This window comes from Ranitomeya imitator, chromosome 6, assembly GCF_032444005.1.
Source record: "Ranitomeya imitator isolate aRanImi1 chromosome 6, aRanImi1.pri, whole genome shotgun sequence".
NCBI lineage: Eukaryota > Metazoa > Chordata > Amphibia > Anura > Dendrobatidae > Ranitomeya > Ranitomeya imitator.
The window spans coordinates 471,937,111-472,081,289 of NC_091287.1; the positions used below are offsets into that span (position 1 = coordinate 471,937,111).

Here is a 144,179-nt window from a genome sequence, read left to right on the forward strand (position 1 = left end):
GGGGCAGAGACTGCGATCTGCCACATCCCCTGCCTCAAACAAAGCATCATCAAGGGGTAGAGACAGTTCCCGCCTGAAACGAAGCATCATCAGGGGGCAAAGGCTGCGGTCTGCCACATCCCCTGTCTGAAACGAGGAGTCATCAGTGCCACTCATTTCCGGGGCGGTGTCTCCACCATGCGCAGTCTCCTCTGTGCGCGCTCTGTCGTCTGCTTAGATGACAGAGTGGTGTCACTATACCCAGCAGTGAAGGACACCAGCGCTGCCCCAGCGAGTGACGTTACTGGTCTCTGCCGGGTATTCATCTGGGGGGACATCAGAGAGGGAGGGGGCAGGGGATGCCGCAGTGACCACAGCCTATTCTCCACCTGATGACCCGTTGTGTATCCCAGCATGCACTGGGGCTTTCAAACAATCATCATTACACAGAAAGTACGGAATAAAAATACAACAGCTGTTAGTGCAGTTAGGGAATGATAGGGGATTTTTAAAGCATATTTGAAAATGGCTTAGGCTACTTTCCGGGTCCGTCGCCAAGCGTGGGCGCGACGTACCGACGCATGTTGTGAAAATGTGGCACAACGTGGGCAGTGGATGCAGTTTTTCAACACATCCGCTGCCCATTCTAAAGTCCCGGGGAGGAGGGGGCGGAGTTCCGGCAGCGCATGCGCGGTAGGAAATGGCGGACGCGACGTAAGAAAAAAACGTTCCCTTGAACGCTTTTTCATGCTGACGGTCCGCCAAAACACAACGCATACAGTGCACGACGGACGCGATGCATGGCCATACATCGCGATCCGTCGGCAATACAAGTTTATGGGAAAAAAACGCATCCTGCGGGCACATTTTCAGGATCCGTTTTTTTCCCAAAATGACGGATTGCGACAGACGTCACGCGACGCAAGTGTGAAAGAAGCCTTAGACTATTGGAGCAAATAGAGGAGTTAGGAGCAAAATTACTGCCTTCAGACCACCCCTTCAAGGAATATTAAAAACATCATATAAAACCATGAAATCCCTATAGAAAATCTATACAGATCTATATTTATATCTTACATTAGGTTTTGTCAGTCCCTGAAGTGAGTAAGTGAAGACGGCAGTATAGAGGGGTGATGGGGCAGTGCCAGGGGGGCATACACTTTGCTGACCTTATGAATTAATAGTCTGGCATGAACGTGTCAATAATTATGGGCAGCATAGAAGATAATCCAGTTTTAAGCTAGACTTGATGTGAAGTAAAACCATCATTTCCAGGTATACAAAGCTTTTAATGAGTGATGAATGAATCTAAAACGAAGGATGAATGGATAATAAAGCACAAATCTGAAAGGCAGCAATTATCCATTTACAAGAATACGAACAATAATGATACTGGTACAATGTAATGACCTATAAAGATTCCAATGGCAAAGTAAAAGATGGGAAAAGAAAATGCGATTTTTAAGGCTTTTGGTACAAACAAGTACAGATGACAGAGGCAGGAGAGGGGTCTTGGAGCCAGTCTTTTGGCCAGTTTTGGATAGGGGAAAAGCGCCCATATTTTACTCACATACTGTCAGAAAGAAAAGCTGTAAAAATGGCCCCTAATAGCCTCTGTCCCGTGCTGTCATCTCTACCGCTTGTTAATATACACATGATATGACGAAATACAAGAAAAAGTATATAAAGAAATCTTTAAAGGATTTATCTAACTTTAAAAAAAAAATACTTTAAAAACAGCTGCAAAATTGCAGAAGCTCTGGCGATTGTCCGGGTCCTTGTGTAAGTGACAGCTGCAGTCAGTCAGCGGCCCGCAGTGATGGGAGCCACAGTGCTAACACCTTGAGGCCACCGATTGCCTGAAGCGGTTATGGCCCTACCACTTGTAACCAAACAGTGGAAATATTTTCGGGACCTCACAGCTGTATCTGTAGGAGAAACAACAAGAGGCGAGTAGTGGCGATGAGTGAACGTGCTGGGATAACGTCTTATTCGAGAACGCTCGGGTGATCGAGTATTTTGGGTTGATGTTCGTGTCCCTGCGGCTGTTAGACAGCCTGAACACATGTAACAAGCAGGCAATCCCACCTGTGTTCAGGCTGTCTAACAGCCGCAAATCATGCAGCCGCCCGGACAGGAACATAACATACGAGCACTATAAAATACTCGGATCCCAGCACGTTTGCTCATCACTAGGGAATAGTGTTTGTCATTTTCTAACATTTGCAGCAGTTTAAAAAAAAAATGTTTCAAAAGTTGGATATCCCTTTAAAGAATGTGCTGTCAATGTCTGATCGGCGAGGATTCGATTGCTAGGGTCTCCCTCTTCCAAGTTCTATAACAAACACCAATGTGCGGCTTCTCTAAGGCTTTTCTCCATAACCCCGCCGGATCCCCACCGGTCAGACATTGACGGCATCCCCTATTCTGTCACTACAGTAGTTAGAGCCCCGCTGGCGTGATTACCTGGTTATATCACACATGATCACACTCACACAGTGCGCCAGAAGCTGCAATTACACCATAAAAGACCAGCTAACTATGGCGCACACTGAACTAAACAGTGGGAATCATGATTTTAGGTTTGGCTGACGGAAACGTTTGATGAGATTACCTGTAAATAACCATATTCTGAGAGTGCAAAAAAGTTATTATTTTTTTCTACAAATTTCGATCCCCTCCCCCACGGTGTAAAATATATACGAGCAGTCACTTCCTCTCACTTCATAAATACATTTCTTCTACATTTGGTTCACCTAGGCTTAGATTCCTTTGCTAAAATATTGGAAATGCAGAAAGATCAGTCCTTAAATAAAAGCAGGTGATATGCAGGGTAGTGATTGTGCCAACAACATGGTGCCAGTCTTACCCATCAATTCTGTGCGGAGACTCGGCTTATTCAGAGGACGGTGCACGTACGGTTTAGCCCAGGAGTCTGACGAGGAGTTGTCAGGCGTATTCTAATAACACAACCTGGACTCGGAGACTAGAGCGGCGTTTCTGATAAAAAATAACTCTGTTGGCAACATCCACGGCACTGAACAATTATTCTTTGTGTACAAAAATACAGAGATAAAGTCTTGGCAGAGCAGAACTTGTCCTTGTGGCACTGGTGAGAATAGTGACAAATTCTACAAAAGTGCTTGAAACAGAGCCACAATCAGACAGATACGGCTAGGCCATTACCGACATATTAATAGTGTGCGCCGATAGGCGGGTCGTCCGAGGAGCCTCAGCGCTCAGCCACAAGCCCTCGGGACGTCTCCATCAGGCTGGGCGGGTAGCAGCAAGGATGGCACATTCTTATCTATACCTTCTTAGTGTAAACTACTGGTGTGGCCCTGTAAGGGCCCCGTGTAAGAGGAGCCACAGGCACGTTAGACTTCTTCATCAGGATCTGCCACCTCCGCCACTTCTATCTCAGGCAGGGACTCGTTCCAGCAGTTCTCGTGGCCCTCTCTAAAAGAACTGGAAAGCAAAGTGGTAGAAAAAGTCATAAAGTGCAACACTAGGGAACGGGTGAACACACACACAGCTTTCAAGAATTCATCACAATAAGTGGGAATTTCATTTCTTTTAAAAAATGGATTTTAATGTAACAGTAACACACAGCCTAGCAAGTGACATCACTGGAATCAGGGTCTCAGCTACTATACAATGCTGCTCTCAGCAAAATCCTGCTGACATTCTCTTTAAAACCACCAGCGCCTCATACTAGAAATGGCACTGGCAGTGCTTTACTGTCTCCAGTGGTCCCATTAAGACGAATGTAGCAGATGTGCATAAGATTGACCACCGCTCCATTCACACAGGCTTCTCAGGAGCAATGGCTCCATTCACACAGGCTTCTCAGGATTGGTGGTCTGTCCCCGGCAATCAGGGAGTTTTATTCAATCTTGTGGATGGAGAAGAACTTCCAAACTTGAGAAAAATCCTTTAATGAGAATCTGTCACAAGGTTTTTACTACCCTGTCTGAGAGCCGCATAATGTAGGGGCAGAGACTAGATCCCAGTGATGTATCACTTACTGGCCTGCTTGCTGTCATTTTGATAAAATCACTGATTTCTCGGCTACAGGTCTATCAGGTTCTCTGAATGCTGAGCCCTGTATAACCCCGCCACACCACTGATTGTAAGCAGCCCATCTCCAGTGCACACAAATAGATGCCAATCAGTGGTGGGGCTTATGAATAAGGAAAATTACATGGCAGCAGGTATTACTAGTCCTCTACTGATAATCTCCTGCTGATAATACTGATTTTTTTTTTAACAAAACTAATCCCAGGAACCATGGGATTAGCCTGCTGCCACCAACAACAACAAAAAAAATTGTCTCTTCCCCAGGAGACTATACCTCATCTGCTAGCACCAGTCCTCCTCAGTTAGTGAGAAAGCGGTAGGAGAAGCCGAGAGAACTAAAGCATAACCACCCCAAGAGAAAAGCCAACGTGCATGCACAGCCAACCATGCAACTAAGGGTGGGTGCTGTGTCAATCAAAGAAGAATAAGAAAAAGAAATTTTATGGCGAGTACCAAAAAGACTTACAGATAATGGAATTTTTCAGAGCTCATGACAGCACCACCTGAGAAGGGAATCCACCTATCAAGGACAGGAAACCTACAGAATAAAGGGGTGAAACCTCCCTCCTCCTGCATTATTTGGGTTACAGAGCACTGAGAGGACCTCCATTAACAATTGAAGAAGTGGTCCATGTGAGGGACGAGGGAGACTCCATTTTGGATTTATTAATTCAGGCCCGATAGATCCAAAAGAACAGAACCTCTCCAATTGGCCAGAGAATTAGAGGCCACGTGTTAATGAATGCAGGGAGGAGCAGAGGTAGGACCCCCTGCTGTCTTTTGTGCAAGGCAGCCCACATCAAAGGGGAAGTGTAGACACTTAGGCACTGACACCTAGAGATGAATTATGAGAGTACCGTGCATCTCAGGGTTATGTCCTATATACCACCAGAACCCTGGGAGCCCTCTGCACGCACCCTTTACGTCTCATATTTCTCTAGCTGTCCCAGATACCGAGTTATCGAGACTGGCTCCCGAGAACCACTTAGCCAACCCAAATTTGGACTCTCCGTATCGGTCCAGCCCCAACGAACCCGTTGAGATGTCAGTTGTCCCATTTGGACCTCCCACTAGGAAGCTATGACCCATCCAAGATATTGGGAATTATTTCAGCTAGGAGGTCAAGGAGGAGAATTCAGTCCAACCCAGAGGGGCAGTGGCAAATATGGGAGGGGGCAAGCTAGTGGTTAAAAGCTAGCTACACATCTTTAGCCTTTATCATTGTTCTGCCATGGAAGCCACGTCACGTCGAGTGTGGAGACGGACCAGAAACTAAGAAGGTGCCTGTGGAGAGCTTCCCTCCATCCACATGTGATAAGAAACGGTAATGTGACACATACAGCTAACTGCAATCCCAACCTGTACCCTACTTTTATCTGTACTTCTGGTTGTAATATCTGTATATTACTCTGTATATATTTGTAGTATCTAGTGCGCCTTTCAGCAATTAAAATATCAATTAATTTTGGGCTAGTCTTTTATCTCGAAACCCGATTTCCCACATCCGTGAGTCCAGCTAGTACTTATACGCTACCTGGGGTAAGTTTCTGACCCGATATAAGTTTGTTAACGGACCAGGCTTATATCCAACGAGGAACTGGTGGCAGCAAACCGCTCTGGTGTTATTGGGGGATCCTGACAGTGACGGATTGGAGGTTTATATATATTCCCGGCCTGGGGATAGATATACCACCCTCACTGCAGAGTGCCCCGACAACCAGTACATGACAGGGCAGCCTCTCCGGCGACTACTTATCCTAGGTGCACTTCACTGACTGACCTGAGGGTAAGGGGGGCACCCAGTGGCGTAGGAATAGGGGTGCGGGGGGGGGGGCAGTCCGCCCCGGGCGGCACAATGCGGGGGGCGGCCGGCGCTGCAGGAGAAGAAGAAAAAAAAAAAAAAAAAGACGCCCCTTTAAATCTTCGGGCGGCGCCGTCTGCCGCCACGACCAGGGCCAGCTCCCCCCACCCCCGGACCCCGCCCCCCGCTCTAATACTCACCTCTCCTGGTTCCTGCGGCTTCAGCGTCCTCTGACTCTGCGACGTCTCAGGGCAGAGGGCGCGATGACGTCACTACTGTGCGCGCCGCTCTGCCTCTCTGTCCTGAGCGTCGCAGAGCCGGAGAGACGCTGACTGGCTGCACCGGACCTGCGCTAGGAACGGGAGAGGTGAGGATTTTACTTTTTTTTTTTTTTCTTTATGTCTGACTGTCTGGGGCTGGGGCAATGCTGGACACACTGGGGCAATACTGGAGACCATGGGGCAGATTGCTGGACACACTGGGGCAGTACTGGAGACCATGGGGCAGAATGCTGGACACACTGGGGCAGTACAGGAGACTATGGGGCAGATTGCTGGACACACTGGGGCAGTACAGGAGACCATGGGGCAGATTGCTGGACACACTGGGGCAATACAGGAGACTATGGGGCAGATTGCTGGACACACTGGGGCAATACTGGAGACCATGGGGCAGAATGCTGGACACACTGGGGCAATACAGGAGACCATGTGGCAGAATGCTGGACACACTGGGGCAATACAGGAGACCATGGGGCAGATTGCTGGACACACTGGGGCAATACAGGAGACTATGGGGCAGATTGCTGGACACACTGGGGCAATACTGGAGACCATGGGGCAGAATTCTGGACACACTGGGGCAGTACAGGAGACTATGGGGCAGATTGCTGGACACACTGGGGCAGTACAGGAGACTATGGGGCAGATTGCTGGACACACTGAATACTGGAGACCATGGGGCAGATTTCAGGACACATTGAGGCAATGCTGGAGACCCTGGGGCAGACTTCTGGACATACTGGGGCAATACTGGAGACCATGGGGCAGATTGCTGGACACACTGGGGCAATACTGGAGACCATGGGGCAGAATGCTGGACACACTGGGGCAATACTGGAGACCATGGGGCAGAATGCTGGACACACTGGGGCAATACAGGAGACTATGGGGCAGATTGCTGGACACACTGAATACTGGAGACCATGGGGCAGATTTCAGGACACATTGAGGCAATGCTGGAGACCCTGGGGCAGACTTCTGGACATACTGGGGCAATACTGGAGACCGTGGGGCAGATTGCTGGACACACCAGGGCAATACTGGAGACCATGGGGCAGATTGCTGGACACACCGGGGCAATACTGGAGACCATGGGGCAGAATGCTGGACACACTGGGGCAATACAGGAGACCATGGGGCAGATTGCTGGACACACCGGGGCAATACTGGAGACCATGGGGCAGAATGCTGGACACACTGGGGCAATACAGGAGGCCATGGGGCAGATTGCTGAACACACTGGGGCAATACTGGAGACCCTGGGGCAGATTTCTGGACACATTGAGGCAATGCTGGAGACCCTGGGGCAGACTTCTGGACACACTGGGGCAATGCTGGACACTGGGGCAGATTGCTGGACACACTGGGGGTAATATGCTGGACACACTGGGGCAATGCTGGACACTGGGGGTAATATGCTGGACACACTGGGGCAGACTGCTGGACACACTGGGGAAAGGCTGGAGACGGGGCAGATTGCTGGACACACTGGGGGCAGTGCTGGACATACTGGGGCAGATTGCTGGACACACTGGGGGTAATATGCTGGACACACTGGGGCAGATTGCTGGACAACATGGGGGTAATATGCTGGACACACTGGGGCAGATTGCTGGACAACATGGGGGTAATATGCTGGACACACTGGGGGCAGGACTTGAGGCATGGGCAGAATGTAGATACGGGGCATGATTGGAGACACGGGGCAGGATTGGACCATGGGGCAGGACGGATACGATGGAGGCTGGTGGGGCAGGATGGGGAGATCATATGGGGTAGAATGGATACTCATGAGGGCAGGATGCGAGAACATATGGCTGGAGCCAGGAATAAGATAAACGGGGCCAGGGTGGGGAATAGTGTTACCATAGGGGATAATTAAGGGATATTATTACTGCAGTGATGTATTTATTTTATTTTTTGAGTATACTGTTTTAAATGGGGGGCAGGCCTGTTACTGTGCAGAGTGACACTATATCACCTTTTTTTCTTCATGTGATGTAATGTAGAAGTTGTGAAAAATTAAGTAATGTGTTCTGCAAGCGGAGCTCGAGATAACTGTGTTATTTCCTGCAGAAACGAGTCCTGGCTGGAAGGAATGATGGCGGTCTGTGCTGGATGAAAGATGAAGGACTTCACCTAGAGACGTCACTGGTGAGTCAGTGTTACCTATACACTGTATACTATATAGAGGTCCTGTGCATAATGTCACCAGTGATCTCTGTATTACCTCTACACAGACACTGCATACTAAGTACAGATCTCCTGTGAATACTGGCACTTATGGTGATAGTATTGTGTTTGTTTGTTTTTTTACTACTGATCAGTATTGTAGTATTCAGTCACTATGTGGTGGTAATATGTGGTCTGGAAATGGTGCGGTGGTATTTGTCCCTTGTATGTAGTATTATTCGGTCACTATGTGGCCTGGTCATGGTGTGGTTGTATTAAGTCACAGGTGTGGCATGTGGGGGTGACACCATTAGGCCCAGTTTAAGTTCTACAAAACAGGAAAACCATTTTTGGTAACCTTTGTGTGTATTGAGCCGGGGGGGGGGGGGCGCCAAACTCGGGAACAGCCCCGGGCGGCAAAAGCTCTAGCTACGCCTCTGGGGGCACCAGAGAGCTGAGACTGTGTAAGCTCTGTCACAGATTGATTACGGCGGGGGGATATCAGTAGCCCCTGTCGTTTGTGGTTTTCCTTCAGTCCACTACAATCTTTGTTGTGAACATTGATTTAAAGCTTTTTTTCTTTCAAACACATTCTTTTTTTCAAATTTGTCTGTGAGTGGCTCTATCTCTGTTCGCTCAGTGCCGATCATGTGACCCCTGGTTGCAGCCACCACTGATTTCCAGTGTTGTCAAGTCAACTTCCGGAAGTTGAAGTTCCATCACCGAGCCATGACCCAGTCTCACGCAGACTGCAGCCATTCCCCCATTGACTGGACTGTGGACGGTGTTTCGCCGCACGTCACAGCCCAGTATTGAGCGCGCGCTGTAGAAGATTTTCTTCTCTCCTCTGCTTTAATTGGGAAAGAATGTGCCATTAGGTGAAAACCCTTGCTGTCCTAATAGTGACCTCCCAAATTCCAGGCAGTCAAGTGAAGCCCAGTTGCTGGGGGGGTGACAAACTGGACCTTGGATGAGAAAATGTGGGATCTCTTGCAGTAACCAAGGATCAGTGGTGACTGACATCAACCTCATTCATGAGAACCATGGTCTTTTGGGCCAGAATGGTGCTATTACAAATTAACCTTGAGTTGAGTTATCTTGTCTTCAGACTCCACTCTCCTTGCGTCAACCGACTGCGGCTCAAGAAGTCTGCCTTGCTGTTCCGTTTCCCTCATATGTAACGCTGTCAATGAAGAGATGGTTTTCCTCTATCTGAAAGACCTGCTCTGTTAGCGTAATCAGCAAATCAGATCGAGTTCCTCCATGATGGTTGATGTATGCCACTGTTACTCTGCTGCCTGATACAAGCCAACATGTTCGTATTCTATCATTGGGGAGATTCTCCACAGCATATTTCACTACCCTTAGCTCTTTTAGACTGCAGGGCTCTATTTTCTTCTCTTATACAACTACCTTGGACCATTCCATCCTTTGAATGCGCTCCCCAACCTCTTGGAGTTGCATTCGTGGTTATAATACTTTGAATAAGGTTTTTCCAACATATTCCCTTAGATAAATTTTCTGTATTCAACCACCAATGGAGCGACTTGACCGTGACAGAGGAAAGGGTTACTCTTCCTTCTTCCTTTCAGAGCTTTTTTGCTTTTTAAAATGTCTCCTTGTAGTTTTCTGATGTGCAACTGAGGCCTCAGGACCGGTGGTCAGAGACCCCAGCAAAGACATGGCCCTCTTGAGTGTCATGGTTGGATTCTTTATTTAGCACCTGATCTTGCACCTTTTCTATCTCTTGCCTTGGAAAGTGACAGTTTTCGTTTATCGAGTATGACAGATGCACTAAAAATATTTGGACTCAAGGAAACCAAATGTAGACTTTCAGGTTCAGAAGCCAACCCAGATGCGTTAACGTTGTTCTGACACATTCTAATTGAGTACTGCAGTGATGACAGTCTTGCCTATGATCAAGAAATCGTCTAAGTATGGAATTAGAAGAATGTTCTGTTCCCATAGATGAGCTGTCATTTCCACTATCACTTTCGTAAAAATTTATGAAGCCATTGATAAACCAAAAGGAAGGGCCCCCAACTGGAAATACCTGATCCTGCCATTTATCGCTAGAGCCACTCTTAGGAACTTCTGATCTTCTATGTGGATTGTCATGTGATAATATGCATCCTTTAGGTCTAGAACGATCGTATAAACAGCCTGGATACAGTAGCTTTATGGTGGATTTTGTAAACTTCATCTTTAGGAGGATGGGTTTTTAGGAACCGGTTTAGCTTTTTAAGGTTGATGATAGCCCTGAAGGAGGCATTTTTAATGAGATTAAAAAACAAAAACAAAAACAAAACATAGAATAGAACCCCTCGCCCTCTTCTATTGCACCCTCTATAAGGACTTTTTTTTTTTTTTTTTAACCAGTACCTGGCCTTTTGTTTCCAGGGCTAACTGTTCCCCCCAGACCTCAGTGAGGCTGTTCCCACAAAGGCCTGTGGGGGAAAACAGTCAAAACTTTAGTCTTAGACCCAATTATCAATCTGAGAATCCATCCACTCAATGAGATTCTCACCCAGGCAGGGGGAGGAAGAGGGAAAGCCAACTCGGGGAATGGCATCACCGGGAAAACTTCTTATTCTCTCTGGACCCCTGAACAAGAAACCTCTGTCTTTCCTTCGACGGTCCTCCCCTTTCACTTGATCTCTCTAAAGGTTTTCTATAACCATATCTTATACTTCGAAAGGACCTCCTGTATGAAGGGATGGACCAATTAGGGAGTCACTTTTTACTATCCCCAGCTTTGTCCAGGATGTCATCAAACGCAGGCCCAAACAGATACTCTCCTCACGGAATGGAACATAATCTGGATTTTGATTGCATATCACCATGCCAGCCTTCAAGCCCCATGGCTCTTCGAGCTGCATTTGAGAGAACTGCCGATCTCGCCACCAATCTCACAGAATTTGCTGATGCATCTGCCAGGAATGCCACTGCTCCCTGCATTAATGGGATATCAGCTGATGTCCTCCCTTGTTATTCCTTCGCTGACTTTCCAATTGACCAAGCCAGACCATCATGGATCTGGCTGTAGACGTCGCAGCTTTAGCAGGTTTTAGGGCTCCTGCTGAGGATTCCCAGCTATTTTTTAGGTAGCCATCTTCCTTTTTGTCTTAGGGATCTTTAAGTAGCCACATAGCTTCAAAACAACAAGGAGGATTTTTTTTGATGATTTAGCCACTGCTCCATCTATTTTTGGTGCTTTGCCCCATAGGGTTGTCTCCTGCTCCTCAAAGGGATATTTCCTCTTTAATGATGAGGGCAGTGAACCCTTCCTTTCAGGTCTCTTCCCCTTGTAATAAAGGCCAGTATTTTTTAATTTACTGGCAGGAACAATGCGGTGGCCAGCAGACATGCTGCCTCCACCTGCACTCCAGCCAAGACCACAATGGGCCCGCTGTGGCGCTTCCAGGCCCGCACACCAGCTCAGCAGGCCTCAAGCCCTCCTAGGCGATTGGTCCGGACCTGTGTAGGAGTCTTCTTCTCTTTATTCTGCACTGGACACTCTTGTGTATAGGTTCCCCTTCAAAGGCAGGAAACTAACTGGTGCAGGGGAGGTTCCGATATTATATTCTTTAGGTTTCTGGTCCTTGATGGGCAGATCCTCTCTCTCAGGTGATGCTGTTATGGGTGTTAGGAAAATCTTCATTTCTTAGTCATGTCATTGGGAGACACAGGAACCATGGGATGTCCTAAAGCTGTCCCTGGGGTGGGAAAACTAATACCAGTGAGGCAGAAAGAAGAAGTATGACAACTCTAAAGCTACTGCCCAAGCAATTGCTGCTCGTAGTACCCTTCTGCTAAGGCTTGCATTCCTAGATATAGTACAAAGCTAAGAGCTCCCCAAAGATATGGACAAAAGACTAAGTAGCAGCCCTATGGAATAGAAGAAGAACAGACACCAGGAGATGCAAGACCCAGGAGGCTTCCAGAAAGATAAAAAGGTTAGCTCCTAAAAAGCTACCAAGGATATCTCTGAGGAGGCCTGGTGCTAGTAGCCAAGGTATAGTCTGCTAGGGAAGAGCTAACGTTTGTGTTAAGGCGTATTAATATTGTCAGCCTCCAGGTGTGCCATCTGAATTTAACATTGAAAAATACAGGAGAAGCTTTGTAATTTATTCATATATCCATCTGTGAAAAACACTGATGACTGAAGGTAAAAACTGACACATGGACCATACACTGATGACACACTGATCCAAAATACTGATGACACCGGTACCATTTATTTCTAAAAAAAACAAACAAAACGCTGACATGTGAATAAGGCCTTACATGAGGCGGTAAATGTTCTCATTAACAATAGATTTTTGGACTGTTTAGGGGCTCGTTTTCTACAAGAACTCTCAGAAACTAAACCAATGAATCACTAAATATGCATCTGAACGCTTACCCATTGTCTGCAGAAGCCGCCTGATCCGCTTCTATGGCGGAGGACTCCACCTCTCCGCTGCACTCGCTCTCTTCTCCAGACGGTCTACGCATCTTCCCATTTTCTGCGCTCGTCTCCCTACGAGGATTTTTTTTTTTTTACAAATACAAAATCATATGAACATTTTCAGAATAAACCAAGAAAGGCAACAAAACGGTCTATAAAATTATTACAAAACTGCATAAAACAAGAATTCCCAATGTAATTCTATTAACTAAACAACATTTGGAGAAAAGCAAAAAAAAAAAAAAATAAACTATAGGAAATCTCTTAGGATCTTGTGTCTAAATCATAATGAGATAAATCAGTCATTTCTATCAAACAGGATGTGACAAACACTTTGGTACAATCTATAGAACGCTATTAGCTAACGGGGATGTCAGGGAGAACCTGAAAAGTGCACATACTCAAATACTGATGGACTTGTATACAGTCGATCAGTGCCTACATGAATGTGTTCACCCAATTTACCTGCACATTCATTTCTATAATATATATTAATGGTTGAACTTTCATATTTGTATACCTCCAACTTCCATGCATAGAGCCAAAATGAAAAACCGCCACCTCTAGAACCTACGGTGAATGGTTTTATTATTGCTTTCACTGCATAAACAGCCACAAGTCAGCTCCCTATAGTAGGTAGATATAATAAAAGGGTCCCATCACAAAAAAATAAAAAGTGATCATATATCCACTGTATAGATTGGCGCTAGCTCCGCTTGATCACCAGATTGACTTTTTTCCCTCATTCTACCCTAGCCACAAGACAGCTGTCAGACAAGAGGAGAGGCAGGCGGGCGTGGGCCTTGCTCCCTCAATCATTGTGTGTGGGAGTAACATTGTTAGTGGAGTGCAGCATTTCTCTGCATTTGTCAGTGCTATGGACTTCAAATGTAGCGCCAGGACGCATGTGTGACAAGCGGCTCCCATCAATGCCACCTGTCTACAATCTTGCGGCAGGGAGATCTCCAGTGCTAAGACTTAAAATGAAGCAGGAGGGCACAGCTTCTCTATTCAACTCCTCCTGGTAGGAGTCCTGTGTTCAGGGGAGAATGGGACGAGAGTCAGATTGGTGTTGGTTCCACATATTCAGGGAATAGATGATCATTTTTGCACACTCCAAGCTCAAATTGCTGTAAAAATACAGTCATGGTCGAAATTGTTGGCACCCTTGAAATTGTCCTAGAAAATTATAGTAAATATACATGTTTTTTTCCTCTGTGTATATTGGAACAACACAAAAAAAACAGACAAAAAAAAACCCAAATTCGAAAAAGTCACACAAAAAAACAAAAATGGTCTGAACAAAATTGTTGTCACTTTTGAAAAATTGTGGATAAACTACTTTTTTCAAGCATGTGATGCTCGTTCAAACTAACCTGTGGCAAGTAACAGGTGTAAGCAATATGAAACGCACACCTGAAACCAGATAAAAAGGGAAGAAGTTGACTCAATCTTTGCATTGTGTGTCTGTGTGTGCGCCACACTAAGCACAGAGAACAGAACCAGAAGAAGAACTGTCTGAGGTTACAAGCCCATCTCCAGAGATCTTGATGTTATTTTGTCCATGGCGCGCAACATAATCAAAACGTTTACAACCCATGGCACTGTAGCCAATCTCCCTAGACGTGGACGGCAGAGAAAAAAAATTGATGAAAGGTTGCAATGAATCCTGCAGGCTCAGGGTGCATCAGTAAAAAGCCATGGCAGGAGAATCAGGAGAGGCCCACTGCTGACACAGTGACATAAAAATGCTACACTGCAGTTTGCCAAAATGTACCTGAGCAAGCCAAAATCCTTCTTGGAATTGTGAACAGATGAGAACAAAGATAGGGCATTGGATAAAACACATTCTACTATTTACCGAAAACGGAATGAGGCCTACAAAGAAAAGAATACAATACTTACAGTCAAGTATGGTGGAGGTTCACAGATGTTTTGGGGTTGTTTTGCTGCCTCTGGCACTGGGCGCCTTGACCATGTCCAAGGCATCATGAAATGAAAAAGGATTTTATGTTGCAATGTAATACCTTGTCTCAGAAAGGTGGGTTTGCGTCCTAGGACATAGGTCTTCCAGAAGGACAGTGACCTCAAACATACTTCACAAAACACCCAGAAATGAATGGAAAAGCGCTGGAGAGTTCTGAAGTGGCCAGCAATTATGGGGAGATCTTAAAATTGCTGTTGGGAGAATGCACCCTTCAAATATCATGGACCTGGAATAGATTGCAAAAGAAGAGTAGTCCAAAATTCCAGCTGAGAAGTGTAAGAAGCTTGTTGATTATAGGAAGCGATTGTGCAACCAAATATTAGGTTGAGAGTGCCAACACTTTTGTCTGGCTTATTTTTCGAATGGTGTGAGAAATGATGTTCAATTTGCCATTTTGTTGCTCCCTTTTTTGCGTTGTTCCAATACATACAATGGAAATAAACATGTGCATAACAAAACATGTGCAATTGCAATAATTCTCTGCAACAATTTCAAGGGTGCTATCACTTTCGGCCATGACTGTATACACTATAAATTCTGCCAAGTATAGCTCAGCCACAAATTTTGGACTATCCTCATTTGAAAGATTTGTCGTGAAGGGGTTCATTAATTCTGAGACTGCTGAAGACAGTAAACGTGGCATTTTGTATTAAGTTTTGAAAAAAAAAAGTCATCAGTTGCGTTGATCTTTTTAGATTGTGTTTTATTGAAAAACAGCAGAAAGTTTGCAAATTTTGCTAATAAATCGAATTTCAATGGAGGTTGGATAATTTTGGTGGCACTTATGCTTAGGTTTAAAAAAGACAAAGGTCCATCAAGTTCAACGGATTTTATTATATTAAAATATATGAATCCCTTTCCGACATGGCCAATTTCTTTTTTTGTTGCTCGCATTTTTTCCGTTTCTTAAGTTCCAACAGTCATAACTAATGTATTTTGCGGACTCCCGCTCACCAGGTATAGCTGATCCATGGCTTCCTCCTGTTCATACTTAATCCTTATGAAGACTGAGACAGTGACGCCAGCGCTGATTGGGCGCCGGGCCCCACATGTCATAACACCGCACCGCAGGGGAGTATAGGTTTTTTTTATTTTATAGGGGCCAAACATTTAGTTCAAGAACGGGTTGTCCTATTAGACAACTGCTTTAATGGAACTCCCTGATGACAGGAACAATGGTGTTCAATAGACCCTCGGCTGTCATAGTAAGTCATCGGCTCCCGGCGGTCAAGCAGCGGAACATCCAACGAGTGCATAGAATGATAAACCCCCATTCCAGGATGCTGTTAATACTGCTGTCAGAGGTTGATAGTGGAAGTTAAGAGGTTAAAAGTTGACTCTTACAAAATTGAAGGGGTATTCCCATCTCTAGGATCCTATCCCATCATGTAGTAGGTGTAATAATATTATTTTCAAATACATCCAATTATAAATGTAGTATAGTTCTGATTTGTCATGTCGCTTACCCCATGTGCAGGGCACTGCAAAAGCTTAGGTATCCATGGTTACGACCACTCATAGTGACAGTTAGATATCTATGGTTACAACCACTAACTAAGCTACTGCATTGCCCAGCATGGGGAAAGATATAGCGAATCCCAAGAACTATACTACATTTCTAATTGGAAGCATTTGCAAACATTATTACACCTACTACGGTAGCTTAGCTACCGGAGGGAAGGGGGGGGGGGATTGCCCCGGGCCCCGCGCTCAGAAGTAGCCCACCAGGAGCTACGCTATGTAACTGTATTGGCATGCACAGCGCGCGGATACACAGTTACATTCTGCGGCAGAGCAGGGAGAATCGATCTCCCTGCACTGCCGCCCGGCCGCTATGGGGCCCCTGAGGAGGCGGTGGGGGGCCCGATGCCAGCAGTGGGCCAGCCGCCTGTCATCGCAGGGTCAGCTGTATCGGCTGCATGCCGATACAGCAGACCGAATTGATGAGAGGGAGCATTACGCTCCCTCTCTCATCATCCCCATGTCAGCGTCTGGCGTCACCGACGCCGACACAGACAGGGGGCACGATGACGTCAGTACTCGGCGCTCAACCGCGGGAACGAGGAAGAAAGTGGAGTATGGGATTTTTTTAAATCAGGTACATTATATTATACAGGCTGCCTAATGGGGGTGCATTATACTGTATTATACAGGCTGCCTAATGGGGGTGCATTATACTGTATTATACAGGCTGCCTAATGGGGGTGCATTATACTGTATTATACAGGCTGCCTAATGGGGGTGCATTATATTATACAGGCTGCCTAATGGGGGTGCATTATATTATACAGGCTGCCTAATGGGGGTGCATTATATTATACAGGCTGCCTAATGGGGGTGCATTATATTATACAGGCTGCCTAATGGGGGTGCATTATACTGTACAGGCTGCCTAATGGGGGTGCATTATACTAAACAGGCTGCCAAATGGGGGTGCATTATATTGCACTGGCTGCCTAATGGGGGTGCATTATATTGTACTGGCTGCCTAATGGGGGTGCATAATACTATACAGGCTGTCTAATGGGGGTGCATTATACTATACAGACTGCCTAATGAGGGTGCATTATATTGTACTGGCTGCCTAATGGGGGTGCATTATACTATACAGGCTGCCAAATGGGGGTGCATTATATTGTACTGGCTGCCTAATGAGGGTGCATTATATTGTACTGGCTGCCTAATGGGGGTGCATTATACTAAACAGGCTGCCAAATGGGGGTGCATTATATTGCACTGGCTGCCTAATGGGGGTGCATTATATTGTACTGGCTGCCTAATGGGGGTGCATAATACTATACAGGCTGTCTAATGGGGGTGCATTATACTGTACAGGCCTATGGGGAGTGTAATATACTATCCAGGCCTATGGCGGGTGTATTATACTATACAGGCCTATGGGGAGAGCATTATACTATACATGCCTACGGGGAATGTATTATACTATATTGAGGACTATCTGGCACATTATACTATATGGAGGCTATCTAGGGGGCCATCATACAGTGTGGAGATTACAGTGAAGGGGCCATCACACAGTGTTGGGGCCATCAGTTTGGGGGGCTACTAAGGGGTCAGTATACTGTGTGGGAGTACATTACAGTGAGGAGGCATCATGTTATGTGTAAGAGAGCATCATGCTGTGTATAGGGGAGATGTACAGGGGGGAGACTCAGGACATTATTCAATGTTAAGTGGGCACTTGTTGAAGGGGAACACCCGTTACTGTGACTATTAAAGGGGCACACAGGGCACTAGTACTTTCTAGGGAGCAAAATGTGGGCACTGTTTTCTAGGACACTTGCACCTGGCATTACTATATTATAGAGAGTCCATAAATCCGTGGACCCGTTGAAGCGTATACCACGCGAAACGGCCATAGTACATTAACCTAACCAGTTCGTCTTGCAATTATCCTGCCCTCTGTAACCATGTCCACGGCATGTTGTTAAAATAAAGGACAAAGGTTTTTTTTACTGGAAGACTTGTGTGGTATTTTACTGGAAGACTTGTGCTGCTATTTTCTTACTATATTATAGAGAGTTGCTTTAGAATTTAGAGGGCACAGAGAACCACACAGCAGGTGCAGTAATAGGGACACATACGGCAGCAGCATTAGGATACCATTATGATGAGGAGTTTGTGCAGGTTGGGAATAGATGGTGATGGGGCTGAAAATATGAGAAGTGAAATGTGTCTTTGTTGTATTCTCTGCAGCAGAGTCCTGGCTGGAAGAAGTTGTCATGTCGGTCTGGGCCAGATGGATAAGACCAGAAAAGTAGACGATTCCATCAGAAGGAACGCCAGCTGTACGTTACCATCTGTAATTGTACTTTGATCTGTTATTATGGGCTGGTATCTACCACTGATAATATCCATGTTGCTCTTTATATAGAGATTATCTTCGGTAACAGCGCGGTCATCTGCTGAGGTTCTCCTCCACTATTAGGTAAGTTCACATAGGACTTTTTTGCTGCGTATTTTATGCTAATTTTCAGCTGCTTTCTACAGTACCAGCAAAGCCTATGAGATTTCAGAAATCTCATGCACACACATTGGTTTTTTGTTTGATCAGTATTTTGTGCTTTGCTGCTGTCACTTCTTTCAGCGTTTTTGCTGCGTTTTTTCACCCATTGACTTGAATGGGTGTTGAAAAAAACTCAGCAAAAACGCAGGTATCATTATTTGCTGCGTTTTTTGCTGCTGAAGATCCAAGGACATTAGCCCGGAAAAAGAGGGAAAAAAAGGACCAGAAAAACGCACCAAATACGCACCTAAATTAGCATTAAAAAAAGCAGCAAAAAAGTCCTGTGTGAACTTACCCTTAGGGAGCGTCACCGTGTTGTGATCAAGGTTACCTGGTTAGGGGCCCACTCAGAAGCTTCGCCCCCACCCCCTGAACCAAAACCATAGCTACACCTCTGGGGGTGGGGAATGTTTCTCTCAAGGGCCATTTGGATATTAAGGGTATGTGCGCACGTTCAGTTTTTTTTCATTTTTTTTTTTATAAAAATGCGATAAAAATGCATTACAAACTGCGGACATATGCATCCTATCATTTAGAATGAATTCTGCAATTTGTGTGCACATTTCCACAAAAAAACGCATTGCGGTAAAAAAAGCAGCATGTTCATTAATTTTGCGTTTTTTTTTGCGTTTTTCCCGCTATTCTGTGCATTTGGGAGAAAACGCGTCAAAAAAAAAACCACATGCGGATTTCTGGCAGAAATGTCCGGTTTGTGTCAGGAAATTTCTGCTAGAAAATCCTGACGTGTGCACATACCCTTATACCATCCATCGGGGGCCGCATAAAACTCGCCCAGAAAGTACATCCCGACTCTGGCGCTGGTTTCAGGACGTAATCTTTCATTGCATGCCCTTCAGTGTTCAGTAGTGAGCACTGCATGTGTGCTAACAGCGCAAGAAGAAATTAATGAGCTGGTTGTAATCAAAATACACCTCCCTGCCCAAGAATGCGGTCCCTGAGAATCTGCTCGGGGGCCTGATAAAAAGTCATCAAGGGCCGTAAATGGCCCTGGGGCCTGAGGTTCCCCATCCCTGATTTAAATGCATGGACTCAATTGTAGCCCTTATCCGATCCCTGGTCTGAGATCACGATGGTCCCAGATCTTTTGCCGGGACCATTATTCCAGTGATACTTAGATGCAGAGTGTACGTTTTTTCACATTACGCCATCTTACGCCTGCAGCACACTAGTGAAAAAAAAAAAATGTAAAACTAACAATGCATTTTTATATTTCTAGTAGCAGTGACATTTCCCAGACCTTATGGTAAAAAAAGCAAAAACTTGTTAATAAGATAAGACTCACTGGACCCGGCTCTCCAGCATCTGTATGTGCAATTGCTTTTCATTTAACAGCATCTTCAAGGCTTCAAGCTCCTTTTGCTTCTCGGCAAGATCCCTTTGAAGTCTGTAATTTGTTTCTTCTAAAGTCTCACAAAAAGCCTGGACACATACAGACAGGCAGAGATGTTATATAGACACGAGCACGTGGTCAAACTTTACAACTAGACTGAAGAGGACGCCTAACGAAAGCAGAGAGGCGCACATGTCCCAAAGGATGGAGAAAAATAGAAACAGGAAGCCAGTGGAAAGCACATTAAATATGGATTTTAATTTACTCACCCGGCTCTCTTCCAGGCTATCAAAGGGACCAGGCGGATCATCCAGACACAGAAATAATCTCACAGGGGCGCTGAAATCAAAATATGCCCTTTAATAAAGTCTGCAGAGAGTTCTCCAAGTATATATTTATCTCTGATATATAGAGAAAATTTACATAGAGAGCCGAGCATTACTCATCTACCAATCCTGATAGGAAATCAGAATCCAGAGCTGCATTCACAATTCTGCGAGTTGTACACTTGTATTCCCTGCGGTACCATTGTCAGCACAGATCTTACTCTGCTGTACAGTAAAGGGGTCTTCTCAAGTTGTATCTTCAGGCGTGCACTGCTCCCATTCTCAGGCTTCTGGGTTGTCAGGGAGCAGCGTACTCCTGAAGATTAACAATCTGAGCAAGACAATGTTGCAGATGCTGGTCAGAAGTACGCTAGCAGCCAGGGAGAGAGCATAAGACAAATTTGCTTCCACATCATGGAAAAATAGCAGAGGGAACAGAAGAAGGTTGTATCCAGCGATCTGCCCGGCTTCAGAGCAGCACAAGAGGGCTCTAAACAGACTGCTTGTGCCGCACACTCATTACCAAGGTGACCGGCCACTCAAACTGCAGGGCGGCCGGTAACTTAAGCAATGATCTGAACACTGGTGGCTCAGTGGTTAGCACTTCAGCCTGGCAGTGCTGGAGTCCTGGCAGTGCGGAGTTAAAATCCCACCAAGGGCAACATCTGCAAGGAGTTTGTATGTTCTCCCTGTGTTTGTATGGGTTTCCTCCTGGTACTTCGGTTTCCTCCCACACTCCAAAGACATACTGATAGGGAATTTAGATTGCTGATGAGGTCTGTAATGCGCTGTGAAATTAATGGCGCTATATAAGTGAGTAAAATAAATAAAATAATAAATTAAAAAGCGCTCCGTTCTTGAGAACGGAGACGATTTTTAGTAAGGGGTAAATTGCAAACCTGCTCGTTTTTACCCACACATGACCTTAATATAAAGGGTAAAATTTTGCACAGTTAGTAATCTGGAAGCGTTAGGACCCTGCGTGAAGTTTGCATGTTCTCATTGCCTTACTAGGGTCTAATAGGACAGTGTATGAGCATGGCGCCGATGTCACACGGCTGTAAAACCTCCACTGCCATTTCAATTTCACACTGAGGGCCGATTACCTAAAAGATGGTGGAGTGATCGATCAGAATGTGGCAGGGGGCACACAGGAGCTCACCGTACACTTACAGAATGTGGCAGGGAGTGCATAGGAGCTCACCGTACACTTACAGAACGTGGCAGGGGACACACAGGAGCTCACCGTACACTTACAGAATGTGGCAGGGGGCACACAGGAGCTCACCGTACACTTACAGAATGTGGCAGGGGGCACACAGGAGCTCACCGTACACTTACAGAATGTGGCAGGGAGTGCATAGGAGCTCACCGTACACTTACAGAACGTGGCAGGGGACACACAGGAGCTCACCGTACACTTACAGAATGTGGCAGGGGGCACACAGGAGCTCACCGTACACTTACAGAATGTGGCAGGGGGCACACAGGAGCTCACCGTACACTTACAGAATGTGGCAGGGGGCACACAGGAGCTCACCGTACACTTACAGAATGTGGCAGGGGACACACAGGAGCTCACCGTACACTTACAGAATGTGGCAGGGGGCACACAGGAGCTCACCGTACACTTACAGAATGTGGCAGGGGGCACACAGGAGCTCACCGTACACTTACAGAATGTGGCAGGGGACACACAGGAGCTCACCGTACACTTACAGAATGTGGCAGGGGGCACACAGGAGCTCACCGTACACTTACAGAATGTGGCAGGGGGCACACAGGAGCTCACCGTACACTTACAGAATGTGGCAGGGAGTGCATAGGAGCTCACCGTACACTTACAGAACGTGGCAGGGGACACACAGGAGCTCACCGTACACTTACAGAATGTGGCAGGGGGCACACAGGAGCTCACCGTACACTTACAGAATGTGGCAGGGGGCACACAGGAGCTCACCGTACACTTACAGAATGTGGCAGGGAGTGCATAGGAGCTCACCGTACACTTACAGAACGTGGCAGGGGACACACAGGAGCTCACCGTACACTTACAGAATGTGGCAGGGGGCACACAGGAGCTCACCGTACACTTACAGAATGTGGCAGGGGGCACACAGGAGCTCACCGTACACTTACAGAATGTGGCAGGGGGCACACAGGAGCTCACCGTACACTTACAGAATGTGGCAGGGGACACACAGGAGCTCACCGTACACTTACAGAATGTGGCAGGGGGCACACAGGAGCTCACCGTACACTTACAGAATGTGGCAGGGGGCACACAGGAGCTCACCGTACACTTACAGAATGTGGCAGGGGACACACAGGAGCTCACCGTACACTTACAGAATGTGGCAGGGGGCACACAGGAGCTCACCGTACACTTACAGAATGTGGCAGGGGGCACACAGGAGCTCACCGTACACTTACAGAATGTGGCAGGGAGTGCATAGGAGCTCACCGTACACTTACAGAACGTGGCAGGGGACACACAGGAGCTCACCGTACACTTACAGAATGTGGCAGGGGGCACACAGGAGCTCACCGTACACTTACAGAATGTGGCAGGGGGCACACAGGAGCTCACCGTACACTTACAGAATGTGGCAGGGAGTGCATAGGAGCTCACCGTACACTTACAGAACGTGGCAGGGGACACACAGGAGCTCACCGTACACTTACAGAATGTGGCAGGGGGCACACAGGAGCTCACCGTACACTTACAGAATGTGGCAGGGGGCACACAGGAGCTCACCGTACACTTACAGAATGTGGCAGGGGGCACACAGGAGCTCACCGTACACTTACAGAATGTGGCAGGGGACACACAGGAGCTCACCGTACACTTACAGAATGTGGCAGGGGGCACACAGGAGCTCACCGTACACTTACAGAACGTGGCAGGGGACACACAGGAGCTCACCGTACACTTACAGAATCTGGCAGGGGGTACATAGGAGCTCACCGTACACTTACAGAATCTGGCAGGGAGTACATAGGAGCTCACCGTACACTTACAGAATCTGGCAGGGAGTACATAGGAGCTCACCGTACACTTACAGAATCTGGCAGGGAGTACATAGGAGCTCACCGTACACTTACAGAATGTGGCAGGGGGCACACAGGAGCTCACCGTACACTTACAGAATGTGGCAGGGGGCACACAGGAGCTCACCGTACACTTACAGAATGTGGCAGGGGGCACATAGGAGCTCACCGTACACTTACAGAACGTGGCAGGGGGCACACAGGAGCTCACCGTACACTTACAGAATCTGGCAGGGGGTACATAGGAGCTCACCGTACACTTACAGAATCTGGCAGGGGGCACACAGGAGCTCACCGTACACTTACAGAATCTGGCAGGGGGCACATAGGAGCTCACCGTACACTTACAGAATCTGGCAGGGGGCACATAGGAGCTCACCGTACACTTACAGAATGTAGCAGGGGGCACATAGGAGCTCACCGTACACTTACAGAATGTGGCAGGGGGCACATAGGAGCTCACCGTACACTTACAGAATGTGGCAGGGGGCACACAGGAGCTCACCGTACACTTACAGAATGTGGCAGGGGGCACACAGGAGCTCACCGTACACTTACAGAATCTGGCAGGGGGCACATAGGAGCTCACCGTACACTTACAGAACGTGGCAGGGGGCACATAGGAGCTGGCTGTACACCTAACTCACTAGACTAATTGCACTAAACTCGTACATGCCATCTAGTGGCAGCTGCAGGCAACCACATTCATCTGTTTTCAAATTAGGAGCGAAAAAGTATTTGTGTTATTGCAGTGGCGACCATACAAATTGCATCCTTGCATAATAAGGGCGTCAGATGACAAAGAGAGAAGGCCCTTAAGTGCTGAACCCAAGAGAACAACAAAATGAGCAAACACCCTCTAGTAAGTAAATGAATAGCAATAGCACATGTAAATAACTTTGAGTACTTACTTAACACTGTTTTGATAAAAAACAAACAAACCCTTCAAAGCCATCTCACCACTACAAGATATACCAAATCTGGACAGTGGATAACTCTTGTAGTTCACCTCTACTGTGTCAGCAAGCCCAAAAATAGATAAGGGCAGGACCTGGGTCCCAACTCTTCTCACACCTGCCTTGGGAAGCTATATAAACAAAATTACCATAGATGGGGAGCCACACCGATGTGTGTACAAAGAGCAAAAACTAAACAAAAAAAAAATTGAGCCAAAGCACATGTTGGTGTAAGTGCAATACATAGTTGTAAATTCACACTGTGGCCATTTAACAAGCAGATCCTAAGATAAAAACAAAACGAGAAAATTTTTCTGCAGTGTTCCTACACCCCTTAAGTGCTGTATGGTGTTTTTACAGGGCTATTATGTGCCAACAGCCTTATAATAATAATAATAATTTTTATTTATATAGCGCCAACATATTCCGCAGCGCTTTACAAATTATAGAGGGGACTTGTACAGACAATAGACATTACAGCATAACAGAAATACAGTTCAAAACAGATACCAGGAGGAATGAGGGCCCTGCTCGCAAGCTTACAGACTATGAGGAAAAGGGGAGACACGAAAGGTGGATGGTAACAATTGCTTTAGTTATTCGGACCGGCCATAGTGTAAGGCTCGGGTGTTCATGTAAAGCTGCATGAACCAGTTATCAGCCTTAGTATGTAGCAGTACAGACACAGAGGGCTATTAACTGCATAAAGTGAATGAGACCATGATGCGAGGAACCTGATTGTTTTTTTTTTTTTTTTTTATAAATAGGCCACACAGGGATCGTTAGGTTAATGCATTGAGGCGGTAGGCCAGTTTGAACAAATGAGTTTTTAGGGTACGCTTAAAACTGTGGGGATTGGGGATTAATCGTATTAACCTAGGTAGTGCATTCCAAAGAATAGGCGCAGCACGTGTAAAGTCTTGGAGACGGGAGTGGGAGGTTCTGATTATTGAGGATGCTAACCTGAGGTCATTAGCGGAGCGGAGGGCACGGGTAGGGTGGTAGACTGAGACCAGAGAGGAGATGTAGGGTGGTGCAGAGCCATGGAGTGCTTTGTGGATGAGGGTAGTAGTTTTGTACTGGATTCTTGAGTGGATGGGTAGCCAGTGTAATGACTGGCACAAGGTAGAGGCATCGGTGTAACGGTTGTTGAGGAATATGATCCTGGCAGCAGCATTCAGGACAGATTGGAGCGGGGAAAGTTTGGTCAGAGGGAGGCCGATTAGTAGAGAGTTACAATAGTCCAGACGAGAATGAATAAGTGAAACAGTAAAAGTTTTTGCAGAGTCGAAAGTAAGAAAAGGGCGAATTCTAGAAATGTTTTTGAGATGCAGGTAAGAAGAGCGAGCCAGTGATCGGATGTGGGGGGTGAATGAAAGGTCAGAATCAAGGATGACCCCAAGGCAGCGGGCATGTTGCTTTGGAGTAATGGTGGAACCGCACACGGAGATGGCAATGTCAGGCAAAGGTAGCTTAGTAGAGGGAGAGAACACGAGGAGTTCAGTTTTAGACAGGTTTAGTTTCAGAAGTTAGAGACAGCGGTAAGACAATCACTGGTGTTTACTAAAAAGGTCGGCGTGACAACAGGAGAAGAGGTGTATAATTGGGTGTCGTCAGCATAGAGATGGTACTGGAAACCAAATCTACTGATTATTTGTCCAATAGGGGCAGTATACAACGAGAAGAGGAGGGGGCCTAGGACTGATCCTTGAGGAACGCCAACAGTAAGGGGAAGGTGAGAGGAGGAGGAACCAGCAAAACATACAGTGAAGGATCGGTCAGAGAGATAGGAGGAGAACCAGGAGAGAACGGTGTCCTTGAGGCCGATGGAGCGGAGCATAGTGAGGAGGAGCTGATGATCCACAGTATCGAATGCTGCAGAGAGATCCAAGAGGATTAGCATGGAGTAGTGACCATTAGATTTAGCTGTTAGTAGGTCATTTGAGACTTTAGTGAGGGCAGTTTCAGTAGAGTGTAAAGAGCGGAAGCCAGATTGAAGAGGGTCGAGAAGAGAGTTATCTGAGAGATAGCGGGTAAGACGGGAGTGGACCAGGCGTTCGAGGAGTTTAGAGATGAAGGGAAGATTAGAGACAGGTCTATAATTAGCTGCACAGTTTTGATCGAGGGATGGTTTTTTAAGTAATGGATGTATGATGGCATGCTTAAATGAGGAGGGAAAAATACCGGAAGTGAGGGAAAGGTTGAATATTTTTGTTAGGTGAGAGGTGACAGCCGGGGAAAGGGACTGGAGGAGATGTGACGGAATGGGGTCACTGGTGCAAGTGGTCGGGCGAGAAGATGCAAGGAGCCTGCTTACTTCTTCTTCTGTAACTGCTTCAAAGTCAGAGAGTGAACTAGATGCAGTGGGGGAGGGAGGACAGTGCATGGTATGAAGAGATTGGGAGATGATTTCCTGTCGAATGTGGTCAATTTTTTCTTTGAAGTAATTGGCCAGATCGTCAGCACGGAGATCCGTGGTTGGGGCCTGCTCTCTTGGGTTGAGTAGGGACTGGAACGTGTCAAAGAGACGTTTAGGGTTATTGGACAGGGAGGTGATGAGGGTGTTGAAGTAGGTTTGTTTGGAGAGGTGAAGGGCAGAATTGTATGTTTTTAGCATGAACTTATAATGGATGAAATCTTCGGGTAGATTAGATTTTCTCCACAGACGTTCTGCGCACCTGGGGCACCGCTGCAGGAAACGTGTTTGCAGCGTGTGCCACGGTTGTTGCCGTCTGTGCCGAGTTGTTTTATGTATAGGAGGAGCAGCTTCATCCAGAGCACTTTGCAGGGTTTCATTGTAATGCTTCAGAGCAGAATCAGGACATGAGATGGATAAGATTGGGGCCAATGAGGACTGCAAGTTCTTCATAAGTTTCTGGGTGTTAATGGCCTGTATGTTTCTATAAGTGTGGAAAGTGGGGGTGACCTGAGCGGGATGGCAGTTCTTGATAGAGAATGAAAGAAGGTTGTGGTCAGAGAGTGGGAGAGGGGAGTTTGTGAAATCATCCACTGAGCAAAGCCGGGAGAAGACCAAGTCAAGGGAGTTTCCATCTTCATGTGTTGGAGAGTTAGTATGCTGCGAGAGGCCGAAAGAGGAGGATAGAGATAAAAGGTGAGAAGCAGATGGGGAGAGGGGAGAGGCAATGGGGATGTTGAAATCACCCATGATAAGGGTGAGGGTGTCACAGGAGAGAAAGTGTGGAAGCCAGGTGGCAAAGTGATCCAGGAACTGATGAGAGGGGCCGGGAGGACGATACACCACCGCCACTCGCATGGAGAAGGGGACGTAGAGTCTGACCACATGGACCTCAAAGGAAGGGAAGACAAGTGAGGGTACTTGGGGGATAACTTGGAAAGTACATTTGGGTGAAAGGAGCAGACCAACGCCTCCACCTGCTCTGTTGTCTGATCTTGGGGTACAGCCTTGCGCATTAAGCTCAAGACTGGAGACTAGAAATAAGTGAACCCGAACAGTAAAGTTCGACGTCAGTACTGAACACCTACTGATCGGGCACGGACACCAAACAAGGACTTCACCAGGAAGTCCAGGTTACTGTTTGGGTTCGGCCCCCTGAGCACCTGGCATTTCTCACGCTTTCATGTTCATGCAAAACACGGCTACTGATCAGCGGTAAAATCATTACCGGCGGTCAGACAGCTGCGGTTCCCATGTTGTCAAATCAAAGCACGAGCCTGCAGATGTGATCGGTGGTAAAAAGTTTACCTCCGGTCACTGGTTTCTGGCTGATGGGACTACTGCTCCCATCAGCCTATGCCTGCTGTCAGTAATAACAGCGAGAGCAGGCGTGGGTTATGGGAATATTCCACAAAAAAAGAAAAACAGAAAAAAAAATGCTTGATCTTTAAAAGGTACACTAGTGTACACCGCTAGAGCCACAAGACCGTGCAGTCATAGGACTATTCAGTGTAACGCAGCCAGAAATGGACTGGTACTACTTGATTTCCAGCTTGTGCCATCCTTCATTTAACATGCACACACTCCCAAACAACCTCGTAATAGGACTCGTTCACATGCAGCATTTTTTTTTGTTAAACACAGCTGAATTAGCGTAACTTTTCACTGCCCTAACTGTACCAGGATCACCATCTGCCATCACAACAGCTGAGAATGTGCAGTCACACAGCCGCTTTCGGCTTCTTCTGCTTCTGACTTCTTTGGCGTCCACCTGCTTCCTCTGCAGCTCCAGCAATAAAACTTCCAGATTCCTGCCCCCCAAAATAAAATTGTGAGGTGTCCGTCCACAGCAGCAAGTCATGGAGACCTCCAGCCTTTCTGATGCGGAGAATGGCCGGCACATGTGACAGCGAGGACACTGTACACACATTGTTCAGGGAGACGATTCCCACAGAAATCTGCATTTTATTCAATCTACACTGGCAAAGTGTACGGCATCCTTCCTCGTCAGTCAGGAGAGGGACGCTAGCCCACGCAGTCACAACAGCCGGGAGAGGAGAATGAACCATTATTCTTCTGTTCCCCCAATATAAAGCTCTATTATAGCACCAGGACCGCTGGGCGACGTTCTCCACCCCCAGACATTTCCCAGTGAACTCCTTCACCGTCTGCTGATGGGGGCAATGCTCCAAATATGAAGGTCTGTCTGGATCACAGCTAGAAAGGAGACGACTTGAGAAAACATTCTCAGCAAGATGACAACCATTACATGACACGATCATTGTCCGGGGCCTCAATACTCCCAGATTATCAGTAGATTTTATTTTCTGGTAACCCTACACAGGGCGTGTTTTCTTGTACCCAACCGGTGCTCCATCTGACGCCCACACACATTAGGTGGGGGAGCAGGGCCACTCTGACCAGTCTGGGGCCACACACAAACTGCATTGTATTTGTTTTTGACACTTTATTTCCAATAATAGCTTTGTAAACCATTTATGTTACAGTAAAAGCTTGTTCACACATAGTGTTTTTGATGGCTTTTTATATTTTATCCACTTTTTCTCCATGATGGGTGTGTTGGTGTTTATGTGTGTGGGGGGTATTGCAGCATTTTTTCCAGTAACAGTAACTCAAACCACACAACCTAATGTCATTTGCCAATGTTTCATGCTTCTAGCACACCACCTCTAGGAACTGGCTGCTCACTTGCCACCTAATATATCATAATATCCATCCTTAACCCCTTAAAGGGAACCTGTCACCCCGTTTTTTGAGATTGAGCTATAAATACTGTTAAATAGGGCCTGCGCTGTGTGTTCCTATAGTGTATGTAGTGTACCCCGATTCCCCATGTATGCTGAGAAATAACTTACCAAAGTCGCCGTTTTCGCCTGTCAATCAGGCTGGTCAGGTCGGGAGGGCGTGGTGACATCGGTGGTTCTTCCTCAGCTTTACGTTGGTGGCGTAGTGGCGTAGTGGTGAAGACACAGCGCGCGATCTGCGCTGTAATCCCTTGCATCGGTGGGGGCGGCCATCTTCCTGGGGCCGCGCGTGCGCAGATCGAGTGCTCTGCTGCACGGGGCTTCAGGAAAATGGCCGCGGGATGCCGCGCGTGCGCATTAGAGATCGCGGCGGCCATTTTCCCAAAGCCGAGTTTGCATCTCGGCTTTGGGAAAATGGCCGCCGCGATCTCTAATGCGCACGCGCGGCATCCCGCGGCCATTTTCCTGAAGCCCCGTGCAGCAGAGCACTCGATCTGCGCACGCGCGGCCCCAGGAAGATGGCCGCCCCCACCGATGCAAGGGATTACAGCGCAGATCGCGCGCTGTGTCTTCACCACTACGCCACCAACGTAAAGCTGAGGAAGAACCACCGCTGTCACCACGCCCTCCCGACCTGACCAGCCTGATTGACAGGCGAAAACGGCGACTTTGGTAAGTTATTTCTCAGCATACATGGGGAATCGGGGTACACTACATACACTATAGGAACACACAGCGCAGGCCCTATTTAACAGTATTTATAGCTCAATCTCAAAAAACGGGGTGACAGGTTCCCTTTAATGACCGGAGCTTTTTTCAGTTTTGTGTTTTTGCTTTTCGCTCCCCTCCTTCCCAGAGCTATAACATTTTTATTTTTCCGTCAATATCGCCATGCGAGGGCTTATTTTTTGCGGGACGAGCTGTCCTTTTGAACGACACCATGTTGTGTACTAGAAAAAGGGGAAAAAATCCAAATACAGTGAAATTGCAAAAAAAAAAGTGCAATCCCACACTTGTGTTTTGTTTGGCTTTTTTGCCAGGTGTACTAAATGCTAAAACTGACCTGATATTATGATTCTCCAGGTCATTACGAGTTCATAGACACCGAACATATCTAGGTTCTTTTTTATCTAAGTGGTGAAAAAAAAATCCAAACTTTGCTAAAAAAAAAAAACAACCCAATATATATATTTTGCAATATTCCATTACCCGTAACGTCTCCATTTTTTGGAATCTGGGATTGGGTAAGGGCTTATTTTTTGCGTGCCGAGCTGACGTTTTTAATGATACCATTTTTGTGCAGATACAATCTTTTGATCGCCCGCTATTGCATTTTAATGCAATGTCGCGGTGACAAAAAAAAAACCGTAATTCTGGCATTTGACTTTTTTCTCGCTACACCGTTTAGCGATCAGGTTAATCCTTTTTTTAATGATAGATCAGGTGATTCTGAATGCAGTGATACCAAATATATGTAGGTTTGATTTTTTTTTTTTAAATTGTTTTATTTTGAATAGGGCGAAAGGGGGGTGATTTAACCCCTTTACCCCCAAGGGTGGTTTGCACGTTAATGACCGGGCCAATTTTTACAATTCTGACCACTGTCCCTTTATGAGGTTATAACTCTGGAACGCTTCAACGGATCCCAGTGATTCTAACACTGTTTTCTCGTGACATATTGTACTTCATGACAATGGTAAAAATTCTTTGATAGTACCTGCGTTTATTTGTGAAAAAAACGGAAATTTGGCGAAAATTATGAAAATTTCGCAATTTTCCAACTTTGAATTTTTATGCAATTAAATCACAGAGATATGTCACACAAAATACTTAATAAGTAAAATTTCCCACATGTCTACTTTACATCAGCACAATTTTGGAACCAAAATTTTTTTTTGTTAGGGAGTTATAAGGGTTAAAAGTTGACCAGCAATTTCTCATTTCTACAACACCATTTTTTTTAGGGACCACATCTCATTTGAAGTCATTTTGAGGGGTGTATATGATAGAAAATACCCAAGTGTGACACCATTCTAAAAACTACACCACTCAAGGTGCTCAAAACCATATTCAAGAAGTATATTAACCCTTCTGGTGCTTCACAGGAATTTTTTGAATGTTTAAATAAAAATGAACATTTAACTTTTTTTCACAAAAAATTTAATTCAGCTCCAATTTGTTTTATTTTACCAAGGGTAACAGGAGAAAATGGACACCAAACATTGTTGTACAATTTGTCCTGAGTACGCTGATACACCATATGTGGGGGGAACCACTGTTTGGGCGGATGGGAGAGCTCGGAAGGGAAGGAGCGTCGTTTGACTTTTCAATGCAAAATTGACTGGAATTGAGATGGGAAGCCATGTTTCGTTTGGAGAGCCCCTGATGTGCCTAAACATTGAAACCCCCCACAAGTGACACCATTTTGGAAAGTAGACCCCCTAAGGAACTTATCTAGAGGTGTGGTGAGCACTTTGACCCACCAAGTGCTTCACAGGAGTTTATAATGTAGAACCGTAAAAATAAAAAATCATATTTTTTCACAAAAATTATCTTTTCGACCCCAATTTTTTATTTTTCCAAGGGTAAGAGAAGAAATTGGACCCCAAAAGTTGTTGTACAATTTGTCCTGAGTACGCTGATAGCCCATATGTGGGGGTAAACCACTGTTTGGGCGGATGGGAGAGCTCGGAAGGGAAGGAGCGCCGTTTGACTTTTCAATGCAAAATTGACAGGAATTGAGATAGAACGTCATGTTGCGTTTGAAGAGCCCCTGATGTGGCTAAACATTGAAACCCCCCACAAGTGACACCATTTTGGAAAGTAGACCCCCTAAGGAACTTATCTAGAGGTGTGGTGAGCATTTTGACCCACCAAGTGCTTCCGGAAGAAGCCAAGGGCGAAACGCGCGTCGGGGCGGCAGGGGAGCACAGTATTACCCGGAATCACCCAGATCGGATCCACGGCTTTATTCAGTCATCAGATATCGGACCTTCTATTTCTTACTGCTATTGTGAGGTAATATATGTTCCTTATTTGCGTTCATACTTGTGGGAAGTAAAAAGTATGCCTGTTTAGGGCAATGTACAATGTTTTATTCCATGTGCTGGACGGATTGGGCTTTGTATATGTGGTCTGTAATATCGATCATATTTTTGTAAGTGTGGAATCCTTTCTCTGGGGTGATAGGTGGTGACATACCATCATGAAATATTGGTAAGGGTATATTTTTGGTCCCCTGGGTGTTTTTTGTATTTGTATCATACCTGTTATATTTTTAGTCGTTTGATAATAAAATAATACATTTTATGGTAATTCATTGGTTCTCTTCTTTTGGACTCAGGGGTTAATACGCACTGAGCTCCTCATGTGTTGACCCCTAAGGAACTTATCTGGATGTGTGGTGAGCACTTTGACCCACCAAGTGCTTCACAGAAGTTTATAATGCAGAGCCGTAAAAATAAAACAAATTTTTTTTCCCACAAATATTATTTTTTAGCCCCCAGTTTTGTATTTTCCCGAGGGTAACAGGAGAAATTGGACCCCAAAATTTGTTGCCCAATTTGTCCTGAGTGCGATGATACCCCATATGTGGGGGGAACCACTGTTTGGGCACATGGGAGGGCTCGGAAGGGAAGGAGTGCCATTTGAATGCAGACTTAGATGGAATGGTCTGCAGGTGTCACATTGCGTTTGCAGAGCCCCTAATGTACCTAAACAGTAGAAACCCCCCACAAGTGACCCCATTTTGGAAACTAGACCCCCCAGGGAACTAATCTAGATGTGTTGTGAAACACTTGGGGGTTCAAAGTTCTCACTACAGTTTATAACGCAGAGCCGTGAAAATAAAAAATCTTTTTTTTTCCCACAAAAAATATTTTTTAGCCCCCAGTTTTGTATTTTCCCAAGGGTAACAGGAGAATTTGGACCCCAAACGTTGTTGTCCTATTTGTCCTGAGTACGCTGATACCCCATATGTTGGGGTAAACCCGTTTGGGCACACGGGAGAGCTCGGAAGGGAAGAAGCACTGTTTTACTTTTTCAACGCAGAATTGGCTGGAATTGAGATCGGACGCCATGTCGCGTTTGGAGAGCCCCTGATGTGCCTAAACAGTGGAAACCCCCCAATTATAACTGAAACCCTAATCCAAACACATCCCTAACCCTAATCCCAACAGTAACCCTAACCACACCTCTAACCCAGACACACCCCTAACCCTAATCCCAAACCTATTCCCAACTGTAAATGTAATCTAAACCCTAACTGTAACTTTAGCCCCAACCCGAACCCTAACTTTAGCCCCAACCCAAACTGTAGCCCTATTCCTAGCCCTAACCCTAGCCCTAACCCTAGCCCTAACCCTAATGGGAAAATGGAAATACTTTTTTTTAATTTTTTTTATTTTTCCCTAACTAAGGGGGTGATGAAGGGGGGTTTGATTTACTTTTATAGTGGGTTTGTTAGCGGATTTTTATGATTGGCAGCCGTCACACACTGAAAGACGCTTTTTATTGCAAAAAATATTTTTTGCGTTACCACATTTTGAGAGCTATAATTTTTCCATATTTTGGTCCACAGAGTCATGTGAGGTCTTGTTTTATGCGGGACGAGTTGACGTTTTTATTGGTAACATTTTCGGGCACGTGACATTTTTTGATCGCTTTTTATTCCGATTTTTGTGAGGCAGAATGACCAAAAACCAGCAATTCATGAATTTCTTTTGGGGGAGGCGTTTATACCGTTCCGCGTTTGGTAAAATTGATAAAGCAGTTTTATTCTTCGGGTCAGTACGATTACAGCGACACCTCATTTATATCATTTTTTTATGTTTTGGCGCTTTTATACGATAAAAACCATTTTATAGAAAAAATAATTATTTTTGCATCGCTTTATTCTCAGGACTATAACTTTTTTTTTTTTTTGCTGATGATGCTGTATGGCGGCTCGTTTTTTGTGGGACAAGATGACGTTTTCAGCGGTAGCATGGTTATTTATATCTGTCTTTTTGATCGCGTGTTATTCCACTTTTTGTTCGGCGGAATGATAACAAAGCGTTGTTTTTTGCCTCGTTTTTTTTTTTTTTTTTTTTTCTTACGGTGTTTACTGAAGGGGTTAACTAGTGGGCCAGTTTTATAGGTCGGGCCGTTACGGACGCGGCGATACTAAATATGTGTACTTTTATTGTTTTTTTTTATGTAGATAAAGAAATGTATTTATGGGAATAATATATATATATTTTTTTTCATTATTTTGGAATATTTTTTTTAATTTTTTTTTTACTTTTTTACTTTGTCCCAGGGGGGGACATCACAGATCGGTGATCTGACAGTTTGCACAGCACTCTGTCAGATCACCGATCTGAGAGCAGTGCAGGCTGCTTCACAGTGCCTGCTCTGAGCAGGCTCTGTGAAGCCACCTCCCTCCCTGCAGGACCCGGATCCGCGGCCATCTTGGATCCGGGTCTGGAACAGGCAGGGAGGGAGGTAAGACACATCGCGTTGCTGCGGGGGGCTCAGGGAAGCCCGCAGGGAGCCCCCTCCCTGCGCGATGCTTCTCTGCACCGCCGGCACATCGCGATCATCTTTGATCGCGGTGTGCCAGGGGTTAATGTGCCGGGGGCGGTCCGTGACCGCTCCTGGCACATAGTGCCGGATGTCAGCTGCGATAGGCAGCTGACACCCGGCCGCGATCGGCGGCGCTCCCCCCGTGAGCGCCGCCGATCGCGCTGGACGTACTATCCCGTCCATGGTCATAGGGGCCCACCCCACATGGACGGGATAGTACGTCCGATGTCAGAAAGGGGTTAAACTTTTTTTTTTTTTCATAATTTTTTAAAAATTTTGGCATGCTTCAATAGTCTCCATGGGAGGCTAGAAGCTGCCACAACTCGATCGCCTCTGCTACATAGAGGCGATTTGCAGATCGCCCCTATGTAGTAGAATTGCAGCATTGCTATGAGTGCCGACCACAGGGTGGCGCTAATAGCAATCTGGCATCATCAACCATAGAGGTCTGCAGGATCATGTGACAGGAGTCACAGTTGTGCGCATTGCCGGCTGGATGGCCGGAAGCACTCGAGAGTTTGACAGCGGCATTTAACTAGTTAATAGGTGCGGGCGTATCGCGATTCCGCCCGCGCCTATTGAGGGCACATGTCAGCTGTTCAAAACAGCTGACATGTCCTGGCTTGGATGTGGGCTCACCGCCAGAGGCCACATCAAACTGGGGGGGTTCTGCCATCGGACGTACTATTCCGTCCGATGGCAGAAAGGGGTTAAGAACACTTGGTTTGATATTTCAGTGAAAAATTAGCAACTTTCTAAACAGTTTAAAAGAAAAAGAGAAATAAAAGAAGGTTGATATGACATGATCTGGGTGGATTGTGTTACTGGTTATATGGATTATATGAGAGAGAGGTGATTATCATAATTCTCTAGGATTAAAACCAGTCCAACAACTCCAGGCTGTAACACAATATTCAACGGGGAGTTGTGATATGCAATTAAGAAGAGCAAGACAGCCAAGCTTATAATATAGGGAGTAATATGGAGAGAGTCATCAGCACATGCAGAAATGTCTGTGCCTTCTTCTACTGAGAAAAGACCAATATCATGTCTCCAAAAGAATTAAAATGAAAAAAATCTCTGGACTGGATCAAGATGTGTGGACCAAACTTAGACATGTATGGGTCTGTGATGTGAAGGACAGCACATCCATGTGCCACTTACATCTCATCTGTGTACAGTTTACACCGATATGTGAACTTGGCATAAATCTGCTGAGGTCTTCACAAGTGTGGAGACACAGCATTGTATCTTAATTAACCAGACGACTATTTTTAGCAAACCAAGAAGAATAGACTTCTCTGTGTGTTTATTTTTGAATGTATGTGTTGGTCAAGAAAATAGACTTTTGCTTGTGTAAGGGTACCGTCACACAGTGCAATTTTCATCGCTACGACGGTACGATCCGTGACGCTCCAGCGTCGTAACAATATCGCTCCAGCGTCGTAGACTGCTGTCACACTTTGCAATCTACGACGCTGGAGCGATAATTTCATGACGTATGTGCGATGTAGAAGCCGTTGGTTACTATGCGCACATCGTATACGATATATGTTACACCATGCGATCATGCCGCCACAGCGGGACACTAGACGACGAAAGAAAGTTTCAAACGATCTGCTACGACGTACGATTCTCAGCGGGGTCCCTGATCGCAGGAGCGTGTCAGACACTGCGATATCGTAACTATATCGCTCGAACGTCACAAATCGTGCCGTCGTAGCGATCAAAATTGCACTGTGTGACGGTACCCTTAGCCTGCAGTATTGACATTTCATATAACATATTGTGCTCTTATCCTTAATGACTAGTGAGGTTTACAGATATGCTAATTATGCATTGTGTAGGCTAGCTAGTTTGGTGATTTCGAAAACAGAGGAGGAAAACTATGCAAATAGATTAAATAATCAAGTAATGCTACTTGATCTCATATTCATTCTTACCCTTTATATCAATACTGAATGAAGGACACTTGTTAAGTATAAAAATATGTTACCTGCCTCTATAGAGAGACACAGAGACAGACAGAGATTCTGCCAAGAAATCCAAATATCCAGGGGACCCGACATGACTACTGCCAAGACATCATGGCTCCATTACAAGGGACACGGATCTATCATTCTAAAGGAAATAACCTAGGGGACCTCGGCCCCGGTTGGAAGAATACAGATCTGCTCCATTGACCATCGCTGAACCATGGATAGGTTTGGAGAAAGCCAGGACTGAGACCAGCTGGTTGCCTGGCTCCATGGAGATGTTTGGAGAAGCTAGGGTGTGACCCTCGGGTCAACTGGCCTTGTACCTGAATGGACTCATTTTCCTACCTCCTCTCTGTGTGCGTGCCACAGGTGGGTAGTCGACCCTGGGAGCTCTGACATAACAGCTGCATTATCTCGGCGAGTCAGCAGAAGGGCGAGACTCTAATGTGTACCATCTTGGGGAATTTTGTTGTGACTGTTCTATGTGTTATCTGCCTATTTTGCGGTTCAATAAACCATTGCCACACTGTTTTACCCTCACCCTGTGTTGTTATATTGCCCACAATATAGGGAGAGCGGGTGCTCGGAGGGACGATCCTTGATCAATGCGGTTTCGGCTAGTGGATCTGTGTGCCCGCTGACCCCCCGTATTTCCACAACAAAGTATTGACATCTTGGACTCCAAATGATCCTAGCCAGATGCCAATACTGTAAAGGTACCATCACACTTCGCGACGCTGCAGCGATACCGACAACGATCCGGATCGCTGCAGCGTCGCTGTTTGGTCGCTGGAGAGCTGTCACACAGACCGCTCTCCAGCGACCAACGATCCCGAGGTCCCCGGTAACCAGGGTAAACATCGGGTAACTAAGCGCAGGGCCGCGCTTAGTAACCCGATGTTTACCCTGGTTAACATCGTAAAAAAACAAACAGTACATACTTACATTCAGCTGTCTGTCCCTTGCCGTCTGCTTCCTGCACTGACTGCTGGCCGTAAAGTGAAAGCACAGCACAGCCACAGCGGTGAGTCACCGCTGTGTGACTCACCGCTGTGCTGTGCTTTCACTTTCACTTTACGGCCAGCAGTCAGTGCAGGAAGCAGACGGCAAGGGACAGACAGCTGAATGTAAGTATGTACTGTTTGTTTTTTTACGATGGTAACCAGGGTAAACATCGGGTTACTAAGCGCGGCCCTGCGCTTAGTTACCCGATGTTTACCCTGGTTACCAGTGAAGACATCGCTGAATCGGTGTCACACACACCGATTCAGCGATGTCTGCGGGGAGTCCAGCGACGAAATAAAGTTCTGGGCTTTCTTCCCCGACCAGCGACAGCACAGCAGGGGCCTGATCGCTGCTGCCTGTCACACTGGACGATATCGCTAGCGAGGACGCTGCAACGTCACGGATCGCTAGCGATATCGTCTAGTGTGACGGTACCTTAAGACTTCTATGAGCCCACCCACCTTAAGAATGAAGGGGTCACGGCACTGCTTTAGCGCAGCAGAATATTCACCGGCTTTCCTGCACTGCGGTTCTTCTGACCACTTGCATGTACCATAATTTTACAAGATGGCAATAATATTTTAAAATAGACCTTATGTTCTTTTCTGGCACTTTTCTAATTAAAAAGTAACTGTAATTAATGATTAATTAGGCTCAGTGCAACTCAGTGCAACCTGTGAATTAATCAGCTTGTCCACCTCCTGATATGTACTGTGAAGGTATTCATCAGAAATCAGGCATATTGTGCTGTGGATGGGATCCTAACCCTGCACAGAAGAGGTGTCACCACTAAGGCCGTCACTTACTGACATGATATGGCCAGCTGCTGAGGGGGTCCGATGCGCTGCACAGAATAAGAGTGACCTGCACTGATCCAAGTCACTTCAAAGGAAACTTGCCGCTCCTGTAGTTGTGACTATGCAGTGAAATATTTATGCATCTGCATAAAAGATGGAGGTTATTGTATTCCTCCTCTTCCCAGAAGAAAGCCGAGAGCATCCTCCAGCCCCCCAACCAGACTAACCCATATATACCGCCATGTTATTTTACACCACTCACCTACAGTATTAATACACGTACACTCTGCATTGTATTTAACTATATACTTTCCTGCTGCTAAATACAAAATAAAGCAAATCCCGAGTGCAATTAGTATAAAAGCATCTCTAAAAGGGAAATAGCATTTGACATAAAGTATCAGGGGCGTCCTGCTATTCACCGTGATGAACCCGACACCCTACGATTGCTGGAATCTGGTCCCGTATGGATTCGGTTAGCACAGGATTTATCGGAAGTGACGGCTTCAGTTTCTGCCTGCTCTCATTTGTGTAAGTGCACAGCTGAGCAGCAGAGACGTGAGGTCATTAAATGAAATTACGAGAATACCAGGAAAAAAGCCTGACATACCAGTTTGCAATGTCCTTGTGGGCTACCAAGTTCTGTAAGAAAGCCTGGAGGCCCAGCTGCCTGTCCTCGAGGAAATCATAGTCGTAATTGTCCTTAAACCAACGTTTAGGTGGAAGAGCGAGCCGGAAACCGGGAAACATTTCTTTCAGCTGTCAGAGAATAAAAGGACAAAAATATCAGCAGAGGAGCGTAACATCCCAAGAAGCAAAGCGTATGCTGAAAGGGGGTCCAGAACGGCTGCTCAAACCAAGCGGTGCGGCCAAACATTTACTGCACCTTCTGCCTGCTCGTTTTTATTTATATCCTCCACTCTCTAAGTCTATGAAGTCAGAGCTGTCAATCAAATAAGGGAGTAGGGTGGAAGATGAGGAGAAAAACCAAGCAGGTGGGAAGGTGGATCTAAATGACTGGTCCCACCTGCCGTGAAGCACTGAGCGCCTGTACTTGGTTTGAACAGTCGTTCTGTGCCAACAGAGTCCCTTTAATAGTCCCTCTCAGGACTCATACATTGATATGCTTCAAACCCTGAATGTGATATATATAGTTCCTAGCAAAAGTATTCCTCCCCTTATTCCTTGGCTTTTTACCCATTTTATTACGTTACAACTTGTGTATAAATATTTTTGTAATCCGATTTGTGTGTGATGCATCAGCATTAAATATTCTAAAGTTGGTGAAGTGAGAAAAATGTAGGCATAAATTACATTTATGGGATCAAATACCGTAACAAAAAATTGGCATGCGCATATGTATTCACCCCTTTTGCTATGAAGCCTTTAAAAATTTCTGGTGCAAACAATCTTAATATATACTTAGCTTGTAATGTCTTCACATCCTGTTCAGTCCAGATGTGCCCGGATCCCAGGATTCCAAGCGGAGGAAGTTCACCGACCTCCATATTGGGACACCCAAGCGATGGGTGTCTTAATATGGAATCTGCTGGTGGTACAAGCCTCTTGCGCGGTACTACCAGCGGAACACTGTCGCAACACACACACACACACACACAGTATACGCCGTCGCACCACACACAAACACATTATATACGCTGTACGCACCACACACACTGTATACGCTGTACGCAGCCTCTTGCGCGGTAGCACCAACGGAACACCATGAAGAACACGCTGCCGCTGGGATCAGCTGAATGATTCAATGACCGCAGCCATCTTTGTACAGGAGGAGCGCATGCACAGTTTTAATGTGACCGCCACTATCTGTCTGCACAAAGATGGCGGCGGTCTGATTGGCGCAGTGAATCATTCGGCTGATCCCGGCAGCAGATGCAACCCTTCATCCAATTTTAATGTGGATACCCTCAAATGAAAGTCTGAACTTCAACTGCATCTGAATGGTTTTGTTTAAAGGGAACCTGTCACCCCGTTTTTTGAGATTGAGCTATAAATACTGTTAAATAGGGCCTGCGCTGTGTGTTCCTATAGTGTATGTAGTGTACCCCGATTCCCCATGTATGCTGAGAAATAACTTACCAAAGTCGCCGTTTTCGCCTGTCAATCAGGCTGGTCAGGTCGGGAGGGCGTGGTGACATCGCTGGTTCTTCCTCAGCTTTACGTTGGTGGCGTAGTGGCGTAGTGGTGAAGACACAGCGCGCGATCTGCGCTGTCATCCCTTTCGTCGGTGGGGGCGGCCATCTTCCTGGGGCCGCGCGTGCGCAGATCGAGTGCTCTGCTGCACGGGTCTTCAGGAAAATGGCCGCGGGATGCCGCGCGTGCGCATTAGAGATCGCGGCGGCCATTTTCCCAAAGCCGAGATGCAAACTCGGCTTTGGGAAAATGGCCGCCGCGATCTCTAATGCGCACGCGCGGCATCCCGCGGCCATTTTCCTGAAGCCCCGTGCAGCAGAGCACTCGATCTGCGCACGCGCGGCCCCAGGAAGATGGCCGCCCCCACCGACGAAAGGGATGACAGCGCAGATCGCGCGCTGTGTCTTCACCACTACGCCACCAACGTAAAGCTGAGGAAGAACCAGCGATGTCACCACGCCCTCCCGACCTGACCAGCCTGATTGACAGGCGAAAACGGCGACTTTGGTAAGTTATTTCTCAGCATACATGGGGAATCGGGGTACACTACATACACTATAGGAACACACAGCGCAGGCCCTATTTAACAGTATTTATAGCTCAATCTCAAAAAACGGGGTGACAGGTTCCCTTTAAAATTCACTGTGGTAATGTCTATAACCAAAATTTGAAAAATGTCTCTGTCCAAATATATATGGACTTAACTGTAAATCAAGGAACAGGTAAAGTGGGGAATCAAAAAAGTGCACGTACTGTAAAACAAAACAAGGACGCAGAGGGTCATAATACACACAGTATATTGAGAGAAAAATCAAGAAATCGGTTATACAAAATAAAGACCACCTAATAGTTATAATGGTCAAAGGTATGAAAGACAATGCTAAATCGTACCAGTAGCACACAGCTGAAAAAGCACACTATTAAAGCCAAAAGAATTTTTAATGCAACGCATACCTTACCCAATAGAGAAATGTATAGATTGGACCAGGGGTGTCAAACTGCATTCCTTGAGGGCTGCAAACAGGTCATGTTTTCAGGATTTCCTTGTACTGCACAGGTGATAATTTAATCACCTACACAAATAATGAGTTGGTGATTAAATTATCACCTGTGCAGTACAAGGGAATCCTGAAAACATGACCTGTTTGCAGCCCTCGAGGAATGCAGTTTGACACCCCTGGATTGGACAATGCTGCACCTGTGTTCACCCAAATGCGCGTGTCGGGGGTAGCCTTCGTCAGAGGGTATGCCAAAGTGAAGAGTGTGGGGTTTTAAATACGGTCCTCAACCAATCAACCCATAACCGGAAGTGGTGTATATTGCCAAGGAAACCTATACACAGACAGTACAAGCTTCGCCGGAAATGACGCTTGTACCAACATACAATGCGGAACCCAGAACACAACTACAATTTAGCCACAGGGCGACTGCGTACAAGTCTGCCTTGAGACCACAAGTGAGGCATGTGCAGTCATAACCACCCCTATGCAAGAGGGCGTCCGCGTCGCGTGAGGGGAGGCGCCCTGTATCTCAGATACAGGGCGCATCAACCGATGTCACCACACACAAGACACGAAGACCCGACAAGCAGAGTGGGTGCGTGGCGTGCAGGGTCAGGTAAAGTGATAACTCAGATAGTATAAGGCATATGATCCATAAAATCTAAAGATGCAAACCAACAAGAGCAGATACAATTGAAAAATGAACAGGTATAAATGCAGATATCAAAATACAAAAATTAATTATACCAAATAAACAATTTACATCTATGCAATAAAACAGAGTAGATGTATCCAAAAGAACATGCGTTGTGACACAGAGTCCGTCAAGAGTACATATAGTCAATTACCTTCGTAAATATATCACGACTAGTACTGCGCATGTCGTGTCTCCCCCATTGATGTGGGCTCCGGCGGTGAGCCCACATCAAAGTCACGACATGTCAGCTGTTTTTGTACAGCTGACATGCGGGCGCAATAGCGGCAGGTGGAATCGCGAGTTGTGCCAGCTTCTAGCCTCATATGGAGCCTATTGAAGCATGGCACAAGTAAAAAAAAAAAAATAAATATGTTTTTAAAAATATGAAAAAAATAAATAAAAGTTTAAATCACCCCCTTTCGCCCCATTCAAAATAAATCAATAATAAAAAAAAATCAAACCTACACATATTTGGTATCGCCGCGTTCAGAATCGCCCAATCCATCAATAAAAAAAATAAAAAATAAATAAAGGATTAGCCTGATCGATAAACAGCGCAGCAAGAAAAAAATTTTAAACGCCAGAATTACGTTTTTTTGGTCGCCGCGACATTGCATTAAAATGCAATAACGGGCGATCGAAAGAATGTATCTGCACAAAAGTGGCATCATTAAAAACATCAGCTCGGCACGCTAAAAATAAGCCCTCACCCGACCCCAGATCACGAAAAATGGAGACGCTACGGGTTTCGGATAATGGCGCATTTTTTCTTTTTTTTTTTTCAGCAAAGTTTTGAATTTTTTTTCACCACTTAGATAAAAAATAACCTAGTCATGTTTGGTGTATGAACTTGTAATGACCTGGAGAATCATAATATCAGGTCAGTTTTAGAATTTAGTGAAGCTAGCAAAAAAGTCAAACAAAAAACAAGTGTGGGATTGCACTTTTTTTTGCAATTTCACCACACTTGGAAATTTTTTCCCATTTTCTAGTACAAGACATGGTAAAACCAATGGTGTCGATCAAAAGTACAACTCCTCCCGCAAAAAAATAAGCCCTCACATGGCCATAGTGATGGAAAAATAAAAAAGTTATGGCTCTAGGAAGGAGGGGAGCGAAAAACGAAAAAACACAAAAATGGCCTGCGGCGGGAAGGGGTTAAAAAGGACTCCAGACCAAACTCGGTACCGCAACATATGGAATCGAAAACATTTAAGGAGCTGGAGCAGTCTAGCCTTGATGAATGGGTGAAAATACCAGTGACAAGATGTGGAAAGCTCAGAGACTTATCCAAAGCAACTTGAAGCTGTAATTGCTGCAAAAGGAGGCTCTACAAAGTACAGACATTAGGGGGTGAATAGTTATGCACAATCTTTAGCAAGATGGTGCCACTGGCGCCATTTTGAGACTTTTTTTATATGAATTTATTTGTAGTATAAAATAAAAGAATTAACTGCACATTACAAATGCAATCATGTTGCAGTGAAAGCGACGGTGCCTGCCTGCTGCAGGTGATTTTTTTTCTCTATATATAGTATTCATTATGTAAACTAGGGGGCAGATCAGTGACACAGAAGACCGGGCACACGTGTGTGTGTGTGTGTGTGTGTGTGTGTGTGTGTGTGTGTGTGTACAGTACAGAATAAAAGTTTGGACACCTTCTCATTTAAAGATTTTTCAGTATTTTCATGACTATGAAAATAGGTATTAAGCTTACCGTTAATGATGTTTCCAGGAGTCCATCCTGACAGCACCCTGGAGGACGTCCTCCTCCCCTTGCTGGGACAGGAAACACAAGAGTTTAAAAGGTCATGTCCCACCATGGCACCAGGAGATGGAACAGGATCCTTGATGCAAACAACTGGCTAAGACGATGGTGCAGACAACAAGGATTTGGATTCCTGGACCACGGTGTGAATTACTGGTATGATGGACTCCTCGCCAGAGACGGACTACACCTCAACAAACCTGGGAAACACACATTCGCCAGAAGACTCGCTACACTCATCAGGAGGGCGTTAAACTAGAAGAAGAGGGGACGGGAAGAAAAACATTAGACTCGAACAAAGACGACCCAGGAAAACATACTCAGAAGGGAGGTAAGAACATTTCTAAAACAATCCACAGTGAGGAGATTGGAACAAAACAAAATCCTCTAAACTGCATGCTCGCAAACGCCAGAAGCCTGACAAACAAGATGGAAGAACTAGAAGCAGAAATATCTACAGGTAACTTTGACATAGTGGGAATAACCGAGACATGGTTAGATGAAAGCTATGACTGGGCAGTTAACTTACAGGGTTACAGTCTGTTTAGAAAGGATCGTAAAAATCGGAGAGGAGGAGGGGTTTGTCTCTATGTAAAGTCTTGTCTAAAGTCCACTTTAAGGGAGGATATTAGCGAAGGGAATGAGGATGTCGAGTCCATATGGGTTGAAATTCATGGAGGGAAAAATGGTAACAAAATTCTCATTGGGGTCTGTTACAAACCCCCAAATATAACAGAAAGCATGGAAAGTCTACTTCTAAAGCAGATAGATGAAGCTGCAACCCATAATGAGGTCCTGGTTATGGGGGACTTTAACTACCCGGATATTAACTGGGAAACAGAAACCTGTGAAACCCATAAAGGCAACAGGTTTCTGCTAATAACCAAGAAAAATTATCTTTCACAATTGGTGCAGAATCCAACCAGAGGAGCAGCACTTTTAGACCTAATACTATCTAATAGACCTGACAGAATAACAAATCTGCAGGTGGTTGGGCATTTAGGAAATAGCGACCACAATATTGTGCAGTTTCACCTGTCTTTCACTAGGGGGACTTGTCAGGGAGTCACAAAAACATTGAACTTTAGGAAGGCAAAGTTTGACCAGCTTAGAGATGCCCTTAATCTGGTAGACTGGGACAATATCCTCAGAAATGAGAATACAGATAATAAATGGGAAATGTTTAAGAACATCCTAAATAGGCAGTGTAAGCGGTTTATACCTTGTGGGAATAAAAGGACTAGAAATAGGAAAAACCCAATGTGGCTAAACAAAGAAGTAAGACAGGCAATTAACAGTAAAAAGAAAGCATTTGCACTACTAAAGCAGGATGGCACCATTGAAGCTCTAAAAAACTATAGGGAGAAAAATACTTTATCTAAAAAACTAATTAAAGCTGCCAAAAAGGAAACAGAGAAGCACATTGCTAAGGAGAGTAAAACTAATCCCAAACTGTTCTTCAACTATATCAATAGTAAAAGAATAAAAACTGAAAATGTAGGCCCCTTAAAAAATAGTGAGGAAAGAATGGTTGTAGATGACGAGGAAAAAGCTAACATATTAAACACCTTCTTCTCCACGGTATTCACGGTGGAAAATGAAATGCTAGGTGAAATCCCAAGAAACAATGAAAACCCTATATTAAGGGTCACCAATCTAACCCAAGAAGAGGTGCGAAACCGGCTAAATAAGATTAAAATAGATAAATCTCCGGGTCCGGATGGCATACACCCACGAGTACTAAGAGAACTAAGTAATGTAATAGATAAACCATTATTTCTTATTTTTAGTGACTCTATAGCGACAGGGTCTGTTCCGCAGGACTGGCGCATAGCAAATGTGGTGCCAATATTCAAAAAGGGCTCTAAAAGTGAACCTGGAAATTATAGGCCAGTAAGTCTAACCTCTATTGTTGGTAAAATATTTGAAGGGTTTCTGAGGGATGTTATTCTGGATTATCTCAATGAGAATAACTGTTTAACTCCATATCAGCATGGGTTTATGAGAAATCGCTCCTGTCAAACCAATCTAATCAGTTTTTATGAAGAGGTAAGCTATAGACTGGACCACGGTGAGTCACTGGACGTGGTATATCTCGATTTTTCCAAAGCGTTTGATACCGTGGCGCACAAGAGGTTGGTACACAAAATGAGAATGCTTGGTCTGGGGGAAAATGTGTGTAAATGGGTTAGTAACTGGCTTAGTGATAGAAAGCAGAGGGTGGTTATAAATGGTATAGTCTCTAACTGGGTCGCTGTGACCAGTGGGGTACCGCAGGGGTCGGTATTGGGACCTGTTCTCTTCAACATATTCATTAATGATCTGGTAGAAGGTTTACACAGTAAAATATCGATATTTGCAGATGATACAAAACTATGTAAAGCAGTTAATACAAGAGAAGATAGTATTCTGCTACAGATGGATCTGGATAAGTTGGAAACTTGGGCTGAAAGGTGGCAGATGAGGTTTAACAATGATAAATGTAAGGTTATACACATGGGAAGAGGGAATCAATATCACCATTACACACTGAACGGGAAACCACTGGGTAAATCTGACAGGGAGAAGGACTTGGGGATCCTAGTTAATGATAAACTTACCTGGAGCAGCCAGTGCCAGGCAGCAGCTGCCAAGGCAAACAGGATCATGGGGTGCATTAAAAGAGGTCTGGATACACATGATGAGAGCATTATACTGCCTCTGTACAAATCCCTAGTTAGACCGCACATGGAGTACTGTGTCCAGTTTTGGGCACCGGTGCTCAGGAAGGATATAATGGAACTAGAGAGAGTACAAAGGAGGGCAACAAAATTAATAAAGGGGATGGGAGAACTACAATACCCAGATAGATTAGCGAAATTAGGATTATTTAGTCTAGAAAAAAGACGACTGAGGGGCGATCTAATAACCATGTATAAGTATATAAGGGGACAATACAAATATCTCGCTGAGGATCTGTTTATACCAAGGAAGGTGACGGGCACAAGGGGGCATTCTTTGCGTCTGGAGGAGAGAAGGTTTTTCCACCAACATAGAAGAGGATTCTTTACTGTTAGGGCAGTGAGAATCTGGAATTGCTTGCCTGAGGAGGTGGTGATGGCGAACTCAGTCGAGGGGTTCAAGAGAGGCCTGGATGTCTTCCTGGAGCAGAACAGTGTTGTATCGTGCAATTATTGGGTTCTGTAGAAGGACGTAGATCTGGGTATTTATTATGATGGAATATAGGCTGAACTGGATGGACAAATGTCTTTTTTCGGCCTTACTAACTATGTTACTATGTTACCCCCATTCCTCAGTGTTGTAACAAGAACCGCTTCAAGGAAATGCAGAAAAAAACCGTTTAATGGTAACACACATATTACATTGTATCCAAAAACATATTACATCATATGCTAGGAACATGTTACATACAAGTAAAGATACTATAACCTGATATAGATATTACAGGGAGGGAACTACCCGTGCTGTCAGGATGGACTCCTGGAAACATAATTAACGGTAAGCTTAATACCCATTTTCCAGGACGTCCTCCTGACAGCACCCTGGAGAGTACCAAAGCACCTCCTCAGGGTGGGATTACCACTTGGAGAACTTTTCTCCCAAATGCAGTATGTTGACCAGACAAAACATCAAGCTTATAATGTTTACAAAAGGTGTTGGCACTAGCCCACATCGCTGCCTTGCAGATCTGGTCTAGAGAGGCGCCTGCCTTCTCTGCCCAAGAAGTAGCCATCCCTCTAGTAGAATGTGCATGGAGACCTTTTGGAGGAGAGACACTCTCTGACTGGTAGGCCTCAGAGATCAAAGACATGATCCACCTCGCGATAGAGGCCTTAGAGGCCTTCTTACCCCTTTTCTTTCCCCCATACAGAATGAATAGGTTTGGGTCAATGCGCCATGAGTTGGTGGCTGCCAGGTTGTCTAAAACTGCCTGCCTGACATCCAGAGAATGAAGGGCCTTTTCTTTAGCAGGGTTATTGCAGAAAGATGGTAACACGATCTCTTGATTTCTATTTTTAATTGTTCCTACTTTTGGAATAAAAGAGGGGTCTAGTTTAAGAATTATACAATCCTCTCTAATTTGGAGGTACGGGTCCCTTGTGCACAGGGCCTGAATTTCCCCCACTCTTTTAGCCATGGTAATTGCTACTAAAAAAGCCGTTTTACGTGTGAGAACCGAGATGGGCATATTATCAGTTGAAGCATAGAGGTCTTTACAGAGGAATCTCCAAATTAAGATCCCAGGAAGGCGATAAGTGTCTGATGGTGGGACGCAACCTCTGGGTGGCTCTGATAAATCTAACTATCCACGGGTGCGACGCTAGGGGATAGTCAAGAAAGGAGCTAAGTGCAGAAATCTGCACCTTCAAGGTACTTGGTTTGAGACCCTTGTCAAACCCAGCCTGTAGGAAGTCTAGAATTCTGGGTAAGTCGGGAGAGCCCGCCGAAACCTCAGACCTGCCACCTTCCAGACAAAACCGCCTCCAGATCTTCAGGTAAATTGCTGAAGTAACGGGCTTCCTACTGGACTTGATAGTAGTTATTACTTGGCTTGACAGACCTCTTGCCTTCAGGATGAACCCTTCAGGATCCACGCTGAAAGATGGAGCTTCTCTGGGTTCGGGTGAAGTACCGGACCCTGGTGGATTACGTCTGCTCTGAGAGGAAGCTCTACTGGATTCTCGGTTGCCAGCTCCAATAGAAGGGAAAACCAACTCCTTCTTGGCCAGTACGGAACGATCAAAATGACACGAGCTTGATCCTCCTTGATCTTCCTGAGGACAGCCGGAACTAATGCCAGAGGAGGGAATGCATACGAGAGAGGTTCTGTCCAAACCTGGCTCAGAGCATCTATTCCTTCCGGAAGATCCCGAGGGTTCAGAGAGAAGAATCTCGAGACCTTGGAGTTTGTTCTGTTTGCGAACAGGTCTATGCAGGGAGCTCCCCAGCATAGACACAGGTCCTGGAAGACATCTTGGTTGAGTTCCCACTCTGTTGGGAACACCCTTCTCCTGCTGAGATAGTCCGCTATGACATTCTGGGAGCCTTCCAGGTGAATCGCCGTAATAGATAGGACTGATCTTTCTGCCCAACGAAATATTCTCCCTGCAAATTCCTGAAGCTGATGGTGTCTTGCGCCTCCCTGATGTTTCAGGAAAGAGACTGTTGTCACGTTGTCGGACATTATTCTGACATGGCGATTCTCCAGAATATGTCTGTTCCTTCTCAAGGCCTCCCAAACAGCGTACAGTTCTTTGTAGTTGGAGGAGCAGTGGACGACGTCTTCCGGCCATCTCCCCCTGAAGAATCCTGTCTTCTAAGTGAGCTCCTCAGCCCCAGGCGTCTGTAGTAACTACCACATAGGGATAGACAGACCATGACACTCCTCTTCTTAAGTTCGTTGGCTCTGTCCACCAGAGGAGACCTTCTTACGGAATGTGGTAGCCTTAAAGTACTGTTCAGAGAAGACAGATGCCTGTCCCATCTGGAAAGGACTACCGTATTTTCCGGCGTATAAGACGACTGGGCGTAAAAGACGACCCCCCCAACTTTTCCAGTTAAAATATAAAATCTTCTTAAAAGTCGGGGGTGGTCTTATACGCTGTGTGTCGTCTTATAGGGCCAGTGACTAATGTGCCTTTTTTTTGGGGGGGGGGAGGGGGGAATCCTCTCCGAAAGGACTGAGGTTTCCTAGGTTTCTCTTCCAGAAACCCTTTCTTTTTATCAGAGGCCGTCTCTAGAATAGTATCCAGGGAGGGGCCCAAATACCCTTGCTCCTGAGAAGGGAATTGAACATAACTTAGATTTAGACGCACTATCCCCAGACCAGGATCTCAGCCAAACCGCCGTCCTAGCCGCGTTGGATAGAGAGCCGCTTCTAGACGAAAATCTGACTGACTCGGCAGTCATATCAGACAGAAAAGCCGTGGCGGATCTCATTATAGGGAGAGAATTTAGGTTTTCAGATCTCGGGGTCTTATTGGACAGGTGCTCTTCCAATTGACCCATCCACAGGTACATAGAGCGAGCTACCGAAGTAGCCGCTATGTTAGTTTTTATTAGAGCCGCAGAAGATTCCCAGGCTCTTTTCAACAGTATGTCAGTCTTCCTATCCATGGGATCACGCAGGCTTTTTATTATTTTTTATTATTCATTTTTATAGCGCCATTTATTCCATGGCGCTTTACATGTGAATGGGGCAAATATAGACAAGTACAATAAACATGAGTAAAACAAGGCACACACAAGTACAGGAGGAGAGAGGACCCTGCCCGTGAGGGCTCACAGTCTACAGGGGATGGGTGAGGATACACTAGGTGAGGGTAGAGCTGGTCATGTGGCGCTTCAGTAGACTGGGGATCACTGCAGGTTGTAGGCTTGTTGGAAGAGGTGGGTCTTCAGGTTCCTTTTGAAGGTTTCCGTGGTAGGTGAGAGCCTGATGTGTTGGGGTAGAGAGTTCCAGAGTATGGGGGAAGCACGGGAGAAGTCTTGGATGCGGTTGTGAGTCCTTGACGAGTCCTCAAACGGTATAGCTGTCTTTTTAGCCACCTTTGCCACTGCAACGTCTACCTTGGGAATTTCTTCCCAGAGTCTTATGTCTTCAGGCTCGAATGGTAAACGAGCTTTGAAGTCTTTAGTTAGTACCAGCCGGCGTTCCGCCTCTTTCCACTCTTCCAGGATCATGGCCTTAATATGCTCACTGACTGGGAACACTGTCTGCTGGCGTGACATAAGTCCCCCAAACATCAGGTCCTGACTGGATTGCGGCTTAGCAGTCTCTTCAATCTGCATAGTGCAACGCACAGCCTGCACTAGGTCATTCGTCTCTTCAGCTTGGAAGAGATATTTTCTTTGGTGGTCCTGGCTCCCTGACGGAATTTCTCCATCTTCTTCTGAGATGAAGTCTTCAGAGTCAGACTTGTCCTCAGAAGTGAACTCCTGCCCTCTTAAGTCTCGCTCCAGTCTGGCTCTCTTGCGGCTGGGAATAGGACTGGATTTCTGCACCATGCTGGACAAAGAAGCTTGTACTTCTTTGCGTATAAGAGATCTCATCTCAGACAGCAGTGCGGGTTGTTCGTCCCTCATGACCTTAGATGTGCAATCTGCACACAAGGTCTTCCCATGAGAGTCTGGGAGCTTCGTATTACACACAATGACTACAAGTAGTATTCAACCCCCTGCAGATTTAGCAGGTTTAATAAGATGCAAATAAGTTAGAGCCTTCAAACAAGAGCAGGATTTATTAACAGATGCATAAATCTTACAAACCAAAAAGTTTTGTTGCTCAGTTAAATTTTTATAAATTTTAAACATAAAAGTGTGGGTCAATTATTATTCAACCCCTATGTTTAATATTTTGTGGAATAACCTTTGTTTGCAATTACAGCTAATAATCGTCTTTTATAAGACCTGATCAGGCCGGCACAGGTCTCTGGAGTTATCTTGGCCCACTCCTCCATGCAGATCTTCTCCAAGTTATCTAGGTTCTTTGGGTGTCTCATGTGGACTTTAATCTTGAGCTCCTTCCACAAGTTTTCAATTGGGTTAAGGTCAGGAGACTGACTAGGCCACTGCAACACCTTGATTTTTTGCCTCTTGAACCAGGCCTTTGTTTTCTTGGCTGTGTGCTTTGGGTCGTTGTCTTGTTGTAAGATGAAATGACGACCCATCTTAAGATCCTTGATGGAGGAGCGGAGGATCTTGGCCAAAATCTCCAGGTAGGCCGTTGTATCCATCTTCCCATGGATACGGACCAGATCCCTTGGCTGAGAAACATCCCCACAGCATGATGCTGCCGCCACCATGCTTGACTGTAGGGATGGTATTCTTGGGGTCGTATGCAGTGCCATCCAGTCTCCAAACGTCACGTGTGGGGTTGGCACCAAAGATCTCGATCTTGGTCTCATCAGACCAGAGAACCTTGAACCAGTCAGTCTCAGAGTCCTCCAAGTGATCATGAGCAAACTGTAGACGAGCCTTGACATGACGCTTTGAAAGTAAAGGTACCTTACGGGCTCGTCTGGAACGGAGACCATTGCGGTGGAGTACGTTACTTATGGTATTGACTGAAACCAATGTCCCCACTGCCATGAGATCTTCCCGGAGCTCCTTCCTTGTTGTCCTTGGGTTAGCCTTGACTCTTCAGGCAAGCCTGGCCTCGGCACGGGAGGAAACTTTCAAAGGCTGTCCAGGCCGTGGAAGGCTAACAGTAGTTCCATAAGCCTTCCACTTCCGAATGATGCTCCCAACAGTGGAGACAGGTAGGCCCAACTCCTTGGAAAGGGTTTTGTACCCCTTGCCAGCCTTGTGACCCTCCACGATCTTGTCTGATGGCCTTGGAATGCTCCTTTGTCTTTCCCATGTTGACCATGTATGAGTGCTGTTCACAAGTTTGGGGAGGGTCTTAAATAGTCAGAAAAGGCTGGAAAAAGAGATAATTAATCCAAACATGTGAAGCTCATTGTTCTTTGTGCCTGAACTACTTCTTAATACTTTAGGGGAACCAAACAGAATTCTGGTGGGTTGAGGGGTTGAATAATAAATGACCCTCTGAAAAGACTTTTCACAATTTAAAAAAAAAAATAAAGAAATAACATTCTTTTTTGCTGCAGTGCATTTCACACTTCCAGGCTGATCTACAGTCCAAATGTCACAATGCCAAGTTAATTCCAAATGTGTAAACCTGCTAAATCTGCAGGGGGTTGAATACTACTTGCAGGCACTGTATAGGGCATCTAATGGACTTCCCAGAGGCCTTGCCGGATCTTTTGACTTGACCAGAGGGGCCAGCGGGGGTTCCCTTATCCTTAAAGACATAAGGTAGGGATAAGCATTGGGGTAAGCCTGCTCCTGCGTATAGGTAGGGGAATCCGCGCTATGCGCACTTACCCCCTCCTCGACTGGAATGCTCGCATCCATGATCAAATTTGCAGGTCCCCACGGCTCCTAGCGCCAGATCAGGAACGCTTCAGCCGCTCTGCAATCCACTCTGGAATGCACGCTTTCCCCCACACATGCAGCGATACCGGAAGTGACGGTACCGGATGCCGAAAAACCGGAAGTGACGCGTCCCTGCGAACTTCCGTCTGGAGACGCCGAGCTGGACACCGCACTGCTTCTGCACTCAGCGTGGATGGCGTCCGCAGCCGAAAGCCTCCCACAGGGAGGAGCGGCTGCCACCAGGAGCCTCGTCCCGCTCCTGGTCTTTGGAGCAGAGGGACCCCCCTCCGGAGGGTTTCTGCCCTGAGCCTCGACAGGGGGAAGGATATTGGCAAGCCGCACGATCCCCCTGAGCTCTGGTAAGCCTTGCGCAGCTATCACTCGTGCGTCCCTTCCTTGCAGGGACAGGAAAAACACTGGGGAATGGGGGTGGGACACGACCTTTTAAACTCGTGTGTTTCCTGTCCCAGCAAGGGGAGGAGGACGTCCTCCAGGGTGCTGTCAGGAGGACGTCCTGGAAAATTGTACCTTCACACTGAAGGCATCAAAACTATGAATTAACACATGTGGAATTAAATACTTAACAAAAAAGTGTGAAACAACTGAAATTATGTCTTATATTCTAGGTTCTTCAAAGTAGCCATCTTTTGCTTTGATGACTGCTTTGCACACTCTTGGCATTCTCTTGATGAGCTTCAAGAGGTAGTCACCGGGAATGGTCTTCCAACAATCTTGAAGGAGTTCCCAGAGATGCTTAGCACTTGTTGGCCATTTTGCCTTCACTCTGCGGTCCAGCTCACCCCAAACCATCTCGATTGGGTTCAGGTCTGGTGACTGTGGAGGCCAGGTCATCTGGAGTAGCACCCCATCACTCTCCTTCTTGGTCAAATAGCCCTTACACAGCCTGGAGGTGTGTTTGGGGTCATTGTCCTGTTGAAAAATAAATGATGGTCCAACTAAACGCAAACCGGATGGAATAGCCTGCCGCTGCAAGATGCTGTGGTAGCCATGCTGGTTCTGTATGCCTTCAATTTTGAATAAATCCCCAACAGTGTCACCAGCAAAGCATCCCCACACCATCACATCTCCTTCTCCATGCTTCACATTGGGAACCAGGCATGTAGAGTCCATCCGTTCACCTTTTCTGCATCGCACAAAGACACGGTGGTCGGAACCAAAGATCTCAAATTTGGACTCATCAGACCAAAGCACAGATTTCCACTGGTCTAATGTCCATTCCTTGTGTTCTTTAGCCCAAACAAGTCTCTTCTGCTTGTTACCTGTCCTTATCAGTGGTTTCCTAGCAGCTATTTTACCATGAAGGCCTGCTGCATAAAGTCTCCTCTTAACAGTTGAATATATTATGCACTTTCATTTTGTAGCACACTGATGAAGGTCTTGACAGACTGAAACGTTTGTGATGCGACTACTGTATGTATTGCACATTAAAATTCTTCACTGCATACAAGAGAGTGTGCCCGGTCTTCTAGATCACATTTTACGGCTTGGGAACCTACCGGAGGCACCTCCATCTCTGGCTGTGCTAGCAATTTTCCTAGTGAGGGGTCAGTGACCTGTCAGCAGCCATACTGATGAATACCTAATCAGAGCACCACATGAAGGCCCCCACAGGCCGCCACGGAGCACGAGCATATCATTAACTCAAAACTGAAAATAAAGATTAAACAAGAACAACAAAACGGATTTCATCAACCAAGGTATCATTTTAAAATCAGTAGAACGGCGCCGACCTGACACTGACTGTAGGTCAATGTACACAATCCTGCTGACAGGTTCCCTTTAACATGAACTGATGCAAACTCTCAAAAAAAAGCAGTGAAATTCCAAGCTGTGAGGTAGCAAAACATGAAAGATGCCAAGGTGGAGGTGGGGGGGGATATTTTTTCAAGCCAAGACAAAAACAAAACACCACACATGCTTATAAACCCCCTGGGTCTTCACAAATCAACAGATAATATATTTTCCACTCCTGAACAGAGGTAAAAGTATTTCCAGGGCAGTGTATTGCTTTGTCATACTTCCACTCGGAGTATCCATCTATCTATAGACAAAGACTAGATGAAGGATGTGCACCAGCAACAATGTTGCAAGCGTAAAATGAAACCTTCAACCTCAAGATCCAAACAGATGAGAAGGCGCACCGGCCTCACCACAGCAAGGAGGACATTACAGCATAGAACCATAGTGCATTGTTGCAGTCAGGCGGCACTTACCCTGTCATTAAGCCTTGAAAAATCAGTGTACCTCCTGAACACCACCCAGCTCTCCTCCGGGCTTCTTCTAACCAGGATCTTGTATACCTGTCAGTGTGAAAAATCAGAGTTAGGGCTTGTTTTTTTTCCCCCAAGGGAAAAAAACACTGTTTAACAGCACCAAATGAAAGGAGATTTCTGACGTCTCATGCACATGTTGCTTATTTTTTTCTTGCAGATTTGAACCAGTGCTTTTTCACGTCTGTAGCATGTCAATCATTTCAGTGTTTAGCAGCATTTGTCACCCATTCAAATGAATGCGGGAAAAAAAACAAAAATATATAAATATGCATTAAAAGAAGATGTAAAGACGTTTAAAAAAACGCAGCATTTTTCCTGCCAACACTCTTTTTATGGTGCAGAAAACTCTGCTGCAAATAATCATGGTGTGCACATTCACTTAAGATGGGAACTGTACATTCATCAAACCTCACAAACTTCCTAAGAGCCCTGAGCTTGAAACGCGTACCTACTATGGAGGCTATGTGCACACACACGGTGAGCTGAACATATCCCTTCCCCCAACATTTTTTTTATTTCATTGAATAAGTTATTTTACTGAACTTCCCAGAAAACTTCCCCTTTATCTGTGCGCTTAAATAATGACGACATTCATCAGAAAGCTCCAATGGAGAAGTGACCCATTCTCTGCACTCACTAAGGGCTGGGCGATTCTGACGAACATTAAAATCTCCTTTCTAAAAGTAGGACAATAATTTATTTTAATCTTCTATTAACTTTTGTAAAAAAAATACGCATAAACGTTTTTACAGAAATGAATGGCTTACATGGAATATATATATATATATATATATATATATATATATATATATATATATATATACACATATATATATATATACACATATATATATATATATATATATATATATATATATATATATATATATATATATATATATATATATATATATATATATCTGCGTGTGCGTGCGTGTATATATATTGATCACCCAGGCTGTTGCTTAGATGTAGTGGCTGGGATACGCCTTAACAAGGCGGTAGCCCACACCATGTACAGTGGATTGGCATGTACTGGATTCATCTTTACACTGCACATGGGTTGGATGATGCTCGGAGCCGCCCAGTGGGAATATTCAGAGAGATCAGGTCACATACACTACCGTTCAAAAGTTCTGGGTCACTTAGAAATGTCCTTATTTTTGAAAGAAAAGCACAGTTTTTTTTCCAAAGAAGCTAACATTAAATGATTCAGAAATACACTCTGTACATTGTTAATGTGGTAAATGACTATTGTGGCTGCAAACGTCTGGTTTGTAATGCTATATCTTCATAGGTGTATAGAGGCCCATTTCCAACAACCATCACTCCAGTGTTCTTATGGTAATTTGTGTTTGCGAACTGTGTTAGAAGGCTAATGGATGGTTAGAATACCCTTAAAAACCCTTGTGCAAGTATGTCAGCACAGCTGAAAACAGTTTGGCTCATTAGAGAACCTATAAACCTGACCATCCTTTGAGCTAGTTGAGAATCTGGAGCATTACATTTGTTGGTTCCATTAAACTCTCAAAATGGCCAGAAAAAAAGAACTTTCATGTGAAATTCGACAGCAGATTCTTGTTCTTAGAAATGAAAGCTATTCCATGCGAGAAATTGCCAAGAAACTGAAGATTTCCTACAACGGTGTGTACTACTCCCTTCAGAGGAGAGCACAAACAGGCTCTAACCAGAGTAGAAAGAGAAGTGGGAAGTCGCTGCACAACTGACACGTACATTAGAGTCTGCAGTTTGAGAAATCAACACCTCACTGGTCCTCAACTGGCAGCTTCATTATATAGTACACGCAAAACGCCAGTGTCAACGTCTACAGTGAAGAGGCGACTCCAGGATGCTGGCCTTCAGGGCAGAGTGGCAAAGAAAAAGCCATAACCGAGACTGGCTAATAAAAAGGAAAAGATTAATATGAGAAAAAGAACACAGATATTGGACAGAGGAAGATTGGCAAAAAGTGTTATGGACAAATGAATCCATGTTTGAGGTGTTTGGATCACACAGAGGAGCATTTGTGAGACGCAGAACAACTGAAAAGATGCTGGGAGAGTGCCTGACACCATCTGTCAAGCATGGTGGAGGTAATGTGATGGTCTTTGGTTGCTTTGGTGCTGGTAAAGTGGGAGATTTGTGCAAGGTGAAAGGGATTTTGAATAAGAAAGGCTATCACTCCATTTTGCAACTCCATGCCATACCCTGTGGACAGCACTTGATTGGAGCCAATTTCATCCTACAAGAGGACAATGACCCAAAGCACACCTCCAAATTATGCAAGAACTATTTAGGGAAGAAGCAGCCAGCTGGTATTCTATCTGTAATGGAGTGGCCAGCGCCGTCACCAGATCTCGGCCCCACTGAGCTGTTGTGGGAGCAGCTTGACCTTATGGTGCAAAAAGTGCCCATCAAGCCAAACCAACTTGTGTGAGGGACTTCTGGAAGCATGGGGTGAGATTTCTCCAGATTACCTCAGCAAATTAACTGATAGAATGCCAAAGGTCTGCAATGCTGAAATTGCTGCAAAGGGAGCAATCTTTGACAAAAGCTAAATTTGAAAGAGAAAATTATTTAAAAAAAAAAAAAATCTTTTTTTCAAACCTTGTCAATGTTTGGACTAGATTTTCAATTCATTTGACAACTCATTTGATTAATAGAAGTATGAGTTATCACGGAAAACACAAAATTGGGTGACCCTAAACTTTTGAACGGTAGTGTATTATCCGGTATGTGTCATCTAGTATAACACATACAGTGTATAGAATGTACGGCTGGTATGTGAATTACTATGTGATATACAGGAGGATATGTGACGGTATAGTACTATGACTGCAGGACATCACACATTGCACTGTATATACTGCTGAGGTCTGTGTACACGCAGTATATTACATACAGGAGGATGTGTGACCACAGAACATCTGAGGTTATTCATGATACCCAACGGGTACAATATCTGATGGTCATAATATATCATATGCCAGTCACATATTATCCTGTCTATAATAATAAGTGGCGTGGTCAGGTTCAGGCCACTCATTCAAGGGCACAATTCTGTACGGCCACATCTGCGGTCCTTCTACTGAGGCTTGTGCAAGTTGTGGATCAACGTAGCTAGTTCCACACAGAATAAACTCATTGGCTGGGAGAGAGGCCTGTGACAAACAGCGCTCCTGCTTTACACAGATGAGGAGCAAAAGTCCAAAATATGTGTCTGCAAATGAAGGTTCTGTTTCACAGTACATCCGGTCAAACTGTATAGCTCACTAAAATGAGAAGGGTGGCTCAGTGCTTAGCACTGGACGGTGGCTCAGTGCTTAGCACTGGACGGTGGCTCAGTGCTTAGCACTGGACGGTGGCTCAGTGCTTAGCACTGGACGGTGGCTCAGTGCTTAGCACTGGACGGTGGCTCAGTGCTTAGCACTGGACGGTGGCTCAGTGCTTAGCACTGGACGGTGGCTCAGTGCTTAGCACTGGACGGTGGCTCAGTGCTTAGCACTGGACGGTGGCTCAGTGCTTAGCACTGGACGGTGGCTCAGTGCTTAGCACTGGACGGTGGCTCAGTGCTTAGCACTGGACGGTGGCTCAGTGCTTAGCACTGGACGGTGGCTCAGTGCTTAGCACTGGACGGTGGCTCAGTGCTTAGCACTGGACGGTGGCTCAGTGCTTAGCACTGGACGGTGGCTTAGAACAATTTCTGCTATCAGCCCCTTGATTGAATGGAAATTTTGCATATTTGGCATTCTAAACTTCAAGAGCCCAGATCTGCAACACAATGGTTTTCATCAGCGCTTCAGCCCCACTTTAATGGAGTATACAGTTTTAAATTAAAAAAAATGTAGTGAAGGGCCCTATTTAAAGGGTTAATATTGACTGTAAAGGTACCGTCACATTAAGCGACGCTGCAGCGATATAGACAGCGATATAGACAACGATGCCGATCGCTGCAGCGTCGCTGTTTAGTCATTGTGTGGTCGCTGGAGAGCTGTCACACAGACAGCTCTCCAGCGACCAACGATGCCGAGGTCCCCGGGTAACCAGGGTAAACATCGGGTTACTAAGCGCAGGGCCGCGCTTAGTAACCCGATATTTACCCTGGTTACCATTGTAAATGTAAAAAAAAAAACAAACACTACATACTTACATTCCAGTGTCTGTCGCGTCCCTCGCCATCAGCTTCCCGCACTAACTGTGAGGGCCGGCCGTAAAGCAGAGCACAGCGGTGACGTCACTGCTGTGCTTTACGGCCGGCGCTCACAGTTAGTGCGGGAAGCTGATGGCGAGGGACGCGACAGACACTGGAATGTAAGTATGTAGTGTTTGTTTTTTTTTTACATTTACAATGGTAACCAGGGTAAATATCGGGTTACTAAGCGCGGCCCTGCGCTTAGTAACCCGATGTTTACCCTGGTTACCAGTGAAGACGTCGCTGGATCGGCATCACACACGCCGATTCAGCGATGTCTGCGGGAGATCCAGCGACGAAATAAGGTGCTGGCCTTCTAGCTCCAACCAGCGATGTCACAGCAGGATCCTGATCGCTGCTGCGTGTCAAACACAACGATATCGCTATCCAGGACGCTGCAACGTCACGGATCACTATCATTGTTAAGTTGTTCAGTGTGAAGGTACCTTAAAGAAGCACTCCCATCAATACTGGTATCCTCTTAACATATTGCAATCATCATATTATATAGCACTGTTTACTTACAATTGCTCATTTTGCTTTTCTACCCAGTTAATTCTTCTCTTTTCCATTAGGTTTATGACATCACATGATTAAAAACTGAGTAGCTGAATCCTTCTAAGCTCCATATAGAAACAGGAGGTCAATTTTCTCTGCACAAGTTATGAGTCATCACTGCAAAAATCCCTGGCAAGGGGGGGAATGAAGTAGCAGCTGGGTCAGGAGATGAGAGGGGAATGATAAATACAGGGACAAGAGACTTCCTTTTCTACATAGAGCAGAGAAAATAGAAGTATCAGTTGGGTATAAAGGCAAATGAGCAATTGTAAGTACACAGTGCTGTATAACATGATGATGGATAAAAACTTTGATGAGAGGGCTTCTCTACGGTGTGCCAATTCCTACAGGCGGCTCTAGAGTCCTTGTTCTTTTCCACAGTAATGAGGCTTTTTACTTCAGCTTGAACGTTCATACAGATTGGGTCACACTGAATAAAAGTGTCAGCACGACCCGTCCTGCATGAATGTGTACGCTGCGCTCATAATTCACACTGAGCGTAGGCAGACATGGCAATACAGAGTCGTGGACTGGATCGGCCCAGAGTCAAGTCACCTCCTCAAACCCTCCCGAGCTGTACGTCTCTCCCTTAGTGACGCTGAGTCGAACATTATTCCTGCCTTTTGGGGAGAATGGGTGTAAAAGTCAATTTACGATACTGATCAAAAATAAAATTATACAGAAGAGAAAAAAACAAATTATTCAAATGATCAAATGCATCGTCTAGCCCTGCCCTCACCAATATAAAACGAATGATGGCTACAGAGGAGACTGTGCATAACACTGTGCTTTCTGTGACCCAGAAATAGGATTGTACTCAATTATTCGGCAAACACAAAGACATCAGTCATGTCAGGTAGGTAGTACTTCCCTTAATAATACGGGAAATCCATTTTTCTTCCTCCCCAAATGCAGAAATCCTAATAAATGATAATATGATAAGACAGCCAGGCTATGACTTCTGCCTTTTACTATGATCATAAAGGGCTCCTGAAAGCTCCAAAAAACAATTGGAGAATTGGGGAAGGGTCATGAGGGAATACTCAAATAAGTGGCCCCCATGTAATACCTTCCCTAGAGCGACTGGCCCTCCGCTCTATTATGGCTATCTAGGTTTGGCCCGATTTGCACTTGTCAGATTCGCTGCTCAGTGGGGTGCATTAGTGTTACCTCGTTTAGAGAATTTAAGGGAGAAATACAGGTGAATTTTTTTCTGCTGTACCCTATGGACCAGCAAGTTGACAAAATGGTTAAAACAGGACAAATCCTGAAAGATCAGAGCACAAGGATCCACTGCTGACTCAGATGCTGTAATAAATTAGTTCTCTGCCTCAATAATGACCCATATTTGGAGAAAGGTCTTAGAATTTCCCCTACATCTTTAATCATACCCAATAGGTGCTCTTTATACCTAAAGTTTAGTTACCCTTTAAAACAAAAGGGGGGAAAATAAAAAAGGAGCATAGCGATGATAGTAGGTACCGTAGGATAAACTTACGGTAAACTTCGCCCGCTCCTCCATCACTTCATAGCCCAGGACGGTCGGTGTAGAAGGCCGATCTTCCAGCTCGGACGGGTTAGGCACATGTTCCTGCGGCGAGGGGCGCGAGCTGAACTCTACGGAGGAGTCAAATTTAGTTCTTACGAGGGGGCTGCTGCACACAGAGGACGTACAGCTCAGCTGGTCGGGGGCGCTGAGCTTCTTGCGGCTTCCAGGGTTGCCCTCTTCAGGTGGCTCTTTGGAGGAGGTTGAACTTGTCGAGGTGCTTCCAAGGGATGAGCTTCTTTGGCTTCTACTTGTGATGTTTCCCGACGTCAGGTTTCCTATTGGCACAGGAACATAAGGGGTCGCCATCTTCTCTGCCGCTGAACAGCACTGGCAAATAACGCCACCTACTTTAACCAACCATAATGCTCGGTCACAGAAGGGGCATCTGCAAAAAAAAAGAGGAAAAAAAAGAGAAAACTCAGAATGAAAATATTACAGTCTTGTCAGAAAGGACAGAAACAGAATAAATAGAAGAGACGTCTCCTGTACAAAGCCTGGTAGGAGAGGACAATCGGGGTATTATACTGACTCACGCTCACCTGACTGATGAGGATGCATGACTGCATAAAGTGCTGGAAGTGGACAGGAATATAGATACCACAATAAAGAGGCAACACAGGGGAAATCACAAGGGAAAAATGGCACAAAATATGGAAAGAAGCCTGCAGATTTCAGGCCGTGGCACGGATTCCAAGACAGGAAAAAACATGTAAGTCTCTAGCAATAGAAGGCCTCATTCAGACATCTGTTTGCCAATGTTTCACCAGTGTTTGGTCAGCGTGCCGGCTTCCACCATCAGTGACTCTCACATATTGATAAATAAATGACAAAGAGTCTTCTGACTTTTGCAGTGTTAATCACTGACAGCACACGGATTGTGCACCGACGCCATCCATCTGCTGTCGCTCATTTTGAAGGATCCATTGACGCTTTTCAGCACGATCTAAGTGATTCTCACATATTGATAAATAAATGACAAAGAGATATAAGTCCAGATATGGACTTTTCCATGATTTTCACACCAACACATGGTATGGAAAAACCACGGACTTGGTGCTGGATCACTGTTTGGGGCTTTACTGGAAGGCACAGTATTAGGTTACTCTGGTTGTCAGCTCTTTAATATAGGATTTTTTATATGATTCCCCTTTATTGCTAATGCCCCCAATTGTTCTCCCCACACCTCCCTGTACGAGGTTCAGCTCCGGTCCTGAAATGTCCTCCTCCCATGTGTGGCTCCAGCGGTCATGGGCCTACAACTGCCAGAACGAGCTGGGATTGTAGGTTACAACAGCTGGAGGTGATGATTACCTAATATGTGCCGTAGAGAGGAACACAGTGCACGAGGCACTGCTGGCGGAAACGCACCAGACTATAGAGGCGACCTCAGATCTACAGCAACCAGAGGAACACAAAAAGGATCAGGGGGCGTGGATCAGGGGGCGCGGATCAGGGGGCGACAGCCACCTGATACCACAACACCGATCCCCCGGGCTACGGCGTACAAATATCACCACCCGGCCGTGGGAATAAACAGCGCGCGGGGTATAGTGTACACACGGTACAAGAGTGGGAAGACTATATATATATATATATATATATATATATATATATATATATACACACACATACATACATACACAGATACATAGTCACAAAATGCAATGTGACTAATATATACACACATAGGTTATTGCACACATACTGTACATATAACATAAATCATCCAGGACACGTGTGTGTGTGTGTGTGTGTGTGTGTGTGTGTGTGTGTGTGTGTGTGTGTGTGTGTGTGTGTGTGTATATAGTGTATCCTGAGTGATACATACGTCCACAGCACACACACACACTAGTTGCTGTAGTTACACAGGGCGGCAGTGCAGCAGCAGCAGACACCCGGCGGCGGTGCAGGACGCGGCACCTGTGGAGCAGGACGAGTTTCCTCCCGGCCTCTGTGCGGCTGTTACTTACACCGTGACAGACGGAGGACGGGGGCTGACCCGCAGTAATGGCCCCCAGTGCCCGCACTCACCAGCAGCCTCCGGTCCGCACAGTCACCACACGGGACACACCGCACCGACACTAAGGACCTTTGTTGATGTCACGGTCATGTGACCAGTCACGTGCAAGGGAGGAGATGGCTGTGATTATAGGAGAGGAGGAATGGGAGCAGGAAGCGATGGTGGCTGTCACTGCTGGGAGGAGGCAGAGCTGCTGGACGGATGACGGTGTATGTGTGTGCACACGCCTATCTATCTTTATATATATATATATATATATATATATATATATATATATATATATATATATATATATATATATATATCTAGGCGTGTGCACACACATACACCGTCATCCGTCCAGCAGCCCTGCCTCCTCCCTATATATATATGTACACACCCCTATATATGTACACACCTCTGTATGTTTATACACACCTATATACAGCCCTTTATATGTACACACCTATATATACACACATACATATATATATACCCCTATATATGTACACACACCTATATATGTACACACACCTCCTGTACCACCTCATATATATGTACACCTCTCTCTCCACCTATATATGTATACACACCTCCCATTATATATATATATATATATATATATATATATATATATATATATATATATATATATATATAAATATATATATATGTATATGTGACGCCCAGGAGACCGGGATACCCAGCACCGGACCAATGGAGTCTGTCTCTTGAGGGGGATGTCACGGGTGGCTTGACCCGGTGCTGTGGCCTCAGGCAATGCACAGTGTAAGGGGTATCATGAGGGGACAGGCACTTACTTGATCAGCAGCAGGTTCTCCCAGCGGTGACGATCCCGATCCTGGATAGATGGCTATTGTCCAAATGAAAGACTGAGGCACTGAAACGTTTAACCAGTTTACTTTAACATAAAAGGATTTACAACCAGTCCTGTCACCGGAGTCTGTATGGGAACTCTGAGTTACTTTGACCCTGCCGGGGTCTTCGCCTCTTATTGTGCGCAATTTCTGTGTGGCCCTGCTGCTGTATGTGAACTGGCTGCCGGCCCAATCTGTCCCCTCCGGGTCCTGGTTCGACGGGCAACCCGAGTCCTTTTATCGGTTTACCCCCTCCGGGAGTACCGCTGAACTCTGTGTCTGTTGCTGCGTCCGGCCCTAGTGAAGCTGATATCACCTCACGTTTTTCCGGTTGCTGTATTATATATAATGAATACAGCCACGGATCCGGTATCCGTCTTTGCGCCTGTTCTGGGTAGTGATTAATGCTACCCGGTTCTCACAATGTCCTTTTTCTCTATCCCTCTTCTCCTCAGGCCGGTGATTTAGGCCTGGAAACAGTCACAGGGCTGTTAGAGATTCAATTGTATGACCTCTCACTTTCAGCTCCTTAGCCCAACTGCCATTTCTTCTCTCAGACCAGAATGGATCAAGGGGAGTCTCTGGAGCTCCCCCTTCTGGCCGGAGGTGATAGTGCAGTCTTGCTATTTTAGTATTTGTACTTACTGTCAGTAACTATTTTTGTGGCAAATACCCCTAGGGGTGCCACATTCCCCCTTAGTTAAGAACAGTACTCCGGGACTGTGGGACAATAACATTTTGAAATAACAATTAATATGTACAGAGTCTTAAAAATGAAAAGTTACAAAAACCACTCAAGGAAACAAAAATAGAGTTCTGTAAAAAAAGTCACTTCAAATAGCGTCCATTAATACAGTTCTATCCTTGAAGGTATTAGGAAAGGCACTGTACTTAGTGTCCAGGAATTTAGTTCCATTTTTCCAACGGAGTTATCAATATAAAGTCTAAAGAAAGTTCAAAAAGAGCAAAAAGCAAAGTTCAAAAAGCAGTCTTTCCGGAGCTTTGATTTAGTGCCTCCGGGCTGATAAAAAGTTCAAGAATATGCAATAAGTTCATACAGACAAGTCTCTGTAGGCACTGGGCTTAAACGTTGCAGACTGATAACAATGACTATACTACATTTTCTGTTTAACTATATACGGCATAACATATATACAATTCACATTATGAGCTTTATAGTTGGTAATCTGCATACCTGGCCGGTAATTGACCCTGGGTACTACGCTGTGATCTACGTAATAGCGGTGTCTCTTCATGTGGTGTACTACTGTCTACTGCGGATGTAGTATCTGCCCGCTCTGCTAAAGATAATTCCATGACTATGGAGTTGGCAAGTCCACCGTGAATGGGATTACTCTGACCAGGAATCTGTTCTTCCTGGCCTGGAACCTCCTGTAGTACGGGGTCAGCCTCTTCCTGTCTTGGGACTTCTGGTATTGGGTTCGGTGTTGGGTAAAAGGCCACCATGGGAATCACTACTGCACCATGGTATGTTAGTAGGGTTTTGGGAAAGTCTCCTATACAGGTGTGATACACTTCCTCTTCTTTTTCCTTTACTGGTTGAACCTGTATGGGTTGAATAACTTCTGGTTCTGGCTGGACAACGTCTGGCTCTTTCAATGCTTCCGGACACAATTTAAGATTGTCTCTTGACACTAGTACAGATGTTAAGCCTCCGTTTTTGCTAATGAGACACATTTTAGGATTATCCACTCTTGTTGGTAAAACTGTGTAGGGTACGGCTTCCCACTGATTGTCCAGTTTATTGGTTCGACGATTTCTCTTGAGCACTTGGTCACCCGGTCTTAATGGGGTCGCTAGAGCATTCTGGTTGAAAGTTCGCTCTTGTCTTTCTCTAGTTTGCTGAAGGCTTCTTTCCACACTCTCTTGCACTTGGCGATACTGCTTTTGCCGTATGATATCCCAATTGGAGTCTTGAACTTCTGCGTCTGGTTTCAGAATTCCCATTTCTAGATCGATTGGTAATTGGCCGGGTCTTGCACGCATAAGGTAAGCTGGGGTGCAGTTGGTGGAGCTCACCGGGACATGATTATACAGATCCACCAAGTCAGGCAATTTCTCTGGCCATTGATTCCTTTCTGTCTCAGGTAAAGTCTTTAGTAGGTCTATTACAATATGGTTCATCTTCTCGCATAAGCCGTTTGTTTGTGGATGATAGGCCGTCGTCCGGATCTTTTTGCAACCATACATATTACAGAATTCTCTGAAGATCTCTGATTCAAAGGCTGTACCTTGGTCGGTGAGAACCTGTTCCGGATATCCATGGGGTCTACAAAAGTACGTTTGGAACGCTTTGGCTGCTGTTTTTGCTGTCAGATCTTTTACGGGTACTACTACCAAGAAACGTGAATAATGGTCCACGATGGTCAAGGCATAGACATAGCCGGACCGGCTTGGTGTCAACTTCACGTGGTCCATGGCTACAAGTTCAAGTGGTTGTTTGGTGATTATGGGCTGCAGTGGTGCTCTTTGGTTCTTTTGATCGTTTCTTCTGAGGTTGCACGGGCCACAATTTCTGCACCACTGTTCGATTGATTTTCTCATCCCGACCCAATAAAATCTTTCTCTTAGAAGTACTTCTAACTTTTTCCAACCGAAGTGACCAGCACCATTATGGTAAGCTTCGAGGACCATCTTCACATCTTGTTTACGCACAATAATCTGCCAAACCAATTCATGTGTTTTCGGATTGGTGTATCTTCTACAGAGCTTCCCTTGATACAGGAACATTTTGCCTCTCTCTTTCCAGAGTTGATGCGTCTCTTCTGGGGCATCCTCATCGGGATATGCACTTTGCTCAGTCAACAGTTCCTTCACCAACTTCACAGCCGGATTGCTGTCTTGGGTGTCAGCCCATCTATGGTGTGCTAACGGATTAAAATTCACCTCTTGTTGTTTCTGATAGGTACTTGACTGATGATGTTTTGCCTTGGGACGATGGAAGGCTGGTTGTTCAATTTCTTCAAGCTCCCCCGTTTCCTCTTCTACATCTCTCAAGTGTGGCATCCGGGATAGGGCATCGGCATTTCCATTCTTGCGACCCAGAGGCGTAGCTAGAGCTTTTGCCGCCCGGGGCTGTTCCCGAGTTTGGCGCCCCCCCCACCTATCCCCCCCCCAGCTCAATACACACAAAGGTTACCAAAAATGGTTTTCCTGTTTTGTAGAACTTAAACTGGGCCTAATGGTGTCACCCCCACATGCCACACCTGTGACTTAATACCACCACACCATGACCAGGCCACATAGTGACCGAATAATACTACATACAAGGGACAAATACCACCGCACCATTTCCAGACCACATATTACCACCACATAGTGACTGAATACTACAATACTGATCAGTAATAAAAAAAAAACCACAATACTATCACCATAAGTGCCAGTATTCACAGGAGATCTGTACTTAGTATGCAGTGTCTGTGTAGAGGTAATACAGAGATCACTGGTGACATTATACACAGGACCTCTATATAGTATACAGTGTATAGTGTCAGTGTATAGGTAACACTGACTCACCAGTGACGTCTCTAGGTGAAGTCCTTCATCTTTCATCCAGCACAGACCGCCATCATTCCTTCCAGCCAGGACTCGTTTCTGCAGGAAATAACACAGTTATCTCGAGCTCCGCTTGCAGAACACATTACTTAATTTTTCACAACTTCTACATTACACCACATGAAGAAAAAAAGGTGATATAGTGTCTCTCTGCACAGTAACAGGACCGCCCCCCCATTTAAAACAGTATACTCAAAAAATAAAATAAATACATCACTGCAGTAACAATATCCCTTAATTATCCCCTATGGTAATAATATTCCCCACCCTGGCCCCGTTTATCTCATTCCTGGCTCCAGCCATATGTTGTCGTATCCTGCCCTCATGAGTATCCATTCTACCCCATATGATCTCCCCATCCTGCCCCACCAGCCTCCATCGTATCCGTCCTGCCCCATGATCCAATCCTGCCCCGTGTCTCCAATCATGCCCCGTATCTACATTCTGCCCATGCCTCAAGTCCTGCCCCCAGTGTGTCCAGCATATTACCCCCATGTTGTCCAGCAATCTGCCCCAGTGTGTCCAGCATATTACCCCCATGTTGTCCAGCAATCTGCCCCAGTGTGTCCAGCATATTACCCCCAGTGTGTCCAGCAATCTGCCCCAGTATGTCCAGCATATTACCCCCAGTGTGTCCAGCAATCTGCCCTCAGTGTGTCCAGCAATCTGCCCCAGTGTCCAGCCTTTCCCCAGTGTGTCCAGCAGTCTGCCCCAGTGTGTCCAGCATATTACCCCCAGTGTCCAGCATTGCCCCAGTGTGTCCAGTATATTACCCCCAGTGTGTCCAGCAATCTGCCCCAGTGTCCAGCATTGCCCCAGTGTGTCCAGAAGTCTGCCCCAGGGTCTCCAGCATTGCCTCAATGTGTCCAGAAATCTGCCCCAGGGTCTCCAGTATTGCCCCAGTGTGTCCAGCAATCTGCCCCAGGGTCTCCAGTATTGCCCCAGTGTGTCCAGCAATCTGCCCCATGGTCTCCTGTATTGCCCCAGTGTGTCCAGCATTCTGCCCCATGGTCTCCAGTATTGCCCCGGTGTGTCCAGCAATCTGCCCCATGGTCTCCAGTATTGCCCCAGTATGTCCAGAAGTCTGCCCCAGGGTCTCCAGCATTGCCTCAATGTGTCCTGAAATCTGCCCCATGGTCTCCAGTATTCAGTGTGTCCAGCATTCTGCCCCATAGTCTCCTGTACTGCCCCAGTGTGTCCAGCATTCTGCCCCATGGTCTCCAGTATTGCCCCAGTGTGTCCAGCATTCTGCCCCATGGTCTCCAGTATTGCCCCAGTGTGTCCAGCATTCTGCCCCATGGTCTCCTGTATTGCCCCAGTGTGTCCAGCAATCTGCCCCATAGTCTCCTGTATTGCCCCAGTGTGTCCAGCAATCTGCCCCATGGTCTCCTGTATTGCCCCAGTGTGTCCAGCAATCTGCCCCATGGTCTCCTGTATTGCCCCAGTGTGTCCAGCAATCTGCCCCATGGTCTCCTGTATTGCCCCAGTGTGTCCAGCAATCTGCCCCATGGTCTCCTGTATTGCCCCAGTGTGTCCAGCAATCTGCCCCATGGTCTCCTGTATTGCCCCAGTGTGTCCAGCATTCTGCCCCATGGTCTCCAGTACTGCCCCAGTGTGTCCAGCAATCTGCCCCATGGTCTCCAGCATTGCCCCAGCCCCAGACAGTCAGACATAAAGAAAAAAAAAAAAAAGTAAAATCCTCACCTCTCCCGTTCCCAGCGCAGGTCCGGTGCAGCCAGCGTCTCTCCGGCTCTGCGACGCTCAGGACAGAGAGGCAGAGCGGCGCGCACAGTAGTGACGTCATTGCGCCCTCTGCTCTGAGACGTCGCAGAGTCAGAGGACGCTGAAGCCGCAGGAACCAGGAGAGGTGAGTATTAGAGCGGGGCGCGGGGGCGGGGGCGGGACCCGGGGGTGGGGGGAGCTGGCCCTGGTCGTGGCGGCGGACGGCGCCGCCCGAAGATTTAAAGGGGCGTCTTTTTTTTTTTTTTTTTATCTTCTTCTCCTGCAGCGCCGCCCTGCCGCCCCCAGCATTGTGCCGCCCGGGGCGGACCGCCCCCCCCGCATCCCCCTTCCTACGCCACTGTTGCGACCTGCTCGATACTTGATTATGAAGTTGTAATTAGATAACCGGGCTATCCATCGCTGTTCTAACGCACCTAATTTGGCTGTGTCCAGGTGGGTCAACGGATTGTTGTCAGTATAGACAATAAATTCTGCAGCGGCCAGATAGTGTTTGAAACGCTCCGTCACAGCCCAAACTACTGCCAGTAGTTCCAATTTGAAGGAGCTGTAATTTTCTGAATTTCTTTCAGTAGGCCGGAGCTTTCTACTTGCAAAGGCGATGACTTTCTCCCGACCTTCTTGCTTTTGTGACAGCACCGCTCCTAGTCCCACATTACTGGCATCGGTGTAGAGGATGAAAGGTTGATGGTAATCTGGGTATGCCAGAACCTCTTCTCCAGTTAGTGCCTTCTTTAGTTGTTCAAAGGAGTCTTCCCTTTCGTCGTTCCACTGAAAAGGAGGGTTTCGGTTTGAAGGTTTCTTCGTCTGCCCTACCAAGGTGTCTTGCAAGGGTGCTGCCAACTTGGTAAATCCTTTTATAAATCTGCGATAGTAACCCACCAATCCCAGGAATTGTCTCACTTCTTTTGCGCTGGTAGGTCTTGGCCAATCCCTTATGGCGCTTATTTTCTCGGGATCTGGTGCTACTCCCTCCGAACTCACGATGTGTCCCAGGCAGGGCCGTATTTAGAGTTTCTGCTGCCCTAGGCACTTTTAGCGCTGCCTCCCCCTTTGGTGAGTATGACACTATCCGCAGTGACTTTGGCAATAATCGCTGATGTGAAAGTCGCCTTTTGCAGCAGATCTGGAAGTTTTTCCGCATCTGCCACGTAACGGATCACTTACGGCAACACTGCGTTCGGCCTCGTTCATTCCCTATGGGACTTGCGAACATGTGCGGCACTTGCGGTTTTCCCGCGATCCGGCAAATGTGGAACTTGCAGCAATAGAAAAAAAATGCTGCTAGCATTGGTTTTTTGTATCACCGCAAGTGCAAAACTGCAATTTCCGCACATGTCTGCAAGTAGCCATCACTACCTGTCCCTGCACCTTGCTAGCTTATCCCTCTCTGACCTAAAACTACACTATAAAGCTTTAGAAAAACAATTAACTGACATATTCCTACGATAATGAGGCTCCAGGCTACGGCGTAGACTAGGACGGGCAGTCTCCGGGTCACCATTCTCTCTCTGTGCACACCCTCAGTCCCTGCCTCACTGCCTGTGCACAGACCTCCCTCCACCGGACCCGGTAATCGCCGCTCGCAGTAGCATACCGGCACAGGTGTATTTAGGTTTTCTGGCACCAGGGGCAAGAATCCATTTTGGTGCCCCCCCTCTGCCAAGGAAATATGCGATTTTCACACTTAGTCTTGTACCCACGAGCTCCTCTCCATAATGCTCTCAATATTCAGTGAAAAACTAAGAGAAGCAGAAGAGAAGCTCGATGTCACAGGACCATAAGTATGAAAGTCGCATATGAGTGAAGTGTCCATGTGACGACTACTGGAACCTGCAGAGCTGAATCCTGAGATCGCAGCTTCTGAATTCTCACAGCTAATGCACTGCACACTTTTAGGATTCTCCCTTGCCGGTGGACGGTCATGTCAGCACAAGCATGTGATTTGTATACTTCTGACCACATTCCGACTAGACGTGCCCGGCCTCGCTCAGTTCATTTTCATTGACTGAGGCCACACATGTCTAGTCAGCACGTGACCGCATGTATGTAAATCCCCAGCACGAGAGAATCCTGACAGCGTGCAGTGCGCACTGCGAGAATTCAGAAGTGTGCAGTCACAAAGAATGACTGCAGCCTCATCACAAACCTGGACATCCCCTTTAATGCTCCTAACATAAATAAAAACATGAGTTAGTATCACAAATAACATTTACATCCAGGTACCTTATAGATGATGTTGCCTCTGGAGCCATTCTCCTTTTCTTCATCTTGTCCAGACCCCATGATGAGTTCTCATCCACAGCCGTCTCTGCAGACTTCCATCTTCTCCGCTCTTTTGCAGAAAATCTCGACATGATGCCATAAAAGATACAAGCATCATTATAATGCTCCTGAATAAAAAATTGCCCCTCATTATATTGTCTGCATAAAATATGACCCCCACATTGTCCCTCTTATGGTACATGCTCTTCACACTGACCTCCCCTTTCCATACTGGACCCCTCTTCACACTGTCCTCTTACAATGTGTCCACCCTATAGGGCCCAGTATTTATACTCCATATTTATACTCCATCCTCCCACCCTGCGTCCATGGCTCCCCCATCCTCCATGCATGGCTCCTCCATCCTCCTCCCCTGCGTGCATGGCTCCCCCATCCTCCCACCCTGCGTCCATGGCTCCCCCATCCTCCCACCCTGCGTCCATGGCTCCCCCATCCTCCGTGCATGGCTCCTCCATCGTCCCACCCTGCGTGCATGGCTCCCCTATCGTCCCACCCTGCGTGCATGGCTCCCCTATCATCCCACCCTGCGTGCATGGCTCCCCTATCTTCCCACCCTGCGTGCATGGCTCCTCTTCCCCTGCGTCCATGGCTCCCCCATCCCCTCACCCTGCGTCCATGGCTCCTCCTCCCCTGCGTCCATGGCTCCCCCATCCCCTCACCCTGCGTCCGTGGCTCCCCCATCCCCTCACCCTGCGTCCATGGCTCCCCCATCCTCTCACCCTATGTCCATGGCTCCCCATCCTCTCACCCTGCGTCCATGGCTCCCCCATCCTCTCACCCTGCGTCCATGGCTCCCCCATCTTCTCACCCTGCGTCCATGGCTCCCCCATCCTCTCACCCTGTGTCCATGGCTCCCCCATCCTCTCACCCTGCGTCCATGGCTCCCCCATCTTCTCACCCTGCGTCCATGGCTCCCCCATCCTCTCACCCTGCGTCCATGGCTCCCCCATTCTCTCACTCTGCGTCCATGGCTCCCCCATCCTCCTCCCTGACATATATACAAGACACATATATCTATATACTCAGGACATATATACACACACACACACAGGACACACATATATACAAGACACATATCTATATACTCAGGACACACATATATACAGGACACATATATCTATATACTCAGGGTATATATACACAGGACACACACATATATATAGGACACATATACACACATTTATACAGGACACATATCTATATACTCAGGACATATATACACACACAGGACACACAAATATACAGGACACATATACACACATTTATACAGGACACATATCTATATACTCAGGACATATATACACACACAGGACACACATATATATATATACAGGACACATCTATATACTCAGGACATATATACAGAGGACACACATATATATACAGACAGGTGCAGGTGCCTGGATCCCACATTCCTTATCTCTGTGACCCGGTGACCCGCCGCCTCCTCCTCTCACACCCGCAGGATGGCGCCTCCTGCCGGTAATGATGTGGGCCACTGAGGAGCGCAGACATATGGAGGGAGACATATGGAGCTGCCGGCCGGGCTCCCGGCTCCTGTCCCCGGGGAGGACGCAGCGTCACTGCCGGATCTGGACGAGGAGAAGCTGCTGAGCGCCCTGCACACTGCACACCCGATACCTGCAGCTGCGGGTGTATGTGAGTGACCAGAGATCGCAACAACCCCCGGCACACTGTGGACAGAGCCTACAGGTGCCCGAGATGACTCTCAGCTCACCCCAAGGTGTAACCAATATATACCCCACTCCCACTATACACCCGACCCCCCACTATATAACCCTGTCATACTCACCTTTCTCTCACCGCACGGCGCAGAACTTCCCGGCATCTCTGCAGCGTCTTCCTTCCTGTATGAGCGGTCACGTGGTACCGCTAATTAAGGTGATGAATATGTGCATATTCATCACCTTTAATGAGCGGTACCACGTGACCGCTGAAGACAGGACGCTGAGACGGAGTTGCAGCCATCGCTGGAGGAAGGTGAGTATGACGTCTTCAGGGAGGGCGGGGGAAGGAGGGCGGGAGGGAGGCAGGAGGGGGGGCGGGCACTTGACCCCGGACTTTTATAAAAAAAAAAAAAAAGATAAAAAAAAACCTTGCTCAAGTGCGCCCCCCCACATCCTGCCGCCCTAGGCACGTGCCCTCAAGTGCCTAGTGGCAAATACGGCCCTGGTCCCAGGTACTGTACCTTTGGCTTGAGAAGGTGACATTTGGATGGCTTGACTTTCATGCCATACCTGGATAAGGCTTCGAACACTTCTGCCAGGTCTATTAAGTGTTGTTCGTAAGTCTTTGAGTAGACGATCACATCATCTAGGTACAGGAGGACGGTCTCGAAGTTCTTGTGTCCGAGGCAGCATTCCATCAGCCGCTGGAAGGTACCGGATGCGTTGCAGAGTCCGAACGGCATGCGATTAAATTCACATAGACCCATTGGTGTGGTGAATGCCGTCTTTTCCTTATCTCTCTCAGCCACAGGGACTTGCCAATACCCGCTTGTTAAGTCTAAGGTGGAAAAATAATTAGCAGATTTCAAAGCAGTTAAGGACTCTTCTATCCTAGGCAAGGGGTAGGCGTCTTTATGGGTGATGTTATTAATCTTCCGGTAGTCTACGCACATTCTCATGGTTCCGTCCTTTTTTTTGACAATCACTAGAGGGGCCGCCCAGGGGCTACAGCTGTCTCTTATTACCCCGGCCTGTTTCATTTCCCTCAGCATATCTTTTGCACATTGATAGTGAGCGGGCGGTATGGGTCTATATCTTTCTTTTATTGGGGGATGGTCACCTGTGGGGATTGTGTGTTCTACCCCTTCTATCCGTCCGAAGTCCAATGGGTGTTTACTGAAGACTTGTTCATATTCCGTCACTAGCCTATACACCCCTTGTTTTTGATGGGTAGGTGTTGAATTTATGCCCACGTGTAGCTGTTGGCACCAATCCTCCATTTCTCCATCTGAGCCATTGCCTTCCACCTGACAGGTTGGTTCTAAGGGCTCAATGGTTGTGATGGCATTGTTGTCAACAGTATATAGCTTTGCCATTGTAGCATACCTTGGCAAAGTGACCTCTTCCTCTCCACAGTTCAAAAGTCGTACCGGCACTCGTCCCCGGTGTACCTCGACTATCCCTCGTGCTGTGAGTATAGTGGGCCTGCTGTCGGTGTACACTGGTTCTATTAAGGCTTGATAATCTCGTCCCTTAGTACCAATGGCTGCTCTACACCATACCAGCATTTCTGTTTTTGGTGGGATTACAATAGATGTTGGATCACTTACCCTCACACTGCCGATTTCTCCACCTGCAACTTCTACCTGTTGCCTTAACATCAATACTTTTATTTCCCTCCGGAGAACTCTCTGCTGGCAGGATTGGGCAGTTTCAGCAATTTGCTGTAAGACAGAAATGACTTCGGAAAAGCAGTTCTCTAACACATTCATTCCTATCAATACAGTTGGTTCACAGTTCCGCCGGTCAACATCAACAACAATTATACCCTGTTTCTTCAGTTCTACTTTACCAATCTTTATGGTCATCTCCCTGAATCCTAGTTTCGGTACCAACTTACCATTACTGGCCCATATATCTAGTTCAACATCAGAGGGCCCTTTATCAATATCTGCATCAGCCCAGTACCTCTTATAAAGGATATACGGTATAGATGAAATCTGGGAACCTGTGTCCAGCAAAGCGTTGAGGGGAATTCCGTCCAGCACGATAGGGATAATGGGTCGTCCTCCGATGTACCTGTCGTGCCAGGGTGTTGGGCCTTGAAAGTTCATTCCTGCGAAGCGGCCCGCATTCCCAGGGGATTCCCGTTTAAATCACAATCTCGTGCAAAGTGGCCCGGCTGCTGGCAACGGCGGCAAATGGGCTGTCCATCCGGTTGGTAGCGGTCGCGGGGTCGTCCTCTCCATGTCGGGTATCTCCGGGGTCTCATCCATGGAACATCCTCTCTACAGTTTGCCAACTCCATCTTGTGTCCTCTCATCTCCTGCATGGTTTTAGCCATTGAAGCAACAACATCAGCTAAAGAGTCAAGCTTTTGTTGAAGAGCCTCATTAGTACTGGGCCCCAGGGGCTTAGCAATGGCCCCAGACATAGCTGATGTCACTGGCACTCCCTGTTGTTGAGGTGCCTCTGCCATGGGTTGCGCAGGATCCTGATCCCGAGGTGCCTCTGCCAGCTGGAGACGTATAACGCTCTCCTTTAATTGGGCAAATGTCAATTCAGGGTTCTTAAAAACAAGCATGCTCACATGCCCCCGGTGAGAAGGGGTGTAGAGTCCCTCAATAAATTGATCTCTTAGCAGTTTATCTGCTCCGGTGTTAAAAATGGGTTCAGCCAGTGTAAGTGATTTAAGGGCTTCCTGCAGGTTTAAGGCAAAGTCTCTCACGCCCTCATTAGCTTTTTGTTTGCAATTAAAGAATCGTATTTTAGCTTTGCTGCTGGCCGTGGTTTCAAATGTAGCTTTTAATCCAGCAAATATGCGTTCAACAGTGCCTTTTAGATCAGCTGCCCATGCTGTGACTTCTCGCTTAGCATGGCCACTTAACTGCATCATCAGGAGACTAACACGCTGAACTTCACCCACAGGGAACATGTCAAAATGGGCCAGCATCTTTTCTCTGAAATCGTCAAGGGTATTAGGCTCACCTTCATACATTGGAAGCCATGGGCCACCCGGGGTATATGGCATCAGCACCGGCATGATGGGCGCCACTCCTTCTTGCACCGCTGCGCTGCCGGACTCTCTATTGACACTCTGTCTTTCAGCTGCATTAGCGTTGCCGGGTGCTGCGGCGTCTCCGTGCTGCGACATACTGTGCCCCCTTAGTTAATCCGGACCCTTCCGGTCCTCCGCTTCCATCGGGATAGTGTAGATTCGTTCCGCTGTGCAGCAGGATCGATTTTCCCCTTGCTCTGATGTCAGAGCGCTCAGCTTGGTGCCGCCCACAATGACACGCCCCCTGCTGCTCCCGCCCGCCGCGCTCTGTAATGGCGGATTCTGAAGTTTTTCAGTTAGACTGGGGCTCAGGTGATGGCGTAGCTCAATTAACAGTCTCGTGCCTAACGGTTATGAAGTGATTACCTCAGGGGATGGCGGCCATCTTTACTCCATTATAACCAATGGGGAAAAGTCACTTTCAATAGTTTTCAATGGGGAATGGATTTTTCTTTAATAAAGTCAATTTTCAAGATTTTTCATCCCAGTTTTCACAGTTTTGGGCTCCAATCACGGCACACAATACCCGGTATACGGGCTGGCTATATCCTGTTCGTGACGCCAATTGTGACGCCCAGAAGACCGGGATACCCAGCACCGGACCAATGGAGTCTGTCTCTTGAGGGGGATGTCACGGGTGGCTTGACCCGGTGCTGTGGCCTCAGGCAATGCACAGTGTAAGGGGTATCATGAGGGGACAGGCACTTACTTGATCAGCAGCAGGTTCTCCCAGCGGTGATGATCCCGATCCTGGATAGATGGCTATTGTCCAAATGAAAGACTGAGGCACTGAAACGTTTAACCAGTTTACTTTAACATAAAAGGATTTACAACCAGTCCTGTCACCGGAGTCTGTATGGGAACTCTGAGTTACTTTGACCCTGCCGGGGTCTTCGCCTCTTATTGTGCGCAATTTCTGTGTGGCCCTGCTGCTGTATGTGAACTGGCTGCCGGCCCAATCTGTCCCCTCCGGGTCCTGGTTCGACGGGCAACCCGAGTCCTTTTATCGGTTTACCCCCTCTGGGAGTACCGCTGAACTCTGTGTCTGTTGCTGCGTCCGGCCCTAGTGAAGCTGATATCACCTCACGTTTTTCCGGTTGCTGTATTATATATAATGAATACAGCCACGGATCCGGTATCCGTCTTTGCGCCTGTTCTGGGTAGTGATTAATGCTACCCGGTTCTCACAATGTCCTTTTTCTCTATCCCTCTTCTCCTCAGGCCGGTGATTTAGGCCTGGTAACAGTCACAGGGCTGTTAGAGATTCAACTGTATGACCTCTCACTTTCAGCTCCTTAGCCCAACTGCCATTTCTTCTCTCAGACCAGAATGGATCAAGGGGAGTCTCTGGAGCTCCCCCTTCTGGCCGGAGGTGATAGTGCAGTCTTGCTATTTTAGTATTTGTACTTACTGTCAGTAACTATTTTTGTGGCAAATACCCCTAGGGGTGCCACATATATATATATACACACACACACACACACACACACACAATTATACACCTCACACACCCCTGTCCCCTCCCATAAAAAAACAAATTGTACAGTACTCTGATGGCATTCGAGTGCAGTCCGATGTTTTGCATGCACTCATTGACTTGCATGGCCGATCGAAATAGCGGATGTAAATTGTGCACGCTGCGATTATATCCTCAGACAGACTTTGTCCAAGAAGAAAAACGGACATAAAATAACACTGGTCCGAGTACAATCAGATACTTTGTCAGATCACACTTGGACCTAAAATCCGTCGCTTTTGTAAGTCCTGAGACTGACGAATCTCTCAGGATGCAGAGGGGAGTGTGACTGAATACACAGCATTTGTGTAAAGTGGAAAAAGTCCACTTTGTGCCCTGTGACCCCTTTCTGCCTTGTGACCCTTTTCTGCCCTGTGACCTAGTTGTGCCCTGTGACCCCTTTCTGCCCTGTGACCTCTTTATGCCCTATGACCTCTTTCTGCCCGTGGAGACCCGCGGTAGTGCGAAACGGCCGTAGTCAGTTTGCAGTTCACGTTCTCCCGTGTTACCCTGCTGTTGACTTGTATTTCACAATATAAGACTGGATTTTTTACGGACGGTGAGTGCTCTTCTTTTCCATTTTTGCTCGGACATATCTTTTTCTCTTGAATGAGCACCCGGATTCCGTTGGGGCTAGTAGCAACATTTCATCAGCTGTTATATTGTGTGTGTCTGTGGTTCAACTTGTGCAGGAGGTGCGGACTACTTTCTTCTTTGCAGCTACTTAAATTTAGATAAAATTTGTATTTATTTATGAAATTATCGAAAATTTGCTGAAAATATTTAAACATATGCAATTTTCAAAGGTTGGCCACATTTGGAGACAGTTTTTCTTTTTACTTAAATGCGTGTATTTTGGCCTAAAAATCAACATTAGAATTGGTTTTAAATTACAAATTTTGCACCATTTGTCTTCCACAGACTCTTTGGGGCCGATTTCTTAAAGCGTTTACTCTAGTATTCTGGCATAAAAAACCTGGAAAAGTCGCACATTTTTGGCTCCACTCCAAGCTGTCTGACATAAATAATAAGAAAACCCCTAAAATATATACTTTATTGATAATAATTACAAATAGAAATACACAAATACTTCTGATTAAATACAGCAATAGCTGATACAAGGGTCCAACATCTGCAGGATGCTGCGAGGGAGCGCCGAGTAGGTGAGTGTAATGGTTAAATGTTTTATGATAGGTCCATGCATATCAGGAAGGGGATGGAGGCCAATTATAAGGATGGAGCCATGCATACCACGACCGGGTTTGGGCAGAAATCATACCAGAATAGGAATGGGGCCCTGCATACCAGGATAGGGATGAGGGGGACAATGGATGCCAGGATGGGGATGAGGAGCCATGCATACCAGGATGGGGATGAGGGGCCATGCATACCAGGCTAGGGATGAGGGGACCACATATACAAGTATAGGGACTATTAAGTACAGAATTGACCACATTATTTTTTTTTTACATTTTTTTCCTAATTTACTCCTCTAAAACCTAGGTGCGTCTTATGGTCTGGTGCGTCTTATAGTCCAAAAAAATACGGTATCCTACAAGACGAGTTACTTCATACACTTGAGTACCATGAGTATGAAACGGACGACATATTGTTCAAACACTTGTGGGTAGAGTTGAAGAAAAACCTTGGGTATGTGTACACGTTGCAGATTTCCTGCAGATCTGCAGCTTTTTTTTCCGTGCAGAAACGCTGCAGATCCGCAAGTGATTTACAGTACAATGTAAATCAATGGCAAAAAAATGCTGTGCTGATGGTGCAGAAAAATCTGCACTGAAAACGCAGCAGATTCAAAAAAGGAGCATGTAACTTCTTTTGTGCAGTTCTGCTGCGTTTCTGCACCCATTCCATAATAGAAATCTGCAGGGGGAAAAAAAAGGAAGAAATCCGCACAAAAATCTGCAACGTGTGCACATACCAAAAATAGGAGCAGATTCTGACCTGCGTTTTCTGCCAAGAAATTCAGAATCTGCACAGAAAATTCCCCAGGCAAATCTGCAACGTGTGCACAGCGAGCACAGTTACAGCCGCAGCCACCAGCTTCCAGCACACATCCTACTTACCTTCCCTGCAGCATCTCGTTCCGACGTCAGCAGCTCTTCCAGCCGACCGATCACGTGTCCCCCGCTCACTAAGGTAATGAATATTCACCTCTCTCCACTCCCATAGGCGAGGGCGCGCAGGGAAGGTAAGTAGGATTTTTTTTTATAGGAACAATGCATACAAGGATAGAGGATAATGAGCCGTGCATACAAGGACAGGGATGAGGATCCATGCATATAGGGATTGGGAGCCAAGCAAACAAGGACGGGAATAAGATGCCATGCATACAGGGATGGGGAGCCATTCATATAGGGATGGAGAGCCATGCATACAAGGACAGGGATGGAGAGCCACACATACAAGGACAGGAATGGGGAGCCATGCATACATGGACAGGGATGAGGAGCCACACATACAAGGACAGGGATGGGGAGCCACGCATACAAGGACAGGAATGGGGAGCCATGCATACAAGGACAGGAATGGGGAGCCATGCATACCAGGATAAGGATGAGAGGACAATGCATACTCGGCTTATACTTGAGTCAATACGTTTTCCCATCTTTTTGTGGCAAAATTAGGTGCCTCGGCTTATACTCGGGTCGACTTATACATGAGTATATACAGTATTTTATTTCTGCAATACAAAAAGTGAAACTCATATTATAGAGTCATTACAAACAGAGTGATTCTATTTCAAGTGTTTATTTCTGTTAATGTTGATGATTATGGCTTACAGCCAATGAAAATTCAAAAGTCATTTTCTCAGTAAATTAGAATAATTAACAAAAAACACCTGCAAAAGCTTCCTAAGAATAAAAAAGGTCCCTTAGTCTGTTTCAGTAGGCTCCACAATCATGGGGAAGACTGCTGACTTGACAGATATCCAGAAGGCAGTCACTGACACACTCCACAAGGAGGGTAAGCCACGAAGGTCATTGCTAAAGAAGCCGGCTGTTCACAGAGTGCTGTATCCAAGCATATTAATGGACAGTTGAGTGGAAGGAAAAAGTGTGGTAGAAAAAGCTGCACAAGGGATCACCGCAGCCTTGAAAGGATTGTTAAGAAAAGGCCATTCAAAAATTTGGGGGAGATTCACAAGGAGTGGACTGCTGCTGGAGTCATTGCTTCAAGAGCCACCACACACAGACGTATCCAGGACATGGGCTACAAGTGTCGCATTCCTTGTGTGAAACCACTCGTCATGACCAATAGACAATGCCAGAAGCGTCTTACCTGGGCCAAGGAGAAAAAGAACTGGACTGTTGCTCAGTGGTCCAAGGTGTTGTTTTCAGATGAAAGTAAATTTTGCATTTCATTTGGAAATCAAGGTCCCAGAGTCTAGAGGAAGAGTGGAGAGGCCACAATCCAAGCTGCTTGAGGTCTAGTGTGAAGTTTCCACAATCAGTGATGGTTTGGGAGCCATGTCATCTGCTGGTGTAGGTCCACTGTGTTTCATCAAGATGAAAGTCAGTGCAGCCGTCTACCAGGAAATTTTAGAGCACTTCATGCTGCCCTCTGCCAACAAGCTTTTTGGAGATTGAAATTTAATTCTCCAGCAGGACTTGGCACCTGTCCACACTGACAAAAGTACCAATACCTGGTTTACAAACAACAATATCACTGTGCTTGATTGGCCAGCAAACTCACCCGACCTTAACCCCATAGAGCAGGGGTGTCAAACTGCATTCCTCGAGGGCTGCAAACAGGTCATGTTTTCAGGATTTCCTTGCATTGCACAGGTGATAATTTAATCACCTGCAGAGAATGATTACAGCACCTTGTGCAATGCTAAGGAAATCTTGAAAACACGCATGGTCTGAGGCCCTCGAGGAATGCAGTTTGACACCCCTGCCATAGAGAATCTATGGGGTATTGTCAAGAGGAAGATGAGGGACACCAGAACCAACAATGCAGATAAGCTGAAGGCTGCTATCAAAACAACCTGGGTTTCCATAACACCTCAGCAGTGCCACAGGCTGATCGCCTCCATGCCACGCCGCATTGATGCAGTAATTGATGCCAAAGGAGCCCCGACCAAGTATTGAGTGCATTTACTGAATATACATTTCAGTAGGCCAACATGTTTGATTTTTAAACCATTTTCCAAGCTGGTGTTATATAGTATTCTAATTTACTGAGATAATGACTTTTTGGTTTTCATTGGCTGTAAGCCATAATCATCAACATTTTTTGGGAAAAAATGTGGTCAATTTAAGGAGCGCTATGGCCTTTCATTGCAACATCCCAATCAAACACCTGGTGCTTCTCATGCTGCGCTCTTCCGTGTTTATTGTCTTATAATCATCAACTTTAACAAAAATAAATACTTGAAATAGATCACTCTGTAATGACTATATGAGTTTCACTTTTTGTATTAAAGAACTGAAATAAATTAACTTTTTGAGGATATTCTAATTTTGTGAGAAGCACCTGTGTGTATGATATACTCCTTATCTTGTACCAGTGTTAGTTGTTGGAACATACACTGATGAATGAAAGTCTAAGAGAAATGAATATTCACTGCCAGTACAGTGAATATTCATTTCTCTATAGCAGTGAGTCTGCTATGCAGTGGGACAATGACTCGTGTATGAGCCGAGGGGGCGTTTTCAGCACAAGAAATGTGCGGGAAAACTCCGCTTATACACGAGTATATACGGTAACTTAACTTTTTGATGATATTCTAATTTCGTGAGAAGCACCTGTATATACAGTGGGGGAAATAAGTATTTTACCCTTTGCTGATTTTGTAAGTTTGCCCACAGAAAGGCATGAACAGTCTATAATTTTAAGGGTGGGTTAATTTTAACATTGATAGAATATCAAAAATAAAATCCAAAAAATTACATTGTATAAATTTTATACATTTATTTGCATTTTGCAGTGAGCAATAAGTATTTAATCCCTCTTAATATTTGGTGGCAAAACCCTTGTTTGCAAGCACATCAGTCAGACATTTTTTGCAGTTGATGATGAGGTTTGTGCACATGTCAGGAGGAATTTTGGTCCAATCCTCTTTGCAGATCATCTCTAAATCATTAAGATTTCGAGGCTGTCGCTTGGCAACTCGGAGCTTCAACTCACTCCATAAGTTTTCTATGGGATTAAGGTCTGGAGACTGGCCAGGCCACTCCATGACCTTAATGTGCTTATTTTTGAGCCACTCCTTTGTTGCCTTGGCTGTTGTGAATTCAGCTTTTGGGCTCCCTCCGGTGGTTGTAGAGGGTAATGCAGTTGTGTCTGGATTGCAGGAGTGGACATGTGTTTCTACTAATTGCAGGACGGACTGAGGTATATAGCTTTGCAGGATCCTTTAGTCAGTGCCAGTTGTCCATTGTTCTTGAAGGATTCACTTCCCTGCTGGTCTCTCCAGTTTGCTGTGTTTTTCTACAAAGATAAGTCCTGGCTTTGTTTCTGCTGTCCACCTGCAGTGGACCTTATAGTTCTGTGCATTTCCATGTTTTTGGCTTGTCCAGCTTGGTCTGTGAAGGATTTTTTGCAGCCTAGCTATTTCTCTGGAGATGCAGATATACCCCCCATGTCTTTAGTCAGATGTGGTGATCCGTATTTTCTGCGGTGGATATTTTCTAGTGTTTTTGTACTGACCGCATAGTACTCTGTTCTATCCTTTCTTTTTAACTAGTATGGCCTCCTATGCTAAAATCTGATTTCATATCTGCGTATGTTTTTTCCCTCTCCTCTCACAGTCAATATTTGTGGGGGGCTGTTTATCCTTTGGGGATTTTCTCTGAGGCAAGATAGGTTTCCTGTTTCTGTCTTTAGGGGTAGTTAGATCTTAGGCTGTGCCGAGAGGTCTAGGGAGAGTTAGGTACCCCCCACGGCTGCTTTTAGTTGCGCTGCTAGGTTCAGGGTTTGCGGTCAGTACAGGGACCACCTTCTCCAGAGTACGTCTCATGCTGCTCCAAGGCCACCAGATCATAACACTTGGCTGTATGTTTTGGGACATTGTCTTGCTGGAAGAAACAGCCACGACCCATTTTCAATGTCCTGGCGGAGGGAAGGAGGTTGTCTCTCAGGATTTTACAGTGCATGGCTCCATCCAATCACCCATTGATGCAGTGAAGTAGTCCTGTGCCCTTGGCAGAGAAACACCCCCAAAACATAATGTTTCTACCTCCATACTTGACAGTGGGGACAGTGTTCTTTGGATCTTGTGCAGCATTTCTCTTTCTCAAAAACAGGTTTCAGACCCGTATGTTACCACAGAAAAGACCAGACCATGTAGGAGCCACCACCACTGTAACCCCAACTCTAACCCTAGCCCAACCCTAACCCTAGCCCAAACCTAACCCTAGCCCAAACCTACCCCTAATGGAAAAATGGAAAAAAATATTTTTATTTTATTTTTGTACCTAACTAAGGGGGTGATAAAGGGGGGTTTGATTTACTTTTTTTTATTTTGATCACTGATCGGGTCTATCACAGTGATCAAAATTAACCAATAGGAAAAATCTATTGTTGCCGCGTGCTGGCCGGCAAATCTCGGCAGGCGCACTGTGCATGCACCTACCATTTTCTGACAATGACGTGAAGAGCTGGGGGATGGAGCCGGAGGGTCTGGGGAAGGTGATGGTACAGGGGGGGGCTTTTGGAACCCCATTTCTCTATCTGGTATATTAGATCATATCAGGGAAGAGAGAAATTAATTGGATATGACTTTTATTTTTTTTGGCGATTGCCGTTATTTGGTGAATAACTGCCATCACAAGACTGGGGATGGTAAAAACTGACCCGAATCATATTCTCCTGGGTCTCAGCTACACCCGGTAGACGAGACCCCAGAGATTTTCCGACATTGGTGAGCGCTATTCCTTTATTTCTCAACGCCATTAAAAAGCGACGCTGGGGAATAATGCCCTTTAACTGCCACCGTTAAGAGGCGTATTGGAGGTCGTTAAGGGGTTAAAATACCAAGTTTATTAAATAAGAAAATAAATTCAGTACATTCTAAACAAATGCAATGGAGGACCACATTCCATGTAATAGCACTATTATATATTGAATAGAATGGCTATTAACATGTCAATGCTACGTTATGTCCTTATTTGTGCACATAAGTACAGTATGTGGGACTTTGTAGTCCACATTGGTAAAATCAAAGCCTTAATGGTACAACATACAATTTGAGAATAAGATAACACTTACTGTACATATCTATCGGGCTGATGTAGCATGTGCTCCTGGCGCCATGAACCACGCATTTCACTCTTGCTTCGTCAAGGGACGTGTTGGGTTCCTCTTTTCAGAATGCATTTATTTCTAACTTTCTAATTTAATGAACCTGGAATTTTAAGAGACTTCATACACCTATTTTGGTTCTTTAGTGGTATACTTGTAAGGGGTTACAACGAACAGTATCGGCAAATAACCCCTTTTAAAGCACGTCCTGGTACAATGTAAATATGGTTTCTTAGGATTGTATAATTCTCTTTGTCTAGTGCTGTATACTTATGTATAGTATTTTAGCTTTTGATGCACAATGTTTAATGTGTGATTATAGGGAAAGTGCAGTGCTAAATTTAGCCACTCGATGGGGGCACAGAGATCATTGAACTGTATACACTATAGTAAGAATAAGGGAATCAGCTTGTGATTAGTTAAGTGGGTTAAAACAGAGAGCTTCCTGTTTTTGAGTTTAGTGTAGCCTGGGAGCTGAACAGCTCAGGAGGGCCAGAGTGCCCTGACAGTCCAGATGGGCTTAATGCCCAGGACATCACAGTGCCATGTAACGTCAAGGGAGAAGCCCAGCCATCCAGGACCAGCAGCAGTGACAGCGTTTAGTGAGAATTGGAGCTGCAGGAAAGGCCACAGCAGCAGGCTAGAGCAGTGTTGGAACAGAGGCTGAAGGAAAAGCCGGGTCAGTACAGGGACGCAGGTGGCTCAATTATGTAGCAACTTATCGCATGGGCTGATGCCCTCAGTTCCGGTGCGAAACGGCTCAGGGAGTCCCCTAGCGCTGTGAGTTTGATCAGGGAGAATGCTGTGTTACTGCTAAAGGCGGTATGGCCCCGTAATGTACTGAAGGCTGTAGGAAGAACTGCAGGAGAAGTTACAACAGCACAGAAGGGCAGGTCGCTCACCAGTTTGCAGCTAACTTCGGGGGCTGAAGTTCTTATGTCTGGGGCAAAACAGACTGCATCGTAGCAGATCTGCACAGTGAGGACGCTGAGGAACCGTATGATATGGTCCGATCCGGATACGTGCCGTGTGACCGAAAGAGTAGTACAGGGAAAGTGGAAGAAACGTGCAATGTGGAAGTTGATGTTAATGCTGTAACAGAACTGGATGTGCTGTGTCCTGAAGTCAGTAAAGTTATACAGTTGAAAGTTGAAATGGACTGTGTCTCTGTTTATGCAGAATATAGGGAGCCTACAGCAACGCAGAGGAAACCCTGACGGCACAGAACATGAAGCCACAGGTATGAGAAATAATGGACACTATTTGCATGTGATGGGAGAGCAGGGCGCACTAACGCACATGCTCTCAGCCACGTCTACCACCCTGTACCTCCCTCACATACTAACTAAACCAAGAAATGGTTGCCTTTCTCTAGCCCCTCCCGATCTGGGCTATTCCCAAAATATTAACTGTATCTTGCCTTATTGGACCTACAGTAACTGTCTATCTCTATCCTAAGCACTAAACTATATCCTATACTTTACTTGTACTTTAGCTTAGTGTACCAGAGTTACCTTAGGCGTTACCTTTGCAATTCCCACACATCAGCTCTATCACACTATGCATTAGTTGCATTACACTCTATACATTTTACATTTCACATGACACCATAAAACGCAGTGATAGTATTCACACTTGACAACTGTTGTCTTCAGGGGCAGGCATATGACAGTCTCTATCATGCCCTTACATCTATTAATGTTCTACTTCTGGTTTTCACTTACATGTAGGTTCTGACTAGTGTATAATTACTCAGTGTGCTGCCCATGTGTGCATCACGTATTGCATATGGAGATCTTATGGACCCATTATAGCCAGTATGCCAGTACTCATGGCCAACTTTCCACATGTTCTAATGGTTTGCATGGAATTAAACGTGCAGCATTCACTACATTGGTCTGTTTTATAATAATGTAGAGGCAGCTCCTGCGCCCATCCATAATACAGGTGAGCAGACGGAGCTGCACCCAGATCCAGTCACATCCATGATTTTCAGTCACAATCTCCAACGTGGTGTCTGAACCGGGCCATACTGATTGAAAATGCTGATCTAACCAATTACCATTAATACGGCCCTTGAAATGGACAGAAAAGACTAAGTCTAGTGGTATCACAGCCTTAAAATATGTGCTGCATGTTTTTTGTTCTTACTCTTGAAATAAATACCTATGCCTAATATGAGAGTAGTCATAGATTTGCGCTACGATTTCTGACTATTTTTTTTTGCGCAAGTTTTAATAAATCCATTGGACCAGGAGTGGCCCCCCACATGGCACTCCATGCATGTCTCATCCTCGTCATTTTTTTGGATTTTGCCAACAACAATTTCTGAAACCTTATAAATTAAATAGGTTATATATGGAAATCTGTAGTAATTACCTAACTGCACAGTTATTATGATATTTTCCATTTCTCCTGCATATTCTGCTTTTTAAAGCCGTTATCATTATGATCTTTCAAAAATTAGAAATGGATTCTCTATATTCAGTCGCCGGCTTAAATAGATAAAATTCATACCCCATTTAATTATGTAGGAGCCACAATCTATAGCAATGCTTTAGGATAGTGATCTTCTAAGTGTGACTCCTTGTTGTGGCGTACACACTATTTCATCATTGTGGCCTAATAAAATGAAAGAAAACATAACACTTTTGTTGGAAAAACGAAATGGAATTTTAATATTTTATTTGTATAAAGAAATCAAACACATTCATTAAAAACTGTCATGTTTTATAGTTTCTATTACGGAATTATTCTGTCATTATTTTTCTTCAGAAAGCCAAATACTTCTCAGATTTGTTGCCGAAATTTCACTGACTAAACATTTGTACCATACATCTGAATCGGGATAATTTTGCAGCACTTTCCTGGATTTACAATTTATTTTCAGATTTATGAAGAGGGGGTACTGTTACTGTACGGAGCAGCACTGTATGTGGGGATTTGAAGGTGATGTATTACTACTGTCTACAGCAGTATGAACGCTTATAGCAGTATACACTTTGTGTAGAGGTGTGGAAAATTAGGCACAGTGCTTAGAAATCGTTGAACCAGAGATGCCCTTGTGTTAAATTTTGCAGTGATGCTTTGTGGATGGAAGAAGTTGTAATAGTGGTCTGGGCAAAATAGAGAAGAAATTGGAAAGTGAATGACTGCAATGAGAGAGACTGTCATCTGCGACTCACTGGATTTATCTGTACTGGGAACGGAAGCTGGCGGCCGCATCGCGCGCATCGGGACAGCTTCGGTGGACGACGGAGGGTGAGTATATAACTATTTTCTATTTTAATTCTTTTTTTTAACAGGGATATGGTGCCCACACTGCTATATATTATGTGGGCTGTGTTATATACTGCGTGGGCTGTGTTATATACTGCGTGGGCTGTGTTATATACTATCTGGGCTGTGTTAAATACTACGTGGGCTGTGCTATATATTACGTGGGCTATTATATACTGCCTGGCTGGTATATACTACATGGGCAGTGTTATATACTGCGTGGCCTGTGTTATATACTACATGAGCCGTGTTATATACTACGTGGGCTGTGCTATATATTACGTGGGCTGTGTTATATACTGCCTGGCTGCTATATACTACATGGGCAGTGTTATAGACTGTGTGGGCTGTGTTATATACTATGTGGCTGCTATATACTATGTGGCTGTGCTATATGCTCTGTGGCTGTCTGTGTTACGTGGGCTGTGCTATATACTATGTGGCTGTTATATACTACGTGGGCAGTGTTATATACTGCGTGGGCTGTTATATACTATGTGGACTGTGTTATATACATACATATTCTAGAATACCCGATGCGTGTCATATACTACGTGGGCTGTGCTATATACTGCCTGGCTGCTATATACTACGTGGGCAGTGTTATATACTGCGTGGGCTGTTATATACTACTAGATTGTGGCCCGATTCTAACGCATCGGGTATTCTAGAATATGCATGTCCCCGTAGTATATGGACAATGATGATTCCAGAATTCGCGGCAGACTGTGCCCGTCGCTGATTGGTCGAGGCAATCTTTATGACATCATCGTCGCCATGGCAACCATTATGACTTCTACGTCGATACTGTGCCCGTCGCTGATTGGTCGAGGCCTGGCGGCCTCGACCAATCAGAGACGCAGGATGTCTACGTCCTTTATGACATCATCGTCGCTGTGCCCGTCGCTGATTGGTCGAGGCCTGGCGGCCTCGACCAATCAGAGACGTGGGATTTCCAGGACAGACAGACAGACAGAAAGACAGACAGACGGAAAAACCCTTAGACAATTATACAGTATATATAGATGTGGACTGTGTTATATACTGCATGGGATGTGCTATATATTACATGGGCTGTGCTATATACTACGTGGCTGTGCTATATACTACGTGGCTGTCTGTGTTGCGTGGGCTGTGCTATATACTATGTGGCTGCTATATACTATGTGGCTGCTATATACTACGTGGCTGTCTGTGTTATATACTACGTGGCTGTGTTATATACTACGTGGCTGTGCCAAGCGCGACGTACATACATACATACATACGTACATATTCTAAAATACCCGATGCGTTAGAATCGGGCCACCATCTAGTATATATGTACATATATATATATATATATATATATATACAGTATATATATATATATACACACATACATATATATATATATATATATATACATATATATATATATATATATATATATATATATATGTATATAGCTCTGACAAAAAATTAAGAGACCACTGCAAAATGTTCAGTTTGTCAGATTTTTCTCTTTATAAGTATATTTTTGAGTAAAATGTCAATTGTTCTTTTATTCTATAAACTACTGACAACATGTATCTGAAGTTCCAAGCAATACATTTTGTATTTATTTTCTGAAAATGAGAAATGGTCAAAATAACCAAAAAAAATGCATTGCTCAAATAATGCAACAAAAACAAGTTCAGAATCATTTAGAAACAACAATACTAATGTTTTAACTCAGGAAGAGTTCAGAAATCAATATTTTGTGGAATAACCATGATTTTTAATCACAGCTTTCATGTGTCTTGGCATGCTTTCCACCAGTCTTTTCACACTGCTTCTGGATTTCGGAAGGTGAGAATAGCACAATTTTTTTTATTATTTTTAACATTATATCTTTTTACTATTGATGCTCCATAGGCAGCATCAATAGTAAAAAGTTGGTCTGGGATGGGGCGACACACTGGCACTGACTGGAGGGGAGTAAGGAGGGGCCAATTCGTGGCCGGACTAAGCCTGTCGCTGATTGGTAGCGACCAATCAGCGACACGGGATTTCTGTTACAGACAGATAGACAGACACAGACGGAAGTACCCCTTAGACGATTATATACTAGATGGTATATAAACTATATTAGATACTAGATGGTGGCCCGATTCTAACGCATCGGGTATTCTAGAATATGCATGTCCACGTAGTATATTGCACAGCCCACGTAGTATATTGCCCAGCCACGTAGTATATTGCCCAGCCACGTAGTATATTGCCCAACCACGTAGTATATTGCACAACCACGTAGTATATTGCCCAGCCACGTAGTATATTGCCCAGTCACATAGTATATTGCCCAGCCACGTAGTATATTGCCCAGCTACGTAGTATATTGCCCAGACACTTAGTATATTGCCCAGACACGTAGTATATTGCCCAGACACGTAGTATATTGCCCAGACACGTAGAATATTGCCCAGTCACGTAGTATATTGCCCAGTGACATAGTATATTGCGCAGCCACGTAGTATATTGGACAGTTACGTAGTATATTGCCTAGTCACGTAGTATATTGCGCAGCCACGTAGTATATTACCCAGCCACGTAGTATATTGCACGGTGACATAGTATATCGCACAGTGACGTAGAATACAGCACAGAGCCACGTAGTATATTGGCCAGTTGTGGAGTATATTGCCCAGTCACGTAGTATATTGCCCAGCCACATAGTATATTGCCCAGACACGTAGTATATTGCCCAGTGATGTAGTATATTGCGCAGCCACGTAGTATATTGGCCAGTTACGTAGTATATTGCCCAGTCACGTAGTATATTGCGCAGCCACGTAGTATATTGCGCAGCCACATAGTATATTGCACAGTGACGTAGTATATCGCACAGCGACGTAGTATACAGCACAGAGCCACGTAGTATATTGGCCAGTTGCGTAGTATATTGCCCAGTCACGTAGTATACAGCACAGAGCCATGTAGTATATTGCACAGCGAAGTAGTATACAGCACAGAGCCACGTAGTATATTGGCCAGTCACGTAGTATTTTGCCCAGCCAGGTTTGTCACAGGTGAAAAAATAAAAAATAAACATATACTCACCTTTCCGAAGGCCCCTTGTAGTCCACCGCAGCTTGCGGTCCCAGGGTTGGTATGAGAGTGCAGGACCTGTGATGACGTCGCGGTCACATGACCGTGACGTCATGGCAGGTCTTTCTAGTGCAGGCGCGCAGGGCCTGTGATGACGTCGCGGTCACATGACCGTGACGTCATGGCACGTCCTTCTGCCATACCATCTTTGTCACCGGAAACTGCAGCGGAAGATGGCGGCCGGCGGGAGCGGCTCAGCGGACTACGGAGGGTGAGGATAGCAGGTTTTTGTTTTTTTTTATTATTATTTTTAACATTACATTTTTTACTATTGATACCGCATAGGCAGCGTCAATAATGAAAAGTTGGGGACACACAGGGTTAATAGCGGCGGTAACGGAGTGCGTTACCCGCGGCATAACGCGGTCTGTTACCGCCGGCTTTAACCCTGTGTTAGCGGTGAGCGGAGGGTAGTATGCGGGCGACAGGCACTGACTGCGGGGATTAAGGAGCGGTCATTTTCTTCTGGACTGTGCCCGTCGCTGATTGGTCGCGGCAGCCATGACAGGCAGCTGTCGAGACCAATCAGCGAATGAATAACCGTGACAGAAGGACAGACAGACAGACAGACGGCAGTGACCCTTAGACAATTATATAGTAGATACACAGTTAGGGCCAGAAATATTTGGACAGTGACACAATTTTCGCGAGTTGGGCTCTGCATGCCACCACATTGGATTTGAAATGAAACCTCTACAACAGAATTCAAGTGCAGATTGTAACGTTTAATTTGAAGGGTTGAACAAAAATATCTGATAGAAAATGTAGGAATTGTACACATTTCTTTACAAACACTCCACATTTTAGGAGGTCAAAAGTAATTGGACAAATAAACATAACCCAAACAAAATATTTTTATTTTCAATATTTTGTTGCAAATCCTTTGGAGGCAATCACTGCCTTAAGTCTGGAACCCATGGACATCACCAAACGCTGGGTTTCCTCCTTCTTAATGCTTTGCCAGGCCTTTACAGCCGCAGCCTTCAGGTCTTGCTTGTTTGTGGGTCTTTCCGTCTTAAGTCTGGATTTGAGCAAGTGAAATGCATGCTCAATTGGGTTTAGATCTGGAGATTGACTTGGCCATTGCAGAATGTTCCACTTTTTGGCACTCATGAACTCCTGGGTAGCTTTGGCTGTATGCTTGGGGTCATTGTCCATCTGTACTATGAAGCACCGTCCAATCAACTTTGCAGCATTTGGCTGAATCTGGGCTGAAAGTATATCCCGGTACACTTCAGAATTCATCCGGCTACTCTTGTCTGCTCTTATGTCATCAATAAACACAAGTGACCCAGTGCCATTGAAAGCCATGCATGCCCATGCCATCACGTTGCCTCCACCATGTTTTACAGAGGATGTGGTGTGCCTTGGATCATGTGCCGTTCCCTTTCTTCTCCAAACTTTTTTCTTCCCATCATTCTGGTACAGGTTGATCTTTGTCTCATCTGTCCATAGAATACTTTTCCAGAACTGAGCTGGCTTCTTGAGGTGTTTTCTGCAAATTTTTGGTATTGATGAATGGTTTGCATCTAGATGTGAACCCTTTGTATTTACTGTCATGGAGTCTTCTCTTTACTGTTGACTTAGAGACAGATACACCTACTTCACTGAGAGTGTTCTGGACTTCAGTTGATGTTGTGAACGGGTTCTTCTTCACCAAATTAAGTATGCGGCGATCATCCACCACTGTTGTCATCCGTGGACGCCCAGGCCTTTTTGAGTTCCCAAGCTCACCAGTCAATTCCTTTTTTCTCAGAATGTACCCAACTGTTGATTTTGCTACTCCAAGCATGTCTGCTATCTCTCTGATGGATTTTTTCTTTTTTTTCAGCCTCAGGATGTTCTGCTTCACCTCAATTGAGAGTTCCTTTGACCGCATGTTGTCTGCTCACAGCAACAGCTTCCAAATGCAATACCACACACCTGGAATCCACCCCTGACCTTTTAACTAATTCATTGATTACAGGTTAACGAGGGAGACGCCTTCAGAGTTAATTGCAACCCTTAGAGTCCATTGTCCAATTACTTTTGGTCCCTTGAAAAAGAGGACGCTATGCATTACAGAGCTATGATTCCTGAACCCTTTCTCCGATTTGGATGTGGAAACTATCATATTGCAGCTGGGAGTGTGCACTTTCAGCCCATATTATATATATAATTGTATTTCTGAACATGTTTTTGTAAACAGCTAAAATAACAAAACTTGTGTCACTGTCCAAATATTTCTGGCCCTAACTGTATATATATTTCTTCATTTTTTATGGGGAAGGACAATTATCTTTACAGTCCCTAGCAACGGTCATGGTGCCCATGCATCTGTTGGAGGTGAGGCCCAAGATCCAGCTCTTCCTGCTGTGCTCTGGGGTCCTTAGAGCTCCAGCTACTACCCTGGTGTTCCCCCTAAGCTGCGGAGCTTCTAAACTTACCCGCTCAGCTCTAATCCTAACCTACAGACTGCATTGGTAAAGCCAGACATCATTTTATCTTTGTGATGCAGCATCCTGGTATGACCTATTAATCAAGAGAAAAAAAAACCAGGGATGCATATTGGAATTCAATTTAAAAGGGTATTCCCATTTTCAAGATCCTATCCCAATATTGGGATAGGATCTTGGAGACGAGAAAACCCCTTTAAGTTACATACATTTTGATTTCCTCCAACTTCAGGCAATGCCTTATTTGTAAGAGAGACCATCATATAGGGAAGCAGATTTTGTGGGGAAATGAGGTATTGGATTTTATTTTGTCTCTGACCCCCGTAATTATTATTATTATTATTATTATTTTATTATTATTATTTCTAATAATAGCGCCATTTATTCCATGGCACTTTATATGTGAGGAGGGTATACATAATAAAAACAGGTACAATAATTTTGAACAATACAAGTCACAACTGGTACAGGAGGAGTGGGGACCCTGCCCGTGAAGGCTCACAATCTACAAGGGATGGGTGAGGATACAGTAGGTGAGGGTAGAGCTGGTTGTGCAGTGGTTTGGTCGATCGGTGGTTACTGCAGGTTGTAGGCTTGTCGGAAGAGGTGGGTCTTCAGGTTCTTTTTGAAGGTTTCGATGGCAGGCGAGAGTCTGATGTGTTGTGGTAGAGGGTTCCAGAGTAGGGGTGATGCGCGAGAGAAATCTTGTATGCGATTGTGCGAAGAGGAGATAAGAGGGGAGTAGAGAAGGAGATCTTGTGAGGATCGGAGGTTGCGTGCAGTAAAGTACCGGGAGACGAGGTCACAGATGTATGGAGGAGACAGGTTGTGGATGGCTTTGTATGTCATCGTTAGGCTTTTGTACTGTAGTCTCTGGGTAATGGGGAGCCAGTGAAGGGATTGACAGAGGGGAGAGGCTGGGGAATAGCAGGGGGACTGGTGAATTAGTCGGGCAGCTGAGTTTAGAATAGATTGGAGGGGTGCGAGAGTGTTTGAGGGGAGGCCACAGAGCAGGAGGTTACAGTAGTCAAGGCAGGAGATGATGAGGGCATGGACTAGGGTTTTTGCAGATCCTTGGTTTAGGAATGTACGAACCGTGAAATATTTTTGAGTTGAAGGCACCAGGAAGTTGAAAGTGCTTGGATATGCAGTTTGAAGGAGAGATCATAGAGTCATCATGAGCAATCAAAGTTTCCCAGCAGGAAAACTCATATTTTATACTTCAGTGTTTCTGTAGATGACAGGGTGTAGTTTACAGCAGTTTGTATTCTGTAAGTGACTTACACACCAATTGGCCATTAAACTAGAAACACTCAAACATATTTCTCATTCTGGGCACAGCAAAAGTCAAATGCCAGTCCCAGTTTGGCACTGGGTATGGATGTAAAAGATAGAATCTGACGGTATAATCCTTTTTGAATGTTTTCCCGTCTAGCATCAAAATCCATCTAAAACCTTCAGAAAAGATTACACAACCATTCTGACATGTATTTTCAAAGTAAGTACAGCGGCACCATCAGATCTAAGAGATCTATTTAATAATGTATAGAGTTTTTGAAATATGGTGACAGATCATCTGTCAAGGGGTTGTACACTTCATGTTGATATTTCAAAAATGTGATTGCAGCGCCCCAGAGTCCTGGTCGTTGCAGTAATGTCGTTCTTCCACCAGTGGGAGCGATGTTACGTCTGATTGCCCCAAAGGAGTTCACCCTGCCAGTTATACAGCCTCACACACACTTCACACGCCGGTCCACCAGGGGGAGCTAAGGGTTCTATGTACTAGGCCACTCCTCACAAAGGGTAAAACTGGTGGGTTGGTTATGAAGTCAGTCAGAGTCAGGAGTCGGAAGGAGAAGGAGAGAAGCAGACTGGGCTCGGCCCAGGTAATGGGAAAGAAGGACACGGAGCTGCGCCTTCAACCCATGCGGCAGCCTCCTAAGGAAGGACACGAAAGGAAGTGTGCCGTAGTGAGTGAGCACAGAAGTCATAGCAACAGGAGTGAAACATCAGTGGGAGACCAGCTAGAAGCAGGCTGCCTCCATCTGAAGCGCAGATCCGGTGGCCGGAACACCGAGGGAGTAATAGACTCTACGCTTTACTTCAGAGACCGGCAGGGCAGTCGATTCCAAGTTGGCTGTCCGACCTAAACACCTAAGCAGACAAGGTGGCAACGTGGAGGAGGGGCGACACTAGTGTCCCTATAAAGTAGCCTCAGGCCACCACCATCATACGGATTATGTCCTATCCATCTAGGGGACAGAGAGAGAGAAGTAACAAGAGTGAGGACCTTATGGTAGCTAATGCAAGTAGGGACCTACTACGTTACTGTGTGCAAGGGGAAGGCTACTGATTTCCACCTGGATAAGGGGACTCTGGAATTGCCATCAGACTGGCCTGACCCTGCCTACCCTGTCATCCGGCACTCTGGACTGTGAATGCTGAAGCCTTCAGTAAAGGTAAAGAGACTGCACCCATTGTGTCCTCATTATTCGCCCCGCCTGACACCATCCACCATCATCATCTACATTTCTGGGAAGCCTTGGGGAAATACTTCACCTGTGGGAAGGTATACCATCTAGCTGCCATAACATCACCCCAGCGGACCCCTGAGCAGCGTCGGTCACTCCGAATACCACAGGTGGCGTCACGAACACTACCGTTATCTACGAACTCTCCCTTTTATTTGTGTGCCCCTCATAGGGCCACGGTCCGGGTCATGCCACCGTGACATCCTTGCTGAGGGAACTGAAGGACCCGGTACCGAGTACCCCATTGCCCTTACGTGGGAGCGCGGCATGATTATGAATTCTCACCCCTGTGCTGCATTTGCAACCCCCCTGCTGCCTATGTATTATCGGTGCAAACACTGGACGGAGGTGCCAACTTCACCCATAGCACTCAAGATATTGGTGGGCACATTGGTAATCATTTGATGCTTCTTGGCTCCATTTTCATCTGCCTGGGCACTGAAAGTATTCATTGCATTTACAGATACAGGTAGGGAGATTCTCCTCTATCGGCACCTGCAGAGTAGGTGACAAAGCAGGGGAAGTGTGCACAGGACTATACCACTAATACATGCCAGCATAAGGCCTTGAAACACAACGCAAGGATAAGCATTGCCAGCATCCATGAAAGTTTACGTCTCTTTATAACAGGTTAAGGTAGGTGGGTCAATATGTGCACTTCCTCATCATAGAGAGATGTAGGTCTGACCTATCAGTCAACCATTCATCTTCCCCCTGCTCTGATCACCATGCAGACATGCTGACCCCTGAGCCAACATTAACTTTTTAATCAATTTGTGCTCCAGTAGTTCTTCTGTGGGTTTGATCCAGATGATCTAGCCTCTGCTCCCTACGCACATAAAATATCTTTGGGCAACCAAGATTCTGTTTTCTTTCCATTGATTGTCCATTCTCGAAACCCTTTTGGTAGTTTCTAATTACTGCATACTGTAAACACCTCACAAACACACTGACACTTTAGAGATACTTTAACCCAGTCATCTAGCTGTCACATTTTTAGTGTAAATTACTCTGATCTTTACACTTGCCAATTTTTCCTGCTTCCAACAGATCAGCTGTCTACTATACTATATCCCAGCTCTTGGCAGGTGCCATTGTCAAAAAATAATGTCATATCCTGCTCGTGTCAATGGATTTATTGTTACGGCTGATCTGTGCATGTCTTTAGCCACAGAGTTTTATTGTACTGAATTGTATCAGGAGGTCACATTTTTCAAAATTATTTTATCCTCATCTGATCGACTTTATGGCCCAGAAAGAAAGAGGACACTTTTATCTTAGCAGCACGGCTTTTTTTCTAGTGACTTGTACACTATGCAGGAGGTCACATTTTCTAAATAGTATTCTACTCTCGTGGGTCGGGCTTTAAAGTTCAATAAAGAAAAACCATGAAAAGATAAAAACGTAAGATTCTAATAACAAAGCTTTATGTGCAACAGCTTAGGAACTGCGGAAGAAATTATTCTTAAGTCATGGATCAGAAATCAGCCAACATTTTTTAAGAAAACTATGTCATCTGTTTCCAGGAGACCTAAAGTCAGGTTAGACTAGACTGGACTCAGCGTTGATCATGATAGAAAGTCATTCGTTTATTGAGGCAATTTTCAGTACTGTGATTGATCGATGGAACCATTGTCACACTACTGGAACAAGGAACTTCTGTTAATGGTTTTGTGGCTCATCTGTCATGCTTTAAAATTCAATTCTTATTAGAAATAGATAAAAAGTAAAGTGATAACATAATGTCACTGCTTCATGTTCTCTAACTCAGGAAGGGCCACCACTTATGAGTAAAGATGCCTATACACACACGATAGCTTTTGACTTTTCATTTTTGTAGCATACTTCACAAGATTCCTCCACTTGCTTTGGATATGCACCTTAACATCATATATATTAACGATGACTTCACTTTTTGAACACTTTTTCCTTATACCCCTCTACCAGGTGGTGATGGTGGAAGGTAGTTTGGACGCGGGTCATAAAGTGTCTCAAAAGCTTAATTTTTCACTGTCTTCATTGGGCAACCTCATTTGGACACCTCTTATCCAAAAACATATTTATTAAACATTTCCATATTAATTTCTTTATCATTGTCTTCTGTTGAATATACTTATCAAGGGTACACCCAGAAAGGATAGACCCAACTCCCAATTGATAGCTCAGGCAAATATTTTTTTAATTTAAAGTTAGGGACTGTCCAGCCAGGCAAAATTTTTAGCAACCACTTTTAGGATGATACATACTGAGTAAACCAGAGGGAAGTGTCGCATGGAGGCAAAAGGTAGTAAATCCAAATTCACATGCACTGATAACAGCTATCAGGAAACAATGTGCTGGACATAAGTGATTAACATAAAAGATGCATATAGCTTTTATTGAATATTAATATTAAGACGTATAAAAAGTGACAACATATGCAAACACATGGAAAAAATGGTGGGTGAGCCAAGAGAGTTATGCATACAAAAAATGTTTGACAAAGGAGTCACATTACGAAGGAATATATGGAAGAAAGAGAACATGAGCAGTACATGTACTGCTCAAATCGTGTCTCCCCCTTTGATGTGGGCTCCGGCGGTGAGCCCACATCAAAGTCGCGACATGTCAGCTGTTTTGTACAGCTGACATGTGCGCGCAATAGCGGCGGGTGAAATCGCTATTCACCCGCCGCTATTAACCTGTTAAATGCCGCTGTCAAACACAGACAGCGGCATTTAACTACCGCATCCGGCCGGGCGGCCGGATATGACGTCATCGCCGACCCCCGTCACATGATCGGGGGTCGGCGATGCATCAGGAAGGTAACCATAGAGGTCCTTGAGACCTCTATGGTTACTGATCACCGGTGGCTGTGAGCGCCCCCCTGTGGTCGGCGCTCACAGCACACCTCCATTTCTGCAACATAGCAGCGATCTGATGATCGCTGCTATGTAGCAGAGCCGATCAAGTGGTGCCAGCTTCTAGCCTCCCATGGAGGCTATTGAAGCATGGCACAAGTAAAAAAAAAATGTTTTTAAAAATATGAAAAAAATATAAAAAATATAAAAGTTTAAATCACCCCCCTTTCACTCCATCCTAAATAAACAATAAAAAAAAAACCAAACCTACACGTATTTGGTATCACCGTGTTCAGAATCGCCCGATCTATCAACTAAAAAAAAGCATTAACCTGATCGCTAAACGGCGTAGCGAGAAAAAAATCCGAAACGCCAGAATTACGTTTTTTGGTCGCCGCGACATTGCATTAAAATGCAATAACAGGCGAGCAAAAGAACGTATCTGCGCAAAAATGGTATCATTAAAAACATCAGCTAGGCACGCAAAAAATAAGCCCTCACCCGACCCCAGATCATGAAAAATGGAGACGCTACGGGTATCGGAAAATGGCACTTTTTTTTTTTTTTTTTTAGCAAAGTTTGGAATTTTTTTTCACCACTTAGATAAAAAATAACCTAGTCATGTTAGGTGTCTATGAACTCGTAATGACCTAGAGAATCATAATGGAAGGTTAGTTTTAGCATTTAGTGAACCTAGCAAAAAAGCCAAACAAAAAACAAGTGTGGGATTGCACTTTTTTTGCAATTTCACCGCACTTGGATTTTTTTTCCCGTTTTCTAGTAAAAGACATGGTAAAACCAATGGTGTCTTTCAAAAGTACAACTTGTCCCGCAAAAAATAAGCTCCCACATGACCATATTGACGGAAAAATAAAAAAGTTATGGCTCAGGGAAGGAGGGGAGTGAAAAACGAAAACGCAAAAATGAAAAAGGGCCGCGACTTGAAGGGGTTAAAAACTGTAACAATAGGATCATGATAAACCAGAAGTCGCATTGATAGATGGAATAAGGACCTTGGATTAAGCTGTTGCGAAACGCACAATCAGTGTTTGGTGAGTTAGCCATTCCAACAGTACATCTTTGCATTTACAGGTATTTTTTTCGGGGTGACTCTTGGTCTTTTATGATCCTTTTGGTACTGTTTACCGCTTGCCTCTATTATTACTCTCAAATACTTTGCACTTTATCACGTTTAATGCTTCTTTAGGTGATTCATGTGTCAAAAATTTCTTGTGTGCAATACTCTGTTAGCTCACCCGCCATTTTTTTCATGTGTCTGTTAATGATACATACTGTTAAGATTCAGCTCCACTTACCGATTTGAGAGGCCATCATGTGACTGCTAAGATCTGATTCTCATCCACTTCTCTAACATTTCTATTGAGAGACGTGGATAGGAAGCTAGTGGGCACATTGTCGCTAGTAGGCAACCCACATAGGAGGTCATGTAATGACTGGTCAAACAGGCCAGGGGAGCGGAATCGTATCAGCAAGCATAATTCTAAAAGTGGTTGCCGAAAGTTTTGTCAAGACTGGACAACTCCTTCAATGTCCTGTGTGACTGCATAACACATTTATTAAGGTTCAGAGCTGCTTTTTTTTTCACATATTTTTCCCATATTCAAAAGCACTATACGGAAAGAAGTTATGAGACATATGTCTTAATCATTAAATGAAAAGACGTGTAACAAAATGCCGCTCTAAACCCTGATGAACGTGAAATTATACGGGACACTTATTGTAAGTAAAAGAAAAATACGGTAATTGCTCGATCTCTCAGTGGGGAGCGGGGCCAATCATTTCGGTGTATACCCTTGATATAACACTTTACACTAATGAAACCTCTCATTTACCATTCATTCAGTCTTCCAGACCCACAATGATTCAAAATTGTAAAAGGATAATAGGACGTGATTTCCATTTTTCAGTTTCCTATTGAGAAAAATGAAAACTCTCAATTTTTTTTTCTATTATTCATTAATGGAATCTGCAGCTTTGCTATAATTCTGATGGTCACTAAATAAAATTGAAGCAGACCTACCCGACTATTAAATTATTCATGGTCCTGTGTTGTGTGACTAGACATAAATTTAAATCTCACCGAGGCTAAAATCTCACTAAATTCAGCCTGCGCCAACCTGGTACTACAGACTGGCGATGAGATGGGAATTGAAATAGCTGCTAAATGTAATATTAATAGGGAACACCATCATTATTAGTTGTAGATTTTTTTTTAATACACTCTTTATTTAAGACATTTTTCATGTTACAATTTCTACAGAAAAGCCAATGTCAAAGAATAATGAATGAATTAAATATAAAATGGATGTAATGATAAAAGGAAAAGATATCATAGCAGGAAGAGCATGCTGCTCTGGTAATAAAGCCACTGGTAGACCTGGACAGAAGAACTTACCATTTTATGGCTTTTAGATATAAAATACTGTCCCCAAAATTTCAATCAATTGTAATTGTCTTCTCAAGTCATATGCCATTTATGACCAATAAAATGTCATTTTATTAGATTTGTACAAATTCTAGCAAACAGAAATGCCAGAGGAATGTCTCAACCTCTTATCTACGTCCAGGGGGTCACTGACTATTGCATTCCCTGAAATTCACAGATTGTGTGGGCATGCTGGATATTGTAGTTAGGCGCACAGCTAGGCACCCACATGTTGGGGCCATTACATAGTTACATAGTTACATAGTTATTAAGGTTGAAGGAAGACTTTAAGTCCATCTAGTTCAACCCATAGCCTAACCTAGCATGCCCTAACATGTTGATCCAGAGGAAGGCAAAAAAAAACCCATGTGGCAAAGAATAAGCTCCACATTGGGGAAAAAAATTCCTTCCCGACTCCACATACGGCAAGCAGACTAGTTCCCTGGATCAACGCCCTATCAAGGAATCTAGTGTATATACCCTGTAACATTATAGTTTTCAAGAAAGGTATCCAGTCCCCTCTTAAATTTAAGTAATGAATCACTCATTACAACATCATACGGCAGAGAGTTCCATAGTCTCACTGCTCTTACAGTAAAGAATCCGCGTCTGTTATTATGCTTAAATTTTCTTTCCTCCAGACGTAGAGGATGCCCCCTTGTCCCGGTTTCAGGTCTATGATTAAAAAGATCATCAGAAAGGTCTTTGTACTGTCCTCTCATATATTTATACGTTAAAATAAGATCACCCCTTAGCCTTCGTTTTTCCAAACTAAATAGCCCCAAGTGTAATAACCTATCTTGGTATTGCAGACCCCCAGTCCTCTAATAACCTTGGTCGCTCTTCTCTGCACCCGTTCCAGTTCAGATATGTCTTTCTTATACACCGGATACCAGAACTGTGCACAGTATTCGAAGTGTGGTCGCACTAGTGACTTGTATAGAGGTAAAATGATGTTCTCCTCATGATCATCTATGCCTCTTTTAATGCATCCCATTATTTTATTTGCCTTTGTAGCAGCTGCCTGACACTGGCCACTAAATGTGAGTTTGTCATCCACCCATACACCCAGGTCTTTTTCATTGACGGTTTTGCCCAGAGTTTTAGAATTAAGCATATAGTTATACATCTTATTACTTCTACCCAAGTGCATGACCTTACATTTATCCCCATTAATAATAAATAATAATAATTTTATTTATGTAGCGCCAACATATTCCGCAGCGCTTTACAAATTATAGAGGGGACTTGTACAGACAATAGACATTACAGCATAACAGAAATCACAGTTCAAAATAGATACCAAGAGGAATGAGGGCCCTGTGTTATGATACGGTGGTCTAGGAGCAACATGGAACGAGCTCTGAAGGAAGTGGTAATGGTACTGACCGCAGTCCCTAAGCTCAACACAACACTAGAAGTAGCCGTGGAATGCTCCTAACTCTCCCTAGGCATCTCGTCACAGCCTAAGAGCTAACTACCCCTAAAGAAAGAAGCAGGAAAGCTATCTTGCCTCAGAGAAAATCCCCAAAGGATAGATTAGCCCCCCACAAACAATGACTGTGAGTGGAGAGGGAAAAGACATACACAGAATTAAACCAGGATGAGCACAGGAGGCCAGTCTAACTAAATAGATAGGGCAGGATGGAATACTGTGCGGTCAGTATAAAACTACAAAAATCCACGCAGAGTTTACAAAAAATCTCCACACCTGACTAAAGGTGTGGAGGGCAAATCTGCCTCCCAGAGCTTCCAGCAAGACAGAATTAATTCTCACTGATCAGCTGGACAAACATAGAAAGCACAGAATGGATAAGTCCACAATCTATGGACAGAAAAGGGCAAGCAAAAACTTAGCTTAGCTGAACTGGTCAGGATAACCGGGAACTCAAAAGAGATGTGAATCCAACCAGGAACCATTTACAAGTGGCACTGGCTGAAGATAGAGCCAGACTTAAATAGCCGAGCAGAAGAGACGATAAGTGGAGGCAGCTGATGACAGCTAACTCCAAGGAGCAGCCATACCACTAGAAACCACAAGAGGGAGCCCAAGAGCAGAACTCACAAAAGTGCCACTTACAACCACCGGAGGGAGCCCAAGAGCGGAATTCACAACAGCCCGGCTCGCAAGCTTACAAACTATGAGGAAAAGGGGAGACATGAGAGGTGGATTAAAGCTCATTTGCCATTTATCAGCCCAAGCTTCTAGTTTACATAAATCATCCTGTAATATAAAATTGTCCTCTGTATTGATTACCCTGCAGAGTTTAGTGACATCTGCAAATATTGAAATTCTGCTCTGTATGCCCCCTACAAGGTCATTAATAAATATGTTAAAAAGAAGAGGGCCCAATACTGACCCCTGTGGCACCCCACTGCTAACCGCGACCCAGTCCACGTGTGCTCCATTAATAACCACCCTTTGTTTCCTATCCCTGAGCCAGCTCTTAACCCACTTACACATATTTTCCCCTTTCCCCATTATTATCATTTAATGCATCAACCTTTTGTGTGGCACTGTATCAAAAGCTTTTGAAAAGTCCATATACACTATGTCCACTGGGTTCCCTTGGCCCAGTCCGGAACTTACCTCTTCATAGAAATTGATCAGATTAGTCTGACAGGAACGGTCCCTAGTAAACCCGTGCTGATACTGGGTCATGAGGTTACTCCTCTTCAGATACTCCAATATGGCATCTCTTAGAAAACCCTCCAGTATTTTACCCACAGTAAAGGTTAAGCTTACTGGCCTATAATTTTCGAGTTCCGTTTTTGTCCCCTTTTTGAATATTGGCACCACATTTGCTATACGCCAGTGCTGTAGTACAGACCCTGTTATTATGGAGTCTTTAAAGATTAAAAATAATGGTCTATCAATGACTGTACTTAATTCCTGCAGTACTCGGGGGTGTATCCCATCCGGGCCCGGAGATTTGTCAATTTTAGTGATTTTTAGATGCCGCCGTACTTCCTGCTGGGTTAAGCAGGTGACATTTAATGGGGGAATTCCTGTTATTACTGATCATATTGTCTGCCATGGAATTTTCTTGTGTAAATACTGATGAAAAAAAGTCATTTAGCATATTGGCTTTTTCCTCATCCTCATCCACCATTTTACCCAGACTATTTTTAAGGGGGCCAACACTATCATTTTTTAGTTTCTTACTATTTACATAGTTAAAGAATATTTTGGGATTATTTTTACTCTCTCTGGCAATGAGTCTCTTTGTCTCAATTTTTGCTGCCTTGATTTGCTTTTTACAGAATTTATTTAATTTTCTGTATTTATTTAATGCCTCATCACTACCTACTTCCTGTAATTCTCTAAATGCTTTCTTTTTGTCACTTATTGCGCCCCTTACAGCTCTATTTAGCCATATTGGTTTCCTCCTATTTCTAGTATGTTTATTCCCATACGGTATATACTATGCACCGGTCCTATCCAGGATGCTAATAAACGTCTCCCATTTTCTTTGTGTATTTTTATGTCTCAGGATATCGTCCCAGTTAATTGCACCAAGATCATCTCTCATCCATTGGAAATTTGCCCTCCTGAAGTTTAGTGTCCTTGTAACCCCTCTACTACACATCTTATTAAAGGATACATGAAAACGTATTATTTTGTGATCACTATTCCCCAAGTGACCCCTAACCCTTATATTTGATATGCGGTCTGGCCTGCTGGTTAACCCCTTTACCCCCAAGGGTGGTTTGCACGTTAATGACCAGGCCAATTTTTACAATTCTGACCACTGTCCCTTTATGAGGTTATAACTCTGGAACGCTTCAACGGATCCCAGTGATTCTGACATTGTTTTCTCGTGACATATTGTACTTCATGATAGTGGTAAAATTTCTTTGATATTACCTGTGTTTATTTGTGAAAAAAAAGGAAATTTGGCGAAAATTTAGAAAATTTTGCAATTTTCCAACTTTGAATTTTTATGCAATTAAATCACAAAGATATGTCACACAAAATAATTAATAAGTAACATTTCCCACATGTCTACTTTACATCAGCACAATTTTGGAACCCCAATTTTTTTTTGTTAGGGAGTTATAAGGGTTAAAAGTTGACCAGCAATTTCTCATTTTTACAACACCATTTTTTTTAGGGACCACATCTCATTTAAAGTCATTTTGAGGGGTCTATATGATAGAAAATACCCAAGTGTGACACCATTCTAAAAACTGCACCCCTCAAGGTGCTCAAAACGACATTCAAGAAGTTTATTAACCCTTCAGGTGTTTCACAGGAATTTTTGGAATGTTTAAATAAAAATTAACATTTAACTTTTTTTCACAAAAATTTACTTCAGCTCCAATATGTTTTACTTTACCGAGGGTAACAGGAGAAAATAGACCCCAAAAGTTGTTGTACTATTTGTCCTGAGTACGCTGATACCCCATATGTGGGGGTAAACCACTGTTTGGGCGCATGACAGAGCTCGGAAGCGAAGGAGCGCCATTTGACATTTCAATGCAAAATTGACAGGAATTAAGATGGGACGCCATGTTGCATTTGGAGAGCCACTGATGTGCCTAAAAATTGAAACCCCCCACAAGTGACACCATTTTGGAAAGTAGACCCCCTAAGGAACTTATCTAGATGTGTGGTGAGCACTTTGACCCACTAAGTGCTTCACAGAAGTTGATAATGCAGAGCCATAAAAATAAAAAATCATATTTTTTCACAAAAATTATTTTTTTGCCCCCAATTTTTTATTTTCCCAAGGGTAAGAGAATAAATTGGACCCCAAAAGATGTTGTAAAATTTGTCCTGAGTACGCCGATACCCCATATGTGGGGGTAAACCACTGTTTGGGTGCATGGGAGAGCTCGGAAGGGAAGGAGCACCGTTTGACTTTTCAATGCAAAATTGACAGGAATTGAGATGGGACACCATGTTGCATTTGGAGAGCCACTGATGAGCCTAAAAATTGAAACCCCCCACAAGTGACAACATTTTGGAAAGTAGACCCCCTAAGGAACTTATCTAGATGTGTGGTGAGCACTTTGACCCACCAAGGGCTTCACAGAAGTTTATAATGCAGAACCATAAAAATAAAACAAAAATTTTTTCCCACAAAAATTATATTTTAGCCCCTAGTTTTGTACTTTCCCGAGGGTAACAGGAGAAATTAGACCCCAAAGGTTGTTGTCCAATTTGTCCTGAGTACGCTGATACCCCATATGTGAGGGGGGACCACCGTTTGGGCGCATGGGAGGGCTCAGAAGGGAAGGAGCGCCATTTGGAATGCCGACTTAGATGGAATGGTCTGCAGGCGTCACATTGCGTTTGCAGAGCCCCTAATGTACCTAAACAGTAGAAACCCCCCACAAGTGACACCATTTTGGAAATTAGACCCCCTAAGGAACTCATCTAGATGTGTTGTGAGAGCTTTGAACCCCCAAGTGTTTCACTACAGTTTATAACGCAGAGCCGTGCAAATAAAAAATATTTTTTTCCACAAAAATTATTTTTTAGCCCCCAGTTTTGTATTTTTCCAAGGGTAACAGGAGAAATTGGACCCCAAAAGTTGTTGTCCAATTTGTCCTGAGTACGCGGATACCCCATATGTTGGGGTAAACCCCTGTTTGGGCACACGAGAGAGGAAGGAGCACTGTTTTACTTTTTCAACGCAGAATTGGCTGGAATTGAGATCAGACGCCATGTCGCGTTTGGAGAGCCCCTGATGTGCTTAAACAGTGGAAACCCCCCAATTATAACTGAAACCCTAATCCAAACACACCCCTAACCCTCATCCCAATGGTAGCCCTAACCACACCTCTAACCCAGACACACCCCTAACCGTAATCCCAACCCTATTCCCAACCGTTAATGAAATCCTAACCCTAACTTTCGCCCGAACCCTAACTGTAGCCTTAACCCTAGCCCTAACCCTAACCCTAACCCTAACCGGAAAATGTAAATAAATACATTTTTTAAATTTTTTAATTTTTACCTAAGGGGGTGATGAAGGGAGGTTTGATTTACTTTTATAGCAGGTTTTTTAGCAGATTTTTATGATTGGCAGCCGTCACACACTGAAAGACGCTTTTTATTGCAAAAAATATTTCTTGCGCTACCACATTTTGAGAGCTATAATTTTTCCATATTTGAGTCCACAGAGTCATGTGAGGTCTTGTTTTTTGCGGGACGAGTTGACGTTCTTATTGGTAACATTTTCGGGCATGTGACATTTTTTGATCGCTTTTTATTCCGATTTTTGTGAGGCAGAATGATCAAAAACCAGCTGTGCATGAATTTCTTTTGGGGGAGGAGTTTATACCGTTCCGCGTTTGGTAAAATTGATAAAGCAGTTTTATTCTTCGGTTCAGTACGATTACAGCAATATCTCATTTATATCTTTTTTTATGTTTTGGCGCTTTTATACGATAAAAACTATTTTATAGAAAAAATAATTATTTTGGCATCGCTTTATTCTCAGGACTATAACTTTTTTATTTTTTTGCTGATGATGCTGTATGGTGGGTCGTTTTTTGTGGGACAAGATGACGTTTTCAGTGGTACCATGGTTATTTATATCTGTCTTTTTGATCGCGTGTTATTCCACTTTTTGTTCGGCAGTATGATAATAAAGCGTTGTTTTTTGCCTCGTTTTTTTTTTTCTTACGGTGTTTACTGAAGGGGTTAACTAGTGGGACATTTTTATAGGTTGGGTTGTTATGGACGCGGTGATACTAAATATGTGTACTTTTATTGTTTGTTTTTTATTTAGATAAAGAAATGTATTTATGGGAATAATATATTTTTTTTCTTTATTTAGGAATATGTTTTTTTTTTTTTTGTTACACGTGGAAATTTTTTTTAAAAACTTTTTTACTTTGTCCCGGGGGTATTTCACAGGTCGCTGATCTGACAGTTTGCACAGCACTCTGTCAGATCAGCGATCTGACTTACAGCACTGCAGGCTTACCAAGCGCCTGCTCTGAGCAGGCACTTGGTAAGCCACCTCCCTCCCTGCAGGACCCGGATGCCGCGGCCATCTTGGATCTGGGCCTGCTGCAGGGAGGAGAGGTAAGAGACCCTTGCAGCAACGCGATCACATCGCGTTGCTGCGGGGATCTCAGGGAAGCCCGCAGGGAGCCCCCTCCCTGCGCGATGCTTCCTTATACCGCCGACACACCGCGATCATGTTTGATCGTGGTGTGCCGGGGTTTAATGTGCCGGGGGCGGTCCGTGCCCGCTCCTGGCACATAGTGCGGGATGTCAGCTGCGATAGGCAGCTGACACCCGGCTGCGATCGGCCGCGCTCCCCCCGTGAGCGCGGCCGATCGCGTATGATGTACTATCCTGTCGGTGGTCATACAGGCCCACCCCACCTCGATGGGATAGTACGTCATATGTCAGAAAGGGGTTAATATTAGGTCTAACAGTGCCCCCCTTCTTGTTGGGTCCTGAACCAGTTGTGAAAGGTAGTTTTCCCTCATAGTTGTCAAAAACCAATTACCTTTGCTGGAACTGCAGGTTTCTGTTCCCCAATCTATTTCAGGGTAGTTGAAGTCCCCCATAATAATGACATCTCCTTGAGTCGCAGCTTCATCTATTTGCTTTACGAGGATATTCTCCATTGCTTCCATTATTTTTGGAGACTTATAGCAAACCCTGTTGTGAATTCCGCTCTTGGGCTCCCTCCGGTGGTTGTAAGTGGCACTTTTGTGAGTTCTGCTCTTGGGCTCCCTCTTGTGGTTTCTAGTGGTATGGCTGCTCCTTGGAGTTAGCTGTCATCAGCTGCCTCCACTTATCATCTCTTCTGCTCTGCTATTTAGGCCTGGCTCTTTCTTCAGCCAGTGCCACTTGTAAATGGTTCCTGGTTGGATTCACATCTCTTTGGAGTTCCCTGTTATCCTGACCAGTTCAGCAAAGCTAAGTTTTTGCTTGCTCTTTTCTGTCCATAGATTGTGGACTGATCCATTCTGTGCTTTCTATGTTTATCCAGCTTATCAGTGTGAATTAATTCTGTCTTGCTGGAAGCTCTGGGAGGCAGATTTGCCCTCCACACCTTTAGTCAGGTGTGAAGATTTTTTGTAAACTCTGCGTGGATTTTTGTAGTGTTTTATACTGACCGCACAGTATTCCATCCTGTCCTATCTATTTAGCTAGACTGGCCTCCTGTGCTCATCCTGGTTTCATTCTGTGTGTGTCTTTTCCCTCTCCACTCACAAATGCATCTCAAAAAAAGGAAAAGAAAGTTCTGAACCATTTTTTTTTCTGTGCTCTGGTTTGTCTTTTTTTTCCTCTTGATATCTGGGTGGTTCAGGATATATGCTTTGGCATGGATGTTCAAGGTTTGTTTTCTCGTGTGGATCAACTTGCTGCAAGAGTACAGAGTATCCAGGACTATGTTGTCCAGACTCCGGCTTTAGAGCCTAGAATTCCTACTCCTGATTTGTTTTTTGGGGACAGATCCAAGTTTTTGAACTTTAAAAATAACTGCAAATTGTTTTTTGCTTTGAAACCCCGTTCTTCTGGTGATCCCATTCAGTAAGTAAAAATCATCATATCCTTGCTGCGTGGTGAACCTCAAGACTGGGCTTTTTCTCTTGAAACAGGGGATCCGGCATTATTGAATGTAGATGCATTTTTTCAAGCGCTCGGATTATTGTATGACGAACCTAATTCTGTGGATCATGCAGAAAAAACCCTGTTGGCCTTGTGTCAAGGTCAGGAAGCGGCAGAGTTATACTGCCAGAAATTTAGAAAATGGTCTGTGCTCACTAAATGGAATGAAGAGGCTCTGGCTGCTATTTTCAGAAAAGGTCTTTCTGAAACCCTTAAAGATTGATCGGCGTCTGCGCGAGCGCAAAGCTGTGCACCATATGGCAGTATCCTCTGAACAAAGTCCTGAACCTATGCAATGTGATAGGATTTTGACTAGAATAGAACGGCAGGAATTCAGACGTCAGCATAGGCTGTGTTTTTACTGTGGTGATTTGGCTCATGTTATCTCTGATTGCCCTAAGCGTACTAAGAGAGTCGCTAGGTCTGTTACCATTAGTACTATACAGCTTAAATTTCTCTTATCTGTGACCCTGATTTGCTCATTGTCGTCCTTTTCTGTCATGGCATTTGTGGATTCAGGCGCTGCCCTGAACTTGATGGACTTAGAATTCGCCAGGCGCTGTGGTTTTTCCTTGCAGCCTTTGCAGAGCCCTATTCCTTTGAGGGGTATTGATGCTACACCCTTGGCCAAGGATAAACCTCAGTACTGGACACAGATGACTATGTACATGGCTCCTGCACATCAGGAAGATTGCCGTTTTCTGGTGTTGCATAACCTGCATGATGTTGTTGTACTGGGATTTCCATGGTTACAGGAACATAATCCGGTGCTGGATTGGAAAACTATGTCGGTGACTAGTTGGGGTTGTCGAGGAGTACTTAGTGACGTTCCTTTGATGTCAATTTCCTCTTCCCCCTCTTCTGAGGTCCCTGAGTTTTTGTCAGATTTTCAGGATGTATTTGATGAACCCAAGTCCAGTTCCCTTACTCCGCAGAGGGACTGTGATTGTGCTATTAACTTGATTCCTGGTTGCAAGTTCCCTAAAGGCCGACTTTTCAATCTGTCTGTGCCAGAGCATGCCGGCATGCGGAGTTATGTTAAGTAGTCTTTGGAGAAGGGGCATATTCGGCCCTCTTTGTCACTATTGGGAGCGGGTTTCTTTTTTGTTGCTAGGAAGGATGGCTCCTTGAGACCCTGTATTGATTATCGTCTTCTTAATAAGATCACGGTCAAATTCCAATACCCCTTGCCTTTGCTTACTGATTTGTTTGCTCAGATTAAGGGGGCTAGTTGGTTTACTAAGATTGACCTCCGAGGGGCATATAATCTTGTTCGTATTAAACAGGGTGACGAATGGAAAACTGCATTTAATACGCCGAAGGCCATTTTGAATACCTTGTGATGCCATTTGGGCTCTCTAATGCTCCATCTGTGTTCCAGTCTTTCATGCATGATATTTTCTGCAATTATCTTGATAAATTCATGGTCGTATATTTGGATGATATTTTGATTTTTTCCGATGATTGGGAGTCTCATGTGGAGCAGGTCAGGATGGTGTTCCAGATCCTTTGTGATAATGCTTTATTTGTGAAGGGGTCTAAGTGCCTATTCGGAGTTCAGAAGGTCTCTTTTTTGGGTTTTATTTTTTCTCCCTCGTCTATAGAAATGGATCCTGTTAAGGTCCAAGCTATTCATGACTGGATCCAACCCACATCTGTGAAGGGTCTTCAAAAATTTTTGGGCTTTGCTAATTTCTATCGCCGTTTCATTGCCAACTTTTCCAGTGTGGTTAAGCCCCTTACTGATTTGACGAAGAAAGGCGCTGATGTGACGAATTGGTCCTCTAAGGCTGTTGAGGCCTTTCAGGAGCTTAAACGCCGATTTACTTCTGCCCCTGTGTTGCGTCAGCCGGATGTTTCTCTTCCTTTTCAGGTTGAGGTCGACGCTTCTGAGATTGGGGCAGGGGCCGTTTTGTCTAAGAGGGAATCTGATGGTTCTTTGATGAAACCGTGTGCTTTTTTTTTCCAGAAAGTTTTCGCCTGCGGAACACAATTATGATGTCGGCAATCGGGAGTTGTTGGCTATGAAGTGGGTGTTTGAGGAGTGGCGACATTGGCTTGAGGGAGCTAAACACTGTGTTGTGGTCCTGACCGATCATAAGAATCTGATTTACCTCGAGTCGGCCAAGTGGCTGAATGCTAGACAGGCTCGATGGTCCCTGTTTTTCTCCCGTTTTGATTTTGTGGTCTCGTATCTTCCGGGATCTAAGAATGTTAAGGCTGATGCCCTCTCTAGGAGTTTTTTGCCTGATTCTCCTGGAGTCCTTGAGCCGGGTGGCATTCTTAAGGAGGGGGTGATTCTTTCTGCTATCTCCCCTGATTTGCGGCGGGTGCTTCAGGAATTTCAGGCTGATAGGCCTGACCGCTGTCCAGTGGGGAAGCTGTTTGTTCCTGATAGATGGAAAAGTAAGGTAATTTCTGAGGTTCATTGTTCAGTGTTGGCTGGTCATCCTGGGATTTTTGGTACCAGAGATTTGGTTGCTAGGTCCTTTTGGTGGCCTTCCTTATCGCGCGATGTGCGTGCTTTTGTGCAATCCTGTGGGACTTGCGCCCGGGCCAAGCCTTGCTGTTCCTGCGCTAGTGGGTTGCTTTTGCCTTTGCCGGTCCCTGAGAGGCCCTGGACGCATATTTCCATGGATTTTATTTCGGATCTTCCTGTTTCCCAGAAGATGCCTGTTATCTGGGTTGTTTGTGACCGGTTCTCTAAAATGGTCCATCTGGTACCTTTGCCTAAGTTGCCTTCCTCCTCAGATCTGGTTCCATTATTTTTTCAGCATGTGGTTCGTTTGCATGGCATTCCGGAGAATATTGTGTCTGACAGAGGTTCTCAGTTTGTCTCTAGATTTTGGCGGGCCTTTTGTGCTAGGATGGGCATTGATTTGTCTTTTTCTTCGGCGTTTCATCCTCAGACTAATGGCCAAACTGAGCGAACTAATCAGACCTTGGAGACCTATTTTAGATGCTTTGTGTCTGCTGATCAGGATGATTGGGTGTCTTTCTTGCCGTTGGCTGAGTTTGCTCTTAATAATCGGGCTAGTTCGGCTACTTTGGTTTCACCTTTCTTTTGTAATTTTGGTTTTCATCCTCGTTTTTCTTCTGGGCAGGTTGAGCCTTCTGATTGTCCTGGTGTTGATTCTATGGTGGACAGGCTGCAGCAGATTTGGACTCATGTGGTGGACAGTTTGACGTTGTCTCAGGAAAGGGCTCAACGTTTTGCTAACCGCCGTCGGTGTGTTGGTCCCCGGCTTCGTGTGGGGGATTTGGTTTGGTTGTCTTCTCGTCATGTTCCTATGAAGGTTTCTTCTCCTAAGTTTAAGCCTCGGTTTATTGGTCCTTATAAAATTTCTGAAATTATTAATCCGGTGTCTTTTCGTTTGGCTCTTCCAGCCTCTTTTGCCATTCATAATGTTTTCCATAGATCTTTGTTGCGGAGATATGTGTTGCCCGTTGTTCCCTCGATTGACCCTCCTGCCCCGGTGTTGGTTGAGGGAGAGTTGGAATATGAGGTTGAGAAGATTTTGGATTCTCATTTTTCGAGGCGGAGGCTTCAGTATCTTGTCAAGTGGAAGGGTTATGTCCAGGAGGATAATTCTTGGGTTGTTGCCTCCGATGTCCATGCCACCGATTTGGTTCGTGCTTTTCACTTGGCTCGTCCTGATCGGCCTGGGGGCTCTGGTGAGGGCTCGGTGACCCCTCCTCAAGGGGGGGTACTGTTGTGAATTCCGCTCTTGGGCTCCCTCCGGTGGTTGTAAGTGGCACTTTTGTGAGTTCTGCTCTTGGGCTCCCTCTTGTGGTTTCTAGTGGTATGGCTGCTCCTTGGAGTTAGCTGTCATCAGCTGCCTCCACTTATCGTCTCCTCTACTCTGCTATTTAGGCCTGGCTCTTTCTTCAGCCAGTGCCACTTGTAAATAGTTCCTGGTTGGATTCACATCTCTTTGGAGTTCCCTGTTATCCTGACCAGTTCAGCAAAGCTAAGTTTTTGCTTGCTCTTTTCTGTCCATAGATTGTGGACTTATCCATTCTGTGCTTTCTATGTTTGTCCAGCTTATCAGTGTGAATTAATTCTGTCTTGCTGGAAGCTCTGGGAGGCAGATTTGCCCTCCACACCTTTAGTCAGGTGTGGAGATTTTTTGTAAACTCTGCGTGGATTTTTGTAGTGTTTTATACTGACCACACAGTATTCCATCCTGTCCTATCTATTTAGCTAGACTGGCCTCCTGTGCTCATCCTGGTTTCATTCTGTGTGTGTCTTTTCCCTCTCCACTCACAGTCATTATTTGTGGGGGGCTAATCCATCCTTTGGGGATTTTCTCTGAGGCAAGATAGCTTTCCTGCTTCTTTCTTTAGGGGTAGTTAGCTATTAGGCTGTGACGAGATGCCTAGGGAGAGTTAGGAGCATTCCACGGCTACTTCTAGTGTTGTGTTGAGCTTAGGGACTGCGGTCAGTACAGTTACCACTTCCTTCAGAGCTCGTTCCATGTTGCTCCTAGACCACCGTATCATAACAAAACCCCTATCAGTAATTTATTATTTTTTCCCCCTCCCCTTATCTCCACCCACAGGGACTCTACATTTTCATCAGATTCACCTATATTATCACGCAGGATGGGTTTTAAGGATGATTTTACATATAGACACACACCTCCCCCTCGCTTATCCGTTCAGTCATTTCTGAACAGACTATAACCCTGCAAGTTAACAGCCCAGTCATAGTTCTCATCCAGCCATGTCTCAGATATCCCCACCATGTCATAATAATAATAAGTGAAAAGAAACACGGCAGCACTCACCGATCTTCTGTGCAGGTAACTTTATTACAACAAAATCTTCACGGCACGGGGATGTGTTTTTACAAGGAAGTGTGGCAGCTGAACGACGGCCGTTTCGTGCCTGCCTGGCGCTTCAATGGGTTCAGTGAGTGACCAGACATGACGCCTTAAGAGGTATGCAGCAACTGCGCTCCTCCCTATAGCCTCATTCCGTCAACCCACGGTACAAAACACATTCAAAACAATTAAAAACAATGCTACCAAAAACCTTGACAGTACACATTAGCAAGCTTCTATACAACTGTTATCTACTTAATATTGATCAAGCACAACAAACAAAACAGATACTGTCTTTGTATTATTTATCTATATGAATCAATGGCTCAGCATAAACAGCCATATCACTACAGCTCCTCCTCCAGACCGAAGAGGTTTAGATAGGGTATACATGTTAACCCCTGATGACCACTCTTACGGCTCACAGTTACATAGGAGAAATGGCTACTATACACGTTCCTATATTATTATAAAAATACTGACATATCGATCTTCTCATTCAGACCTGCGGGGCCCATGGCACCTGTCCGCATAATCCATGTCGCCTCTCGTCTTAACAACAAATTATGATGGTCACCCCCTCTTTTTGGCTGTTTAACTTGCTCTATACCTGCAAAGGTCATTACTCCAGAGTTCCCATCATGCACTTCTTGTAGATGGCTAATTAATCTTGGCACTCCTTTTCCTGTAACCACAGACCTGCAGTTTTCCTAAACCGCACATATAGGCATCGGATAGTTTTGCCTATGTAATATCTCCCACACGGGCACCATACGACATAGACAACATGTTTAGTTTGGCAAGTAATGAACTGCATGACTTTGTGTGTGACGGGTCCGATATGTAGAGTTCTATCTGTACTGTGATATCTACAATATGTACAATGTCCGCACCGGTAATTACCTTGAGGGGTATTCCGTTCCAACCAATTGCTGGTCCTGTCATCTGTAATCCAATTCTGTACCAGTATATCCCTTATCCGGGTGCTCCTTCTGTTTGAAATCAAAGGGCCTCTAGCTAACAATTCAGCTAACTCTCTACAAAGGTTGAAATACAGAGGCTACCCTGACCAGATTTGGCAGGGCGCACAGAGAAAAATAAATAGTCAGACAAGTAGAGCGGTAAATATGGACAACTCTGCAGGTAAAAGATTTACGTTCTGTTTTCAGTATGGCCCAATGGACCAACAGATTAGGGCTGCGATCAGAAACAATTGGCACCTACTTGATAGGGATAGAGAGTTAGCTGAAGTGGTAGCTAGAGGCCCTTTGAAACAGAAGGAGCACCCGGATAAAGGATATACTGGTACAGAATCAGATTACAGATGACAGGACCAGCAATTGGTTGGAACGGAATACCCCTCAAGGTAATTACCGGTGCGGACATTGTACATATTGTAGATATCACAGTACAGATAGAACTCTACATATCGGACCCGTCACACACAAAGTCATGCAATTCATTACTTGCCAAACTAAACATGTTGTCTATGTCGTATGGTGCCCGTGTGGGAGATATTACATAGGCAAAACTATCCGATGCCTATATGTGCGGTTTAGGGAACACTGCAGGTCTGTGGTTACAGGAAAAGGAGTACCAAGATTAATTAGCCATCTACGAGAAGTGCATGATGGGAACTCTGGAGTAATGACCTTTGCAGGTATAGAGCAAGTTAAACAGCCAAAAAGAGGGGGTAACCATCATAATTTGTTGTTAAGACGAGAGGCGACATGGATTATGCGACAGGTGCCATGGGCCCCGCAGGTCTGAATGAGAAGATCGATATGTCAGTATTTTTATAATAATATAGGAATGTGTATAGTAGCCATGTCTCCTATGTAACTGTGAGCCGTAAGAGTGGTCATCAGGGGTTAACATGTATACCCTATCTAAACCTCTTCGGTCTGGAGGAGGAGCTGTAGTGATATGGCTGTTTATGCTGAGCCATTGATTCATATAGATAAATAATAAAAACGACAGTATGTTTTGTTTGTTGCGCTCGATCAATATTAAGTAGATAACAGTTGTGTAGAAGCTTGCTAATGTGTACTGTTACGGTTTTTGGTAACATTGTTTTTAATTGTTTTTAATGTGTTTTGTACCATGGGTTGACGGAATGAGGCTATAGGGAGGAGTGCAGTTGCTGCATACCTCTTAAGGCGTCATGTCTGGTCACTCACTGAACCCGTTGAAGCGCCAGGCAGGCGCGAAACGGCCATCGTTCAGCTGCCACACTTCCTTGTAAATACACATCCCCGTGCCATGAAGATTTCGTTGTAATAAAGTTACCTGCACAGAAGATCGGTGAGTGCTGCCGTGTTTCTTTTCACTTATATCTATGACAGAACTTGCTTCCGGCTTGAGCACCCGAGATCTGCGGACCAGCAGCGGTTAATTTGTCCTTTAGGTTCACAGCATGCATGATTAGTGGTGCGGGCAGCTGTTTTCTTTCTACGCACCATGTCATAATAATGCTCCAACAACATTAATTCTAATTCGTCCATTTTTGTTGGCGAGGCTTCTAGCATTAGTATACATGCACTTTATGTATCCCTCTGTACCTCTATTCCTTCTTAAATTATTAATTGTTCTAACCCCGCCCCCATGCCACCGCCACCCCCAACTTCCTTATTTATGCCCAGGTCTCTATCTGCACTATCTTCCCTTCCTATAAAATGAATACCCTCCCCCCCAATTCCTAATTTAAACACTCCTCCAACCTTCTAGCCATTTTTCCCCCCAACACAGCTGCACCTTCCCCATTGAGTTGCAGCCCGTCCCTAGCGTAGAGCCTGTAGCCAACTGAGAAGTCGGCCCAGTTCTGCAGGAACCCAAACCCCTCCTTCTTACATCAATTCCTGAGCCACTTATTAACCTCCCTAATCTCTCGTTGCCTCTCTGGCATGGCACGTGGTACAGGCAGTATTTCGGAAAATACCACGTTGGAGGTCTTTGCTTTTAGCTTGCAGCCTAATTACCTGAAATCGTTTTTAAGGACCTTCCACCTACCTCTAACTTTGTCATTTGTGTCAATGTGCACCATGACCGCTGGGTCCTCACCAGCCCCTCCCAGTAATCTGCCCACCCGATCAGCGATGTGTTGAACTCGAGAGCCAGGTACGCAGCACACCACTCGGCGATCCCCGTCTTTGTGACAGATTGCCCTATCTGTTCCCCTAATGATTGAGTCCCCCACTACCAGCATCTGTCTGATTTGCCCTGCTCTCCTATTTCCCTCCTTACTGTAGCAGTCACTCCTCCGGCTTTCAGAGGACATGCCTGGCTGCAGTTGTGCTACCCCTGTACTGGCACCCCCTCATCTGCAAATTTAGCAAACTTATTGGGGTGTGCCAGATCAGGACTAGCCTCCCTGGCACTCTTCCCTCTACCCGGCCCTCTAACTGTCACCCAGCTTGCTGCCTCACTGTCCTGCAGCTCCATCCTACCATCCCCCCTCATCTGTCCCATTGAGCGTCTGCTCAGTGAGCAGAAGACTCCTTTCCATATTGTCAATACATCTCAGTGTTGCCAGCTGCACATTTGGATTCAGAATCTGGGCTTTCAAATGCACAACATGCTCATGCGGCGCCCCAGGGTCCTGTTCGTCGCAGTGGTATAGCTTTCCTCTCGGGGAGAGTGATGGTACGTTTGGAGGCAAGGAAGGATAACTGCATCCAGGTATCACAAACATGCAACACACATTCACACTCCAGGCCACCAGGGGGAGCTTCAGCTCCTATTTATTAGGTCACTCCATATATATATATATATATATATATATATATATATAACTGGTAGTCTGTAGGGAAAGTTAGTCAGTTCCAGACAGGAGTTAGTTCCTGACAGAGCTCCAGACAGGAGTTCTGTAGAAGAAAGTTCCAGACAGTAGTCTGAGGAGGACAGAAGGTTACAGGAGTGGTGCATGCCCTCAGGGCTGCAGCTCCCAGAAAGAGACATTGAAAGGCAGAATTGTATTGCAGCGAGCGTTAAGAAAGTCGAAGCAAAAGAGAGGATACCAGAAGGGGACCAGCCCCGCTCAGGCTGCCTCCTTCTGAGGTGCAAAATCCCGGTAGCCGGAACACCGAGGGAGTAAGGACCTCTACGCCTTATATCAGAGACCAGCAGGACAGCTAATTGCAGGTTACCTGTCCGCACCTACATCCAGGAGGCACGGTGACACCTACAGAGCTGGGTTATCTAAGAGACCCTATAAACAGGCTCAAGTCACCAGTCATACAGGGTTTGTCCTATAGTATACGAGGGACAGAGAGAGCAAAACATCGCATCGGTGAGACCCTTATGTGAAGCCATAGGCAGTAAGGGACTACACCACCGCAGCGCAAGGGAAGGCTACTGATTTCCACCTGGACAAGGGAACTCTGGACTTGCCTCCAAACCGACCGGACTCTGCCTGCCCTGTGATCTGGTGCTCTTGACTGTGGATGCTGAAGTCTTCAGTAAAGGTAAAGAGACAGCAACCTTGTGCCCTCGTTCTTCACCGCGCCATTCACCATAGCACCATCTACATATTGGGAAGCCCTGGGGACATACTTTACCTGTGGGAAGGTATACCATCTAGCTGCCATAACATCATCACAGCGGACCCCTTAACCCTGCTGTTCTGTTGGTCAAAAATGACCGACTTTGAACTTCAATATTCTTTAAAATATTCAAGATGCGGCTCTGAAACCCGTGGCCGACCGACCCATCCTCATTTAAGTCAATCAACCACAAGTTTCAGAACCGCATCTTGAACACCCCAAAAAATACCAAAGTTCAAAATAGGTCTCCCCAGACCGAACAGAACAGCAGGGTTAAAGCAGCGTCGGTCACCCTGACCGAATACCACAGGTGGCATCACGAATATAAACTTTATCCCTTTAAAGACCTTTCCCTTTTATACGGACATCCCAGGGCTACGGACCATGTCAGCCACCCTGTGAACCGAAGGACCCCTACCGAGTACCCCACGGCCCTTGGGGGGCGACTCACTCACATCTTGCACAGCAGTATGCACCCTCGACCGGCTGATCAAGGACTGCATACATGTGGCAAGATGTGCACTGGATGGCATTAACAATAGTGGAGCACATTTCCTAATGGGGATTGCACCAGACAGAAAAGTGAAAGAAAAAATAAATGCAAAGTATTAATAAAATACAGACAGCAATTCAGTAATTCCTCCGTTGGAAACTCCCTGAATCCAAAGTCACTGAATCTCAAGTCACACTTACCGCCGTTCGCACTTACGCTCAGGTCACACTCAGCTCGCTCACACTCGCTAAGCTGAAGATTTAAAGAGATTTTTTTTTCTTTTTCCCCTCAGCAGCAATCCACCTTGCTGTTCAGTGCACTTCCAAAAGGATTTGAGCCCCAACCAGCTGCCCCTTATAAACCCTCGATTATGAGCCCCCACCCTAAATTAACCCCTTGTGAATATAGCTATTCCCAATTCAGCAACTCACACCAATTCACACAGGTATTTGTAAAAGGTTTTCCAAATACCTCTTCACTGAATCTCAAGTCACACACTTACCGCCGTTCGCACTTACGCTCAGGTTAAACTCAGCTCCTTCACACTCGTTAGCTGAAGATTTAAAGAGATTTTTTTTTTCGTTTTCCCCTCAGCAGCAATCCACCTTGCTGTTCAATGCACTTCCAAAATGTGATTTCCGTAATTGTAAGCGTTTTACTACTTGATGTTGCAATTTCAATTTAAAATGTATGTATATAATAATAATAATAATCTTTATTTTTATATAGCGCTAACATATTCCGCAGCGCTTTACATTTTGCACACATTATCATCACTGTCCCCGTTGGGGCTCACAATCTAGAATCCCTATCAGTATGTCTTTGGAGTGTGGGAGGAAACCGGAGTACCCGGAGGAAACCCACGCAAACACGGAGAGAACATACAAACTCTTTTGCAGATGTTGTCCTGGGTGGGATTAGAACCCAGGACCCCAGCGCTGCAAGGCTGCTGTGCTAACCACTGCGCCACCGTGCTGCCCATGTATATAATAATGTATGTATATACAGTATGTATAACCATTAGTGAAGAGCGAATATACTCTTTACTCGGGTTTTCCCGAGCACGCTCGGGTGACCTCCGAGTGTTTGTTATTGCTCGGAGATATGGTTTTCATCGCCTCAGTTGCATGATTTACGGCTTCCAGATACGCTGAATACATGTGAGGAGTGCCTGTTTGTTAGGGAATTTTCACATGTATTCAGCTTATCTGGAAGCGTAAGTCATACAACTGAGGCGATGAAAACTATATCTCCGAGCAATAACAAATATTCGGAGGTCACCTGAGCGTGCTCAGGAAAACCCAAGCAACGAGTACACTCGCTCATCACTATTAGTTATGCACATTCTTGTCATGTCACTGCATTGTTACTGTTTTGCTCCTAAAAATCTAAATTTTAATTATTATTTTGTTAGTATTTTGCAAATCCACCTTTGGCTTTCAACATTGCCTGAATCCTTCTGGGCATACTCTTAACCTGATTCAAGCGTGTTTCGACTGAAATCTGATCCAAGGTCCCTTCTACGGTTTTCCAAAGTTGATGCATACTGGTCAACTCACTTGGGTATGTATACAGCTTTTTTCTTTAATTCTAATATCACAAGTGTTCAATTGGGTTGAGGTCTTGGGACTGTTGGGGCCAATTCAGCACCTCTATTTCATTGTCATTGAACCACCATTTCATCCCCAATCTTGATGTATGCTTCTGGTCTTTGTCCTGCTGGAACACTGTGTCATCTTTTTCATACCCATAGTACTTGAGTGTATGAAGTGACTTCATCTTGTAGGATACTCACATATAGCTCAGCATTGAGCCCACCATCCATCCAAGTCAAGTATCCTATACCTTTGGCTGAGAAATAACCCCATAAAACCAGGCTTCCTTCACCGAACTTGACAGTTCCTTCAATTTCTCGTTCTGTTAGCCCTTTTTGCTTTGTTTTTTCCAGACCATTTTGCACCATCACAGCCTAGTCTGAGTTCCATCTCATCGCTCCAAATCACCTGTTTACAATCTTCTACAGTCTACTTTTCATACTTTTTTGTAAACTCGAGTTGACGCTTCTTATGATGATATTGAAGTCATGGCTTCTTTACCTTTTTTGGAGACATCATTCCAGACTTGTGCAACGAGTATCACATGGTGCTTGCATTGATGTCTGTGATCTCACTATTATAGAGCCTACAAACAACTTCCACTGCCATGTTTGTTGCTCAAGAATTGATAGACCACCTCCTGCCAAAGTGGGCATGAAGTGGAAGCCAGGGATCAGCTGCAGCCCAGTCTTCATGTTCAGATCGTACGAGGGCGGAGACAGTGATGCCAGCACAGATTGGGCGCCAGGCATTACGTGTCATTCCACCGCATCACAGCCCTGGGACTGCGAGTGCTGATACCACTGGAATGGAGCCGGCATGGGAGGTGAGTTTAGGTTTGGTTATTTTATCGGGGCTGAACACTTAGTTTAAGAAGGGATTGTCCTATTATTGGACAACCTCTTTAAAAGGCAGGTAGGATCCAGCAGTAATCAGAAACAGTAAAGTATTCAACACTACATGCAAAGAGTGATATTCAGCCTCCCTATTATTTCCTGGACAAATGATAGCTAAGCCGCCCCCCGTGTATAAGGGGCAAGGCCTCTTTCTGCCACCAAAGGTGAATCTGATAAGCAGGATTTCTACAAGAATGGCTGACTGTTTTAATATCACAGTATCAATAAATTATTATAGAGGTTTACTGCTCCTTTAAATGATAATTCTATAATTTTACATAAAGGGGAATAATAGGCTAAAAATATATATTTTGCAGAAAGTCCGACTTCAAGGAATCCCCGAACAAATGCTCTGCCATGTGCATAAAACATGAAGCTGATGAATCAGTATTTGGCTGATGCCTATGACGTACCACCCCACCATAGACATGTTCGCCTTGCCCCCCTTATTCTTGGCATCAGCCAAGATATCAGGTATGTTGAATGATTTTTGGGCATGGTTGACTGGGGTATGTCTTTGTAGCAATCTGTTATGGGTGTAAGTAGTTATGTAGTTACCTAGTCACTTTATTTTCTTCTACTTCATCAGCAATAGTCATGACATATTGGGTCATTAATGATTTTATCATGTTACCATAAAGCAGGGCGGTTTCTAAAATATAAGAACACCTAACCTCCATATGTGCGGTCACAACACTCAATGAAATGATCAACTTTAATTTCATGTCACAGTAGCCAGATGGATATTTTAATACACAGGATATAAAAGCAGTGTATATCTACAGCAGAAATACTGCAGTTCTGCAGGATGATGTTTTATACAGTTTCCACAGTAAAATGACCATCTGGTCAATATATGATGAGCATATTTCTCATCTTAACTGCTGCCTGTGTCTAAAGGCGACAGTTTCCCTAAACGCCACCTAGCTTTATCATCCCGCGCCAATATAATATCTATTTGTGTTATAGTTCTGCATTAGGAACTGGATTGTTGTTATATATTTTCTCTTAATGATCGCATTTTATTTCTTTAATCTTGTTTTTCTGGATTTATTGGAACTTTCTCTTTCTATTTTTATTTTGTAGCAAATAAAAGCCCAGTATTTTGCAACTTAGTCGCCGATGGTATTTATTGTCTATGTATCTCTTTTATGCTGTTTCACGGAATGTAAGGAATCATAAAGTCTTGAGAAATGCGACTTCATGGTTACGCCATTTTTAAAGGGGTTGTGTATTCAAAATCATCTTGGATTGGAAAAAAAGGCACATGAAGAGATCAAATGATTATCACGGCTCTGGCTCCTGACACTTATGACTAACTGTGAGAAGCCACAATTGGATCAGATTCATACAGGTAATATATGGACGTTTTAAAGTGGTTGTCCATTACTGGTCAGCCAGTTAGGAATAACTTAATTGTGGAGTTAAAAATACATACCGTACTTACCTTCCAGGCTGATGAAGTTCCACCACTGTTGCTGCTGTGTCTTCCAGCATTCGCATGACCGCTGATGCCAATTGGCAACCAAAAATTAGCTGCTGCTTCTATTATTCCATTTTTTATCTTAGACTGCTCAAACAGGTTGTGCAGTTCTGTGCCTGACCAGAACCCTCCCGAGCGCCATGACATCTGGAATTCTCATGCAACGCAAGAGAACCAAAGATTCCAACCTGAGCGGTGGGGGATCAGAAGATGCGGCAAAGACCCAACTGGTGGCAGTGAGTAGTGGAGGGACCGGAGAGTTGAGTGGGGAGGTGAACATCAGGATTTTTTATATATTTCTTTTTACATGTTATGGTTATTATGCTGTTGGGTCTGGAAAGACCCCAGAGCATAATAAGGGACATTCAATTTGCAGAGAATAATTTCCTCATGAATCGAATCTACTGGGAAAAAGTGCACAAACATGCAAATACGAACTTTGCCTGATCTACTCATCTCTAGTTGTATGACAAAACTCACATCCAAAAGAAATGTAATAAAAAGCTGTATGGACCCAAAAATGATATCAATAACATTTACAGCTTGTCTCACAAAAGAAAAAAAAAAACAAGATTATGGGTCTCAGAAAGTGCTGACACCTCCTATGGCTCTTGGACAAAGGGGAGGAAAAAAATGAAACCACAAAAAGTTGTTGTTACAGAACCCCCCAGCACCAAGAATGCTATGCAGTATATGTATGTATAATAGTTTCCATGTGAAATGCATCAGTCCACAGGCTGCGCCCCTGGACAAGATATTCTCTTTCTGACCTCCCCCCACCTTTGTAATTCCCACAGTAAATAGCGGCAGGCTCTGGCCCCCTGCGGCTATTGTAATGTATGTCTGGCCAGCTGTTTTCCTATTGGCCTGCCCTGTGTATCTGTGTTATATATTCTGTGTGCTGAAAATAAAGTGTGTTCTTTTAGACTGGAAATACGTGGGGTAGCAGTCAGCTTTTATATGCTCTCACGTAACCAAGGAATTTCAGCCAGCATCCTTCATTCAGAATCCAGCAAAAGCAGCGTGGACCTTCTGAAACACGGGGTGGTACTGAAAGAGGTACCCCAGCTTGTTAGACCCCGTTACAGTAGTCTCAAGGAAAGGTGATACAATTTTATTAACTGTTAGGTACACTTTACCATCCTTCAGAAAATAATAATATACGATGCTAAATTCACAATAAATAGTTATGTGATAACCCCATAAGCACAATAGACTTCCAGCAATAATAAATGTATAAACTGTCAGACCTCTCCAGAACATCAGGAGTATGATAGGAGCACAATCATTTACCTCATACAATCGAAAAATGTTTGATGTACCGTAATTTATATAATAAAAATCCAAGTAATCAGGCATTTGCTGCCTTTCTTGTGGGCACCAGGGCATTTAAAATCCCTGCTTTAAAAGTTATTCTCAAAGGGTCCAGGGTAAAAAACCCTATACTCAACAACTAACAACAATACTAACAACTTTGGTGGCCTTGTTTCTCCGCTGCAGCCAAGCAGCAGCCACAGATTGGTTGTATCTTCTATATTCCGTCTGAGCAGAAGAAACTGGCTCAGACCAAATGTGAAGCCAATACTTATTGGATGAAGTGGTCACATTATGCTTCCTATAGATGTTGATGCCCTGGTAGAGGAAGACTGGCACCAGTCCAGAAGGTACGTAAAGGATTTTTTTTTTCATTACCATTTTTGGTCCATTTCGAATAACTTTTAACGGAATTTTCCAGTAACAGCTAAGGAGTCCCATCTAAAATAGAAAAAAATTCTATACTTACCTCCAGACTGGCGTTGTTCCTGCACTGATCTGGGAGGTAAAAATATGTCAAACAACAACCCCTTTAAAGTAGGGCAAAAGCCCTTTAAATCACGTGTTTGCCTCTGAGTATAAGAGCTTGGTCCAGAGTGATCCAACAAAACATCAGATCGCACTTGGACCAATGTTATTCTTAGGCACCGTTCACATGTCTGATTTTTTTCCTTGGACAAAGCCAGTCCAGGGAAAAAATTGCAATATGCCAGAGTTTCATCTGACATTCAGTTTGACCATGCAAGTCAATGAGTGTGTGGGAAACATCAGAATTCACGCGGAGGACATCTGAGTGCAGTCCAATTTCCATAGATTGAGAAGATGGAGAAATTTTTTCTCCATCTCATCCTCATCTGAAAAATTTGGACCACACAATGATCACCCTCTAATCAGAGTTTGATCAGAGTGTGATTTGGATAATCAGACTGATTTTCACGGATGAGAAAATATGCGGTGGTGTGACCCCAGCCTAATATAAAATGCAATATGCCATAGGTTGATACATAAAGAGACTAATTCTGAATCTGCCATACAAAACATGACTGCAGAAAGGGCTAACGTGAAATATCACATGGGTGCTTTATTTGGAAACTGTCAGTGTTCTCATTATTGATATTAGTGCAAATTTTCGAGGCATCTGTCGGTGCCATCTTACAGAACAGCTCAGAGAACATTTCTTCCCCAGATGCTGTTACTGTCCAATCTTTATAAGTGGGTCAGACCCAGTGTCTCATCAGCTAATGACATGGTAGGGTACAAGTACAGCTACATAGCTGGATGTTATACACACACATCACCGGCACAGGTATAACAATCCTGCTCAGTGGTGTTAAACATGGATTATTACTGGGTTAGTTGGGACAGATAGTAGGCAGGAGTTTGGATCTCATCATTATCTTACTGCCCTTCAGGGACCCAAGTGGAGAACTACACGTTAAAACCCCCCTATCTTTGGCACCTAGAGCATTCGTCATCTATCCTGAGCCTGTACTGACCCTCCGAGAGCCTGCGATATACAGGAGAATGGCGCAGAGTGATCCTGACTGCTTCATACAAAGTCAGAAAGATCAACCAGCATATTCTTTGCCGGTGGCTCCTGGTGAGATGACATAAAGCATGGAGCAGAACGTCTGGGGCATAGGTTGTCCAGGTAGACAATGTATAAATAATCTATTGTACATCTCACCGCCAAGCAAGAGCTCATGTATTCATTGTAGCTCGTCCAGTTTGTGCTCACGAACAGAGCGGACATTAAACATGCCATACAAGCCGCCAGGGAGCTGCTCACGAACGCTTCCTTCCAGTTTTAAAAATTCTCTCCTTTAGTCTTTCATGCGTATGGACATTTAATAAGACATTGCAGATGCTGCATTATTTAGCGATGCTGGTAAGAGGATTGTTTGCAGAATATTTTGTATAAATATTTCATGATGTTTATCTGAACACTAAATCCGAATGACTGAAACTAGGACACTTCTACTTACGAAGGCCAAAAAGGGTGACTGCGCTTTGTGGAATATCTGCAAAATATCCATGTAGGTTTTGAGCATGGAAAGCTGAAGGATGGATCATGGAATGAACATACAGTATATTACCCTGTCAATCACAACTTTTGCCTCCAGTCATGTCTATAAGATCTGTCTGATTTTTTATTTGATTTTTGTTAAACGTAACATGTCAATTTTTTTCCCAATATATAAAGTATGTGTGTGAACATACAGTTATATGAAAAAGTTTGGGCACCCCTATTAATCTTAAGCTTAATGTTTTATAAAAATTGTTTTTTTTGCAACAGCTATTTCAGTTTCATATATCTAATAACTGTTGGGCACAGTAATGTTTCTGCCTTGAAATGAGGTTTATTGTACTAATAGAAAATGTGCAAAATTTTGTGCAAAATTTGACAGGTGCATAAGTATGGGCACCCTTATCATTTTCTTGTTTTAAATACTCCTACCTACTTTTTACTGACTTACTAAAGCACTTTTTTTTGGTTTTCTAACCTCATTGAGCTTTGAACTTCATAATAAGGGTGGGGAGATGAACAACCCCATTAAAGAGTTTGCACCAAGATTGGAAGTTATCCCTTATGTACAGGATAGGGAATTATTTCATAATAACTGGTGGTCCTTACAGCTAAGACCCCCACCTATCCTGAGAATGTGGCTTTGAAGAGACCGATCAGAAAGGCAGTCGACCATGCACACCTCCACTCTATTCATGTCCAGTGAGAGTGCTAGATACACTCTAGTGCAGGGTATATCTTCCAGCCTTTGTACATTAAGACCAACTGTAGCGGTTCATGGAGCTCAAGAATGAAACGTCACATGTGTGAGATAAGACGTAAGAGGTTAATTAGTTAATATAGTGCATCAAGCAAAATAGAGTGCTACATTAAAAGGTGCAACATGGCCACTATGTCTGAAAGCAGCATAAAACTTGTGGCATCATTCCAGCTGACAGTGGCATTCACAGTGGCATAATGCGAGTAAACAGTGGCATGATTCTAGTGAATTGTGGCATGATTCTAGCAAACAGTGCCTCACTCTAGCGGAGTGGCCTCATTCTAGCAAAATGTGGCATCATTCTAGCAAAATGTGGCACCATCCCAGCAAACAGTGGCATCATTCTAGCGAACAGTGGTATCATTCTAGCAAAATGTGGCATCATCCTAGCATACAGTGACTTCATTCTAGTGAAACACAGCATAAATCTAGCAAAAGGTGGCTTAAGGCTACGTTCACATCAGCATTGTGCGCCGCTGCGTCGGCGACGCAACGCACAACGCACGCAATAATGCACCAAACCGCACGTAAAAACGCTGCGTTTTGCGACGCATGCGTCGTTTTTTGCCGAAATTTGGACGCAAGAAAAATGCAACTTGTTGCGTTTTCTTGGTCCGACGCTTGCGGCAAAAAAGACGCATGCGTCGCACAACGCAACAAACAAAAACGCATGCGTCCCCCATGTTAAATATAGGGGCGCATGACGCATGCGTCGCCGCTGCGTCGCCCGACGCAAACTAGCATAATGCTAGTGTGAACGTAGCCTTAATTCTAGCAAACATTGGCATCATTCTAGCAAACAGTGGCATCATTCTAGCAAAGCATGGCATCATTCTAGCAAACAATGGCATTCTCTGGCATAATTCTAGTGAACAGAGGAAGGTTGAACTCGATGGGCATAGGTCTTTTTTCAGTCTATGTAACTATGTAACAGTGACATCATTCTAGCGAAAAGAGGCTTAATCCTAGCAAACAGTAGCATCATTGTAGAAAACAGTGGCATAATTCTAGTGAACAGTGGCATAATTCTAGTGAAATGTGGCATCATCCTAGCAAGCAGTGGCATCATTCTAGCAAAAAGTGGCTTAATTCTACTGAACAGTGACATCATTCTAGCAAACTGTGGCATCATTCTAACCAATGGTGGCATTCACAGTGGCATAATTCTAGCAAACAATGGCATCATTCTAGTGGACAGTGGAATCATTCTAGCGAACAGTGGCATCATTGTTGCAAACAGTGGCATTATTCTAGAAAACAGTGGCATTCACAGTGGCATAAATCTAGCAAACAATACCATCATTGTAGTAAACAGTGACATCATTCTAGCGAACAGAGGCGTCATTTTAGAAAACAGTGGCATATTTCTAGCAAATAGTGGAATAATTCTAGCAAACAATGCCATACATCTAGTGAACAGTGGCATAAATCTAGTGAACAGTGACATCATTCTAGCAAGCAGTTGCATCATTCTAGCGAACAGTGGCATCAATCCAGTGAATAATAATAATAATAACAGTGGCATCAATCTAGTGAACAGAGGAAGGTTAAACTAGATGCACCTAAGTCTTTTTTTCAGCCAATGTAACTATGTAACAGTGACGTCATTCTAGCAAACAGTGGCATCATTCTAGTGAACAGTGACATCATTTCAGCAAACAGTGGCATCAATCTAGTGAACAGTGGAATCATTCTAGCAAACACTGGTATCATTTTAGTAAACAGTGGCATAATACTAGCAAACAATGGCATACATCTAGTGAACAGTGGAATCATTCTAGCAAACACTGGTATCATTTTAGTAAACAGTGGCATAATACTAGCAAACAATGACATACATCTAGTGAACAGTGACATCATTCTAGTAAGCAATTGCATCATTCTAGCGAACAGTGGCATAATTAAAGCAAATAGCGGCATAATTCTAGCAAACAGTGGCATCAATCTAGTGAACAGAGGAATGTTGAACTTGATGGACCTAGGTCTTTTTTCAGCCTATGTAACTATGTAATAGTGATGTCATTCTAGTGACCAGTTACATAATTTCAGCAAACAGTGGCATCAATCTAGCGAACAGTGGTGTCACGGCGCCGCTCTGCGCCGCCGCTCCTGCTGCCCTGCCTGCCGCTCTTCCCCTCGCTACCTTCTCCGCTCGCCGGCATACTTACCTGCTTCGGCGTGCTCCTCCTGCAGGCACGCGTTCTTCCTTCTCCTGTTCATGACTCACCGCAGCTTCTGGGATTCCACCGGCTGCGCGTGCGCACTTCGCACTCCTGCTCCCTCTGCGCACACACACTTCCGCTTTTGATATACAGGCGCGCCGCTTCTCCTCTCTTTGACCCTGGAGGACCCTGACCTGGAAGTTCTTCTGTATCCCGTGTATTTAAGGTAACCCTTCCTGTGCCTCCTTGCCTGATTGTCATTTGTGCTACTAATGACCCAGGTCCTCTCTTGTCTCTGCGCGGTCCGTCCTGTGTCTCTGCTCAGTCCGGTTTGCCTAGTGTCTCAGTCATCTTCAAGTCTTCCTTGTTTCTCCATTCTAGTCCGGTCGGTCCTGTGTCTCCCCTGTGTTCTGTCCACGTTCCGCCTCTGTCTCACCCAGCCATCCCTGTGTCTGCGTCATTTTCAGTTATCTTCTTGTCTCATTTCTTTCCAGTCCACACCAGTCCATCCAACATCATCCTATGCTCTCCCTCTTTTGAACCTCCTATTTCCTGTCCCCAGGTGCCAGCTTCTGTGGCAATAGTCTCCCTTGGGCCTGCCCCTAACGCTCCCTGTATTGGGGGTGGTCTACCTGGCTAGCTCACCCTTGGGAGGTTCGTTGTCGCGGATCTGCGGGTTTACTCTAGGAGTTCCAAAACCTTACAGTAACATCACAAGTGGCATCATTCTAGTGAACTGTGGCATCATTCTAGTGAACAGTGGCATTATTATAGCAAACAGTGCCATCAATCTAGTGAACAGTGGCATCATTCTAGCAAACAGTGGCATAATTCTAGTGAACAGTGACATAATTTCAGCAAAAAGTGCCATCAATCTAGTGAACAGTGACATCATTCTAGCAAACAGTGGCATAATTCTAGTTAACAGTGACACAATTTCAGCAAACAGTGGCATCATTCTAGTGAACAGTGGCATCATTCTAGCAAACAGTGGCATGATTATAGCAAACAGTGGCATCATTTTAACAAAAAGTCATCATTCTAGTGAACAGTGGCATCAATCTAGTGAACAGTGGCAGTCTCAGTAGTTGGACCATGATGAACAAATGGTGTCGTATGCTAATGATATGTCTTACTTACAAAGGTGAGAAACTCCTGAAAGATAATCGGAAACTGAAAGGGGTTGTTCATTACATGATCATTTTAGAGCCCCATTTATAATTAAAACAGTCCATACTCAACTCTTGTAGCGGTGTCGTTCTAACAATGTCAGCTCTACCATTGCTAGTGGGTCACGTGACATTGCTGTGACACAGGCCTGCTGTAGGCTGCGGCTCATCAATATTCCATCAAAGAAGACGTCCATTCTGAACAAACAGCAAAGGATGCTGCCAACCAGCAGTTGCTGATTGGCTGCAGCAAAGCCATGACACAGCAATGTCACGTGACTCACTCATAATAGCGGTGCTGATATTGCTGAACAGTTTCATAGTGGACAACCCCTTTAAGCAATTCTTGGAAAAATAGCAGAATAAGGCAGTATTGATGTAGCTTGTTGTCGTAGGTTGATTTAACATTGTCTGATGAATGCCCTGCTTGAATGCCCGGCCTCTTGACCTGAGCGATCTGCCTTATGTATGCTTATGATGCAGTGGAGACACCCGGCCGTCGGGCCGCGCATTCTGAACTGAGCACAGTCTGTGCGTATGTGAAACCGGCGTTACTTGGATTCGATACTAATCAATATCGCTGACTACAGGGACATAGCTGCTTAAAAAGAAAGTTAACACCAAGGATTTTTCACAAATTAACATAGCAGCTTTATTGTACACCCTAATAAGAAAAACCCTGAACAGTATACATTACCATCTCTGGAAATATGTGAGGTTGTCAGAGCCCGCGGTAATTTCCATTACGACTAGAAGACAAACATTACCAATACATTTCCAATCCGAAGCAGTGAAATACAAAGGCGCGATAATTACAGCTTTGACTCCTTTAATTGCAGATTACGATCGGTCTTATGTAAACAATAGAGAATTAAATGGTACAAATAGCATAAAAACCTCAACCCAATGAATTACCGTTCAAGGTTAAGACTTGCAAAGTCTTTATTCCACAATTCAATATATACTAAAGCGCCACACGGCTCACATTGTAATACTTTCCCAACTCAAAGCGGCTGGATGATTGCGTATAATCTCAAGCATAAATATTACTAATATTTTCTATTCCACATAAAATAAAGATAAACATTTCACAATATTTAGGTTTATTTTTCCCACCAAATCTGTTTCTGCAAAGGCACAAAAAAAAAATCCTCATACCAAGCGGTCGCTGAGATTTAATTAAACCAACTCTCTGCCAGGCGTCTTGGCAAGGAATTTATGATAAATGTGTGCGTATTTCCCATACAAATACAATGTAGGGATGCAAATCACAAAGATTATAATTTTTTTTCCCGACTGTATTTGATTAGCTATATTACATTATAATGGATTAAAAAAAAAATCAATCTGTGTGTAATTGCAAAGGTATAAGCCGAAATGGAATGCATTAAATCAGAGAAAGGGAAATGGCCGCTCTCGTTGCCGCTCTGGTGCCATCCAAGTTATACACTCAGAGCACTAACATAAAAAAGAGACACTTTTATCATCTTATGTTCAGGGTAAGGGATGACATTGTACCTTGTTGTTTGATCTATTACGGCCATAATATCACACGTTTCTATGATGTCTCCACAGTTTGTCTTTCATTTTCTTTTTCTGCTTTGCTTACATTTTTAAAGAGCAAAAAGATCAAAGTCGTAACGGTGACACGGAGCTGAAAATATCAGCGCATTAGAGACTACTAATGTACAGTGTGAAGGAATTGATGTAAGACTTCCATTGAACTTACCTTTGGGACTGATGTTCCAGATAAGATCTTGATTGTCCGGCCAAGATAAATCAGATCAGTGCTAGAGACATCACTTGGAGGAGCTGATAAGGCGTCTTATGCAGATCAGGGAATTCTAAAAGCATAGGAATAAATGAAGAACATTACATCGTCATTGTAACAGATACATAACATTTATTTTATGGGTTAGGGCTATTTAATAGATCCAATCCATATTGTATAAGGTAATACTGAATGTTGAAAGTGTTAAAGCGTACATATTGGATTAAGTTTTGTGAATGTGTATTGTGAATAGTTTTCTAATACACTACTCAACTTTGAAATTGCAACCCCAAGAAGGAAAAGATCTTTCACTACAGTGGCCACAGAAGGGAGGATGAGGTATGTATTTGCAGAGCGCAGGTGCAGGATTGTGGGGTCATAACTGACGCTGATGGGAGAGAGGTAGTATTAAAATGAGGAGGCAGGGATTTCTTACAGCACCGCACGCCTCAGAGCCTGGAAGAAATCATTAACATAAAAAAAGAATATAACGTTTCTCAGCATCAAGATCATTAATATGAGGCATACAGTTAGGAATAGTGTAACATTTCTATTACCTGTATGCCCATATTAATAGATCATATACATCCCAGAGAATGACAGATTCCCTTTAAGGGTTGTCCGAGGAATGTTCTGCCACTTGGGCAAATCATCAAGATCCACTGCTGGCAACTCCATTTGCAATTGCCAACCAATAACTTCCCAGATATGCTTGATGGGAGACAAGTCTAGAGACTATTCAGGCCATTGTATCCATGCAGTCTGCTCACACTAGTACAAAAAAAAATTTGCCCCCTGACATAGTTTTGTTGAAAAATGGCTCCTGGGACACTTGGAAGAAATTGCTATATGACAGGTTCCACCATTAAATCAATGTAGCACCAAGCTGTAAGTGAACCTAAAATGAAGACTTGAGGATCCAGATACTATACATTGTGCCATCCCACATCTTAATTCCAGAAGTAGGACCAGTGTTATGTTATTTTGTGAAGAATTCTTCATTGTCCACATGATCTCCAGACCAAATGCCGGCTTTCATTGCATCCGAAACTAAAGAGGGACTCATTGCTGAACAGAATACGCCTTAGACCTTAATTTCAGCTTACATTGCTGTCTTGCTCTGCAGCATGATAACCTTTAAGAATGGTAGTGTGAGGTCAATAGAGCACCTGTGGCTGGACGTTCGTCTCGTAACCCAATATCGTATAAACACCTTCTGATGATTTGTGTAGACACTGGCACCTTTGGCTTGGTACGTGATTTTACTTGCAGTACAGAATGGATCATTACTGAGCTGATGATCCTTTCATGCAGAGGTTCGCTTCTGTCATTCCAGTTTGATGTTCTTCTCCCGTCCTCTGCAACACACAACTTTAAACAGTGATGGAATCTCTCAATGACGAAGAGGGGGCGTCTCACATGAAAGTGTGAGTGGAGTATCCCCCATTACCTCATTGCAGCTGCAGGGAGACGAGATCTGAATCTGAGCATGCGCTAACCCCAGCGGCCATTTTCCCGGAGGCCACCGCATCGCAGCAATGGAGCTGCCGGGGCCTCCAGGCTTTGAGGAAATGCTGGAGGAGCCCCAACTGACTCTGCACTAAGATATGCCGCCGCCCCACAGCACAGAGCCCCGACGCTGCACGAAAAGGAGCCGCCACCCCACAGTACAGCACCCACGCGGCACAAAGAGGAGCAGCCGCCGCCGCTCCCAGCACAGAGACCCCACGCTGCAGCTACAATGAGGTAAGGGGGGATACTCCACTCACACTTTCCTGTGAGACGCCACCTCTTCGTCATCGGGACCACTCCCACCCACCCACCATTTACACATTGGTGTCTGCAGCCGGCGTACAAGACGACACCCGGTGTATAAGACGACCCCTGACTTTTAAGAAGATTTTCAGGGGTTAAAAAGTCATCTTAAATACAGTATTTTAATGCACATGATTAAAGGGTCAGCCATCTTGCCTGAGCCACAAACACCAAACAGCATTGAAAGAAATACTTTACCGCGACGTCACACACCTTAGATAACAATAGACTGCAGATGTTCATTGGCTTCTGTGGGTGAGTTTTTTTTAGGATCGTTCTGTGATCTGTCCAGAGGCCATTGTGTAGAGAGGGGGAAGAGGCGAGATGAGACAATTGTAAATGGAGGATCCTACGTTATGTGGACATACGTGATATTGTAATCATTCATTGAAATCCTGATTGTGATGATAATGAGATGAAAAATTATCTCTATATAGCAGAGCAGAATTTGTCAGCAATTATGAGACTCGGTGAACAAACTAAAAATAACAAGTTCTTTTTAATTTTTTTATTTAAATATGGAAAAGAAAAAAGAAAACAGCAAAAATAATCTTTAAAAAAATATGGTTCATATGAAACTTGATTTAAACAATAAATATTTTTTTCCAAGAATACATTTCCTTTAAGGATGCAGAAAAAGGCTGACAGGGCTTTCCAGCATCATTTCTAGCACTAATGAGGCAATTTGTTTAACTACCAATTTTGGAAACTAGTGATTTGTGGGGCTTAGACATTTCCTAATTAACTAACGTTGGACGTTTTCCTAAATTTGTGTTCCATCTTCTAATGTAAATTTGCCCTTAGGTCTTCCTTAGTGAAGATCGAAAATTTTGGCTCCAATTACAGAAACAGCAAGGAGGAAATCTGCCTTGTATTCATTTAATAAATAAGTGCAAACAAGTTAATTTGTTATTTGCATACACAATAAAGCGCACATTGTACAATATTAAACTGTGGTCACACTTTCTGCTACTATATTCCACTGAGGATCCTATAAATGTCTAGAACTTGCTATTTATTTGACATGAAACCATGACATGTTAATTAAATGAACCAGGTTGCAGAATTATAGCTCCTAATTTAATAATTCCTCAATTGCCTAATCTCATTGATATCTTAAACATTAAATGTGACAGATAGATTTTAAACACGATTAAAACTGTAAGACGCCTAACAAGATTAATTAAAGTTTATGCAGTGTAGATTTTACTTCCACAGTTTTCAAACCATGAGATAAAAAGTAGCATGATGCTACATTTTATTCTAATTCTCTTGCTTTGATTTTTGATCTTCTCTATTTTGAATTGATTATTGATTAAGATGAATCATGACAACGGATGAGTCTATGGAGGACAGAATGGACTTATGTATTCTAATAAGTTCTATACTAATGTGGGTAACAGCCGATCGAGCATTAAACACAATGTAGACTTTCTTGTCTAGACCATTGAATTATTGATGGGTGTCTTCTCTACACAGCTAATCAATAAAGCCTTGCGATATTGATGGATCCTTTCTATACAACTAGCATAAATAGGTAAATGCAATCTACTCCTGTTTAGAAGAATGCATATATATATAATCAATGGAAGATATAAACAAACCTTGCTCTAAATGTTCTAAATTAGGTGGTATATACCGTATATATCCTGGCGACCATTGTGGGTTTTTTTTAGTTTACTAGATACCGACAATTGTACAATTGTGTCCACGTATATATATATATATATATATATATATATATATATATATATATATATATATATATATTTATATATGCACCAGATACCAACAATTGTACAATTGTGTCCATGGGTATGTATATATACACCAGATTCCAACAATTGTACAATGTTTTCCACGTGTATGTGTGTGTATATGCATATGTATATATATATATATATATATGTATATATATATATTGCAGTATACGAAAACGTGGAAACTCCAGCTCCAATAAAATGGCAAAATTCTTTATTAGAATAAATTGCAATTGCTTGGCGTCTTGGTCTGGACGAATCTCCGTGCTCAATTATCTATGGAAAGTTATAGAAGGCTAGCACTCGACAGTTCTGAAGGTGACGGTGCAAATGAACGGAACCCGTGGTCCTCTCAATCATAGAACGTAAAATCACTGCACTCGTACGATGAAGAGATTCAATTCATGTGGATGTTTTTATTAGATAAATGTTCAGGTGAAGCGATAAGTACAAAAAACGTTTCGGCCAGCCCGTGGCCTTGATCACTAAATCGCTGAAACAAATAGAACAAAACAATAGTAAATAACTATGTTCAGGACGAAGACAAGATTACATATATACATATATACATATATACAGTTCAGAAAACATGCCAATGCTTGTGTTGAGGGAATAGAAGCCATCTAGGCTCGACTCATCCATCATTAACAAGGAACCAAAAGCAAAGGAACAAGAGAGATGCACAATACATAATTGGATACAGCAGAGACGGTAGGAAAAGATAGTTCAGCGTACCCTTAGGTAGTAGATTCTTCCCTTGCATGCGTAAATGTTGCTGCTGGGGTGTCAGCCAAGAGAAAAAAAAGGTAAACAACCTGTAACGGGTAATAGGAAAGATGAGCGAGGGTGCTGCATAACAGGTGCTTTTATGACCTCAGGTATAGTCATAGATAGGTGTAGCGTGGCCACCATTGGATGTATGTACCTCACCTTAGTATTAATGATGTCGTAGTCGCCGTGGTAGAGGGCAGACTGGTGTATATCAATGGCTGTATGGGTAGATATGGGTAGATATAGATATATTAAATATTCCAGTGTGTACTTAACAAATAGGTGGATGATAAAAAGTTAAAATTACATAACTACCTCTGCGCTTTAAGGGACCAGCCTGAGTACAAGTAGGATACCTTGGGAGAGTACAACCAATCATGTGGGGAGATTCGTATGGCTTAGTGGTACTGGTGCCGTAGTCGCCGTGGTGCAGGGCAGACAGGTCTATGTACCTTATGCTGTATTGACAGATATAAATAAAATAAAATAAAATAAAGATCTCAGCGTGTAGGTAGCCAGATAAATGATGATGATGATGATAGAAAAAATTGTATATATATATATATATATATATAGCTACCTGTGCGCTATAGGAGACCAGCCAGAGCAGCACTTGAATACCTTTGAGGAGTACAACCAGTACTGTGGGAAGATTTGTGTAGCTGCAGAGAAGGGCAGTGGAGAGTACGTAAGTATCTAAAATGCTACTAGTAACGTGTATGCAGCAGAAAGAAGAGAACACTACCTGCTGGGTTGTGGAGCCAGTCAAAGCCAATGTATAATGAGCTAAACCACCGGAATAGGGGAACCAATGTCACTAGAAAGAAAAAGGAGGGGTGGGGGGGCATGAATATGGCGCTTGGCTGGTGTTTGTTTAGCACAAAAAACTTATCTGTAAGTAGTCGCTCACATCCGTCCTCAGAAGTCCGTGGAGACAGGTGGCCAGGACCAGCGTTGGTGGGCAAGTGGGAAAGGCAGACACTAACAGTGTCACTGTGTGGGGTAGCGCTTGTCTGTAGGAGCCCAAAAGGCTCCTTTTTATGGCCCTGGGTGGAGATGCGTCCGGGACAAGTGTAGGGACGCCGGCGCATGCTCAATAGCGATTCCAGCCGCTCGCGCGTGCGCAGTAGAGGCGGAGCACATCGGTCTGCCACAGAAAGGCTGGGCCTGCGCAGTGTATGCAAGCCCAGGCCAGCCGATGACCGAACGGAAGAAGCGCTCGTCCTGTAGGGACTGAAGGGGAAGGGGGGGGGGGGGCGCAATAAGCGTTGTAAATAGAACGCCAATGTAAAATGGCAGCGGACCCATAGGCGCTAGTGCGGTGCCTTGCATGTGGACACTATTTAGGAAACGCTGTAGAGATGTGGGGGGAGCGCTGTAATGGGATGGACTAAGCGCTGTGTAATGGAGAATACATGATGAAAGCACATAATGGGCAGTACAACACAGTTACATGATTAAACATACAAATGCATGGTAGGAGTCCAAACTAAATAAATAAATAAAAAAATAAAAAGAAAAGAAATGAACCCAATAAAGAAAAAGGAAAAGAATGAAATGAATGAAATGAATGAAAATAGATTAACTAAATGAAAATGAATGAAAATAATGGATCAATGAATGAAGTGATGAAAATATATGGAAAATAATTGGAAAATAATAATAAGATGAAAAAATTAAATAAAAATTGAAGAAAAAATAAAAAATAAGAAATAAAAAATAAAAAATAAAAATAAAAAATGAAATATAAAAATGAAAAAAAATTGAAAAATAAAACTGGGTACTAATTAAATGGCTATGGGGAGACACAATCTTACTGTCTCTATTGTGCGGAAGGGTGAGGCTACTAGTGCAGTTGGTTAGGTCTAGAAAAATAAAGTAAGTCATATTAGCCAGTCTATCTCGCGATTCAATCCCCTAGGGTGAAGGCTATCAAGGGTATAAATCCAGAACGTTTCTCGCTGTTTTAGCAACTGAACATGGTTTCCTCCCCTTCTCGGGCGAGGGACTCTTTCTATAATCTGAAACCTAAGTTGTGACACGTTGTGTCTTGCCTCCTTAAAATGCAGTGGTAATGGTCACCATGTTTTTTCGCATCTAATGGTGGATTTGTGGCTAGATATTCTATCCTTAATGGCCTGAGTCGTCTCTCCCACATATAATAATCCGCATGGGCACTTGATGATATAGACCACATAGTTTGTGTCACAGGTGTAGTGCTCCTTGATGGGATATGACTTCCCGGTCCGCGGGTGGACAACCTCATTGCCTTTAATGACGTTGGAGCAGCACCGGCAACTCAAACAGGGGAAAGTACCTGTTCTGCTTTGGCCCGTCAGAGTTCTATTTGGAGCCGTTTTTTGTGACCCTAAGTCTGCCCTTACTATTTTGTCACGTATATTCTTGGGTCGTCTAGTGCACATCAAAGGTGGATCTTTAAAGATGGGGATGTTAGGATAGGCCTTGTTGAGGAGAGGCCAGTGTCCTCGGATCAGGTTATGTATTTTATTCATTGTAGGATGATAATTATGTACAAAGGGCAGACGTGGATTTTTTTGTTTTTGTACCCCTGAGTTTAAGTTGTCAGCGTCATGGAGTGCTCTAGAGGATTCCGTATTCAGGAGATCCAACGGATACTGACGGGCTTTGAACTTGTTAGACATTTCATGTAGCCTCAATTCTAAAGTGGAAGGATTGGACACAATTCTGGTTACCCTTTTAAATTGTGATCTGGGGAGACTGTTTTTGATAGACCTGGGATGACAGCTATTGTATAACAAAAGGCTGTTGCAGTCAGTCGGTTTTGTAAAGATGTCAGTGCTTAAATTACCGATAGAGTCTTTGATAATCTTAGTGTCTAGGAAGGTCACTTCGTTACTGTGGTGAACTAATGTGAAGGACAGTTCTGGTCTGACGGTATTAATGGTGTCGTAAAATTCTAGGAGGCTAGTCTGGTCGCCCCGCCATACGCAAAAAACATCGTCTATGTATCTATACCAGGCGAGAGCATGCTGCTGAAAGCCGGGGTTTGTGTACATGAAGTCCCGTTCAAAGCGATCCATATACAGGTTCGCGTAGGCAGGGGCCACGTTGGACCCCATTGCCGTGCCGCATGTCTGTAGGAAAAAATCATCCTCGAATATGAAAAAGTTCTCCCTGAGCACTAAATTAAGGAGATCAATGCAAAGTTCTTGAGTGTCCTCGTCAAGTCTGGCCTCACTGAGGGTTTGAGACACTGCTTCAATGCCCATATCATGGGTAATGGATGTATACAGGCTATTTACATCTAGTGTGCATAGGAGGCTGTCGCTGGGTATCCTCTTCATGTTACGGATTTTACCTAGGAAATCCCCAGTGTCCAGTATAAAGGACTTTGTAACCCTGGTTTAGGGTGTGAGGAGCACTTTGAGTTCTTAACATGGGTCTAGCCTTCTGCCCGACTCCTAGGTGGGATTCCTTTCAACTTGAAAGGGATCTACAGCATTTTTCATATTTGAGGATGATTTTTTCCTACAGACATGCGGCACGGCAATGGGGTCCAACGAGGCCCCTGCCTACGCGAACCTGTATATGGATCGCTTTGAACGGGACTTCGTGTACACAAACCCCGGCTTTCAGCAGCATGCTCTCGCCTGGTATAGATACATAGACAATGTTTTTTGCGTATGGCGGGGCGACCAGACTAGCCTCCTAGAATTTTACGACACCATTAATACCGTCAGACCAGAACTGTCCTTCACATTAGTTCACCACAGTAACGAAGTGACCTTCCTAGACACTAAAATTATCAAAGACTCTATCGGTAATTTAAGCACTGACATCTTTACAAAACCGACTGACTGCAACAGCCTTTTGTTATACAATAGCTGTCATCCCAGGTCTATCAAAAACAGTCTCCCCAGATCACAATTTAAAAGGGTAACCAGAATTGTGTCCAATCCTTCCACTTTAGAATTGAGGCTACATGAAATGTCTAACAAGTTCAAAGCCCGTCAGTATCCGTTGGATCTCCTGAATACGGAATCCTCTAGAGCACTCCATGACGCTGACAACTTAAACTCAGGGGTACAAAAACAAAAAAATCCACGTCTGCCCTTTGTACATAATTATCATCCTACAATGAATAAAATACATAACCTGATCCGAGGACACTAGCCTCTCCTCAAAAAGGCCTATCCTAACATCCCCATCTTTAAAGATCCACCTTTGATGTGCACTAGACGACCCAAGAATATACGTGACAAAATAGTAAGGGCAGACTTAGGGTCACAAAAAACGGCTCCAAATAGAACTCTGACGGGCCAAAGCAGAACAGGTACTTTCCCCTGTTTGAGTTGCCGGTGCTGCTCCAACGTCATTAAAGGCAATGAGGTTGTCCACCCGCGGACCGGGAAGTCATATCCCATCAAGGAGCACTACACCTGTGACACAAACTATGTGGTCTATATCATCAAGTGCCCATACGGATTATTATATGTGGGAGAGACGACTCAGGCCATTAAGGATAGAATATCTAGCCACAAATCCACCATTAGATGCGAAAAAACATGGTGACCATTACCACTGCATTTTAAGGAGGCAAGACACAACGTGTCACAACTTAGGTTTCAGATTATAGAAAGAGTCCCTCGCCCGAGAAGGGGAGGAAACCATGTTCAGTTGCTAAAACAGCGAGAAACGTTCTGGATTTATACCCTTGATAGCCTTCACCCTAGGGGATTGAATCGCGAGATAGACTGGCTAATATGACTTACTTTATTTTTCTAGACCTAACCAACTGCACTAGTAGCCTCACCCTTCCGCACAATAGAGACAGTAAGATTGTGTCTCCCCATAGCCATTTAATTAGTACCCAGTTTTATTTTTCAATTTTTTTTCATTTTTATATTTCATTTTTTATTTTTATTTTTTATTTTTTATTTCTTATTTTTTATTTTTTCTTCAATTTTTATTTCATTTTTTCATCTTATTATTATTTTCCAATTATTTTCCATATATTTTCATCACTTCATTCATTGATCCATTATTTTCATTCATTTTCATTTAGTTCATCTATTTTCATTCATTTCATTCTTTTCATTCTTTTCCTTTTTCTTTATTGGGTTCATTTCTTTTCTTTTTATTTTTTTATTTATTTATTTAGTTTGGACTCCTACCATGCATTTGTATGTTTAATCATGTAACTGTGTTGTACTGCCCATTATGTGCTTTCATCATGTATTCTCCATTACACAGCGCTTAGTCCATCCCATTACAGCGCTCCCCCCACATCTCTACAGCGTTTCCTAAATAGTGTCCACATGCAAGGCACCGCACTAGCGCCTATGGGTCCGCTGCCATTTTACATTGGCGTTCTATTTACAACGCTTATTGCGCCCCCCCCCCCCCTTCCCCTTCAGTCC

General features: G+C 44.6%; 1 protein-coding gene across 4 annotated transcripts; it reads right to left on the reverse strand.

The window, feature by feature from the left end:
* Window positions 1-1,247: 1,247 nt before the first annotated feature.
* On the reverse strand, window positions 1,248-64,310 carry SNX16 (sorting nexin 16). Of its 4 annotated transcripts, none has more exons than XR_011314115.1 (9): window positions 64,173-64,310; window positions 62,091-62,526; window positions 55,783-55,869; window positions 39,599-39,747; window positions 20,398-20,467; window positions 20,081-20,217; window positions 12,719-12,835; window positions 2,115-3,447; window positions 1,248-2,036 (listed from the first exon to the last, which is right to left on the reverse strand). XR_011314115.1 is itself a non-coding variant. In XM_069731538.1 (8 exons), exons 2-8 carry the CDS (start codon window positions 62,445-62,447, stop codon window positions 3,357-3,359), a joined length of 1,008 nt encoding a protein of 335 aa, XP_069587639.1. In that variant the 5' UTR covers window positions 62,448-62,526; window positions 64,173-64,310; the 3' UTR covers window positions 1,248-3,356. The 4 variants fall into 4 exon arrangements, 2 of the variants coding, with proteins under 2 accessions (XP_069587639.1, XP_069587640.1); XR_011314116.1 differs by having other exon boundaries at window positions 64,112-64,238; XM_069731538.1 differs by having other exon boundaries at window positions 1,248-3,447.
* Window positions 64,311-144,179: the final 79,869 nt, after the last annotated feature.

What these genes read in the sequence shown, in the direction of transcription:
- SNX16 (XM_069731538.1), bottom strand. Translation starts at nt 62,447, where the DNA reads ATGGCGACCCCTTATGTTCCTGTGCCAATAGGAAACCTGACGTCGGGA. An exon ending in TTTCAAGGCTTAATGACAGG is followed by an intron (nt 39,748 to 55,782) that starts GTAAGTGCCGCC and finishes ATTCTCTGACAG; the next exon opens with CTGAAAGAAATGTTTCCCGG. An exon ending in ATGCTGGAGAGCCGGGTCCA is followed by an intron (nt 12,836 to 20,080) that starts GTGAGTCTTATC and finishes AAATCCTCGTAG; the next exon opens with GGAGACGAGCGCAGAAAATG.